General features: G+C 47.8%; 1 protein-coding gene across 1 annotated transcript; it reads left to right on the top strand.

Moving 5' to 3' along the window:
- The first annotated feature begins 39573 nt into the window (after positions 1-39573).
- LOC121587943 (dendritic arbor reduction protein 1) lies at positions 39574-103868 on the top strand. Its single transcript, XM_041905317.1, has 6 exons — positions 39574-40127; positions 40214-41283; positions 41381-41815; positions 49484-49600; positions 96580-97329; positions 100971-103868. The coding sequence occupies exons 2-6, from the start codon at positions 40818-40820 to the stop codon at positions 102659-102661; spliced, it is 3459 nt and encodes a 1152-aa protein (XP_041761251.1). The 5' UTR covers positions 39574-40127; positions 40214-40817; the 3' UTR covers positions 102662-103868.
- The last annotated feature ends 3284 nt before the right edge of the window (positions 103869-107152 follow it).

Genomic DNA, 107152 nt, shown 5'->3' with positions numbered 1-107152 from the left:
TTGATGATACCGCTACGGCCCCGGCCGTACGCATATTTATGGATGTTTGTTTGTCGCCGACATAAATCCTAAATTATGAAAATTGGCTCACACACGCACACGAGCTCACGAGTGCGGGGTCGCTTTAGAACCGCCGCCGAAGCGAGGAGAGGAGTAGTGCGATGGATAGATTTCGATTTTCGGCCTTATTATGCTGTGCTTTATGTTGCGCGTGTCTTGTGCCGCCAGTACGCAGTCCAGCCCGGCCGATTGCGGCCAGAAAGCACCGTTTACACGCTCCGGCGTACGCTCTATTGGTTATTTATTATTTTAATACTTCAATTTTATGATCCACCGAGCGGTATTGGATAGTCCGGCCCGGGGTGAAAGAGGCAACCGAAAATTCGCTTTGATGCGCTCGGGCTCGTAAAAAAACGTTTCGTCCGAAATCGTTTCGTTTAGCTCCGAATGGTTTCGACTCCGGCATCGCGGCTCGCTGGTCGGGCGCGTCATCATAAAAGACAACGTTGTCTTTGAGCGCGGTTGTGGCCGTTGGGTGATGCTGAACATCAATCATGCTGTTCCTTTCCCGCGGATGTGGGGGGAGGTTTTAATTTAGTTTCCGAAGATCTTGTTTTTTTATTTATTTATTTATTATTTTTTCACTCGCCCGAGCTCATCATCCCATCCCATGGGCCGCTAAACGAAATGCACAATTTAACACATTCACGCGGTGCCGCGGTTGATATCTTGCTCACCTGCACAATTCCAGGTGGTTCCACTGGAGTGGCGGGACTGGAGCGTCCTGAGGGTCGATCATAAATATGCGAGACCGTATATAAATCCTACCTGCTGGGGTGTTGCCGCAGGGTGACTTTTGCGTGATTGGCACCGGGACACGTGTTGGGGCGCGTCGTCGTGGTTTTTTTTTCTTCTCAGCTATGCCCGGCAGCAAAATTTTCGGCTGTGACTGTCAATCGGTTTTCTATGCTTCGGTGTCAAGCTTTTATGTTCCGTGGCGGCGAACGTGACGATGCTGCCGAAGGATTAATTAGTGAATTTGAAATCTCGTGTGCTTTCAGTGTTATTTTGATGCTGCTCGTTTCTTTTTTTAATGATGAATTTGACCATTTTTTTCTTTCTACTCATTTACCCGCCCCTTATGCATATTCAAGCTGGTAGAAGCTGACAGAGATAGACGTTGCGGTGTTGTTTTGCTACCAGCGCACTAAAGCCTACAAAATACGCGTGAAACTGATGGAAATGGCGCGAGCGAGGAAGATAGAAACGCACGGGGTGGTTGTGCGATTAATTATCACCCCCCTACCGATAAATGGTACGAGATTAAAAACTCTTTTAACCGATACATTTGAACACGGGATGCAACCGGTCCGGCCGTTTGCCGGGCCTTTGAGCTAAATCGATCCCGAAGAGCGAACATAAAGCCTATCAATAGAGGTTTATTTGATGCTTAAACATTGTTATGAGTTCGGATTGTAGTACATTGAAGCTCCAAATTCGAGATCTCGTAAAAGTTGGACGATGGTTTCGATAAGCAAATGAAAATGACGACGCTCTGTAATGCTGAAAGCTCTCAGCCGTGCTTAGTCCGGCTGTCGATGGGTTATTTATAGTTTTTCGCTTAATTCGATTACTTTGTAGCTTGGCAGCGGGTTGGAGTAGATAAAAGGAGGGTAAATTAGGTGATCTAGGATCTTTGATGAGGGTTTGGAAATTGGAATACAAAAAAGAGCTCTACGATTTGATGAAACTTTGTCTTTAGCGGAGGTTTATTCCTAGAACTTATCTGGTGAACTGCTTCGCGCGACATCAACAAAGGATGATTTATCCCCAGGGTGTGGTATAAAGATAAAACGATGGCTGAAATGATTTGAAATGGTCATAAAATTATCGATCTTTTCTATCGATGATTGGCAACATTGTGACACAAAATATAACTCATAAATCAAATTCAATTCAATTCAAATTCAAATCATCAAATCAGAAGAAAGGTAGAAAAAGATATTTTTTTGTGACATCAAACAATAAATGATAATATTTGACCGCCACCAATGCAATATGGGAATCGCTGCAGGGATCGATTTTTGCCAGCCCGGTAATGCTACACGCCACCAATCAGCTTCCAGTGGAAGAGCTGTCACCAATCAGGTTCGAGCGAAGGGAAAACAATCTTCTCCAGCATGTTTGGCGTGTAAAGTGTCACACACTGCAGCAATCACCGATCCGTAGCGGGTCCGGTCGATTCAACGCACTCGATCGGTGAAGTGCAAAATGGCTAACACGGGGCGCACGCTGGACATTGGCACGGGGACTAAGGGAGCTAAGTGCCATTCAATGATGTATGTTGTTGTCGGTTTGTTTTTGTCTTGTTATTGCTTCCTGATGATTGGTGGTAGCCCTCGTTTGGAGGGCCTAGCACATCTGTCAGGCAGTCGCGCCAGTTCGTTCTGGCTCGATCGTGGTCGTCTTCGTTGCTTGGTCGTCGTTGCGACTGCTGCACTTTCGCTTCCTTGCTTGACCATGGACGGTGCACGCTTGAAACGACAGACGGGGCCACAGACTGCGGTACCGTTTGCTGGACATTTATCTTTCGTTCGACGAGAAGTTGGCAATCGGTCTAGTTGCCGTTGCCGTGTAAGCGACGCGACGAGAGTTTTGCGCATGATCGTCGCTCGCCCTCGAGCGGGAAGTGTTGAAAAGAAACGAAGCGCAATGTTCTTTTTTATACTCAGAATACACTCGTGGCGATCGGGACTGATTTAGATCGTGCTAGGTTGATTCATGTGGAATTGAAGAATGTGTAAGATAGGATTAATTTATTGCATTAGGATTCGTTGGCAAAGACAAACGATCTTACTTACAGCGAACGCAACAACGATAGTTGAATTGATAGCTAAAACTAAAACTTGTGAAGCTCTGACAGCAGTATTCCTCCTCACTTTCTAAATTGCATTACATTTTCAATCACCCTTGCTATAGCATTAGAATCAATGGAGAATGTTGTAGCTTCATCTACTGACGCTAAAGAGGTATCTGCTTCCCCACCAACAAAGCGAACTCCGGTGGACAGTATGAAACGAAAAAAAGGGCAACAGAGAGTGCGAGCGAGAAAGAGCAGAGCAAGAAGACCAACCTCTTGGCGCGGTACTTGAGCGTACAACTATCAACTTGATCGGTCCGTGCCCCGTTGTAGACCACCGGTTCGGTAGCAGCGATAGCCTGGCGTAGTGCTGCAGCAGCCCAAGCATCAGCCACCGGCCCTCATCAACATCATCAACATCGTCATCATCGCCCTCTTCATGGCCGGCAACATCCGTGCCCAGCCCTTTTTGTCATCCGTCACTTCCATAATACACACGCAGCGGCCCGAACCATCCACCAGCCGCTCAGCGTCCTGCGTTGGTCAGCGATCGGTGCCTTAGTTCGGTAGCTTATGTAAACAGTACGGTGTACGCGGGCCTCTCTACACCCCCCCATGCCGCACAATGTGGTAAAAGCCGCATCGTAGCTAAACGATGACTTGGCCGCTTTTTATTTTGGAAAACACTCTGCTGAACCGCCAGCTCAACAAGCCAGCAAACGGATGAACGTGCTAGACTTCATGACGATGCAGTTGTCCACCGTCCATATCCTCCTGCGGCATCTCGTGCTCCAGTGCTGTACGGGTCATTGGCGGACCGCACCCACCATAAGAAGGAGAATGCAGGAGGTGTTGAGGGAGGACGGGGGCAAACTCACGACCTCTGCGTTGAACGTTCTTCTCCTACAACGGCAGCAACAAAACGAAACAAAACAAAAAAAAGGCGCATAACATCATCCGTCATCGCGCGAACAGCCCATTCCTGCACCCTATCGTTTATGCTTCGCCTTTCCCCTCTCCCGTACCGTGACACCGTGTTGCATTTTGGGGGGTTGCTGCGGGCCTTGTCGCGTAACACTCGAGCTGAAGAATTTCGAATGTAAACACGGGACGCAGCGCGTTTTAACGATATTTTTGTTCTCCTGGATGGTTTCGGTTTCGCTTATATACATATATTTCAGTTTTTCGGAAGCTTCCCATTTCGGTAGAGTGCATGTCAGTGGGATTATTTCGCCGCGACGTGACGTACCCTGTATTTATTGTCCCGCGAGCTCTCGCCACCGGGTTGCGGGCGCCACGGAGGAAAAGGGATGCAATTTCAGTATCAGCACGGCGATGCGCGTGATATTTGGTAGCGCTCGGTGGGTTTATTGTACACGCGAACCGCTTGGCCGTCCACTAATGCGATGGACTCCCCGCGCCGGCGAGCTTGTTTGTGTTTTGGCTGCATTTCTTTGACATTGCCCGCTGTCAAATGTTGCTGGCGGCAGCTGCTCGCGCCATGGGCTAGCCCGGGAGAAGGTGGCTGAAAAATACGGTACAATAATGCATTAGACCCGCTAAAGATAGCTTGAAGGTGGCAGGCGGGAGTCAGATTTCATAAGGTATGGCTGGCGGGAACTGACTTGTCGGTATGATTTATAACCATTTGCGTTCAGTTTAATTTATTTTAAACTTTGTTTCGGTAAAGTTTGACCCTTTACTTAAAAAACATTTAACAAGCTTACACCAAACATAGCTGCGCTCAGGGTAGCATAAAATAGTCTTTATTTATCTAACGACAGCTCGAAATCATTAAACGATTACACCACAATTACAGCCAGTTGTTGTTGCTGATTGAACCATTTAAACGGTTTCTGCCGTGATGAGAGGACGTTGTTTTCATCGCAACTCACCCATTTAATTTCCGATTACCGATTCCGGGTGGTGCAGTCGAACGGGTTGAAATACGGCACCCGAGGCACGCCGCCTTCGCCACTGCAGCGTTCGGGCGAGCGCGTATTTATATCTTCGGCCGAGTTCGACGATATTATTAGACCACTAATGTGACGTGACAAGGGGACATAATTCATCTTCTTCGCGCGATGCCTTCCGGAAATAAATCAATTCATCTCCCTCCGTCCATCCATCCTCCTCATTCCTTTCTCTTTCATTCGATTGCAATCTTTCATTGCATTTGGATTGCTTCATCCTTCTATTTGCTACAGTTCTTGTGTTGGCCGTTCTCCTGCCAAACGACGATCGTACTTTCATCCGGAGGCAGCGTCAGAAGCCTGTACGCTCAGATGCTCAGAATACGAATATTCATAACTCTGTACGCTGGAAGCTGTATAGTTTCGTCCAGCAAACAAATCATCTTTCTGATGGCCACTGATACCTCACTACCCTTCCGGGTGGCTACGATTCATTTGCCCAGACCCTCGGCAATACCCTCTCCAGATGCGCAGGGCAATTATTTCCACTGCCAAGCTGTCCTGCTTGAGCGGGAGAGATTGGACTTCATTTTGCCTGCTCCCTGCTGCTGACTCATTACAGGTACACGGTGAAATGGTTTTCCAGTTGTCATTAAATAAAGAAAATAATTCAAAAAGTTCTATCATAATCATAACTTACGCAAAGTACGATGCCACTCCCGGGAGTGCAGCGGGCGCAATCCACTCGATCGCTCGCCGAAACGGTGCAAAGCAGGTACGCTGCCTCGCTTATTGCTTACTTCCAGCAGGGCGAACTAAAAAGTGCCGACAAAACGTAACGAACCTCGGAACCCGATCCTCGGAACCGTAAAACGAGATCAAAATACACACACACACACAGAGCGCGAGACAAACGAGAGGCTGCAATGATCAGCAGAGTCGTCGTCCCCCCCGGTTGGGACGTGATGTCTTTACGGTAAGCATCGTCTCAAGCGGGTCCCGAGCGGGTTTAGACGAGAGCGTCTTCCAGACTCCACTGCCGCTGGCTTAAATCTACACCCAAAGCTTTTAATTAATTTAAAATAAATAAGAGCATTATTAAAAATCATTTAATTTATTTATCTCCCGCCGACGATCGTACGGTCGGGGCAGTTGCGTTTGCGATGCTGAGCCCCCAAAACTCATAACACGGATTCACGCTGACAGATTGGAGAGAAGCGTACGGCCCGACCGGAAAGCTTTATTTCAAAAGATCATTCTCAATCGAGGCGAGGCGAGGGATGCCACTGCTGGACGATAAGAACATAACGACACAAGGCTAGCAGAGACTTACCAGCCGATTCCAGCCTCGTAGTAGCACGAAACGCACGGCATTTCCGTGATACGGGTGACCAATTTAATGGATGACTTTAATTGCTTCATTTTAACCAAATTCCATTGACACTCCACCTGCGAAACCTGGTATCGAGCGGCTCTCGTGTCAGTCTCGGAAACACTCCTTTCGAGAAGGGGCATCACTTTGAACGGGCTTGTTCCATATTTCTAGTCACGCGGTACCGATGTACAGACGATTATTCGATCATTCTAGGGCACACACACACACACGGCAAGGTGGTTGTCAGGGTCTCAAGAGCTACTGATAGACGCGCTTCCCCCCCGGGGGGTGACACATAGCTCGAAATGGTAGACCGATACCGATAAGCAGTTAATTGTTTTAATCTGTAACTTTATTGATAATGAATGCGTCTAAGTGATTCTTCTGCCTCACCGGACCACTCCACTACTGTTCAACTTTCGCTCCCAGTGCTTTTCAACATTGCCGACAAAGAAACCTCCCCTCGGTAAAAAAAAAACAAAACAAAAACAAAACCAATCCAAAACTAATCGTGCCCAAATTAGTGCTCGGTCTCAGTTTGAGCTGCGATCGGCTTTCCTTCTCGTTGCTTTTTTTGTTGGGACTTTTTGTATGCAAGCATCCGCATACACACAAACGACCAGACACCTGGCCGCACAACGGTACGACATTCCGATGCAAAATCACATTAAGTGAAGCGCTACCGCCCGGCTACCGGCAGGCAGGCTTAAACACAGGCGGCTTCCTAATCGGTTTGTGGCGCCTTAGCACTAATAAAGTCATTGAATTTTCTTCCCATTCCTTCTTTCGAAACCCTCCTGGGCGGATTGTTTGGCTCGCTCCACTGCACCGGAATGGCGTAAAATTAAAGATTATTGGGGTACGGTAAACATGAAAATAACTCAAAGGCGATTATGTTTGCTGAAAGGAATTTAATATTTCATGCATATTACGTCATCGTGGAAATGTTTCTTGTTTTGGGCCGATAGAGTGTGTTGCAGTGTGGTATCCTAGTAAATATTTGATTTTAATAGAAAAAATACAATATTTAAAACAATACAACTTTGACTTTTGATAATGATTCTTCAAAAAATGCATTAAATTTCAAATGAGGGCATGTTTACGAATATAAACGACAACCCTTTGTTGTATACATTTAATGCTTGATTACGGTTGCTTTTACTTCGGATAACCAACAATGCTTCATTTTTCGTCCCTGAACAAAGCGATGATTCATCAGTCACCGGTTATGGGTGACTTTGTTCGTTCCCTGCATCCGCGTATCCTGCACGTTTCGGTTGCTGCGATCAGAAACGAAAAAACGTGTTTCACTTCTTGATCGTTACTTTCCTTCACGCAATTTACGCAACGTCCATAGGCCCAAACAAACGCACACACATTGCAGCGGCTCCCAATCCCGTCCCATCGTGGGTAATCTGACAGCTCGTGTAAAGTGTCACCATCGCTCCACAACCTTCCTGACCGAAACTCGCGAAAAGTGCATCCGCAATCCGCAATCGACGGAATCGATGCTCCTGGCCGCTGCTAACGAATCGGAAACTGGGCAGAGCAATGCGGACGGTGGCAGATTTTTGCTACCACTCCAGCGTCATTCAAGACCGACCGCAGGATAACAGAACAAGAAGCTGCAATCGTACCGCCAGTTGTTGGTACGTGCTCCACGCGGTCCAGGCTGTGCGACGAATCGCAGAACGTGACGATAGTACGAGAGCGACAGGAGATCTCCTTCCTTTTGAAATAAGGCATCTTATGCCACCGGTTCCATTGGGCAAGGTACGCGGACACGGGAAGCCCGCGTTGTGGCTTCTGCTTGATGAGGGCAGCAGGGAAACTGGCAGTATAAATTGCGTGTGATGACAAACGACATCTCGTTGCGCTCCGGTGCTACGTGCTGGTTAGCCGATTGTTAGCCACCAGATTGCGTTTTGTGGTGGGGCTTACAGTCTCCGCACTCATCGTCACCTTTCGTCACAGACACGCACACACAGCCACATGCACACAGACAGAAGCGAGGTAACGTTCGTTCCGGACAGCATTAATCATGAAGGGATGTACCACAGATCGCGTACCGAACACAATGCATGAGAAAGCGTATTGAAAAACATGAATTCTCGAATTATCCAACCTGACTGCTGCACGATTGGCTTTTGTGGAACAGACATTATACAAATAAAAGTCCCATTTAAGTTAATTTTTTAAACAAACGTTGCTTATTAGGTCATTAACATAATGTGAACAAATCGAATCATACCCATATCGGCTCATATATTACGAAAAGCATGTGGTATTTCTTCCTTTCTTGCCCAACCCCAGCCCCGTTCCCGGCGGGGAGAAGATTGGCCGGCTAGACCTCTTCCACCATCACGAGATCCTAATGTATCGCCCACGCGAAAACCCAATCGCCAGGGCGATGTGTGGCGATCGACCCAAACTCTCAATGCCTGGGACAACACCTGGCGCACTGGGGGCAGGAATAGCTTACGTGTCCGTTGACGTGTGGCACCACATGACAAATAGTACATGTCTGTGCGTTCGGTACGGCGTCCTGCCTTACACGTACGTACGGGCCTTGCACCCAAAAGGGCTATCAATTAACTAATAACAAATTACACATTAACCATCAATACGCGGCCGGGTGACGTGATCGAAATTTAGCAATCGTAGGAGAGCAAGACTAACAGCAACAAAAAAGAGTCGAACCCGTCTAGGCAACGTTACTCCATGTTTACACTACTCTAGCCGACAGCACGGGGTGGAAAATCGGCTAATGCAAAATACCTGCTCGGTGTCTGGGTGCCTTTGCTTCAGCAGTCACGCAGGTTCAATTCACTTCGCTCGAAGTTAAAACGTCGATTAGACAAGTAACATTGGATTACAATTAAGTGGGCATGCGAACGGAGAATTTATTGCAAGTGCTTTTGCAGAATTGTATACATTCTTATCTTGCAACTATTTTATAGCAGAAATAAACAGAAAATGCCACTTCCGGTTGTATATCGCTTTAGAAAAAATGCTCCGACTGTAACGGATGATCACAGCGTAATCGATTAATGCGCATGAGGTAAGGTGAAAACCTCTCTCAGCGTTATATTAAAAAAAAACATGCATACTGTCCAAAACCGTATCCCGAGCCGATTCTGATAAATGGACCAAATTCATCTTCATTTGGGCAATCTTTCCGTATGCTCGTGTTAGTGGCACGCACGCACACACATTCCCTTTCCGCTTGTCTTTTCCTTCCTCCCGCCAGAGCAGCTAGGCCGGTATCTTGGCATTCACTTTGTGTCGCCCCAAATTCCAACTCCGAAATGCGCGAAGAGCCAATGCGAGAAAGATGCCATCCATGCCTTTCAGTCGGTTCGTTCTCGTTCGGTCTCGGCAACTCTGCGCGCTTATCTAAGAGCGAAGCGAACGGCTTTTTGGGATCATTTTTCTTTGCATAAAAAAAACGACACCGAAACATTCATTCCCATTCACCCCTTCCTCGGTCGAAGGAAACTACGCATAGTTGGTCGTATCTTAAGCGCTGACCAGTTTAAAGTAAGAGATCTTCTTTTGATGGTGATGAGGGCTATAAAGGCAAAATAGTACGGCGATAGTGTTGAAAGTAGACTGACCGAATGGGTTGTAAAATTATTAAACCGTTTATTGCACAGGTGACGTAAAAACGGTCTTCAGTTTTCGGATGTGTTTATTGCAATCCGGGTGTAAAATGAAGCAACTTATGACGAATATTTAAATTTGAATGAAGTTAACAATTCTTATAATGGTTTGCTTGCTTTGACTAACTCAATTCACAAACACGATTAAAGTTGTTAAAAGTCAAGTTTTCTATTAGCTCGTGTTGAAGATTTTAAACAAACATCAAGCTGAAAAAAACAACAACCGTTGATCGAACCACCCAATTAACGATCCCGCGAGCCCAATTGCGCAAATGTGCCGATAACGCGTGTCTAAACACAACATAACAAATGAGCCTCCGGGCTGCCCGTATATGCATTTATGACGCGTTGCGATCGGATCGGATACGACACGCGTAACGCGCCCGTGTAAATCGTGCAACGCTGAGATTGAGGCAAAAAAAATGCTAAGCATCCCGCCTCCTTCTGCGAACGTAACCCCATACACGACATGTCTTCTTGTTCCTGGAAATCGGACGCTTCAATCGGAAAAGGTTGTTGTTTCTTTTCCTTTTCTTTTTTTTCAAGCTCACATGAGCCATTGCCAACATGAACGGGCCAGGGTTGGGACTTGAAGGATTGCCGACGTTCGCCTGACGTCGGTGCGGTGCGGACAAGTCTCCCCCGGAGGGCCGCATAACGATCGGACCACATGTGATAGCCGAACGGTGAAGCGTGTAGCCATCAATTATTCGTGATTAAATATCAATTTATCATTATTTTTACCTACGCTTTGCCGGCCACATCACTCACATACACACACACACACACACACACACACGCTCAGATCGGTCGATGGCGGAGCGATCCCTAATGAACAGCACATAATCCACGATCCACGCAGTTTGAGCTGTGCGTCAGATTTCAGCCGCTAGTTGAGTGAGCGGAGCGAAAATCTGCCGTTTGCCCATCAAACTTCCCTACAGGCACACATACGCATACCTGGGGAATGGCCTTCATCTACGTACAGCCCCGTACAGCATTTAGGGCGGGTGACGAAAGGCAAATTATACGCGCTAATGCAGGGAGCGATCCCCTATTAACAGGCGCTGGCGCGTGCTACTGGTACCGTGGTGCAAAATGAGAACGCGTAATCGATGCTCGGTACGGCAGCCTGCGGTGGGATTACCTTTTGCGGGTTTGCTCTGGTCATTATTATTTGGTCCAAGCTTAACGGCAGAAGCCAACTGACCGTCCCTACCGATGGGCGGGTTGAAGTGTGCGCGAACTTTTGACACTTCACGGCTCACCAATACAGTGTACGCACCGGGTTTAGGTCTGCTGGAAGAAGGTGTTAAACACTTTATTAAATCGTCCGCGAGAGTTGATAATCATTTCCAGCTTAGCTCGCAACGATCAACAGAGCACCCTTTGTTGCAGTTGATTGGAGTGGTACTGGTTGTGAGGATTAAGGCAAATCCTTGGACCGTGTCTGGCTTTCTGTGGAGTACTCGGTGCGTTCATCTCAAAGGACAATAGTCCACATAAAGCTTCTATTTCTATCGACTATCACTCTAACAGTCTGCATTGGATATTCCCATTCCGCGCGTTGAATATTGATCAAGTAGGGTTAATAAAATCCACCATTTAATATTGCTCGTAAACATCGCTGCCGTCTTCTTTCGCTAGTAACCGGTAAGTAATGGTACGATCAGAGCCAAGGACGGATAGATTAGCATATTTTTTGCGGCCTTCTGCCCGGTAACGATACTTTTACGATCCTCTGGGCAGCACAAATTTACGATCAAGTAAGTCCATTTACCGTATCCGGATGTGTAGAGGAATGATTTTTTAAAAGATATGCTTCTGTTTTATAATAATTTCTTGAATTTTCATATTATTCTATAATAGACTAAGCATTACAGCGGCTCAGGAAACGGATTAAATTTCGGATCGATCGACTGCTTCACCTGTGAGCGTATGCTTCTTGATCGATAACGTACGCCAAACAGCCTTTAGCATGCTGCAATCACCAAACAACGCTACCAAAACGATACACGGTTAATTTAACTACACCGCACCAGAATGCGGGGCAAACGAATGCAAACAGTTGCATACACAAATAACGGCCCGATAGCATCGCAGTACCGGGTAAAATTAACCCGGCAGCAGGACTGGTTCGGCTCGCGTTCGCGATTGGAAGCATAAAACCGGTCGGCAGCGGGAAAGCATGGCTAGAACCGTTTAATCGACGATCATCTGCCGAGGGGCAGTTTTGTGTAACACATTAGCGTTTAATCATCGGGCCAGGTTTGCATGCAATAAAACTCTCCGGGCGTTCGATTGAACGTCGCAAACGGCGAGTAAATACCACCCAGTTAGACTCGGCGTAAAAACGAGGTAACTAAAAGGAGTTACCCAAAATGTGTGCTGTTGTCGGGAGAGACTTTGTTATTATTTTTTATTTAAGGCTTTATTTTTATTTTTTATTGAATCGAGTTGCTAAAACTCATAAAATTCACTGCACCTGTGTTGCAGGTTCTAAGGTTGTAGGGTTTTCAACGGCAATTCAAAACACCCCAAACGTGGCTTCCATGTTGGTTTGTGATTCACTTTTTCCACTCTCCATCGATTTTGCACCACCATCACTAACACCGAGACTACAGAAAGGTCGGGAAGCAAATAAATTGCTCAATTTCCTAAAAACAAGCCAAAACATGCCGATAAATCATATGGAAGGTAATTTTTCACTAATTTACTGCCACCGCCGTGACGTGAACTGGACTAACTTGGACGTTTTAAACGAGGGTAGGGTAGGGACTGCTACCATCCGCTGCTACCATGTTATAAGTTACGCATTTGAATTTATTTTTGTCAACGCATTTAATTCTGCTTCTTCGGCTGTCGGATCGTACTCATCCTGCTCTGTCGTGGTCGGAAGTGGAATCGGGACGGATCAACGACTTTTCCGGCCACAGGTCAGAGCAAGCCTGTAGGAATTGAAACGGAGAACCGTCTGCTTCTTTTTCTTCCTTCCCAAATTTCCACATTGATCGTAGCGATCTTTCACTTTGATTCCCTTTACTCAACGCACGTGCGCGCAACCCCGAGGCAAACTGTGTCGAAAACAAAAAACTTACGAAACATTTCAAATCAGATAATTGGGTGACTTTTCTGACTGATCTTTAGGGAGTGCGCGCTAGTTTGGTTGATCCCCGAGCTCCGAGTGTTTGTGTGCATGATAAATGGCAAACCTATTCCGAAACAAACAAACCAACAACAACGACAACGAAAAAAAAAACACTCCCCCTTCGACCGTGAAGAGCACACGGGGCACACAAAGTCAACGAAACATACGTGAAATAAAAATAAATAATAAGACAGGTTCCAACAAGTGGCCCTTCACGCTTGGGACGCGTCGCAGTCAATCCGTCATCCGAAATCCCTCTCCCTTTGGCAGCGTCGGTCGGCCAACGCGCGACAACACGCGACACCGTGGCACGTGCTAGCCGGGGGTTGTCGTGGTGCCAATGAATGCCGTAGGAAGCGTTCAGCAATCCTCCCCATCATTGCCAACGGTACTTAAGCAGCTCCAACGGGCAGCAAACGGAGACACTACAAATTGAGACGCGTCAAACACGCGGCGTCAAGCTCGCAAACTCCAACCGGCTCGAGAGCCAACCGCGAAAGGGCTTCTGCTCCGTTTTGTTGTTCGGCGCACACCACACGGATCGGAGCAGAAGAGCGACCGACTTTCATCATCAATCAACTGTCACGAAGGAAATTAGAATACAATGCACATTATTTCCCCGGGCACAGGGTAATGCATCCAGCATCCCGGACGGGGGGGATCGGTACTGGTGCGACATCACCTGGCCATGTTCCATGCATCATGTTCCGGGGCGAGCCAGCTTAACTTCTAAAGCACGGTGCTGACAGTTTAGGGCCAACGGCAGACAACGGCAGACGGGGCCTGCAAGGAGTGAAAAAAGAAAGGAACAGGAATCCAAAGTAAATGGGCAAATGTAAAGCAAAGCTAATTTGTTGCGTGATTAATTTGTGTAGCATGACCCTCCCATGTCCCGACTGGGCGAGGCGCGATGCCCATACCGAACCGGTACGCAGTAGGTGCTCCAGAAGATGCGCACCAATTGTTGAGAATGGGACATTGTGTCTCCTGCTGGTCTGCGTGTGCCCTTAGGACTAACAATGGGCGAACGACATGCAATGGGTGCACGAGCGTTTTTTTTTTTTTACGATCGAGCCGTAAGGCACAAAGGGAAACTCACTATTTTTAGTGCTGCTTGGTTTTGTTGGCGTAAAGAGCCATTGCGCTGATTGTAAGCTTTAAACCGCTCGGTACGGTGCGATGATATATTGGAAGTTTCTTTGGTTTGCAATCAGCGTTTTGTGTTGCTTTAGAAATTCGGGATACCGTAAAAGACGTCAGCTTGGCCCACATTCAGGCTGCTAGTTGGTAAGTGCTTGTAGATTACAGCGTATAATGTGCATTTAAGAGCGAAATGTGCTACAGATGACGTAAATCACATCAGTTCATTCCCAACAGAAACCAAAGCAGTGATGCAAAATAAACGCCTCATTTACACAATGAGTTATTCAACTACAGTTTGGCTAAATTACTTTATACTTCAACAACGTATGGAGTTTTCAAATATAAATTTGTTCGAAGGTCTCTGACATAAGTTATACAACAACAAAACACACAAATGAAGCTGAAAGGATGAGTTTGAATAAATTCGAATACCGAAACAAAACAAAAACAACAAGAGTAAGAACATGCAACAAAAAACAAGCAAAACCAAAATCAAACAAAACGATCCAACAAGTTTGTGGTACATTACCGTAAGGACAACCGCATGTTAAACCATGCGGCAGACGAGCCGGATGTGCACGTACATACTTCAACCAACAAGCTGGCTGATGGGGGAAAGGTATTTCACTCCACTCGCAGTGCCTCGCTTGTTGCTGCACGTGCCCATGTGAAAGATCCCCTATTGCAATAAGGCAGAGAGGGCACAGGAACCTCACATTCAACGCATCATCTGCCGGTACGATCGCGATCGGAACGCTGGAGCGTTAAGGAACTGCATTCGCAGAACCACGGCAGAACAACGGCTCCGGCAGCAACATGGAAAGCGGCAAACTGGCAGATAAATCTTCTGATTGACTGATTGCACGGTATGTTTACCATATTATGGGTCCTTTCTTTTGCCGTAGAAGATGGCGAATGGGCGAAATGATCGCACTTGGAGGGGGGGAAGCCCGCAAAACACAAGCCAAACAAGAGGGAAAGAACGAGGGCTCTGCGCGTGTGTTTCATGCTTTTCAAAATTTATAATTCATAATAACAATAATTGTTTTCCAAGTGTAATGTACATGGCGGAAGATGCGGTTTGCGTGGCAGGGTGTGCACAAACACTGTAGCAGCTTTCCTCGTGGAAGACATGGTGGCACAATACCGGAACGCGGTTTGAGCTGTGTGTCTAGCGCGCACCGAAAGAGAACAGACGGCGCAATGAGACTTACGGTGCAATGGCGAACGATTAACGGTTGGGAAAATTGAATTGAAGTAAGTGTAAGTGAGCGAGGAAGTATGGGCTAACAGTGTCTTGGAGTGTGTCATCATAATGTACCATAATGGAAGATGTACAAAATAAAGAATCAAAGAAAGTAATTTATTTCTGAAATGAAACTTTGAACTTTGAACTTTGAGCTTTGAACTAATTAACTTTGATTTTTTTCGGCTAGAAACCGTTTGATATATAATTTTAGTTTAAATTACATAACACATATTATTAAACTAATCTTTATCAATGAATAAATCAAATTCAAGCATTTGATTGTACTGTTGACAATGTGCATTGGAAACCACTAACGTTTCAGTCTCATACAACCATTGTCCGTATCCGTTTCATATGGCATTAGGACAATCCATAACGTTCGTTTCCCTTGATGTCTATTTCTCTCTCTCTCTCTCTCTCTCTCTCTCTCTCTCTCTCTCTCTCTCTCTCTCTCTCTCTCTCTCTCTCTCTCTCTCTCTCTTTGTTTAACACTCTTTCTTGGTCTATCTTTTCACCCGGACACTCAGCACCGACCGCAACCACAAACCTGCAAGGGAAGTATAAAATTAAATTAAATAGCGCTATTACCTTAAATAAACTTCAACCCGACCGCGCGTGTCGGTGTGGGGTTCGGTCACCTACCGGCGGGGGGAAGCAAAAAGAAAAAAAAACACTTACGGATGCCGCCCTTTCACAGATCACAGATCTGCACCGGCGCGCAATGGGTTGGCGCGTATCGCGGCGGCTTCATCGCTTCTGCAGGCGGCCGGGATTTCCTTTCAAGTGACCCATACTGACCATTACGGTTCGAGTTCGGGATGAGAGAAAGAGAGCGGCTGATCGAGAGTGCTAGCAGAAGCGAGCCCCGTGCGAACAGGGACCATTAATAGAGCGCGGACAATTTTAAATTGCAGCCGATGGTACCGATACCATCCGGCCCGGTGGATGCACCCCTTGAGACTTTGTATGGCGGCGAGCTTAGTTTCCCTCCCCTTTCTGCAGGTGTTTTGCATGGCTACCAGTGCCAGATGGAATGATTGTGTGTGTATTCATTTGCTCCGTTGAAGGACCGTTTCTTTCAGAAACCTTATCGGCACGCGTTGAGCGGTATTCTAGAGCGCGCTGGTTTCCTGGGTAGTGAATAGTGGGTGCCGTTCTCTGATGCTGGGTGTAGGGAAATTGCACACATAGCCCCTCGGTCCCTATCCGAAACAAATGATGCCGCCAATGTGAGTGGTGTCTTATTGTGTTAGGTCCCCAGACTAACTGCCCGGCTGGATAGACGAGGGAGCCTTTGCCCTTGCCGGTACCGTATCGCGGGAGTGAATTATCGGGCCGCTTTTGGCGTAAGACAGAACCCCTTTTCCATCCTTCCGTAACTGGAGCACCAGCAGTACACACAATGGGACATTATTTCCGTGCTCGCTAGCAGCGCCGTGGCCAGTGACAGTGTTTCTGCCGAGACCGCGCCGTTCGGCATAGATTAAGTCAGTTGCATCGGTGAAGCGCATTCGTTTCCCAGGCGGTGTGGACAATGTCGCGGGAAAAAATGGGCGTACAAGCGTGGCGGTGATGCTGGCAAGTGTGTGAAAGGAAATGAGATGAGGTTGGTGGGACAGTTGTTCCAATCGAGAAAATTTCAATGGACACCGATCGGACGCGTTGCGTTAATTGAGCACCGTAATGAGTGCTAATGCAAGTGCGTTTGCGGCGCTGGCTGCTTTGAGCCAATTAGGGTGGAGCTGGCTGATAAACATGTGTTTGTTTCTTTATGATAGCTCGGCCGAGGGGAAATTGTAAGGCGGCGTTAGCAAAGTAGGACAAGCACAGTTCTGCTGTCAATGTGTTGGATTATCTCACGGTCCCAGAGGGTATCGGCATCTATAGGGATATTGTCCATTGGGGTTGACTTAAAACTTTCTCTATCGAAAATCAATTAGCTCTTTCAGCCGTTTTCTTTGGCCCTATGTAAGAAATGTTTTTTAGTTGTATTGTTTGTAGTCTTAACGAAAATTTCCGTTTCAGAAATTAAGAAAATAATTAGATTGCGTCATAATTATTACTCTTCCCATATCTAAATAAATCTTAAATCAAAGCGCATTGGTATTGAGTAGATTGCACGTCCAAGTTATTACTAATGGCTTTTGAGTCTTAAAACCTCCAATTCCCTACGACATCACATTGACGCTGAACGTAACAAACGAAAATGAAAGAAAAAGAAGAGAAAAAAACAGAGCCACCGTGTAATCACGTTGGCGCCATCTCCGTGCAGCCTTTGCCACCAGCTCGAAGAACCCGTTCCCAATTCCGTACCCTCGTGGCAAGTGTCAGGTGTCGTGCGACCGCACGACAGGTGTCAAAGTGTCCCGGGGGCCACCGTTTACCCCACCTGGAGAGAGAGAGAGAGAGAGACTGGCGCCGGTGGCCCACACTGTGCTGGCGCTCAAGATCTGATACAATCCGGCGGCTCGCAGCGAGTGCACGGAAAGTCAACGAATTTGTAAAGTGTCACCAGGGCGCTAGCGGAGTGGTTAAATGAGAGCCGAAGCGGGCTACCCCTCGCTGGTAGTACCGGTTGTGTAGAAGTCTGCACTGCACCACCACGGGACCTCGGGTGATTGGTCTGTGCGCATGGGAGAAAGCTTTTAAGCCGCAAATTAATCATTCTCCCTGTTCGGTTTGGGTTACACAGTGGCTAATGCACGGTGGCAAATGGTCAGTGTAAAACAAGGCCATGTTATGCAAATGCAAAGCACCGGACGGCATAGGATTACGAGCGCTAAACATCGGGCATTGGAGGTCTGGAGGCAGTTTGCGAGGGGGGCAGTGTAGTCAGTCCTATTGCAGCCAAAGTTCAAAACTTTTCCAACAAGTTTTGATCCCTGAAATGACTTCCCAGTACCAGCTGGACCTTGGTGAAACTTGGTGTCCGGGTCATCCCGAGAAATTCGTTGATCTAATCCATTACACAGATAATGGCATCACTTTACGACAGCCCATTCCACACTCGGCATGGTAGCATGAAAATTATTTGCTGGACGAAAATGAACAGCAACAACAAAAATATTCCCTAAGAAGTTACGCCAAGGCATTTCCCCTTTCGGTCTACTCTCTCCACACACACACACACACAAGTCAGCGTACGAACACATCCCTGCATCGCTTGTCTCATCCATCATCAAATCAAAGTTATTCGCTATTTAACACTTTTACGTCTACGTCCCCCTATTCGTCGCTGGCCGCTCGAAAGGCACCGCCGAGAGCTGCCATCATCTTAAGGCTTCCCCCTCCGCGGTCTCCGTTTAATAGACTGTCAAAACGTGTGAGTCAAGACGCTTGGCGTCAGCATTAACGCTGACCCGAACACCACGGCACCAAAGATTTGAAGGAGCCCAAATATGAAGTGCGTACGGCGTGCGCCGTTTCCTCACTCCAACTCAAGAGTGAGAAAACCAAAAGCGAGATTGAAGATTCTGCGAAAGTGTAATAAAACCGCGGTATCGTCAAACGGTTTTGCCGTAGGGAAATAAAAGCAATCCAGTCCAAGCACTCCGTTTGGAAGGGCGGGGAGATGGAGGGGAATAGATTTTTGGGCCGTCCGTACCCGGAAGGGTTGCGGGCTGGAAGGTCGAGCCCTACTTGCGGCCGGCATGAGTCGTCACAGTAGGGTGTGCGCAGTAGCAGTGTGGACCGCCACTCGTAGCCGGAGCGTCTATAAATAAGCTTCTTGTGTTGCTCATTACACGAGGGAGGCATTTAAGGGCCTTAGATTTCATCCCCTGTTGGGTCACTACCGCGTCCGAAGGGTGACGATTATAAAGCCCCGACAGTAGGTGGGATTGTTTGAGCGAGCGGGTTTTACGATGCGTCAAAAAATTTGCCACCTAAACGATTTCTAGGGGCGAAAAGGACGATAAGAAGGGGGAAGTGAGAGTTGCTGCTGTTTATTTCGATTAACAGCTACCTTGGGCTTAAAGTTATGGTTAGCTCTTGCTATTCCTATTATTGGCTGTGATGTTGTGCTGAAGTAAATAAATTACAAAGACATTTAAAAGTAAGTACTTCAAATAACTATAAATCTGCTACAAGAAGTAAAGTGGGCATTCTAAAGTTCAAGTTAATTAAAAATTCAATGCATCTCTAAGCTAAGCCTTGGATTGATGACAATGTATCGTCGTTTGAAAACTGCAAAATGTTTTCAAAACATTGTAGAACAAAAAACTTCTCGAATTCTTATTACATTTTATTGCGTTCGGATAGATTTGGTGTATTGTTTTGCTATTGGACCAATACTAAGCATGAATATTCACATTAGTGGTGTATTGTTTTGCTATTGGACCAAAACTAAGCATGAATATTTACATTAAGCTCATGTCAAGTAATTAGAAAATCAGGATGCTTATCTTTGCAAAATTATATCCATCGATGAATTCAAACATTTATTCTTTATTCAATTTCCTTTCATATCACATACTGGTTACACCCATTCTGCCATCCGGTGAACGTTAAACTTCCTTCCAGTGATGTCTTGTCAGCCTTCGTACTTGCCACTCTCATACCCTTTTTTCTTCTTTCTCGTCCGTTCTGGTTGAAGAGCACCGAAATTTATGGGCAAACATCATAAACGCTATAAATCTCAATTGATGTCGATTAAGGCACACATGTACATCCGATTTGGATTAAGCGTTGCGCGTGTCTCGTTTAGAGAAAGAAGAACAATGGAAGTAGAAAAAAAAAACATACAGACACTTATACAAAGGCGTCGCGCTCCGTATGTACCAAAGAGGAACACGTTCAAATCATTGAAACCGACCAGAACACCAGAAACAATGAGACAGAATGTACGCGTGCGAGCGGACGGGCGCATCCCCGCCGATTGTTTTTAACTCAATCCTTCCGTTTTCCGCTTCCGGACCCGGCGGGCAGGCCGATCTGTTGCTCGTGCGCAGAAGTACGCGCGCTGGGCACGAGCCACACCGGCACGACACGGCCAATGGCTCTGCACATCATTTGTGCGCTCGAGTGATCCGGTTCGCTCATGATCGTTTACGCTTGTTTTTTTATTGCCCTCTGTCCTCTTACTTTCTCGCGCGTTGGGTGGATGGATGCTGTCAAGAAGACAGGACCGTGTGCCCAGTGTGTGTGTGTGTGTGTGTGTGTGTGTGTTAGTTGAGCAGGGTGAAAGTGAGTGAGAAAATTAATATTTATGGGTTCACTTATCGTTCGACGTTGAGGACGTTTAATAGACAACTTGCGCGGCCGCAAGGTGGCTGATTGTGTCAATTGTGCACTCGGTGCGCTCAATGGCAATAGGCAGCCATTTGGTATGGGTGGAATTGTCTTTTTTTTTCTTAAAGAATGACAGCAACAACATAACGATACAAAGAGACAAAACAAACCGATCGAACGATCTGAAGTGGAATTGGAACAGCCACGAAAGCTCACATGTTGCCATGCTGTTCTGATAATTTTACGCTTAATATCTTGTTAATGAGATTATTATTTAAGATAAAGTCAGCGATAATGAAGCTAGCAGAGCAACAGAGACCGAGCGAATGGAACAGCAAACCTGAGCCAGGGTAAAGCAACGGGGTAAAGAATTTCAAAAAAAGGGCTAATGAATATTATGAACATTTTATTGCGATCTTCGCGGTGCAGCGGCGTTCGCGTGCATGTGCACCGATCAGCAAATGAACACTCATTATCCACCCCTTAATGAGCATATGTTAATGTGCGCCTCAGCCCTCCTTACCAACGGTGCATTGTTGGCCGGTCAGAGTCGCTTAGGATGTTCCAATTCTGCCACTAAAGAGCAGCGGGCAGAAAGTGAAGCATCGTAGCGGTGTGCGTAAACATTGGCACCATTATATTGGCCAGGTGTGTTGTTGGTGTTGCTGGCCAGGAAAATGCTGCCCTTTAATCATCCACGCGTTGGCCCCTACAGCCGCTCGGACTCAGCGCGAGCATAAAACGAATCTCGGCAACAAAGCTCGGCAGATGTCTTTTGCGTCCAGCGAGGCCGTGCGTTTATGCGTGTGTGTGAGCTGTGGGGAGGATCGTACGCTTTCATCTCGACCGCTCGAAGCCGAAGTCGTTCGCCGTCCCCGAATATCTATTTATGGTTTCGATAACATTTTAATTGGGACGAATTAATGTCCCACCAACGCCACCGGCCCAGACATTTATCGATTAGCGTCCGAGAAGCGTGCCCATACGCATAATTCCCCTGCGCGATGGCACGTGCATCGTGTTGCATCCCTTAAACCGCCTGCGCTCGTGTTGGCTGCGCGCACCCCTCTGGTACAAGCGTGTTCATCTGCATACTGATCGACCCGAGAGCGGTTCCTTTTATGCGTGCGGCGTTCCGTTTTGATGGGGACGGTTGGCGTTGTTTCGCTGTCCCGGAATTGTTTGCATTTCTGTCAAACATCAAACTTCGGCGATGACAGGTTGAAGATTTATGCAAAAATGATCTTCCCCGAATGAGTGCGTTTTCGTAAAACTGTGCCCGACGGTGCTCTCTTCACTGGTTAGTGCGGGCGGTCGGCATTTCAAACAAAGTTTCCTTTTTAAAAGGCGGTCTTCCCCACCCCCCCTCCCCCCCCAAACCATTTTGTTCGAATTTGGAACACTGTCGGAACAATTCACATTGATTTCCTTTTTTTTCATTTCAGAAATGTTTTAGCACGTGAAAGAAAAACGCTTCCATAGGAAAAGCCATAAACCAGTCGCAGTCGCTGCGGAAAGCTACTGAAATGCGCACAAAAAGCTTTAGTATGGGGAGATTGTCTGAGTGTGTGATTGTCCAAACCGTACGGTATTGATGGCTCCCGTTGGGTTTATGGCCGCGGGTGCGCTACGGGTTCGGCTCTGCCCTCCCCGGCTTAAGCCCAGTGGGGAGTGTTGAATTTCGCATCTTGCGATCGGTGCGATTCGGTCCACAATTTGGCATCGATTGCGGCCAATTAAGCGATGATGCGGGCCTTCAGATGGCCACCCCGCCGAGGTGTGCTACTGGAATTTCGCCGTGGCGCTGTTGCAGCGGTGCGGAACATTGGCCAGGAAAGCTGGGGTAGCCGGGTGGAAGAATTCGATGAATGTGATTTATTGAGCTGCGATCGGGGGAGGGAGATTTTTGCGAGCGAAATGCGAACCGTCGCGCCCCGGAGGGTTCGTTGTGTGGTAGGTTTTTTTTTTATTTATTTGAATACGACTTCTAACAGAGCTTTCAAGATCGTTGATTAAAATATTTCACCGACGGTAAAAGACACCGCGCCGCCATTACGCGTGCCCTGTCCAAACATACAAATCGGTGACTGGGGAGGAGGCGAAAAAGGCTGGACCGGCTTCCCGTCTGTACGCCTTCCCCTGGAGGGTCGAGCAGAGCGGTCGATTCACTCGATTAGTTGTTGAAACTGGAAATTACCGTACCGATCGAGCGTCTGACTCTTTGCTTCACGGGGGCAAACGATTAAGGTGGTTGGATCTTTTCGTAGGGGATGTTCTATTGTAAAGCAAATTATGCTATATTGTGCAAGTATTACTTAGAAAGAGTCTGCATTAACAGAGATTGAATAAGATGCTTATCGCTTTTACAAATTTTATACCAATTTTTTCACACACAAAAAGTTAAATATAGTCAATCAACACAACATTGTTCATACATTTAAACGATAGCTTTTTATATAAAAAATATAGTCAAAGTTGAATTCAACTAGCTTCTAATCTAGCGCTTGGAGAACAAAGTTTGGTCGTATTTTGTTCGTAGATGGAGCCCCAGTAAATATTTAATTTACATTGAAAAGACAACATGGGTGGGTATTCAACATAATTAACAGAAATCTTTACTGATTCGAGAACAGTGTAAAACTAACAAACAAATTCAATATCAGTAGAATCATCCCTTTACCGTCGTGCGAGTCGCTCCCGAATCACCCAACCTCACAAATCTGCCGATCGATTCAACTGCAAAACTGCACCTACGGTCGCAACGGGACACCGTGCGGTCAATTGGTTCGCTTGGGGGTTTTGAGTAATTGCTTAGCCACATGGGACCAGCGGGCGTGCGCGCGCGCTCGCACTTACCCGCCCGATCAACTGCGCTGTACCGGGTAGCACGGGACAACGGGAGCAAATTAACGTTCACTTTACTGCTGCCCGCCGCTCCAACAGGCCAGCAGGGTCAGTGTTGTGCTAACAAATAGTGCAACATAAGACCTGTACGCGACAGTCAAATATGCAAACCAAGCCTCCCCGTACGGAGTGCAATTGCACCGCCGGGCCGAGAGAACAATGTTCGGGACAGTAACTCCGCCACGGGCCGCCCGGCCAAGTGGAATTAAATCGGAAAAAAGTAATGATTTAATCGACCGTAAACTAACGGCGCTGGAGTCATTTTTGGAGACGCAAAAGGTTGGAGAGCAAACACTTGTGGCCCGGGGGACGTTGCCCTCCTGTGGAATGGAGCGTATGATTGATGGTATTAATTATCATTGAAATTAAACGGTTTTCAAGAGCTGCAGTGTTTATTGAAATCGGCTGATTTATGCTGCTCAACACTCAATTAACATTCCTGTTATTGTATACATGTCGAAGTAGAGAGATTGTTAGAAATATCTAGTAGGCACTTTCAAATAGATCAATGCGTTTTAATAACGTTGATTATTTTGATCTGTTCTGAAGACGAACTGTTAGTTGGTACGTTCGACTAAAGACAAGTTTGTTGATGCCTTCAATTAGGACAAAATTGTGTTGTCTATCTCACATCGAAACAATAACATCAGTGGGCTTAATAAAACAACATTCTAATGAAAAACAAGCCTGAGTGAATGCTTGCCTTGATACGAAAGCATGCAATGAATGAAAATGGTACAAAATAAGTGTGTTCCTACTCCAAATTTCATTAACTATTCCTTGTGCGACATCAACAACGTTGGCTGCAAAGTGCACAATGCTTATTTTTTGGTAAAGTGAAGGTAAACATCTCGTGCATAATCGAGACAGGCAATTAAGTACATCTTAGAATAATATAAAGCCGTACAAAACGATAAGCAAAAAGAACTATTGCAAAGAATTAGAAGCTTTCGCTAAATCACGCCTTAATTCATTCACCCGTGAGCATCTATTTCGTTCTTATCACTTTTCCAAGCTTTCCAGGATAAAAAAACGATATAAACAGCAAGCCTTTGCAAAGACGAACCAATCACTGTTCGGGACTGTCTCTTAATCACACCTATCGGATTCATCCCTGTCGCCCTGTCAACGGCTGCATCACCTTTTCGCTTGCACAAAACCTTGTTGCGGATGTTTGCTGGCCGTTGATAGGATCAAAGGCGATGCTGTGCTTATGTTGCTCCGCCGATTTTACTTTGGATTTGTTTTATTTTTCACATCACACACACACTGAGTGAAGTGATTTGTCGCAAAGCATGCGATGCGAAAGAGAGATGTGGCTAACAAATTCTTTGAATACTTTCGGAAGGGTGGCGCGCCAGGCAAGGTGGTTTGCCTTGGGCGGAAAGGAAGCCCTCCGCCCGTGATGCCGAATGGAATGGTTTGACGGTGGTGCTGAATGGTGTGTAAAAATAAATCAATTCGTAAATGGAGTTTCGATTGGACGATATCCCGTCGGTAATTGAACGATGGCGCGCGATTCGAGCTATTTTCGATGCTTGACATCTACATGGATTGTGAATGTGAATTATAGTGCAGTGCAAAAGTTGCTCGTTAGGAAACCAAATAAGTTTTAAACTTATAATTGAATATATATTTTAGCTCATATTAATCTAATAAACGTTTTGTATGAAGAGCAGCACTGCAATTTTTTAATGTTTGCATCTATTGAACTACCTAAATTAGATCTTTTGCGCAGGCAAATTGTATTTTTACCACTTGGCACTACCTAAGCCAAAAGTGCATTTCCTTTAGTCGGCCCACCCTAAAGCGATCCGTTGATTTGTGCCCTGCGCTCGAAACGGTGTCACCGGGAGCACCGCAACATATGCAGCGGCGCAATCGCGTGCAACGCATGTTAATTTCGTGCCATATGTTCGCTGTACGATCATTCCCGTGGCGCCAAACCCGGAACGTTCCGGTAACCTGGCAGCGATAGCACTGCGTTGAATAGGTGCTAAGCGGGCATTCTTCAGCACCGGGCACGGTCGGATCTTTCGAAACATTTACCATTTACACAGTGACCGTGGTGAACTGGCCGGACAGGGGCCACAGTTCGGCAAAAGGGGAACAGGAAGCGAGGGTACCGGGTGTCCGCGTACTGCCCCGAAGCTTGTGCGCACCGAGCCGACCGATTGTTGTCTGTTGCAAACAGCACAGCACAACCTATCCTCTTGCGGCACTATCCATCGGTGCATCGGTGTGCATTTTTCATCATCTTTCAGCCCGATTTACGCCCCGCGGGGTGGGGAGGAATTATAAAGGATAAAAATAGAAGAAAGCAAAACAAAAAATTGCGCCCTTCCAAAACGCTGGTGCCAAGACGGTGTGTCTGTGTGTGTGCTGGGCCTGTCCTGGCCTCGGTGGACAGGCTAGAAAAGCAGTCTGGCACTTACACGTTCATTATTGATTTAGTGCCCTCGAGCGAAATTATGCAAATTATTAAAGATTTTATTACGGCTCTTTCTGTTTCATCTCTTCCCTGTAATGTGCGGCAGCTGGTACCGTCCCTACCCTGGCAACTGGCTGCATCAAACCGGTAGAGCTTTGGCCCTCTCTCCCCGCGCCCAGCGTACACAACTTCTATCGAGCTCGGGTGAAAACTGTTATCTGATTTTGAGTCTAATAACTTACTCCCCCTCCTCCTAGCTACTCCACCACTAACTGGGATTGGACGCGGACACGATGCGCGCACATGTAAACAACGAACGCTGTATTCTACGAACGCTGCTTTGACAGTCGGGAAGGAGCGAGAAAGAAATCGGGCTAAAGCACTGGCCGACGTTGGCCGATGACCGGCACATGCACACATGATCACCGTGATAGACGCTTGGAACCTTGCCAAGACTCTATTCCCCAGGCCGTGCATGCTTCCTCGACCGAAAATTTCCCTCTCCGCACATGGGGCCCTTAACGACGGCGGACCCCGCAGGAAGGGGTCTGTGCCGCTACCGGCCTTGGGATTTGTTGGCCGTACGGTAGCGCGTTGTCTGCAAGATTGTCGACAATTTCCAGCCAGTGTTTGTGCGTTTGTGTGTGTGTGTGTGTGTGTGTTGTGCAAAGCTCGACCCGGCGGTTGGATTGGCCCAGCGCAGGAAGGCTGGACAATGTTGATTGCAATTTGCATGCAGTGGCTGATTTCGTGGAATTTAATTGCTTGTAATGGACATGTCGGTCGATCCATTTGCTGCTGTGCGGTCGAACGGCGGTAGGATTGCTTGGGCAAGATTCCATCTGGGAGAGCGTCCGATGAGGAGGGCACAAACATTTGCAGTGCGTTTTCGACTTCACCTTCTCTTCTTATTCTTACACCGCAGCTAGATTCTTAATATCGTTTGAATTATGTTGTAAAATGCTTGGTAAAAAATTGAGTATTTTGTTATATTTTGTCAATAGTTGTTATATGATTAAAATTTAAATTATTTTTTTCTCTACCCATACTAGCCGGGCAAATACTTCCCTGGGAAAAAAAGCATTCATCGTGCTCGCATACCGCAACACAAATCAAAAACCAAAAACAAAACAGACATGACCTCCCCCGTAGCTGGTCAAAGTGCCTTGCGGGCTCGATTTCGGCGGGATCTGCCCAACACACACACACACAGAATGGGGCCGAACCAAAGGGGACTGGCCCGCATTTCACACCCTTGTCGAGAGGGTTTTGCACCGTGCCCCGAACGGGAAGGTGTTCGCGTTGCACAATTTCACCCGCATTCGTCCCATCTACCTACTGCCGTGTGTCCTGTTTCTACCGCTGGAAGCTCACGAAGCAAACACTCACCCGCCCTAATGTGTGTGCGCACCTGAAGAGTTGAACGTGCGAGCAACGGCGAAAAAGGGGCAACTACCACAACAGCAACAACAACAACAACAGCAACAACAACACCATCAACAAAACTATCTCAAGAAATCTCCGCTCTAAAGTGTTGTATGCACGCGTGTAACAACTATGTAATTATTTATAAATTTACCTGTCATTTCGAGTTTTATTGAAAACCAACCATGCAAAGAAGTCATGAAATGTGCACCGGGACGGAAAAGGGGGGGAGGGGGGGGGTTGAGATCGGCACTGTGGTGCGGTGTGTTTTCGCAGCAGCAATTGCACCAGCAAATTCGCTTGGAATGGAGCAAGAAGAAAACAGAAACAGCCACAGCAATAAACGCTGAAACGGCTTCTGCTGGTGCTGGTGCTGCTGCTGCTGCTGCTGCCTGTGCTGGGTGCTCCGTGCCTCTGTTGCGGCACAAGCTCGTTGACTGTCAAAACCGTTCGCACTGGGCACTGCTGGGTGGCTGGGAAGGTGAAGGGTAGGAAGCAGAACGGGTCGATCGAATAAAAAGTCATAAATCATAATGATTTATTAATCAATGATTAATTTATTGGCAAGAAAGCTTTTGTAATATTTAGTTTCATTAAACTCCTTTTTCGTTTCCGATCAGGAGTTTTGTTGTTGTTGTTGTTGTAGTTGCTGCTGCTGTAGTAAAGTGGTGCTAAAATGGGGGAGGAGTGGGCTGGATGGGTGGAATCATTATTACACGCCTGCTTTCCATTGACACACAGCAAAACTGGCTGTGTGAATGGGTTTTGTGTGACCTTTTTGGGAAAGTGATTTCAGGAAACCATTTTGGCTTCATCCAGCATTACAAACAGTTTAAATGGTACCATTTAATAGTGTGCACATTTAAACCGAAATTGCTACATATTTTGCTTTTGTCACGATGTGGGGTCTCATTAATTTTGCCCCAAAACCTTCTCTGAACATGCACTGAATTTAACTTCACCCGCAAAAATGCATTCAAACAACACGCAGTAATGTTGTTGTAAGGCTGCACCCTCTTCTGGGCGTGCAAACAGATTTATAGACCACTTTTGCTGTCGCTGAGACCTCCTAACGTTGTTCTTTTGTGTTGTGTTTGTCCCAACAGATCGATGAAGCGCACCTATACGCGCGCTGCATACACTTCCCTCTGCTTGGCCGGCATGCCGATCAAATAACTTTGTACCCACCCACAGCAAAATCCTCCCCCCACCCATTCAATGCTCCTGCGCGGGCCCATGTAAACACGCACACATCGACAAGGGTACGTATTATCATCGACGTCCCGTGGGTGGAATCGATCTGGGGCCGATAATTAGTTCGATCGACCGAAAAAGGTAAAATCCTGTTTCTCTCGCTAGCGTGGTTGGTAGTGATGGGGCGAGTGGGGGGGGGGGGAGGGGTAAGTGGGATGGGGACTGGTTGCTTTGCCTAAAATGGATTTTTGTCGGATGAGTGCTGTTTGTGTTAGCTCCACCATTCGCCAGATCGGGTAGGTGTTTTGTGTGTGTGTGTGTGTGTCTGTGAGCGAATTCAGTGATTTGTTATGATTTTTTTCTTTCTGCTTTGTTACTTCTATTCCTAGGGCTCGCCAAATGAGCGCCAGAGAGCACGAACACATTCCCTCTGTTTTGTGAGATTAGTTCAATTGAGATCGATTTAATCGGATTTATTCGGAAGGGCGAGTAAACGAATCGCGCGCGTGCTCTACCTCTAGAACGGTCTGTGTTGGTTTTGTCCTGCTTTTCCCAGCTTCCAGCTAGATCGAACGGTTCATCCACCTGCGAATGCGATTGCCAGCGGACCGGGCGACTAGCAGGCGTTTGCTATTTGCCATTACATCGATCCTTTTGATTGCAGCCGAGTGGGAGGTTCCGAACTGGGCATGTGGGATGCAACCAGGTGGAATAGCTAATAGTGGTGCCGGGTTGAGGATTGATTCGTTTCCGATACATCACTTACTTTGGCACGGTCGTTTTGTTTCTATTTGCGTTAATGGTGGCGAGAGGACACTGCGGGTGATCGTTAGACTCCTCCCTTTTTTATGTATATTTTTCACTCGATTAAATGGTTCGTTAAATGAATGTGGGATTGCACAGACAGCGAGCGTTTTGAAACGGAGATACTGAAGGGTCGTTTTTTCTCGCTGCAAGCAAAGCATCAATAATGGAATGCTTAAAAGATCATTCTAAAATTCTTAGAAACCTTAAAAAGAAGCGTAATGTTATATTTGTACATTGTTTGTTTATTTGTGAACATTGTTAAAATATTTGAGAAACATTCGACCATTATTATAGTTAGTAGATGGTAAAAGTTCACAACTGAAAATGAACTTTTGGTATAAGTTATAATACTTATCATTGTTAGAAAGTAGGTTACTCGTAGAAACTAAAACTTCAGAATTATCTTTTTAATTTTCATAATAAAACACGCCTGTCTCCTATGTAACCTGGCACTAGAGAGGGCCATCCGCGACTCGAGGGTGGAGACTACGGGAACCATCTTCTGTAAGTCAACCCAGATTCTGGCATACGCTAATGATATAGACATCATTGGTCTGCGGCTATCCTATGTAGCAGAAGCCTACCAAGAGATCGAGCAGGCGGCAGAGGGCCTCGGCCTGCGTAGGCGTACAGATAGGTGAACGCACTTTTGAAGTCGTCCCAGAATTCACCTATCTGGAGTCAAAGGTAAGCAATGACAACAGCATGGAAGCTGAGTTGCGCGCAAAGATGCTAGCTGCCAACCGGTCATTCTACAGCCTGAAAAATCAGTTCACCTCAAAGAACCTGTCGCGACGGACGAAGCTGGGACTATATAGTACCTATATAGTTCCGGTACTCACATACGCCTCTGAGACATGGACACTGTCCAAATCTGACGAAACCCTCTTAGCCGCGTTCGAGAGGAAGATGCTCAGAAGGATACTTGGCCCCGTATCTGTGGAAGGACAACGGCGACCTCACTGTCCTGAGGCGTCCGCCATTAAGGCTGGGATAACGGACTGGCAGACGAAGGCGCGAGACCGTGAGCGGTTTCGGACACTCTTGAGGCAGGCCAAGACCGCAAAGCGGTTGTAGCGCCGGATAAGTAAGTAAGTAATAAAACACACTCTTTAAACCACTAATATTAGCTCAATCTCTAAGATTGGACATCATTGTATAGCCATGATGGTAATTTTAATCATTTGTGACACAGTCAGAACTCAAAAGTGTACTAATCCGGCTAGTCGTTGAAGGCTGGAAATAACAAAATTGGCAGCACGTCTTTGAACTTCTTTTTGTTTGTTTGTTAAATAATTAGTGATTAATCTACCAGTGAATCTAATTGGGCTAAAGTTACATACGCATTTAAATTGCTGATTCAATTATCATAAGCAAAAATCAACTATTTTGAATCGTTTGTAAAAACTTAAAATTCCAAATGATCATTCCTCCAACTCTGACTGTTCACAATCAACTGTCAAAATGGCAAGGGGCCGGTAGACAAGACACAAGATAATCCGACAAAAGCCGATGCAAGATGAAAATCCTTGTAGTTCAAATCCTTGTTAAATCTTGAAATTCCATCGTAAATGTTCTTGAATCTCATTGGTAAAGTAAAGTGCACCTGATACATTACATCGCAAAGATAACCGATACTTGTTTGGCAAAGCGTGTTGTACACAGAAAACGATAAATCTTGTTATATTTATCATTCCCAAAACCGTAAAAGCCCAACGTCACCGCACCCGTATCCTAAAATGGTTCCCGTTGCTTTTTTAAAAATAGAAACCATACACTACTGTCGGCCAGCGAGGTGCGCAAAGTGCAGGTAATGCTTCACGTGCTGAAAACTCCGAATGTTACGGTAGAGGTATTTATAATTCCTAATTCACCAAATGCGTTCCGCAGCACATGCTGGCCCAGACGCGGCACTCCTGCAATGACGTCAAGCAGGTGAATTTCATTCCGATTCACAAAAAGCTTCCGCAAGCGTGCTGGTTGCTATTAAAAGCTGCTCATTCATGCCCGGAAAAGCGCACGGTGGATGGTGCGCGCAGCAACGGCAAAGAGAAGGGGAGAGAGCAACACCAAAAAAAAAAAAAAGGCACGAGCAAAACATCCATCTTGCGTACCGCGGCAACGCCGCGAAATGTGGAAACGCACCCCGGAGAATACACCTTGCCTGTCACGTGTTGCTCAACCGACCACTTGTTGCCGGCGGCGAAGGCGAAAAAGGCCCTTCCCGAAAGCAGCCCGGGTAGATTGGGCTATTTTTAGTCCTTCGGTGGCGGAACTGGAAAAGCGCCACTACTATTTCCAGACACTCCTTCGCGAGCTGACTGTGCCGACTGTGCGTATCAAGGACAGCTCGTCCCCAAACGACGTTCCCCGTTGATGACGTTCGCAGCGAAGGGCAGTCACGCAAAACGAACAAACAAAAGGGCTGCCCGTTGATGGCGCGGGTCGATGGAAACCGCCTGGCAATCGGTGGTTCGGCCTGGGCGAAAGCCATGTGCGTTTCCCTCGGTAGTGAGAGGGAAAGTTTACCCGCGTGGTTTGCCCGCGTCGCATGCATCGCATGGGAATCACGCGTGGAAGCGTGAATTCCAGCAGAAGCCGCGTTTATGTTGGAGCGCGTCGCAGCACGCCGGTTAGCACAACGTGTGGCTTTTTTCCGGTACAGTCAATGGAGCAGATGCGTGGCATGTGACGCGAACGTTTATTTCCGTGCGAAATTGCGTTTGAAAATATACTCGCGGACGGGTTATTGATGTTATCAGTGTGGGGTGTGTGGCAAAGTCGGGCAAGAGTCGATTATTATTTCTTTATTTCCAAGGAACCGTCCCTACAGGTGGAATAACTGTCGCTCTTCAAGACATCCAAATCAACCAGCTTCATCGCGTGAAATCCTACAAAATGAGCCAAACAGGAAGTATTCATTCGAATTTGTCAATACTTCCTACTCTGAAGTCGACCGCACACAGAGACATCTACCGAGCAGGTTGTGTTGCTTACCACGCGTCCTACAGTCCATTGATGACCTCCTGATGGCGCACCGTTACTATTCTCGGATATCAGACCCATTTACACCCACCCAAGCTCGATGCGACACCCTCCATTCCCCAGTCGCCACGAGTTTGTGACAAATTTTGCGCACTCCTCGCCCGGTATTAGCGTCCTCGGGTTTTTTGAAGGTTTCCCGGACAACCTGCCTTGGATAATCGCCCCACAGTTGACAAAAAAAAAAGAAGAATGAACCGCTCACACACTCGATAGCGAGTGGCGGTGTCAAACGCTTTGCATCCCACCGTAGGCCGGGACTCGGGCCCTGGGCGTGGACGGTGTAGGCCGCTAACATGACCGAAACCAAAAAAAAAAAAAAATACCGCAAGGGGACCGCTCCGTGTGGGCCACCAGCCGGGTGAGAGCGTTTCCATCCATCCATCCATCCATCCGCCCGCGTGGACGGGTTGATCAAATTTGGTGCGTCCGGCGTGGCGTAGTGCGGAGGATTTGGTGTGTCTTGCTCCGGTTTCCCGCGCACGGTGCGCTGTCTTCACACTTTCGCTAGGCGCGTCAGTACGGTGCGGCACTGCGCCAGTAGACGCGGCCAAACCGAGCGGCACGGATCGCATCCAGCGGACAGCGCGACATCCAGCAGCTCCACCACTGGCGATGGTTGTAATTGGCGTAATCACGCGCAAGCACACGCATACAGCTATCGCGCGTCGGTCAGCTGTTCACCGCGGTTTCACGATATCGGGCCGGCAATTAATCGTAAACTGCCGCACCACTCCAACAGTGAGCGCGAAGCGCGAGTGATAAGAACGGGTGGAAAGAAAGTTGTGTTAGAAGTTGTAGCGAGTGAATCAATTGCTGGGAGCAGTCTGGGTACACACGCGGACCGAAATGGGGTCTCGGTGAACTGCGATGGAAAATGTGCAGTTTGGTAATTAGTGCAGTGCTTGTGTCTGTTTGGAAGCTTGTGCCCTCTAATCCATTTGGTTCGTGTTGATATCACTCAAATCGATCGGTCAATCACAGCAGCCAGTGAAATGCCCAGTTTGTCACCTGCTAAGCATGCAGCACAAAACCCTTGCAGCAGCCCTAGTGGGATAAAAAGGTGGTTTCTTCAAAAAAGTACCATTTCCCAGTGCAACTCTTCTCACACGATTTAAACCCACCGAAAAAGCACAAGCAAGCCATGAGTTAGTTCGTTCGGTTTCACCGTATTCGTGTCCGTAGGTTTTGTCAGACCGTCGCGCATTACCCCCCCGTTCTCGCAAGGGTAGCAGTTAATCATAGCCGCACATCCGGTTGTTGTGTGCTCGCTCGCTGACGCGTTTCTCGCCTTGTGAGATGCGATTATTTGCCAGCTAGCAGCGTTCTAAGCACATGCAGTTTTGATGGCGGAGCGATCAGCGAGGGTCAAGCTGTGCCGGGTCTAAGTGTGTGTGTGAGTGTGTGTGTGTTGGCACCAATCCGTGTTTAGTTTGTCTTAGAGAAATGCATGCATGCAAGTGAAGAATTGAAGTGTCTGTATGTTTGTTTGCATGTTTAATTTCGTTAGCGCCACAAGTGTGTTACGAATCCGTCAATTATACAAATGTGTAAAAATGTGTTATTTCCGTAGTTGATTCTTTGTGATCAAATGTTCTCTATAATATAGAGCTTAGAGGATAGAGTAAATTTAAGCTAAAACATATCATGCCGTGAGGATAATGCGACAACCTTTTATAACAGCAAAAGTGGAGCGAAACAGATTTCAATATACTGCTTGGAAATTTGCCGAATCGCAACCGTCAATTGTGGTAAGCCAAGATGAAGAGTTAATCTTTTTTTAAATTCTACAACTAACGATGACATTCCCTTTTCACTCACGCTTCTCGTAACACAAATTCTAAACCACCTTACTACGCATAGAATTTTGTAAGGTTTGTACCAAAAATAAATTCACGGTAGGTTGCGATCAATGCCTAAAAAAAAAGCATGTCTTACAACTCTTTCCCGTACGTGAACTAAGAATAGGAGTTGTGGCAAACATGTCCCTCACGGCGTTGGACACCTTCCGTGTGTATGTTTGCACCGGCACATGGTCACCGTTGTTGCCCATCCTACACAGCACGCCACCTTCCGTTAGGGTAAGCGTAGAAAGGCTCACACCTACGGTTTAAAAAATACGCCTCCCCACCCAGCAGTGTGCAGTGAGCACCGGAATCAGCAGTCCATTAGCTTTGATTGGACGAGTAGGAGTAGTACTTTCCGGAAAGTACAAAAAAGAAGAAGAAAAAAACAGCATCTTCTCCCTTCTAATGCCTCTTTGGTGTAAGCTTCTTTTTAAACATTCACCCTTAACATAGCACAGCGCACGCGAAATCAGATACCTTAAGCAGATGGGCAATACGGTGTGAGGGCTTGCTTGTGAGGGTGTATTAAACAATAACGTTCTATCTCATTCCATCCCGCGTAGCCCATCGATTCTGTTCTTTGCGATTATTATGCTAAAGCGCATCAGGACAGCTTCTGCAAACACACACTCCCCCAGCTTCTTCAGTTGGTTGCTCAATCGGTCCAATCGCTCGGACTTAATTACCCGACTAATACCATAATTCTTTCACCAAACCGTTCACGCTGCCATCCCCACCTCGTTCGGGCAGGCGCCATCAGGCGTTTTGTGTAATCTGCACTGCAAACTGCACTAATGTGACACCGAGCCCGGGCAGGAGATCAACCTGCGAGGCTGCGAAAGTAAACACACACGCACTAACAAACACGACACCCACACGGTGCGGGCAGCACGCGTGCCTACGGTGGCCCACGCATCTTCGTGTACCGAAAATTTGGCGCCCACACAATGTGTGTGTGTGTGTGTGTGTGTGCCACCGTTCGAGATGGAACGGGGAAATGGGGCAAGCAATCGTTTGAGCCCGAAAAGGCATCCAAAAAAAGAAGAATTGGAACATAATAACACCCCAAATAATCGCATCCAACGCGATCCTATCGAAATTGCAGCACCGTGTGTACAGAGTGCGAGGGGGGGGGGAGGTGATAAGGATGCGTGAAAATGGGTGGGTTGCACTGGCAACACTTTCAGCATTTCTTCGAGCACAACACTAGCTGGATAGGTGCTGCTTTTTAAAAGGACAGATGGTTTAAGGTTGCGTTTAAAAATTCGCTAGAATGAAATACAATAAACTGTTTACGTGTTTATGCTTCTGGAACATCTCGACCATTCCTTTCGAGTGTATATGTTACCCTTTGTTTGATCCTGTTTGTTTAGTGTTGCCTTATCCTTTTCTACTTCCCTTCACACGCAGCCAAACTGCAAGGTGTTTTGCCTTCGCAGCCCTTGCATCGTCCCTTACCATCTAGTAGCACTGTGCCGCTTAGTAAAGGCTGCCGTAGTGCATGCGTGTCCGCGTGTGTGTGTATGTCCGTGTGCGTGTGTGTACATGGAGTGTGTAGGCTTTTTGGAAATACGACCGGGGTACTACGAAACACGCTGACAGTGTGCGTGGGCCGCTATTGCCGGAACGTACGTGTGCCCTGTGTTTGCGACGACGGCGACGACGACGACTGCGACCCACCTAATATCGTCCCACTTGCGTGCTGTACGGTCTCCCACCTAGTGCCCACCCACCAGCACGCAACCAGAGCGCAAACCTAAAACGCTGGCCCGTCGATCTTTTGTCGCCCGTTCTTTACTTCATTTTATGAACAGCGGATTTTCTTCTGGCAGGGGCGTTTGTTTTCGCTCTCTCTCTTATTAGCCTTTTCCTCTCTTTCTCTCTCTCTCTCTCTCTCTCTCTCTCCTGCAGGCACCTTTCAATTGCACCTTTCCCTCACTCGTACACCGCGTTGTGTATTGTTCGCACTGCTCTCGCCAGCTTCTTCACCTTCCCACCATGGACTACCTTTTTTTTTTGTATCTACCACCCACACAGCCCACTGCACGCGGCCCACCCACTCACAGGGCAACTTTGTGCGCTCGTTCGCTCTCGTTCTAACTGCCGCGCGCGAATGGTATGCTCTTACTCTCTCGGTACGTGATTTCAGTAGTGTATACATTTCATGGCAGGGCGCGATTCCGAGCCCCGGTTCCGGGTCCTGCCATCTTCCTTCTATCTTCACACACACACTCACACTTACGCCTCGTATGCGTTACACTACCTACTCAGTATCAGCATGCCGCTTGAGATGTCTTCCCTTCCCAGTAGTTAGTTTCTCTCTCTCTCTATCTATTTATATATCTCCATGTCTCTTTCTCTCGCTTCCATGCCGGCTTACTTCTCGCTTCACACTTTCTTCACGCACTCGCGGCATCCGGTACCGGTTGCAGCGCGTAAAGAGCGGCACGTTTTCCATCGGCACGCTGCTTCATTCACAAGTTTTTGCGCCCATTCGCTCGACGCTCGGAAGGGACGCTCTCGCGCGCTACAGGTCCTGCAGGACGCCTTCCGCACTGGCACCGAGGCTGCCACCGTAAGGGCTTCCCAAGCGTTACCACCGCACACCGGTTTACTATGCCTAGCTACAAGCTACCGATCGGCCGGTTAGTGGAATGGAATAGTTTTCCACGAGTTTGCCACGAGAAGCAATAGTGTGTACGAGATAGTTGTGTTTGTGCCGTGCCGTGGAAGGTTGCTGGGGAAGGATTTTTTGGCGCGTGAAAGTGTCCAGCACGTGGTGATTGGGTTACGCAGTGAAAGGTGAAATTAAAAATGTTTGTTATGTTTCAGTGTGACACTAGTTTGGGTTTTGTGGTGTAAGAATCTAAATGGAAATGATGGTACAAAGTTTATTTTAAGTTGTGAAAAAAAACCCAAAACAAAATTCAAATCAAACTAGTTTTTAAATTAAGTCATTGATTAATGATTACCAATTCTGAACAAGTAACCAAACAAACAAACATAAGACAGTAACACAAAACAAAAACACTACAAATCATCGGTTAGTCAACTAACGAAATTAATCCACTACATTGTTATTGTTTAAGGTAAGACAACTTATACTTCCCTTTATACGTTAACGACCAATCTAGAATTTTGATGGCCATACAGCAAAAAAGTTCAACCACCGGGTGCTGCCTACACACGGGCTTCATTCATAAACTGTTCATCGCTTCTTCGAACCTCCGTTTTGCTCGCACCGTACAGGGGACCAGGCGCCTCCAGCAGCCTCGCACCAGTGGGCTCTGGCCGGTAGCTTGCGAAGAAAAGTGGCTACCGCTAAAAAGCTAAACCCAACCCTCCGAATCCTCCTACACACAGTAGTGACTAGAAATTTCGAGCCTACTCTAGAGTACGCTCACTCGACCGGCTGCTCACTTCTGCCACAAAATTGGCCCTTGCATGCTGAGTTGCTTAGGGTTTTTTCCCGTACCTCGCCCACGTGTGCTCGCCTTACCATTTGCCACCCCATCGAAAGTCCTCGAACGGTTCGAGTCCACGAATTCACTATTTGCAACACAAAACACACACACACACTGCCTCAATCTCGTAAGAAACATTCTGAGTGTAATGCTTGCAAGTACTTTTTTTCTCTCTCTCCTAGCGACCCATTTGCCACCGCACGTGGAAACTCCTGCCGAAAAATTCCACCACAATCACACACACACAAAAAAAACCTTTTTTGTCTCGCTCACACGCGCGTCTCGGTGTATGGCGTCTTGGCTGGTTCGGTGCTGCCGGGACGCGCACCTGTTGCTCACTTTCTCCCGCTTTGCTCTAACGCTCGCTAGCCGTCAGCCGTTCGTTGCTCTCACATTGCCTTCGAAATGTTACGCTCAGCACAGAGCGTTTCCACCGTTTTCCACTTCCCACACATACTACCTGCCTGCTCGGGCTCATGCGGGGCCCCATCTGGTCCCGGGTTTTGGCCGCTCCTTATCGGCCGCGACCCTACGCTGCTCTCTCTCTCTCTCGTGCATCGGGCTCGCTCGCTCGGGCACGACTTATCAGTGGCGGCCCTTTCGGTACCATTATGGGTCGGCCAAATCGTTGCGCATTGATAATACACACGATCTGCACGATAGCGCGTGCCGCATTCCGGCCGCATCAATGGCGAACAGTTCGAACCTCATTCATTAATCGTTCGATTGCCTTCCCGCCGACAGGACACACGGGTCACAATGGGCTTGGGTGTGTGAGTGCGTGTGGCCGTGTGGCGGAAAAAAAATAGATTCATCTGGTGAAGGTTAGTGCAGCATTGTTGAAACGTAGGCAAATTGAGTGGATTTAATTATTTACGTACGTGTTTGGTTTTAATCAAATATTAGGCAAAAAAAACATATAAAGAAACAGTACCCTTGAACGGAAGCGCGAAAATTTGTGATGTTATATCGTGCCAGTGACACGTTTGCCCTCGGTTAACCGAACCAGCCAGTGAAGATCAAGCAGACAGCGTTTGCTTCCGTATGGGTGGGTGAACTTGAACACCATCGCAACACCGCGTTTGCAAAAAAAGAAAGATGCCATTTGGTGACGAAATTAGATCGTCCGCACAAACACAACGTACCGCACGGAGCGAATCATCTGGCCCGATGTGCTTGGAGTGCCGTTGCAACAGACGTCACCATCAACAGTGCTGAACAAACAAGTGTCTGTGGTTGTTTTTAAGCCGGATGTTTGTGTGTGTGTGTGTGTGTGTGTGTGTGTGTGTGTGTGTGGTTCGAAGATCAGTAGCGGTCGTACGTGTGTGTTGAGTACATGCTTTGCTGGTTTATAGCATCGTGAACACACACAGCGACCCCATCCCCTGTGCCCGTCTTTGGAGCGTCTTAAACCGGGAACCATGCTGTTCTTGTTTTCTTTATCTTCCCTTGTCCCGTTCCCCACCCACTCCACTCGATCCTTCGCGTTTGACATTTTAAGTTTGGCAGCTTGTGTCGGTTGTGTCGTAACGACGCTTCGCTGTATTTGTTTGCACGATCATCATCATCATCATCACCAGATCATCGTCGCCGCTGCCATCACACCCGCATGCGGATACGAAGCCGTCTACTAAACTCCCGCACACAAACACATACATCCCAACCGCAATCAGGAAAATTCGTCATCGTCTGATGTGGCCCTCACACATCGCACACACCGAGTTTCCCGCCTGTGTCGTCGCGGCTGTGTGTGTGTGTGTGTGTGCGGTTGTGAGGGTGTTTTCCTTCCTGCCTGTTCATCTTTCCACCGTTCGCCCTATCCATTTCCTGTACCGCCGATCGCCACCTACCTGATGCGCAAACGGTGCGCAGCTGCTTTCGCGCGGTCAAACGTGTCCGGGAAGTGTCGGCTACACTGTCGTGGCGAGTCGTGCGGACGAGATCTCGCGCCCCGGTTCAGTTTGCGAAACGATCCGATTCGGGAACACACCTGAGCCTGGCTGCAGGTTTGCAACGCTCACCGTCGCCGGCAAGCAATACGCGGGCAGAGTGTAAAGTGTGCGATTGGAAGGAAAACACGGCAGACGGGGTTGCTTTTCCGTGCGATTTTTGTTTTTTTTTTTGCGATACAGTCACCATTTTTTCGAACATTCGAACCGACCTGCACCGACAGTTGGCGAAATACTTTATTAAGGCGAGCTACCGTGACGACCGTGTTGAAATGTTTCATCCGTCGTAGAATGCAGTTTCGTGTTTTATAACGAAAAGAAACCGATAATTAGAACTAACGAACAACAAATCAAAGTGAAACGTGCAAAATAGTGTAAAACAGTTTTCAGTCCTTGTAAAGATGGTATGAGTGTTGTTATTATTTGCTGCAACCATCTTCAGTTTCATTTTGTGTTGGTACCGACGGCAATGTAAAACTCACAATGTAAATCATTGATCTTTCAATCGTACCTGCAATTATCTCAAATACTAAAGGTTCTGATAAACGTTTTGTTTCTCCTTTCGTTACAGACTTATTGTTCTCCCGCCAAATTGCCCGATCGCAGGCCGCCTTTAACAAATATTTTACAAGTGCTTCGAATCCCAGGCGTTAAATTGTGTTCACTGCTGTTCGCCTCAGTCTTAGGGTTGTTGAATTCAATGTTCCTCAAAGTGATTGAGTACTAAGTGCGTGAAGTGTGTGTGTTGGTGACTGGGAGCGATTAAAACAGTTGTTGTTTGTGCGAAAGAATATATCCTTTATGCAAGTGCAAGAAGTGTGGTGTTGAATATATTGAGAGTAATCATAAAATAGAAAAAAGTGTATACAATTGTATCTAACTTAGCAGAAAAAAAGCTTTGCCATGCCTGCGTAGTTCCAATTATGGTGTATATTGATTAGAATTATCTGCACAAAGCGTGCCGCTACGCGTGTGTGTTTCCGAGTTCGACATGGTGCGCGTGTGTGTAGTGCCGTCTAGTGTGAGCGTTTAATTGTTCATCGCGCTAATGGAGTGTTTATCATTTTTCGTTGCCTTGTTTTGTCCTTGTTTTGTTTCGTTTTGTTTTTCCGTCGCCCGTTCGATCCGTCCCATCGCCCCGTGCCGTGCGTATCAGTGCATCGACGGCAGAGAAAATGTTAGCTATGCGTCGCGAAAGTGAACCCATCTATGGTAGTGCCAGTGCAACGACCCACTACAACAATCTGCTGCATCACCACGGGCAACACCACAACGGTCACCATCAGCAGGCGGTGCAGTCGCCGTCGGGACAGTCAGGACATCTCACCAACGGTACTGCGGCTGAGCCATCGGTCCGAGCTCATCCGGCCGAGAACGGCACACTCGGGGAGACCGATCCCAGTGGGCTGGGTGCGTTCCAGGGACATCACCAGCAGCAGCACCAACAGCAGCAGCAGCAGCAGCAACTGTTGCAGCAACAGCAACAGCTAGCAGATCATCAGCAAACGTTGTCCCATCAACACCATCACCATAGCCACCGGTCAGCGTTGTCCCCAGCGACGACGGCCAGCTTTGGCGGATTGCCCGGCCTCTGCAACGGGTCGTCATCGTACGCCGGGTACACCAACTTCGGATTGAACTGTACGTTTTCCAATGCTCTCTCTACCACTTAAACGCCAGTTCTCACCTTCTTCATCCTCCCCTAAAACTCGCCCTCTTGTCTCTCTGCTACCAACAGCTTCCAGTTCCGGACGGTCCACACACCCGGCGGCATCCAGTCTCGACGAGTACGTCGACATCCTGCAGGTCCAGCAGCTGCTGCTGGAGAACTCTTCCACTCCGTCCGGCTCCACGAGCAGCTCGACGGTGGCGAGCATAACAACGGCATCCGGTACCTCCACCACCACCACCTCCTCCTCCTCCTCCATCTCCTCCTCCACCTCCACCTCAACCTCATCCACAACCATCCCTTCCAGTGTCGGTTCGACGGCGTCCCAGCACATCCCGCCCGTGTCCACCGTACCCTTCTTTGCGCCCTCGTCCGCTCCCTCCACCTCGACGGCGGCACTTCACGCAAAAAACCGTCCAAAAGTGAATCTTCAGAAAGCGGCCGACTTTTCTGCGGCAGCGGCGGCGGCGGCGGCAGCAGCAGCGGCAGCGAACCAACTGCAAGGTAAGTGTCGCCCGAATCACAGCATCGCGTGCCCGGGCCCATTCTCGGGCACCTCGGGCACACTGGCGGTGCACAAACCCAGCCCAGACACGTGTGTTTCCGTCCCGGCAAAGATCGGCGTCTTTTGGGGAAGGCGAGCATGCTGCCTCTACTGTGACCGCTTCGGGTTCACGAATGTAGCTCGCAAATTGTTGTTTTACGCACGCAACATACCAGCTTACCAGCAGTCTTGGAGTGTTTGTCGAGACTTTGCTTGCCCCGCACCACTCAACTAGGGCGAGTGAACGGGAGGCCGGTACGCGGTGGAAGCTGCAGTCCCACCAAGACGCGAACCCGCCATCGCTTCAGTCACGTCAATTTGTGCTAAATTTATTAATAAAACTAGACACTTTTATCATTAAGTCCATTAGCGTTATCGTTTAATTAAAGCTGTCGTCTTGGTCACTGCGTGTTGCTGCGGCCAAAGTTTTCCTGTGCCTGTCCGGGGAGGAGCCCCACAAACCCCCAACGCTACCACCAGCGGACGTTCGAGTTGATCTTGTTGGTGTGTGTGTGTGTGTGTGAATGCGTATGTTTTTTTTTTCGTTCTTCCTCTTCTCGTCTTTCTTTATCGGACGTGTGTCGCGGAGAGCAATTTTTCGCCGATTTGTTACACTCCGGATCAGCCGTACCTAACGCAACTGGGTCGTTGATCGCCACGGCCCGTGATGAACTACACGACAGCGTGCACGACAGGATTGACGAGGGGAAGGGCCCGAGGTGTTGCAACATAACTCTATCGGACCGTGCAGCTTGCAACGGCAGCAGCTGACCGGCGCGATGTTGTGCCTTTCGAGTGCAATTGATCAGAAACATTAGCGTTCGCGCGACAAACGCTCGGTGTGCTGTCCAGTTGTGTTTGCGGCCAAATTCTGCCGGCGAGCCACCTTAATTGAGCGGCGTGATTCGTGTGCGATGGCCACAAAGTGTTACTAAGTGATTTGTCTATCAGCGCGTCATGCGCGTGCTTGCGTGCGCCGCGTATCTTCGCGTAGATCGTACCGTGGCGTCGTACATTTGGACCGGGCCGGAATGTTGATCGATCCATTCCATTTGAAAGTTTGCCATTACTACTTGGGATCGAGAGTCGATTCAATTCTTGTTTTTGTTTGTTTTTTGTTTTTGCATCCTCCGCATCATCACTTGCAACACACACATTATCTAGGCAACCGCAACCGTCTTCCCTGAGACACCTAGAGTGTGACGTTGTGACGGAGTGTTTTGCACACTGAAGAAATGCATTATCGCTGCCCACGAGTTTGTCTATATAATTTAATGTAGTTTCAATGTTTTTGGACTCCGCCGGTGGACTCCGCCGTGCACTTCCAGAGGTTTGCCTGGGTTGAGATTTTCGTCCCGTCCGCACGGTGCACTGGCTTCTTCTTGCCACCATGGCTGCCTTGCCTGACCCTGCTGCGGACTGGCCGTCCGTTGGGCAAGCGGGAGACAGCATGCGGGACCCGCCGCCAGGGGACGCCAGACACTCGTCACCTGTTGAATGCGTTGGCATCCTTGGCGCTGATTGCATGTCGCGTTGAATGTTTTATTTCTCCACTGCTACACCGTCTGTATGCCAGTGTGTGTGTATGTGTACAGTTGTTGTTGCTGTTAATGTTTGCTTAAAATACACACTCTCCTTGCCTAACTGCGGTTGGGTAGCGCGTTGTTGGTTTATTTTTCCTTCTCCTCACTCGCTCGCTTCTTTTCACGCTGAAGGTGCACAGGCTGCACTTTGCTCCTTTCCGGGCAGCTTGCCGTGCCGGGTGGCATCGTCGTGCAGCCACCGTAACCGTAGCCCAAAAGATTGCTCGACCGGTGGTTGGTGTTCGATTTTTATTATTTATTAGCAATCTGCAGACAGCCACAGCGCTTTTGGCACGGGACACTCCGAGATCGAAGTGCACAAGCGTCGTGGGCATGATGTGCGAGGTTGCCTGGCAGTGCTCGGTACACCCGTTAGGGCCACGCTCGATACCAGAGTGAGAGAGCATTGCTCATAGATGGGTTTTGATTTATTGCCCATGGGCAGCGGAGAGGCTGCCAGCCAGCCAGCCAGCTAGCCAGCCAGCCAACCTTGCGAGCGTCACACTTATGCGTGTGTGTAGGATCACTGTCCGATAACCGGAACGCTCGTGGTGAATGAGCGGCTGCAGATGGTCCTTTTTATTGCATAAGCTAACTGAAAATATCTGTATGGCTAGACATTTTATTCGTCACATAGTTCAGAATGGCTAAATTACATTTAAGAGAAGCATAGAATGGCTGAATACTGGCTTAAATTACGTTATTTGGGAGTTGTTTTGCGTTTTTCAGTGCAAATAGCGATAGTGTGAAAGCTATTATGAAATTTTGAATTATATATTTCATTCAATAACAAGCGGGAATGAAAACTTGATCAAAAACAATCGAAGAATGTGATACCAACCAGTCGATCGACATAATTTCCTTTCAAAATTTATGTTATTGTTATTATTCACATTTGTTGGCAAGAATGACATTGAGGGAGATTAAATTTCATTTCACTTGAACCACATAATTGATTATTTCTGATGTTTGTATTTTAAAATTGGTAATCAAATCAAAATATAATTACAAATTTCAGCTAGTAACTATTTACAACAGCACGCGTACTCAATTTTAAAGTGTTTCATTTCCTCAAAATACTCAATCCTCAAGCTACTCTTAAAACCTATCTAAGGACCAATAACACCCTTTCATCATCATCTGATGCTCGGTTCTCGATTTTGTTGCAACCCAAAGTGCATTATTCGCATCCGATGGCACTTGCGTTACCGTGTCACCTCTTTCGCTCTGGTGAACGATCTGCTACGCAACCATAAATTATGCTAACGATCCAAAAATCACCGCACCAAAAATATACTTCCTTACGAGGCAACGTAGCAAAAAAAAGGTACGCAAAGCAAGTAAAAAAAGAAGCAAACTGCAGTGAAATCAAGAGTGACAAATTAAACACTCAAAGCAGCGAAAAAAAAGAAGACAGGACACTGGGTGGATTGCATTTTTGTCTCCATCTTTTATTTCGCTCATTTACACGCTCCCCTTTCTAACTGTGTGTGTGTGAATGTGTCTTGAGCAGCAAAGTGCAACAAAAACGATAAATACGTGTTTCCTGCTCCGTCCTGCTTCCTGTCCCCAATTCTGCCACGATTGGCACGAAAATGCCATCTCGCGAGCGCCCTGGCCCAAGCACCACGACACACGTCAGCCGAAAACGATGCTGTAGTAATTTATTTTCACGCACGTTAAACTGCCTTCCGCCGGTTGCGAATTGGTCTCGTAAAACGGCAGCAGTGTTAAAACACTATGAGCGTATAAATTGATGCACTGCCGGGCGAAAGAAAAAACGATCAAACCCTCACCAACAAACAAAGGCGAGCATCGCCACAGTGCATCGCCACAGTGTTTGAAGTAAACGCAATTCTTCAAGCTTCGCTCACCGCGGTAATAATCGGGCTGGTGCCGTCGGATGCAGGTTTTTTCAAGTGTTCAGGAAGTGGAGTCGATTGATGCAACCAGAGGACACATTCCTACCGCGAAATGGCTTCCGTGCGAAGCCATATAAAAACGAAAGCAGGTCATTACAGACGGACGTATAATGAACGATCGTTCGAATAAAATGTTTAACGACCAGCAATTAATCACTCTGTAACGCGACCGTGATTCACCAACTCTTTAGGGTAAGCTGCGGTAGCGTCATTATTGTTATTAATATCGTTTCAAAATCGACCGAAAGGCCATGTAAAAGAAATTTAATGGACTTTGCAAATTCAGATAGTACGATTGCGTATCGTTTTGTTTTATCTGACGTTTTCTGATTGGATCTGATTGGATGCAGAATGTATCCGATGTCAAAAAGGGGTTCTCTGTGTAAATGTTACATACATATGTAAGTAGTCTATGAACCCGTTGGAAAATCAATCATTTCAATTGGTTTCAAGCTATTTATTCAAATGTGATTTTATTTTTTCTTGCTTCCTGCTACGTGTTAGACGATATTCTAAATTTCGTATTAAAGACGATCGTATCAATTCGATCAGTCAGTCATGAACAAATTCTAACTGCATTTAAATCAATTGAGTTTTTCGTACGATGTGCGATTTCCAATAATTATGAATTGTAAGTTATGATATGAAGAAGCTAAAAAATGCAAATTTAATTACGTTATTACATTGAAATAATTGTGATAGTACGCCCAAGAATGCTTCTCAATAATACCTACATTCGCCTTCTACCAACCAACATAGGTGTGATATTTTGATTGTAAAGAAACAAACGACACCAGCTTAAGATAGGAATAAAGTTGGGAGAATCTCTGCCGCAGAAGAAACAGGAGCCAAACGCAACGGAAGCAGAACCAGCTTAAATAGCGTTGCGTGTCAGCCCTTTTCCTGTTCTGCATAACGCAAGCACAAGGGCGATTGCATTTTCAACGTCCACCTAAAGGCTAACCTAAAGGCTGCAGTGGAAAAAAAAGATCCGGAGCTTCTAGAGCAAACCGTGCTGGAAACGGTGTCTCCATTCCCGTGATTTTAAATTATTGGCGACAACGCACGACAACAGCATTGACTCGCGCGACGACAAGAAAAGTGACAAATAAATGTTAATAAATTTTAAATACAAATAACGTGGCGTGCCGCTGGCATGTGCCGGCCTGTCATGCGGCTTACCAGGTCCCGCTTGGCTCACGGTTTCTTTTTTTTCCACACCCGTGGCGGAACGTAGCGATGGATTTCGAGCTGCTCGAACTTGCTTTCCATCGCAGCCCGTGCCCCGACCGATCGTGATCGATCCTGTGGCTGCGTAACGACGACTGCAGCCACGACAGAGCAACGACGGTGGCGATGAAGCACACAGGCGGTTGGTTAAGCGTCTGCAAATCTTTTCCTTTCTTTTTTTTTGTTTGTTTGTTGTATCTGCGTGCTGCCTTCGGCCATCTTCTTCGCCCAATGATCAGTGACGAACCGTGTGGAGCGTTGAGGAGCGTGCGGCGGTCGGTGGATTCTGCTCCGATTTTGATTGCCTGTCGTCTGGCGTTTGCGCCAACTTCGCGACAGTTGGCGATGGGTTTCGCCATCATTACAACCACACCACTTAATGCGGTCGCGGCGACGATTTGGCTTTCGCGCGCACTGCAACCAGACCGTCGCGTCCTTCGCACACCAACCACGACCACACGACCTGGTCGCGACGCTAACCGCGATAATGCGGCGTGAACGCGCAGCTCTTGCACAAAGCTGGCTGCTCGGACATAAGTAAATGAAAATTTGAAACAAACTTCGATCAGCGCTTGGAAAATGGTTGCGTACCCGGGCTGGAACCCTTCACGCCAATCGGACGGCCTCTGGTGGGCTTACCGTCGCCTTAAGCTGGCGACAAGTGTGTGGTCAGTCGCTGTTATCCCCTGCGTCGTGTCGATTTGTCGCTGCAAGGTGTCAACCTTCGGGTTGGGATGATGATGATGACGGCCGTCGTGGTTGCGATTCGTGGCTGGGGGCGAGGTGCCACCTCGTCGCGGCCGTCGTCGAAAGTGTGCTGATAAGGGGAATGGGATTTCCATCATATCGCTGGATGCATTGACCGCGCGCTGAGCAGACAGGCCGTGGTGGATCGAAGGGCTGAAGACTATACACGGCTACAGCCTGCCAGCGAGAGAACCCAAAAACTGCTGCCCCCTCCCCCTACGCGGGGCCAGGGAACACGAGCGCACCATTAAGCTGACGGCAATCAGCATGATGGCACTAATAAATTAATACAGCGAACAAGTGTATTAATTAGGATAATCACTGCGGGGCCGCGGAAAGGACCGAGCCGGTGCCGATTGCTTAAGTGTGTTTTAATTTATTTATTACGAATTATCGGTGCGCCGAGAGCTGACCTTGCCGCCTTTTTGAGTGTGTGGAATGGCTTCGCTGGCGTACGCTGCACCGCGCATGCATCCACGGGGTAGGAAAGATTGGTCTAAAGGCGCCAAAGAATGTTGCTGGTGTCGCTTGAATGATTCAATTTGCTTTTAGGATGCTTTTGGATGCATGTGTTGTCTCACATTGTGTTTTTGAATGGCCAGGGCAACGCTTTTGGCTACTTAAAAGAGTTGAAATTTAGTTGCTTAATAAGGATTGATTACCGTAAAATGTATTTCTTTTACTTAAATTTTAGTTACAACGTAGCAATCAGACAGACGCTTTTGAAAAAAGTTATTTCAATATGATTTGTTGTATTATCACTGATATATTTGATTGTCATAGCAAGGTCAATCACATGATATAGTATGAAGTTTTACAACTCGAACTATTTTTCACTATTTTTAATCTAAAGCTACTAAAGCTACATTACTTATTCCATCATTAGACATTATTCAGTATTAGGATTTCTATTCGTTTGATTCAAGTATAATGCACATTTTATGTTGCTCAGGATCTTCCAGAGGATTTATAAGGGTGTTTTTTTTCGCATTGCTCTCGAAGAACTAAAACAGACCATAAAAAAACCTCAATGTGCTTGAGAATCAGTGTCCACTGAAGTGGGTATCCGACGCCATCCGGTCGGGCAGAACAGAATACATCCATCATCCCCGCTAAGCTACGAGCGATCCCACAGGCAGCAAACAAGCTGGAAATAGCACTAAATAGAATTAGTGTTGAGTATTATTAGCGACCAAGCTTCCCTAAATGGAAAACCAACCAAATGGAGCTACACATAACAGCAGCAGCCGAGAAAACAAAATACAGACGGAACCAAACAACAACCAAAACACGTATACCAGTCCACGAGTGATCCCAGCATTTAGTCTCACTTCTCGCTTCAACCGATAGTACTAGGGACAAGGGGAAATGATTCTGCCTGTCAAAAATAAAGCAACAGAAATGGTTTCGTTACAATACTACAAACCAAAATCTCGAAAACATCATGAAAAACCCACGCCATTCGGACGGGGGCTGCTGTATTAGGAAAAACAGGTATTTTAGCTTGAAATTTACCTCCAGCCGTAACGTAGGGACAACCGTTTGCCTCCCGTTTGATCGGTAGGATCGATTCCAAAGTTGATTTCCGAAGCGCCGAATTTGGGATTCGGCCTCACAGAACCTGGAGGCCAATGGCTCTTAATACCCGGACGCACAATTCTTAATGACGTGCAAAAGAGGGAGCCGGGGAACTTTCACAGGTTCTGACTGGCTGGGAATTATATTCCTGCGGTTAGGTTACTAACCCTGCGTACAACATTAAAATCTCTAAAAGAGTTGAACGAACCCGCTGGATCAGATCTTCCTGGATCAGATGCCGCTTGCACATAACGAACGCTTGCTGGGATGGAAACAAAATGAAAGAACCCTTGAAAGGCGCCATTTTTATTCTCTCGTGATTACTTCGCTTGAGCTCAGCAGCGGTTTTCTGCTAATGTGCTTCTCCTTTCCTTCCTCGACCGCGAGCAGTCACGAACTGGCCAAAACTTGTACTGTAAAAAATCCGACGCAGCACGGGCCAGCCCAGGCCACTTCCCGCACACTCTGCTCCGTTCCGCTCACTCGCCTCCAGCTGAAACAGTATCGCAAACCATCAGTTTCATCACTCCAATCTCCCGTTTTCCTCTCTATCTCTCTTTTCTTCCAGGCGAATCACCCTCCAAAAGACTGCTCTTTGATTACCCGAGCCCATATTTGTATGGTAATTATCATCCGTCGCCGAGTGACGATCTGGTCGCTTTATGGTTCGGAAGTAACGGAACAGGTTAGTGCGAATCCATTACAGTTTGCGGGCGCCATTTTGTTGGAATCGAACCACCCGATAATAGCACGACTTCGTTGTCTCGTTACGCGACACAGCGTGCGGTAGAGCAATTGAACGAGGAGGGAGGGGTAGGAAGGGTAGTGTTTTTGAGACGATGGCGAATGCCTCGTGTTGTTGGGTCACACTTTTGCGAAACTTTATTGAAATTTCAATCGTCCGTAATGATGTCTTAGAAATGATTTGATTAGGAGTTAACCTAGGGTCAAGCATAATGCGCCTCCATTAAATGTACTTTCTCGCAAGTAAGTTGTTTACTTAACAAATTTAACAAGTTCAAAGAACTATAACAAGAACCTCAATTCATCTGAAGAAGAACTTTTTGCAGAGTAGGTATGCTGTTTATCAATCTATGAAAAGAAATACGACATTGTTACTCGATTTGTAAGCATTCCTGATAGCTCAAATTTCAGGAAATAATTACACATATTTTCTAACAACTATTGCTTAAAATTTCGCGAAAAACATATTTTAAAAATGTGGCACACATTAAAGCGAAGAATGTCTTCTAAGACTCTACTCGAAGCAAAATAAACACAAGATCCCCGGTACACCCGATCGTAATTAGCTGACACTCGCTGTCCATCCGCACAGCGAGCCATAAAAACTGTACACCTTGCCCAGTGGATGATGAATTTTCATTTGATATGCTAATTAAACGCCATCGTCAAACACCCGATACCAACCCGGCACAGGCGGGTGCAATCCGCCCAGGGCCCACTGGCCCGCAATTGGCGGGACCAGGTAAGCTGAACCATCACCCTTGTTGACATAGTTACCAGCAGGTTCCCGCCCGAAAAACGCAAGCGACAGTTTGCACACGTAAACAGTGGAGTAGCGCGCACCGTCGTGTGCACTAGCTGCATAGTGAACCTGCGCAAAATGGCGCAACCGTTCCCGCCGGAACGATAAAAAGCGTCGTGTTTGAGCCACCACGACGCGGGATATTCGCGCCAAAGCGTTCTAATATGCTTGACCCGCATGCTACCATAGCGCGAACGGTGTGCATCCCGCGTAACCGGATGCCAAAACAATCCCAGCTCCAATTACGAGCGCTTGGAGCGCATCTGCAGCGCTATATTTTACTCAAGCCCATACACGCGAAAGCGATGAGACGATCGTCTCGCTGTGGCCAGCGCCAGTGGAAAGGGGAGATTTATGAATGGATAAATCTTATGCTACGACGTACGTTGTCGTCGCCAAGTCGCGCAAATGACGCGGGAAAACCGATGCAAACATGGGTCCTTTGCCGCCCGACGTTGTTGACGTTCAGCCAAGTGTCTTCCGCGCCGAGCGCCAAACTATCGAAAAAACTGGGCGCGCTACTTCCGGCCGTTTCCAGACGGCGCAACCGCACCCGTCCCACCACTGTCCCGTCGTTTGGACTGCCATAATGGCGCGTTATGTTACAGCTCGTTAGCAAGCTGTACCGGGAGCACGGCCCAGCAGCATCGGAAAGTTTTCCTTGATTGCATCGAAAAGCGTACCTAAAAACATACCCGCCAATGCGTGCTCTCCTCGCTCAAGACGACGTCGGCAACGACGACGAGGACGGCGAATGGCGCGAAATGATAACACGAAAAGTCGTCGTCCCATAATGAGCTCTCCGGTGGGTCTGGTCCGGGTGGGTTTTGTGTTGCAAAATAGCAATTCCGCCCGTGCCGTCCGTGCGCGTTCTGCCAATTCAGTTGGGCCCCGCGGGGCTCGCCCGATGCCAGCGACTGTGCAGGAAGCGCTGCGTTGGCGTCACGGCCACAGCGTTCGTGCCATGGCTACCGTGCTTGGTTCTAATTTCGCGCCCAAACGGTAGCGTCCGGAGCGTGTCCGTCACCACGGCGTCCAGCAATGCCTTGTGTGCATCCGCGTGGATCTGTTTTGGTTTGTCGGTGCGAGGCAAAGATCGAGGTATTATGTACGTGCTCTCTTGTTCGCCGTGCGTGGTGCGGCTGACGCGTTGCGGACGCTTTCTGCGCCGGTGGAAGTAAAGCACGGAACGACACACGGTGAAACATAAAACCGCTCTGTCCTGGTGGTGTTCTGGATGGGCGAGCGTCTTAAGGTGCTTTCGCTCGCCCGTGGAAGATTTCTATTTGGGCGATTCCGGTTTCGTCAAGCAAAAGTGTACACAATTTGATCCGTCTCGCGTGACATAGGACAAAGGTGGAGCTTTGGCGGTGTGTTTACGGAATTGTTTGTTGTGGTTGGTGCCCTTTCGTGGAAAGCTTTGATTGAATGTTTGAAATTTTCTCTACAAGTCTGTTACGTTTGTTTCCTTCACATCCTGCAACAAACGGCAACAGAATGATTCATTCTCGGCATAAAATCCCAATAAAACAATGCTATGTTCGAACGGGCCAAAAGTCGCCACAATTCATGACGACCCGCGATAAGCCCCGCTTGAAACTGATGCCCATTTTATGAATGAAATAATAAACCAATAGGCTGACTTTATTGGCCCGGACGAGTGAGTGATAATGATCATGTCTTATTAAAAATTCAACGTTTCATTTTGGAACCAGAGCCCCGATCCGATGGGAATCGAAATGAATAATTCCTTCGCTCAAGTTTAGCACATCATCATCATCATCATCATCATCATCATCATTGTCGTCGTCGTCGTCGTCGCTGTCTTCGCTGAGCTGCGTTGGGCTTAATCTTTCGTGGTAGAAACAATCAAACTGAAACAAATGGATGAAATCTTAGCCGCATTGATTTATGCACATATTGCACACGATCGGGGCGCGGCAATATTTTGGGACGGTTTTGTCTGACAGTTTTCCCACAGTTTGACGCCAGCTGACCTAGCTGGAAAGGAATTTGTTGGAGATTTGTTAGCTCTAAGCATAAACTTTTTTTTTCAATTTATTGCATTTGCTACACCTGTACGGAATGTCATTCTTACCCGACAACTTCAACTGTCATACCGTTTGTACCAGTCGTAGTCTTACCGTCATGAGACTGAGAAACTAAACCAGCTTCCCAGCGCAACGGATGTGTTCGAGCAGTGAGATCAAACTGGCAGAGATTATGCTTGAGCCACGGGGCGAAGAAGAGGAAGAAGAAGCGCCACAGTATCAAGCGGATTATCTATTCCGATTTTCGAAGCCGACATCGAACAAATTTGAAGGCAAATGTCAACGACCATAAAATAAAATGGGAATAAATTTTCTCCTCCACCGCACACACTGACGACGCTGGCCAACGAGCTGCTTTCAGTTCCATTCGCACACCAGCGGTGGTGGCTAGTTTTCTTCCAACGCGAGCGCTACTTGCCTCCCCGCTTCCCATAAAGCGCGCAAGCTAACGTGTGTTAGATGCTGTAAATTGTATGCAGCGCAGCAAAATCTAACAATAATCGCACGTTCCCAGTACTTGGCAAGCTTGGTTCTGGGTAATCTGTCTGCTTTCGGCTTAGCCACACAAGATGAGCCCAAATTTTGGGAAAAATTATTAACGCTTTGCGGGGAAAATGTAACATAACAGAACAGATGCAACGCGAGTGAAATCTGCTCGCGCGAGAAGAAAGTGACAGCGACCCAGCGATTCCCGCGGCGAGCCAAACGAAACCGAGCGTCAGAAAAGATGAGCCTTTGAGCGCTAAGGTCTTGCGTTCCCGTCCCCTCAATGTTTGTTGTCTCGTTAATGCCGTACCGTTCCGTTCGCTGCCTTATTTTCGCTGTCATCTTTAGTCGTTGTTATTCCATGTTATTCGCGTTACATATTCAGACACGTTTCTTCCGGCTACGGCAAGCAAGACAAAACAATCCCCATACCAACCCCTCCTGCATCGCTCCAACAGCGACGCATTGAAACCAAATTTGTCCCAAAATCTAGCTGCCCTCGGGTGCGTAGGTTTTTAGTCTCTATAAATGTGTCCAATGTTTCATCATTACAAGGATTTTTACAAACTCGCATATAAGTCACAAATCCGACCATTCCGCTTAAGTGGATCATATTATTCATCTCTCCAAATATGGAGCATTGTGGCGATCTGCCGAAACGGTCGTACCCACCACCCCTTTTTTTCCTGTCGCTGTACCACACATCTCGCTTAACATGCTGCCCCGAACGGGGACGGGTAAAACCGAAATTATCAGCTCCACTTTTATTGCACAAACATTTTAGCCTTACGTTTTTCATCAACCGTCAAGTAACAGAGAGTGAGAGAGCGAGCTTTGATGCGGGAAAGAAACACTCCTAAAGTGTCAAAACTTTATGCGATCGACATTTTTATGATGGATCGTAAAAGTGATCCTCACGTGATGATAAGCATCGATCGATGCTAAGGACAATCATACATTAAATAGCGTTTCCAGGAAAGGTTTTAGCATAAAAGGAAACTAAAACACAAATCTTTTCCGCAGTTTTAGTTCTTCCATGTGTCTTACTTTAATTCGTATGAAAAAAAAATCAAAACAGTTTTACAAACGAAAACCATCTCCTCTGTGTAAAGCCAAACATTCTATTCTGCTGTTTGAAAGCATAAAACAATCGCATACACATATCGGTGCGTGGTTCATCGTGCACAGCACCCGACGGCCGACGGGATATGGCGCATGGCACGGCACGGCAGGTCGTAAAGCAGGAAACTACGTATTAATCGCATTATAAAACCGATAAAGTCCTCTAGATTATGCTAATGATACATTATGTTTATGGGCGGCTGATTGAAAAACTAAACAAAGCGAGAGGGATTGTTTCTTTTATAGATTAATTATCCACGTCGTTGAGTCTGTGCAGGCGGACCCCGCAAAGACGGCGGTAAGAGGTTTATGGCACCAGAACGTGCGTACACTCGCACTGTGCGTACAAACTTGTGAGCCCGAAGTGCTCACACTTGACTAATGAAGATGACTGGTCTTTAGGCTCCAAGTGCTGCTTTTTTCTATATTTCCACTGGGTCGACTGGCAGCATGATTTCATACCAAGCAGGCAGGGTTGCTTTGAAGAGGGGCTCATTTGAATAAGGATGTGGATAAAATCAGAAGATTGTTTTACAACTCTTGGCTGTCGGTTGCAGCGCGTGACATCATTCGTACAGGCTTTCGAGAGCGATGTTGCGAAAGTCCCACGATTTGCGCGCATTTTCTAGATAACGGAGATTTTTAGCTATCTTGGTTATAAATTTCCCTACTATTGATTTCGGCTCAGATGCACTATTTCAATCGATGTCATCTTTATATTAAATCTTATATTTATTTAGGCATAAAAATAGATAAATTACTCAGTGCAAAACTAAACACTAATAATCATTCACAGCCATATCTTTTCATTTATCCAACAAATAGAACGCTTCATAGCAGAATGAAGTTATTGAAACGGTTCAATAAATTAGAATACATTTAACCTACGCTTGCTTACACTAATGTTTTAATAAACTGAAAGGGGAAGCAATTAAATCACACCTCTGCTCTCGATACATGTCCTCCACGAGCTCTTTGGTCGTCTCTTTGGTGTTCGCAAGCAATAACAAACAAAAATCACTTTTTCAAAACAAACCGTATATTCACATCGGTTACAATGCTCTCCGGCAACAATTTATTTAAATACGCTACAAATCTTACATTTATACGGAGCATACGATGTAGTGCGCCGGTTCAGGTCAAGAGAGGCACCTATAGGGGAAACATTTTAATTTTGATTCAATTAATTTCAATACAAAACCGCCATATACGCTGGCAGAATACGCGCGACTCAGCGCCGAGCGTAAGGTTATCTGAAATGAGGGAAGGAAGGGGGATATTAATTTCCGATCATTCGATCGGTCAGATAGCTACGACTGTTGGCGGTCGTGTAAGTACACATGTTTTATTTCTCCTTTTTGTCTGTCGTCGGGCTCGGGCCACTAGACTCACCCCGGGGATGCATGAATGCAAACGCGCGGCTGTATCGGTTGCGATGGCACTGCTCGATCGGTGCAATCCGATACGTACGCAAGGGATTAACTTTAGTCATATTGCAAATCTCATTAAAACTGCATCACTACACGAGCGTGTGGTTTGTTTTTTTCCCTGCCTTGCCTCCGCCTCCGATTCAAGTCATTCAACGTTAAAAGGTGGAATCGTGACCCATTTAAAATACGTTTTAAAGTGCAAAAAATTGCTGTCGAGCTTTTAAGCAGTTTTGATGTTGTAGAAAGCTGTCCATTGCTTTATTTTTGTTTTAAGTGAAGGAAATGAAGAGGTTTATTACAAAACTAAAACAAATCAAGAACACAGATTAAATAGAACTTTTAATTGTATTATGGCGATTTATCGTTAAATTAAATAGTTTCCAATGTGCAATTGCAAGATGTTTTTCAAAAGCCGTCTTGTTTCAATAAGAAATCACGATGATTTTAAACAGCAATATTGAGTATAGAAACTCAATAATAAAAAAAATAATTTAACATCGTGCCGTTTCTCTAACAAATATGCTTTGCAACAAATAAAATTAATTTTTCCTCTACCAAAACACATGCAGGTTGAAATAAAAATAAGAACAGGTCTAGCCTGGCATAGAATCAACCATCAGCCTACATTTTGAATTAACAAAACAGCATCTAAATTATAGTTAGACGACATATTTTGCTCTTTTCTCAGGCACGCTATCCGCGCTGCTCTTCTACATTACGTAAACTACTGTCGTCCACAAATCAAACCAACCGTTGATCGCTAGCATCCGATTGATTCGGGCTCGACCGGAAATGCGTGGGCTTTGTCATTTAACGTCACCCGTGCCGTGGTAGCACCAACGGTCGAAAACAAGCTAAAAGCTTCCGACCCTGCCAAGATGCAAACTGTTGTTTCCTACCACGATCAGCATCAAACACAGACAACAACAAACACGAACCACGATGCGTAGGCAGGGGACCTCGATTGTTTGAAGGGACGCCGGCATTGTTGCGCCACGCGCCCGTACACCCTTGGAAGCTGTAGTTCAATCGAACGGAGCGGCCTGCAACACATTGGCTCGCGGAGCGTTCGCATTGAGCAATCGCGAGTGAAAATGGTTGCCTTCTATTTTCCCACAAACTGTTGCCATTTCTTCTGTTGCCTAGTCGGTAGTGCCTGCCCGGCAGCAAAAAGCAAATGGCTGCCATGGCCCCCAAACCCTGAAGCTGCCCCGCTCATCGTCACCATCGATGGCTAAAGGCACGCGTCTGCCCGACGCCAGCGACCGGATTCACCGGACGCGAAAAAAGCATCATCCGCCCGCGCAAACTTTGTCAACGTGGTTCCGAAAGTGGTCCCGTCCAAAAACAGCGATCCGCTCGGATCATCCGGACCATTTTCGGCAGCGGTTGAACTTCTTTCCCAAATTACTCGAAACACACTGCAGAGCACTGGTGTGTTTGGCTCGCCCGGCCAGCATGGCAGAAACCTCTTTGGAAAACGGCCGCGAAAACGCGTTATGACGGTCATAACATGTTTCGTCATCACGGCATTCATGCGTCCAAATGAGGTTGTTTTTCAACGAAACAGGAATGTAAAGTTTATTGTTTCGCTTTTGTTTGCAAATTTTATTTCTTGTTGATTTTGCGCCTAAGTGGACACATAATTGCGCGCTAGTTTAGTGAGATCGATTGTTTGAAGCTTAAATTAATTGTGACGGTTAAATTCAATTCACAATTCAGTAAGAACATTTATGTTGAATTAACATGTAGCTTTCACATTGTGATAAAATTTGTATACGAAGATTCATATGAAAATAGCCCAAGGACTTCAGTGTCTTTACTTCAGTATAGTATATGTACATACATATACTCTAGGTATATGATACAGCAAAGATGATTTAATTAAACTTTTGATTTCAGCTTATGCCTTATTAGTTTACCTTCCAATCGGTGAACTAATGAAATTTATGTAATTTGTGATACATGTTTTCCATTCGTGTTCGCAATGTCCATAAATTGTAGTAAAGCATTTGAATCGTCGCATTAGTCACCAATAAATCAACCAACACATCATATCTAAAGAAACTTAATCACGAATTGAAAATCCTTTCAACTCTACGTCAAACAACAAACGTTTTTATCGCAAAGAAATTAACCATCGAAGCGATTATCGTGCGAGTAGTTTCATTCAGTTTAATAATGCAGATAAAAATGTCAAGCCAAATGTCTTCATATCTTGCACCCATCAATAGGATCGATCGGATTACTTCCACGATTAATTATTCCCGCACGCTCATTTGCAATTGAACGCGGCAAAGCACTGGCCCCAGCCCGTAGCCTGCACTCGTTAAGAATGGTTGACAAATGAAGGCCTCTCACCGATCGCCTTTACCAGTACCTGGACCCTTAGCAGGTCTACCGTCAACTTCCTTCATTAGTGTGTGCGAGCGCTTAGGCGAAGATTTATTATTCCATTGCTCAATCGCGGTTTCGGGGCGCGCACACCATACACGGTCCGAACCAGTCTCCAGCACTGCCGGCCCGTGCAAATGAGTGTGCAATGCACTAAGACTTCTGCCAGTACGGCAATGCGCTCGTTCTTGTTCCGTCTAAGTCGAACCTAAGCCACCGGGCCATTAATAAATTGCCATTGGGTTTTAGTAAAAGCCTCCGAGTGAGCCGAGTTTGCCCGCGTGACAGTTTGGAAAATTTGCTGCGTAGGCGAAGCTCGGAAGCCAAGGACACGGCGTTTGGTGTTGGTTCGAATGGCGTATCAAACAGGTAAACGTACACACACGTTCACGTTCATTGATTAAATTTCCGTCGGGTTGCAGCGTCAAGCGTCAGGTGGGTCCATCAATCGGCCCTAAAACAAGCCCTTCATGGCGCCCGTGTGTATTTATCCGTTACGCGTTCGCTGGTAGGCGTCACATAAAGGTCTCACTTCGGTTGGCTGGCAAACCCTTTACGCATCGCCCACACACTGCGGACCATCGGACGCGCCACGATTTTATGAATGAAACCACCAATACGCAACATTATGCGCTGCGTAAGGTTGCGTAACACCACGCCCTACCCTTCTGCCCATTAATGGGACAAACTGTTGGGGGAGGGGGAGGGTGGAGTGGGCGATAGGCACGTGAAGCCTCGATCTCCCTCCATCAGTCACCGCATCAATCGGTGGACATCGGAGCCACGCAGTCAATGAAACCGAACGCCACGAGCCACGGTGCCTCATTTGCATCATCAACCCATCGAGCCGGACCGTGTGCCGTAGCTCGTCGAGTCGTTGGCGCTTTATGAATGAAACGGCGGGCTCGTCCGTCAGGCTGTCTGGTGGACAAGGATTTAAGTGTCCGGCCGCGTCTCACTGGCCGCTGCTTTGTCGTCAGGCTGTCAGCCTTCCAGCGTGCAGCAGCGGCAACAGCAGCGTCTTAAGACGAAACTGTACCATTTGAGCGCTCAAATCTGCATACGCCTGGGTGCAGGGGACCCGAAAGCCGCGCTTCGAAACAACCACGTTCACCTTCGGACCTGGCTGCAGTGAGCGCAACGAGAGCGCAACACTACGCTGTGCGGGGATAGGCAGCTTGCCCGTGTACGGCAGGGACAGGAAATTCAGGGCATCGGAGCAACAGCTAGCTCCGATCCGTCCCCCGTTACAGTGCAGCTTTGTCGCAAAACCCTTTGACCGAGCTGGCACCCACGCTTCCGACCGCCGGCTTGAAGGTCTTGCCAGAGCCCTACACGTACTGCAGCGTGTCACCTTTTGAAAGCTTCGGCTCCCTACCAATCGGAGGTCCTCAGTCGCTCGGCCTGCCTAATGCCAATGAAATCGCACTGGCGATGGGGATTTCATCTGTCCCCGTGTGCCCCCGATCCGCCAACCGATTAAGGTACCGTTGTATAATTTATTAAATCACCTCTCACCTCTCCTCCACCTGCCGCATCCTTACGCTGCACCGCCAGGTTCCGGACGCTACACTGCCTGGTTGCATCGTTAGACCACCTACGTACCCCTCCAGCGTCATGAATAGACACACAGTTTGCCAGTGAAGCTGGGCTGATTTTCATTCATGAAAAATATTCATTCATCAGTATCAAATCTTCGATCGTTGTCGGAGTGCGCAGCACGGAAATGAGATGCGGACCGCTGTGCGACAACAAATGGCAGTCCTGCACCGTATGGGCCCGGGCCCTGGTTTGTGCCCGCTGCACCGGCATTTTTATTGTCCGCCCGCCGCGCTCGCTGCTGAATGAAATGTATTCAAATTCAACTTTTAAGACAGAGGAAGGCGACGACGACGACGGCGAGGACGGTTTCACGTTTCTAAAGTTTGGCTTTCGCGCCCATAAAACACACTGCCAGGGGACTGATTGGAAGGGTAGTTGGAGTGGGAAAGGGTATGAAAGTAATAGTTCGCTAGATCAGCATTTGCTGTTTGAAAATTAAACTGCTTGTAGAGCGGCCCGTTGAGTCGTATCACTGCGACTACGATCAAGCATTGGAAAGGTCATATGATAGGATTCTACCAACGCTGACAGGCTGTTGAAAGTATAGAATATTGATGTAGTACATTATCATTAATCTTAACGTTACAATGTAATAAAAATCATGTTTCGCTATTTTTTATGTTTAATCGTAAGAACGTTATCGAATATCATACAAAATTTCATACACAAATTCCACAACTACAAAATTATTAAGCCTCCCAAGTTTGAGATTTTTACAAACCTTTGAATATTGAACAGGCTTTAAGTCTTATTTACGTTGTCTGCACTGATTAGTTCTACCACCACGATTACAAAGCTTACAAATTAGCGTGCTTATTCAAATTTCCCGTCAACCAGCACCCTAAAGATCCGGGGCCTCTAGGGAGCTACAGGTCCAGCCCGGTCGTGCTAGGCACGGCTCGGATAGGCCACCATCACCCAGCTTACCCTAAATGGGCCGATCGTTTGTCAAATCCGCCCTGCCGAAGTACTGAAAACTGAAAACACCTCCGCAAAGTATCGATCACGATCATCAGTTTCCCATTACGTACGTTACGGCGCGGGACCGACGAGTGGTGGAGAGAATGGTGATGATGATGGTGATGATTTCCCCATAACCTGATTCAACCGAGCACCGGAAATGGATGCCGTCATCCCCGGGCAGAGCTAACGGCAATGTTAGCTTCAACTATGTTAGCTCTTGGGAAATAGAACATAGTAGAGAGATTTAAAACTGTCTAATTGAAGAGGAGTTGACACTAAACCTATTCTTGGCTTTTTTCTGTACTTGGCTGTATTTTGTACTTGACTTCAATTTTATTTGTTTTCAGAATGCTACAGATTTGCTTAATATTGTTCTTTCTTGGTAAGAATACAGCATCGATCTTAACATCTCCTTTTTAAATACTGAAAGGTAAATAACGTCTCTTTCGACAACTCCGTCCCACCTGTCCTGTAGCGCTAATGTTTTAATTACCGTTCACAATTCAAAACGTGGCGCAACAGATTGACACTGCTGGTGACCCCGAACGTGGATGGTTTCGCTCCCGCCATCCCTTCCTTACACAAACCAGTGGAAGGATTAAGTCGCACCAAACGCGGTACGACAAAATCGCTCCATTGGACCACCGATATACCAATTCCAAGCGCCATCTACTGTTGCTCCTACGCACCACTTACCAGGCTGCTCTTCGTGCGTGGCCGCCACACTTCCAAGCACCCCGACACTCCGTGTATACTGGCAGCACCTGGTTTGGTCCTCCGGTTGCGGAACTCAGGGAGCCACTCAGCGAGCTGGGCTTATGGTTGTATTTGTGTCTTGCTGCGTGCGCCTGCGTACGTGTCCGGTGCCACAGTGTGCCTGTGATGGTGCCAGTGCTTGACAAATGCGCGTGTAGGTGTACACGTGTCTAGTTGTTTGTGAGCTTGAGAGCTTTTCTTGCCCGATGCGACCTGTTTACTACAACCATTGACGACGGCGGCGATGGAGCGAACCAAGGGGAGAGGTATGGTACCGCGGGTGGTGTGCCTGGGCAGGGGAAGGTTAGCATGGGAGGGTTGGGTTTCATTCACAAATTCACCGAGCGCCGTCCGCCGTCTCCACCCTGTCCCTCACTCGTGTTCCGGCGCACTGGAACTGGTGGTGGTTCAAGCAGTCTTCCGCCTACACGGAACGGAACAAACGAGCGCCCGGTTTGGTGGTACTCGGGCAGTACGGGTGGCACCGCCGAGCATGGCTGGGGCGAGATGGAGTTGTACTAATGTTAGTCTATCGGAGTGAGTTAGAGGCAGCCTCGGAGCAGGATGGAGTGTGGAGCAAGCGAGACCGACTCGCTAGGTGTTTATGAATGAAACCCACCGCCATCGAGGCAGCTTGCGAAGGATGATGGCTTTCGCCGGAACGAGCCAGCGTTCGTGCTGGGATGGCTGTTCCACCCTGCCTGCTGTGTGTTTGTGTTGCTAGATGCTGTTAGCTTGCTTGTGAAATAAATAATAAAAAAAAAACACACACACACACATTCACAAACACATTTAAAAGTGAGGTTTCGTGCGTGGGATGGCCGGATCTAAGCGCAGCGTTAGAAACGGAACAGCAGTACCAACAGCGATGCTGAGGAGGTTTATTAAATTGACGAGAAACAATCTCGATGGCGTCTAAACTTGCGACAGGCTCGTTGGGTTGGCGGGAACAAGGGGGTAATAGAAAAACACCGGGAGCCATTGTAGATGGACCGAAAGCCCATCGAGCACGCACTGGAAACGTAGGACGTGAGCCATCGCCAACCGATCCGAATGACAGCTAGTTGATTGTCTTTTCTCTCAGCGTCTACGAGTCACCTTGTAAATTGGATAGATTTCCAATGAAAAAGGGAAAAGAACATCTCCAACCAACTAAACGCAAAAACAACGCCAGACCTCTGAACCTTAACATTAAACGTACACCACCAGAAGCTGGACTATCAGCACCAGAAGCACTTTAAGGTTACAGGGCACCTGAATGGCTGAAAATCCTGCGGTGTCGCTTTGATGTAGCTTTCCGTTCGTAGCACAAATCCTGTGCACCGACAGTTTGATGTTACCCCAACCCCACGGTCTCGGCTAGGGAGATGAGTTCGTGGAAAACTGTGCCAAGGCAAGAGCTTTCCGTACTTTGACCTTTGTTTGACAGGCAGCCGGGGCAGGATGGAACTACCGCAGCAGATTGAGGCGGATGTTTGAATTGAAATTTATCATCATTTTCCGGACGTCTTGAAGGCTTCTCGGGAGGAGACGCTGAGGTGAAGTAGGGGAAATTCAGTAGGCCATTCACGCTATTTAACTTCTGCATCTTTCTGCTGGCTTCACCGTCAACAACATAACACCCACAAGAGTTTCCCGAACACACCGACCCACCATCCGGGAGGGCGTATGTTCTGCTGGTGGAAATGATTACCCTCCAGCAGCATTGTGTGCCGCTCAAAGAGCTCTAAAAAGGAAATCCCCTCGGTGATAATATTTTACCTGTGCGCATAATTTCCCTACAACCACACAACCATCTAATATTCGTCCCAGCTTGCACAAGCCAAGCCCCGCACAAGTTTATGTGTGCGTGGGTGGACAAAAAGCTTCCGAAAAATCGGTGGACTATAGGCAGAAACACACTGCTTCATTGGCACAGTGCAGTAGTCTCTGGTTCAAGTAAACAGTGTACCATGCCCGCTAGTAGTCAGCTGGGGTTTGTTTTAATTATCGTTTCGATCCCCACGCAGAATGGGATTTCATTCACAACTTTATTCTAATCACGCCTCCCCAAACTAGTTCCCATAGGGGTGTGGGGGAAGGTATATTAGCTTCATCAACATCACAGACCTGATGCGAAACGGGCTTGGTCGGCGATTCAAACCTTGAGCATAGTTAAGCGTAGGTCGATCAAATGAAGGTCCTCTTCATTCAAAGCTCGAGCCTCCCAGAAAGCTCCTACTCGAATGATGTAGAAACTTTGCGATAGATGTCCATTTTCCAATTCATGTACATTTAGCTAAGTTAACTAAAATCCGGACATGTTTGCTGGTAAGGTTTTTTTTTAATCGATGGGAATTACTTAGTTGTTTCAGAGCAGTTGAACTGATCATCATCATCAGAACGGTTCAAGTTTATTAAAAATATCCATTAAATGTCTCAAAAGTTATAGAAATGGTCGAAAAAAGCAGATCAGCAGATAGAGCAATACAACTGTGCAATGAGCAAAATGGCTCCACACAACGCCTGACGGTTTTGTGAATCCCTACAACGAGGCTCATTTAGTGCAATGCTTGTAAAAAAGAAAACCGATTGCTTTGAAGCAAAACAGTGCCATTAGCAATTCATTAATGAACTGATTTTATGTGCATTAGCTAAGCGTTACCTTTTGAAGTGATCATGTTGCACCAACATGTACTTCAAGAGTCAGCTATCCTTGACAGTGGAACGAAAAAACGCATTTCGTATGGATGCTGTCAATGTGGACATTAGCGACGTGATTGCCAGCCCTCGTCAGATGGTGGACACTTTCTCAAGTGAAAATTTAAAAAATCTCTGCCAAACCCTACCGGCGAGTGCATTTTGGCTTCATACCTGTAACATATGGTACAAGCTCAGTGCAACAAATGTTGCTGAGCCCCGTTACTGCTAATAAACTTTTGCCACGGCTCAATCGTAACCGTTGTGCATACATACGTGCAAGAAAAGTGCATAAAACTCGGCCATCGTTTCTAGCGCGTTTTTTCTTCTTCTTCTTCTTTCGATCAGCGTGTTCCATCGTACGCAATCGTTGCAGCTATTTTATGCGTTACAGTACCTTGGCAAGTGCACCGAGTCGTATGGCCATGCTAATGAAGTATAAATTACACTGCCCGCAAGGTGCCCTCAAAACTCACGTTTCATAGTTTGTCGTAAAGAACTATTTATGTAAGATAGTTAAACTAGCAGTCGTTTTGCTTTGGTTAAACTTCTTAAACTGCAGTAAAACTGAGCTATTGCTGACGAAACGTTCCGCTTTCGTTCTGTGTCTGCATGTGTCTCCTTTCGATTTCAGCTTCATGCCTTCCCACAGCGCTCAAACATTCCATCCCGCCAGCCAGCCAGCCCGGTTGCATCAGCTGCCTTTTTTTTGAGTTGCCCGTATCACAAACCGAAGTGATACTTGACACTAATGGCACGGCTCGCAAGTCGATTACTGCCCCGGTTCCGCGTGCCCTCAACAGGTTCGCTGGCTCGGGGTGAGTGAGAACTAATTTTTGTGTAACTGATTTCACTGCGCACACTTTCTCGCACTGTGTCTCCTGCTGTCTCCCGCATTATTCTTTATCGCCTCCAAACAACACCTGAGCCGCGTATCATTCCGAAACCAGTTCGGTGTGTCATGGGCCCGTCCGCTGGCCACTAAACGGCGCAAATTATCTTAAGCGGCTGCGTCACGAGCCCGAAGCGCAGAGCGCAGAGAAAGGACGCCTGGGCGCACATGTGCAAACACACATTTGAATAATTAAAACGCCACCTTGTGCTCTCTCTGCCTTCCCTTCCTCCTACCAGTGTCAGAAGTGAATGGCCAGAAGAAGCGACGCTGAAGGTTGAAGCACATAAGCTAGATATGACAAATACCGTTGACGACCAATACACCAGCACCAGCCATTCGCGAACGGTTTTATCGGGCGGTTAAGCGCAACTCCACGACCTTTTTTGGTGGAGGGGATGGAAGCGCACCGAATGTTGGCATTTTAATGCATCTCGGAACCTTAGCGGAAGCGTGGGGCGCCAGGGGGAGGGGGGATAACCTTCAGCCGAGAGTTTGTTTTGGCCTCCCATAGCAGCTTGAGACGTGAGGTCCGATTAGGTCCACCAAAAAGGGGAATTGAAACCAACCGAAAGAAAATCAAACTCCTCCGAGGCCACTAACGTGGCAAACTGCTTAATTCCAATCCTTGCGTGCACAGCGTGCTTGATAAGAATGGCACGACTAATGGCACGGCAACCGAGCCGCAGTGCCGTTTTGGCTGTGACTATTCGATCGATTTCTACCCAACGAACCCCAATACCCATGGTCGGTGGAATTGAAAGCGAAAGCCTGTGAAGTTGCTGATCCACACCGGTTGCCGGAATTATTAGGTCGTTAGCGGTACAGCTGCATCTGTCTGTGCCTCGATATCGCCGGCTTAGGCTGCGATACGAGCGGTATGAATCGACGAGCTTTTAAATCATCCTCACTAATGCTTGCCACCGGTTGACGTTTAGCCTGAAAGCCCTGAGAGCCAGTAGGTTTGCCTCCCGACGGCGGTATAATGAGCTATTAGTGGTTGATCGAATGGCAACAACCAACAACTCAATCAAGTGCCGGGAGAGGCCCAAGCAAAACTGTTTGACCGATAGTTTATTGTATGCCTTTCAAAATTCTTCTTTTTAAAAAAAATAAATCATTATAAAAAAATGTCTTTTATAGCTTCTATGAATCAATAATCTCTCTCAAGCAGTTAGTTATTCGCTGAAGTTAACTGGACAAAACCCATCTGTTTGATTGTGACATATCTACGATCGTTTGAGCATGATGCTAGACGAGTGGACACAACCTGACCATTGAAGCTCGAGCTTCCCTTTCCCTCGGGCTATCCGGTTCTATCCGATTTTGCGACTCACTGTCCATTGCCTGCTTTCGTTCAACGTTCTGATAGTTTGATCTTCGAATGACAATTAATTATGATTAATGAAGTGCCCGGTGAACGGGGTTGTGACCCTAAGCCCCAAGGTTTGTGTGAGTAGCAATAGAGAGTTGTACCTCCGGTGCTTTGGCGTATTGAATGCCTGATTTTTAACTGTATCATTCTAGGACCATTTCAACCAGAACGCTAGAACGCTGTGTTGAAATGGTTACGATGCGTTCGTCCCCGTTCTGCCCAGAGCAGTCGTCGATCATTCCCCAAAGCACACACATGCGCCGACCGTTAATTAATGCTCGAAGTAGTGCGCTCGTACGATCTCGATTTCTTTTTACGATTCAGCAGTAATGATGGTGTCAGTAAAAAGGTGGGCCTCCAGCGTGTCAGCTTTGTGTCGGTGATATAATTGCATCGAGTCTAGGCCGGTTCGCTTCCGGCAGATCGCTACCTTTTTATTTCCAAATCTAGTTCCCTTCGCAGCTGGGGGTGAACGAGGGATTGGCGGCCCATTTGCCCAATATAGCATACTGTATCACAGTCGAGCTAATGTGATCCCAGGACAGCTCATCTGTTGTTCTAACTGCCAGTGGATTAATTAGTCATCCATAAGACGTGCTGGCACCCGAGCAGGCAACGCGCCGCTGACATCCATCCAAGCAAACAAAAACAGGGTGCGCATCTTTGGGAATGCTCGGGTGCAATGCCACACGTCAGGCCTAAGAGCGATCTCGAACGGTGTTGGATCGGTGAGAAAATGGGGACAATCTTTCACAAGTACTGCCACCCTCGACAACTCTCCTGAACCTAAGACAAACGGAGTGAGCGAGGGAAAAAGACGCAGATTACATGCTGGCAGAGTCCATAAACAGAAGTCTCCAAATGCAGCTGAGCGGCGCACCGGCCATAAATCACAAAGCACCAGCACCGTATGGTTCCGGTACAGAGGGTACGCCACGTTACCTGCAAAATTGTGTGTAATGGGATCACTGCATGGGCCAACCGACTTTGCAAAACGGCTCTCTCGCAGATTCCGGGCGCACGGGCTGACAATTTCTAAACAAGATGCATCTTGCCGGTAGCTATAGTTAGAGCTATCGATTCCACACTGCTGCACCCTGCCTGCTGCTCCTCTGCTCTGCGTTCCAGCTAATCCGGTGAAAACTGGGCAACAGTAAAGGTGGCGTTCGCTGCGTTTGCCGGTGCCCGAAAAACGGAGCGCACCCATGCACGACCGGCGCAAATGACCGCCGGTTAATGACAAGCCGTTCGTCCTGTCACCCTGTTCGGTCGGCGCCGTCGCATACATCCCAAACCAGAGTGGCACATCGAAAACATCACTTCGAGTAAAAATGGCCGATGGCTGCTGTTTAATGCTCTTTATTTATGCCTCCGTGCATACTGCGCAAACCTTTCACGGCAGTGTTGGTGCTTATCTTGCACGGTCGCAGTGCGTCTCAGAATGTTTCTAACGTCCTCGGAGACGGGGGAGTAGCCATTAAAATAAATTCAACCATCCATCGTGTGGCAGCGACAGCAAGGACAACGGCTGCGTAAGCCGTTTCGCTGACAAATCGGGCTGGGGTCAAAATTTATGATCATTGGCACGCGTGCTATTAGCGAAATGGGAGTCCCATGCGGCACCGGTGCACGCATGTCACTGCAATAGATATCGTGTACAACGGGCCAGCAGAAGGAAGAAACGACACAGCAACATGTAATCAGAAGATGGTCTTACCATCATGTAATTTTCTATTAAATCTAATGGAAAGCTAACGATACAGGCGATAAATGAGTCATGTGACATTGAGATTTAATTGTGTCTTTTCAGATGTGCGGACCCATGAACATCGATAGTTGTTGGTTATGGTTATAGCAATGCTTTTGCAAAAAAATGTACAAAATCGCCCTGAAATTACAATAAAAATCCTACACCCATATATTTCGCACACACAAAACGATCCGACTGCATTCTGTGTGTGTGACCTCAATCCCTCGGATGTGTAAAATCACTCCTTGATCGGTGCGCCCACACACACACACACACACGATCGTCCGCTAAGCAGATCCTAATGAAGTCTTTATAGATGTTCGATAGGATTGACACTTCATAAATTCGTTTCGGCCGTGCGGCGGTGGAGGGAGCACGGGACTAATTGCTGAATTATGGCACCATCCCCCGCGCGTGACAGTACCATAACGGGATGCCGGCAACACAAAACCCTGCCACCCCTATGTCGCACTGCGCCGCGAAAAGTGAGGTTCGCGGAGGCAACACTTAGAAACTGTCCCGAAACGGGGTCGTCCAGGTATAATTGGTACGTCAAAAATAGGAACATACATGCTAACACTTTCGCACAGCCCGGCACCGGGTGGGGTAGTGATCATCGCCCCAGGATCGGCTGTCTGCAGCGCCGCGTCCGGCGTACGTCTGTTACCGGCTGGGACGTTCCATCGATACCTGTCCTATCTGTTCATCAATCGACAGCGTGGTGTGGCTGTTTTTCAATTTTCGGTTTTCCTTCGGCCCGGCCGAGCCAGTAGAACCAGACAAAACTCAGGCCGCCGTTTCCGAACCACTAATTTATCACCATTTGACAGTTGTTTTGATGTCATCAGTCAACGCACTCGCGGGGCCCGCCACACTTCGCATGGGATTGCCGCACGATGCGGTGGTTGCGGTCAGTTTGTATTACTTCACTCGTGTCCATGAGCGTGGAGTAGCAATTTGGGCGTCCGAGCCGTACCGAACCGCTTTCCGAGTGCACACCAGTGCCTGTCTCACCTGTGTTGTACGGGCGGGCGCTATTTTTGTTACCCCATTTCGGGGAGAAAAACGGCCTCAAAGCGGGTCACCTTTTTTTGTTTTGCTTCCAGAACGCGAACGGTGCGTGTGTGTGAGTCAGACAACCATTCCATTGCAAGACATACCTCCGGAAAAATACGCTCCAACGTCACAGGCTACACGCTGTAGCCAGTGTTTACAGATGTCGATCATATGATGGAAGCGGCTTATTTTTAACCCTGAAAATATAGATTCGCAAACACAAACAGCTCGCCCCCTGTCTGCCTGCCTGCCTGCCTGCCTGCCCGTCTCTGTTTACTTCGCCACCGCCGAGACAGCCGGTCACTCCCCTTTCAGCCCTTCTGCTAGCCGGGCAGAACGAAGCTTGCTAATTACAAACACGCAACCATACAGAGCGTACGTACGTCTTCAGCCGGCCTAGTCCTAAAATATACCTTTGGCACGAGCGCGCGCGCGCTTCTTCTGCTACACCCAAGCAACCGCCCAAAAATGGACACCGGAATCGGACTCGGAACGTGTGTGTGTGCACTGTTTCGGAAGCGACCAAATCGTAAACATACACTAATTCCAACACACTCGCACTCTCGTTTACGCTGTGCTTATAAACCATTACGCAATTGCTGGCCATTTCTCCCGAAGGTGCTCCCGGAGAGAAAACGGAGTGATTTCGCTCAAGACGTCACGGCCACGGTACGGGAAGGGGGGGGGGGGGGATTCGTTTATTTATTCCCGCGCAGCGTCACGATAACGAGCCAACGGACCCAACACTGCCGGCAACGGTTGGAGCATGCCCACTGCCCATCCCTCGGCGCAATACGATCCCGGCTGGCAGAACCGGGGCTGGCATCAGCGTGCTATAATTAGGGCAGTGACAGCAGGCAATCCATCGATGCCAAAAACTGTTACCCTCTTGCAATCGGGAAAATGTCAGCCATCTTTCGTCACCGTGACCGTGACGCTGTAAAGTGTACGGGCTGGTAGGCCAGCGTACCCGAAACCGAACCGGCAGGCTGGCAGGCAGACAGCTTTCGCAGCAGTGGAGTTGTTGGAGGAATGTTTACGATGGCCCGAAAATACACCAGCCCGTGCCCCCCTCGCGGACTAGCTCGTTACCGCGCCAGTCTATTATTTTCGAATTAATCATCCATGTATCCGGTATACCACCGGTGTGGTTTTGTGAAGGGAGCGGTCAGCGAGGCAACAGCCAAGGCAATGCACCAAGCATATGCATCGATCGTGAAGCAGCCGCGTGCAACAGGTTGAACACGGGCTAGTGAACGATTGCCTGCTACGATTACTTAAGGATCGAAAGCCGATCGGGCGAAAGCCAAAATTGTTTCCGGGAGGCGTACGGAAATATAAACACAGCACTAGGTTAATTCGACCGGCCAGCTCATCCCGCGTGACGTCGCGCATAAAAACGGCACGCCGCACGTGCAGCCACTGACCGCGGGCGCTCTCCGCCGAACCGTTGTTTATAAATATTGCACAAAAATAGAAGTGAAATTTGACGGCTATAATATCTAGACGATAAAAATACAATCCATCGTCAGTGCATTTTGGTGCCCCCATCCCGTTTGCATACGGAAGTGTGTGGGGGAGATGGCGTGAAGTGGAGCAGTGTGAGAGAGCATGGTTTGGAATTTAGAAAAAGCGTTTTATATAGCCGGTTGTTGTGTAGCTGTGGAATTTAGCGCCTTAACAGTTTTAGGGGGGGTTTTTTTCGTAAGAGTGCGTTAAGCATCACTATTCTGTTCTGCCGCTGCGAGACGGTTGGCACGTGAGTCACCGGTCATGCTTTTGCTATCGGTTGAAAGGTGAAGAGGATCAGTCGAATAAATTTGGATTTTATGTGTTATGCGGTAGCTCACGGGGGCCATGCCCCCGCCGGTTGCCCGTCGGCCAGTGGGCAGGTACAGTGCAGCAGTGAGTTATGCTGACAAATTGAATCCTGATGAAGCCGTCCGGGATGGTGGAATAAATTACAGCGGGTGCTTTTAAGGTGACATAACACCTAATCCCTTTGCTGCCGTATTAATTGGACGGCATAAGCCGGTAAACTCTACACATTCGCACGCACAGTGCTTAAACTCGCTGCACTCCCAGAGCAACGGAATGGAAGTGAAAGATCAAACACTTTGGGCGAGGGGATTAGTAAATATCTCTACACTCATGGTCAGCCGACGGAGCCGCACGGAGTAAATATGCATCATAAAAATAGCCCACAATGTTGTAGAACCTTAGCTCCTTCGCAGCTAGCACTTTGTTTCTGCACGCAATGAAAATCAACAAGTGTTGCGGAACATTAATCTTGCCTGTATGCGGTGCGATCAACAAGTGAAGTTTACTACGCATCGCCTCACTTCGCTGGCAGATGGCATGCTGTGTGGCAAATGGCGATGGATGCAGCATGTCATCGGAGAGTACAGCATGCGAAGGGGGAATAATCTTCCACTGCAATTGCAGTGCGTAATCGTCTTCTCCATTTGATTTCTTGTTTGCTGGGTAACTTGTGTAATATTAAATGATTAAAATGAATTGTGGCTAGCATGAAATGTTTGTAAAATGTGTTGAGTTGGTCGCAAGATCTTATCCATTTCCAGGACAATACCGTTCCACTCGGCCAGTAACTCAACCGTGTGTTAAGTGTCCCTTTATCGCACACATTTATTAATCCATCAAAGAGTCTCCTGTTCGTCTGTTCCTTTGCGCCCGCGCCACACATCCCAACGCACAGGAATACACGCGACCGAACGCGTCTCTCCCATTCCCGTCACCCATGCATGGGTAAGGGTGCGGGTTCGCAGTGATGACTAAAATTAGAAAATCATTTAATTTTAGAAATTTATTACACGGCCAGCTGAGAAACGGTCCGTCGGCGTCCAACGTGCCGCGATGGAAGTGTTGATGATCGGCTTGCCGCGCTCGCCCCGGAGACGGACAAGAGATGAGGAAATGAAAAATTATTGCTACGATGAAACATTTCCACCAAGGGCGACAACCGGTGGCTAAAGTGGTTACACCCGTCTTCTCTTCTACCTTTTTGTATTGTTTTTGAATAGGTGTGTCTGTGTTTAATACGTTTTATAAAATGCAGTTAGGAAAAAATAAAGATAACAAACATATTCCACCATCTACCAACTTCTAAACACGGAACCGCGAACGCAAAGCATAAGTTGATACATTTCGAACGAAGACAAGCGAGAGTAGAATGGGGATGAAACGCCTGCCCGTGATTGACATTTATGAGTTCAGTTGCAAACTCCCCGCGATCCGAAGCAGGTCCCGACGATGGCCCGGGTGCGGACCATGTGGTCCGGTGCGTTTGAGGGTGTCAGTGATGATTTCTTTCCCGCTCGTATGTCAACCATCTGACAGGTTGCTGTCAGAGCGTCAGGTTCCGTTGCATCGATCGCAGCAGTACGCACGCGGGACTAGGCACGCGCCACTGGGGGTGCTGGGAGTTAGGCCGTCGGGAAAATGTGACGCTCCGTCTCTCTCTCAAACGCCAAACTGATAGCGGATGGTGATGGAAAAACTTAAAAATTAAATTTTCCACACCATCACCACCAGCTGCATGGCAGTGGCGGTTGATGAAAGTGTGTGTGTGTTTTTTTTTTTACACTTCTCCCAAACGTACAACTGGCCTGCCCCTTGTGCGAAACCTACAGGTTATGAAACAGGGAGGGGAAATATCTTGAGCCACTCGTAATTGACACGTCTATCAACGGGATGTGGTGCCACTGGGGGGAAACACTTTCCCTCTGGTGAGAGGGGGTTCGTTGGTGAGAACTCGTGGAAGATGCATTCTTGCCTGTCGAGCCTACCAAGCTGCGATGTTGCTACATTGCAACCAACACACCGAAATGAAGCAGTGGCAACAGTGGTGGCTTAAAAATAGGATCACCCAGTTTTGCCGCCTGGCACACCACACGCTCCTTCGGCGAGGATAGATCACACGGCGGGTCGGTGGGGCGGGTGTGTTATTTAATTAAGAGATTTTAATGTGTGAAATTGTTAATTTTCTGTAACGGATGACGCGCACGGCAAACACAACGGTGCGATCGTGCCGGCGAAGGTGATCTTTATGCTACATTATGGGGTTTCTCCCGTTTGGTTGGCTGCACTGAATGCAGCCGTTGTGAAAGGCAGCATAATTAGTATCATTTATCATGCGTTTTACTTTGCAAAACGTAATTTAAACCAATTTAAATTATCTCTAACCGTTTTCGTTTTCTCTCTCCCGTTTGTCTGCTCCATCTCTTTACAGGTAAGGACATGTTTTTCGCCCTTCGCGTTAGTTGTGTAAGTATTGAGACAGTGGCTGAATTACCCTCAACCACATAAATATAAACAGTAACTAAGCAAACGCTGCCGTCGTAAAACTCCTTCCACACCGGCACCGGTGCACAATCGGAGAAAAAGAATTGGAACGCTGTGTTATATATTTCCCCATACAAAATTGCTCTAATTGATATGCGGTTCCTAAAAGATTTACGACTACACGGTGTTAGATTATTAACGTTTCACCAGCTAGGCCGGTGTAAAGCAATAAACAAACCACAAAATCGGCTCACTCTCGCGTCCCCCGCCCGCGTCGCCAGTCTTAAGGCACCGAATACCGCAACCGATCAGGGAAATGATTAAGCATGTAGCAACAATTTATGCTCCCGTAGCGCCCGTGCCCTAACGAAACCGTATTCTGTCACCTTGCCGTAGCGTATGTCAGGTCTCGGTCACAGCAAGCAAGCGGTCAGAAGATGAAAGTGTTAGCACGATGCAGCACGAAAGATGGGTTTGATCTGCTGAAACCTGCGCCTGTGTTGACATTGGAATATAGCGGCGAACACTGAAGCCAAGTTTTAATCTTGTTTTTTGTAGATAGCATTTTTTTTCGCTTCTTAGTTTAGCATTACTTGAGCTAAAAATAAAAGCACCAAATTATGAGAGTTTTAAACAGACCAGGACGAAAAAAAACCATTCACACTCCTATTGCTACTGCGACTGGCCAGTAAATCAGCTGCCGAAAGTTTGAGGAAATGGCGCGTGAGTCAGTATAATTAGTGGCGGGCGAAATGGAACGATTAAAACCAATAATCGGCCCATAACTTACCCGCCGCACGGTTGTTTGTTGTCGGTCGACAGAAGCAACGGCGCCCGGGAAGCCAACCGGGCCACCTAGCCGCCACCCCTAATGTCGGGCACGTGTCGCGCCAAACAACAATGAGGAAATTCGAGGGGCCACGACACCTTGCACCGCAAGGCGACCAGCAAAACCGTCCGCCCGTGCCCACCGAACGGAGGGAATAACCCCCATTGGGAGTCTAAGACTGTTTGGTGGCTTTAGTGGCGGTTATGTCGCAAATAAATTTCAAAACACACACAGCAATAGACAATCGCTGCCGGCTGTCGTGGTGCGTTGATCGACGGTCTTCACAGAACGCTAAGCAAACCGTTCGTATCGGAATGCTGCCTGGTGTGGCGGGAGGCCGTGGACAGCCCTCCAGAATTTAGAGCTTTCAAACAATAAACAAAATCCTTTAAAATATGACTCCTGCAAGGCCTTTGGCGACCGGTCTAATCGCAAGCCGGGCCAAGGAGAAGGAGAGTGTTTTTTTTTTGTTTCACACCGATCGTACAATAATAAACTCGTGACATCTCGCCCTAGACGGTGTGAGCATTGTCTGCCCGATCGGTTGCTGCTCCCGCGCGGGAGAAGTAAATATCTTGAAAAATTTATGTGCGATAAAGGCATCTGTCATGGAGTGGTGGTGGTGGTGATGATGATCCGCCACGCTGCTGTTCCCTTTCATCTAACACGCACGGGGGCGCGCACGGTGCCCGTTGAACCTGCGGGTACTTCATCTTCCTGTTGGCCGCTTTTCCCATCCCTCGCTTGTTGCGGCACGTCCCGCCGCTGCCTTGCCGGTGCTATGCGCGAAATGAAAACAACAACTAATTTATGACGCGTCGTCGACGACTGATGCGCGCACGACGCCGCGCGTAATCGAGAGCCGGCCCCGTGTGAAATATAATAGGATTTGCTTTTTTTAATTCCTTCCACTGCTACCCTGTCGGTGGTTCTTGGTCTGGAGGGGGGTAGCTGAGAATGTGAATGTGTGTGTGTGTGTATGCCCGTGTTTGAGGACACGAATGTCTCCAGTTACGGCCCCGACGCTCATATGCATGTCATAACAGGCCGCATAAAAAGGACCAATTAATTATCCGGTTGGATTAAGGGCGATACGGCACCGGGAAGGCGCTTTGGCTAGCCTAGGGCTTACGGTCCGAAATGAGCAACACTTTCCAATTGGAAAGTAGGAAAACTTTAGTCGGGTTGTGTTTTTTGGTTCTTTTGATAGGTGATCATTTTCAACAGGCAATGGAAAGCGCTTTAATGCATGGATTTGAAAATCTTTGTTGTAAATTTTAATATGAGAGCATGTCGTCACTCGTGATTTTAAAATTAGGATAGAATAATCCAAAAAGAATCCAGTTAGCAACCAATTTTATAATCTATTTCAAAATCAATAGTAGTTGCTGCCCACTTCATAATAAGATCTTCATTCTTCAATCAAAATCAAAAATGGCTGAAGAAATATTTTGTTTAATGTTCAAACGCAGTACTCTGTACGAGGGCGCATCAAACATTTTCGTTCGACCACCATCGGCGTAGTGCATTCTTGAGCACACTTTATTTTTAAAAAGAATCTTCATCCGCTTTAATACCACCGTCCCGGCGAGTTTTGTTTCCCCGAACCATACCCTACATCAAAGCCATCAATGTGTGTCCAAGAGTAAACCCCGTTCAACCCACAGTTGCACGAACAATTTGCCGTCAAACAGACGGTCCCGACCGAGGCGACCAGACGACCCACCATGCCACGACCTACCGCAAACGCAAACGGATGCAAATCGCGGCATTGTTTTGATAGTTCTACCACCACACACATCCGAACACTTGCGGCCTTCGGTTGATCGGTCAAACCATCCCAACAGAAACGGGTTGCTGCGAGTTGCAGGCGGACCGAAAACTGGAACAACCAACAGTAGACGGACCGCCAGCAATGTAACCCACCTGATGAAACTGCAGCGAACAGTGGGTCTATTTTGTTAAGAAAGGGAAACACTTTGGGTGGCAAATGTACGACTCGAATCTGAGTCATCGCGCCCAAACTCCGACACTATTGCGCCCGAATCAACATGTGTGGAGCATGCATTCGGGGTAACGCTTCTTCCGTTTGCTCGTTCCATCTACCTTCCTGCCAACGCAAATCGCAATGAAGTCGGTCTGCTTACCTTCCCACGCGGTCAGCGCATTTCATTTCCTCCATCCGCACACAATTTACCGTTGAAGCTGAACTCATCCTTTCAGAAGAACGGGTTGAAATCCTTCGCTTAGAGCGGGTGGTATAAACGCCAAGCGACACCCACCGAACCCTCCCCCTTAAGCGCACAAAGGTTTCCGTAACTGTTTGCTTACCCACCCAACATAAATACGGTTCGATTCTTCCGCTCCTGCGAAGGGTTGCGATTCCCACCCCGTGTGTGCTGTGTGGTCCCGTGCGAGAAGAGGTTCTTGCCCTGCTCAACATCCCGACACGCTCAGTTTGCAGCGATAACAACCGACGACTCCGTTGAAGTGTATAAAATTTCCATTGACTGCGAATTTTCCATTCAATCCCGGTTCCCACGCAACGATCGCTTCCTCCTCCCTATCCTTTCCAATCCCACACAAGCAGGGTAGGAGAGCGTAACCACAGTGATACCAGGGATACGAGCTAGCAGGAATTACGCGCGGTTCGGTAGAATCGCCGCTCTAAACCCCTTTGCTAAATCGTTGCTGGGAATTATCACGCCAATGTTTTTCGTTCAGCCCAATGGGCAGGAAAAATTCAATTCGATTGATTTCCTTCAATGCCGCAGGTCCGCCGTTTCTTGAAATCATTTTCATTGATAACAATTTGCTCGTTCTACCTACGCGCTGGATGTAAAAAAAAGGTTCCCATGAGCGGTAGAACATAAGGTTGTCCTATGTTGGCACTGACAGATACACACATTTCACATTATCATGTAAATCTACCTTCGTCTTCTAGAATCTTCTGCGGATTGTCACTGGAAGGTTCTTCAAATGCAACTTTTCCGAAGCTTCCATTTCGTTCATGATGGTAACGTGCAAACTCGAGTCACATACAGTCATGATGATGCCCATTACTCTCCACAATGCGTCTATGTATGGGTATGTTTTATATAGTGCCCCGGCTTGGAAAGTTTTATTCTTATCGCTGTGAACCACCACTACAACCGAGCTGGTGTAGCATAAAAGCTCAACATGCGAAGGGGAAGGTTCAGTGCGAAATTATGAATGAATTTGTTTTTATGAACGTAGCAAGCCTTGCTCTAGCTGTTGCTCTGTACCCTGGTTGCCAAGGGGTCGTACTGTTAACTTGATTTTGTCTCTACCACTGTATGTTGTTGAATACCATCTACAACTTAAGGGTTTACCCAACAACAACAATAGCTAAGTTTCAGTACTTACTTACATTGGAGTGTACATGAAATCCATGAATTTGTAGGCTTTTTGGCTCTTACAACCTGCCACGCCCCAACTGGCAGCACTGTGGCTACTGCGTCTCCTGTCCTACGCTAGCCCGCTTGCGTGTCTCTTTCGCTTTCCGCCAAGGACCAGAAGGCAACAGATACCCGATAGCGTACTCATGCGCACTTACAACCATCGGGCGCGAACACCAAACCCCTCGATCCAGCCACTACACTTCCAAGAACCTTATCGCTTCCCTCACCTCCTGCCCTCCCTCAGTTCAACGTTGTTGCTTTAGGCGTAAAAATTTTATGAATGAAATGACGTCAATCGGAAAAGCGCTGGCGCATTTCCGTCGCACGCAGAGTGAAGTGGTGGCGGGGCGGTGGAATTGTGGTGGACCGTTAATGTTTGCCGGAGAAAAATCAATAATTTACCTCTTTCCAGCACCGGCACCGGTCGCCCCCGGTTGTGAGCAAATCCTGACCTGCCATGCGACGCCTGGTGCGTTCTACAGAGCACCTCATGGTCATTGGCATAGTGTCGCAGTGGGGTGTCGCCGGCGTGACGGGGTCATTATGTGACGTTGCGATTCATGCACACTCGGCATTCACGCAAATGGTGTGTTGTATCGATTTTTTTTTAGAGAAACCCCGGGCCCCAGGCAGACTGATTGGAGCAAAGTATCTTATCGATTGTTCTTTCCCCTTCTCCCGTGGTAGCGGAGTTTCAGGTACGATTGTATGCATACACCAACATTACATCGAATACGGTAATTTGTCACTTTCTGAAAGCTGCTTACGTCAGCCCGTGTGTGGCACTCATGATTTTGTAATCTTATCTCACCTCCAAAGCTGAGATCCGATATGGTTGGCCATCAGTGTCTGCCGGAAGTGTCGCCATTTTATTGTGCCCGTTGCGTAAGAGACCGGACAACTGATAATTGTACTCCTTTATCCGAAACCATATTTCGGTAGCTAATGTTAGCCAGCTGTTCGAATACTGTTGACCGAGTTGTATGTATGATTCTGCAAAACTACCATAGAACTGCTCAAAATGTCTCACCTGTTGATCGTTTCCTTCGCGAAAAAATTGGCGATTTAAGGTCGAGCAAAAGGCAGAACAGTCTGGCTTGCATGCACAAATACATTGAACGTTTCGTTGTGTGGTATGAGTTCTCTTTGCAGAATCAGAAGCTTCCCTAAGTAAGCAAACCGTGCCAGAAATACTCTTTGGATCCATCGAGCGGGGAAGTTTGCTTTGCTGGCATTGGTCCGAAGCAACCAAGTTGTAGTATTACGTAGGTCACAGTATAGTAGACAATTCGTAGAAATGGAGCAGCATCAAACGAATGGAACAGACAGCTCAACATCGCGTTGAATTACGCAGCCCTTCCAGACATTTGTACGAAAACCGATCCACCACTAATGAGTTTAATAATTCGCTTCTGTTTGTAGTGGTGTCTTGTTCATAGCCTCATCGTTGCTTTGATCTGTCTTTCAAACGCAAACCGACCGCTTCCCGCGGCAAAAATCATTGACCTTCCGATGGCCAACCCAACCAGACAAACCTTCGGGGCGGTTTCGGTGTGGAACAAATTTGGAACGCGCGGCCATAAAACAAATGCCTGTGACACAACAACAAACAAACCAGCACCACAACTCATCCGATAACGAGACGCGCCAATGTTTCGCGGGAATATGCAATCCGAAGAATGGAGCGTTGTTGAATTCGCGCAGCTTGCACGGACGAAACCAACGACAACAACAACAAAAAAAAGTGTGCCTTTACGTTTGTCAAATGCACTTTCAGCCGGCGCGTGTTTCATGGAGGGAAACGTTATTAAAGAAATACGCAACGCAGCACGCAGCGCTTGACAGGGATCGTCGTCGTCGTAAAGTGGCTTGAATTTAATTCGCACCCACCGAAACCGCTACCGCACCGTGTGCGCCGGGGTACTACACAGGCCACAACGCCACCGACACACTCGGACACCGGTGCAGTGGTACGGGTGTGACCGCGCCACCCTCCGCTACTTGTGCGCTAATGTCATTTGATTGCACCGTTTTGGAGCGCGGACTGCTCCAAACGACACTACCGTTTGTCTTGATGGGTCGTGAAAATAAGGGGTGAAAAACCTTCACAAGAACGCTAGGTATCGTTGCCCCCCTGGCTCGGTATAGGCCGGGCGCTCCGCCATACCACCGGTAGGCAATTACATGAAACATTAAAATCTTTATTCACCGCATTAATAATTTTTAACAGAGCATCGGGCCGCGTAAGTGAGTCTGCCAACCGTCGGTAAGGGTGCCATGTTGTGACTGGTACGCTGGGTGGGAACTCCTGTCGGTTAGGCAGAAGCGTTTGGAGCGAAAGAGAGAGAGAGAGAGAGAGAGAGAGAGAGAGAGGTGAAAAATGAACAGTGCAGTGTTGTGACAGTTTTTTAAGTACTCTTTTGTGTCCTTCATATTCAACGACCGGGTAAACGGGGTGGGAAAAAAGGAGCTACGGTAAGACATGTAGACGCAGTTTCATTGCTCTGTGTCTTTACGACTGTTAAACGAGCTGAGAACGATGAGCAAATGCTGTATTAGAATGAAGCATTCGTTTTGCTAACTCACTTTACCGTTTGATGCTCACGAAACAATGCTTGGAATAGGCTATTCCTTCGCAGAATAATACGTTACTTGCTATTAACGATAAAAAATGTATACTTAGAACCATTCTTCCTTCCTTCCTACAACAACCAACAGGAACGACTGTAAACCGAACCGCTTCACAGTTCATTTCACTCGCCAACACATCATCAATTAATAGGACTTTGCGTTCAACACGGCCCGCTGAATCCATCGGCAAAACTGTCCCCGGGCACCCAGGGCCACCGACACAGCCAGATAGCTTAGGCGCCATTTTTCATCACACCATCACACGTCCCCGCCAGTGCGCCGTGTCCGTGTCTTTACAAGCTGCAAACTGTACCGATCTGTCTCTGCTCTGTCGTCCCTGTCAACCCAAGTGGTGAAGCAACGGACAAAACGACAACAGTCGGTGGGGCAAGAATTTGTACCGCTCAATGCTCCGTGCCCTTTTTTACCTCACACTTTCCCGCCTCCCCCCCCCCCCCCCCCTTCAACAGTGGCCGTTTGTTTTGCGCACTCACAACAAAACACATTAAGGTGTGTTTGCCTAAGCAGGACAAAAACTGAACCAAACACAAAAAAACATGGATTACGGAAAACCCCCCATTGTTGCGTTCAGCTACGCCACCTTGTTGGTGGTGTTTGTGTTGTTGTAGCATACTAGAACGAAAATAAACAAAACACACCAATGAAACGAATGCGTACCATCCAGAGTGAGAGTGAAATCAAGATCGGACGATGTAATCTTCACCCGCCGCTAGAACAACAACGCGAGAAAGTGTCCTTTTTTTTCGCTTTCCCTTGCATCCCCGCCGTGAAATGGGATCGAGACACGGCACGGCCAACAAACCATCGTTACATCGCTGGCCATGCTTCCACAAGCGGCAAGGTTTTAAATGCGAAGAGAAATGAACGCAGCCCGCACCGTCCCCTTCGAGCTGTTCGGCAGGCGGTTGTGTCGCGGCTTCTGGATGCAAATGCAATTCACGTACGCAGGAGCGCAACATATCATCACGCACGCACGCACGGTGTCTCTACTGGCTTTCCCTTTTTCCCTGCGCTCCAGCCGAGCGGCTGAATGTTCCAATAACGTTCTGTAGCGGGTGCCGTCTTGTGGGTTGCTGCTGGCAGTGCTTGAAGATTGAAACAACAGCTGATCAATTTAGATTAATTCTTTTCAACCGCACTTGCCAGCATGAGCACAGGCGCGGCTACATAAGCAGTGTGGAATGCATCAAACAGAGTGAAAGTGACACACACACACACACACACACACACACACACACACACACACACACACACACACACACACACACACACACACACACACACACACACACACACACACACACACACACACACACACGCACAAGCAGCAGACGGTGTTGTTATTTATGTTTGGATAGATAATGCTTGCCTCGCTAGTGCCGTCCTAGATTGAGTTGTAAAGAAGTTAATTGTGAAATAAGGTGAATTTGTTGGAAGCCGTTTTTGGGAAGGGTGGTTAATTTAAATTTAAATAAATCCTAAAATTCATTAAAAAATACAACATAAACGTCCCTCCTGAACATAGAACCCTTGGTGCAATGCTCTTTTTCCCTGTGAATGAGTAGGAGAAGATCCAAATCGGTGGCATGTTACCGACATTGAGTTGCTTCATTAATCACTTCTATTACTGAACGCGTACATAGGAAATATTGCTAAATTCCTAGTACCGGTGCAAAGATAGCTTTTGACCAAATTTGGCAACAAAACACGATCTCACTGCATCATCGTATCATGCAGTGCGTTAAAAATAAAACAATAAACGCGTCCGCTAGAATCATCCCCATGCTTACAATTTCCTTGAGCTGCACGAGTTTCCCAACCTCGTACGTCATACCAGTGCGGGCAAGCGTCAGCGATAGCGAAATTAAACCTTTCCAAACCTGTTTGGTGTCCATTTTCGGCATCGTCAGCGTCACCGAATGGGTTGTATGGCTGCCTAAATAAAACACAAGCGCACACACAGACAGTAAAGCTGCTTGTACACAAATTTACCCCACAATAGGACGCCGGGTACGGTACGGCACTGCGTGACTAAGGCACATTAAAGGATACATATTAGTGAGCGAAAGGAGGGGTTTTTCGGGTGTTGTCGCTTTTCCATGCCGGTCTATTTATACCACCATGGACATCATGGCACTGCTGACCGCTGGTCGACGTAATTGTTATTTCATGGTGAGTGATAAACAAAAATTAACCACCGCACCACCTAGCTGCTCCCAACAGCAACAACAACAACAACAAACACCCGACTTATGATTCACTTGCGCAGATGTTCCATTATTTCTTATTATCGTAGTTCGGCTGGTCTTACAACAGACAGGTTGGTGAAGCTGCTCGCTTCAATCGGACTCCCTATCGACTAGAGCTATTTTGTTACGATTTTATCACATGCTGCTCTGCTCACACACACACACACACACACACACACACACACATCACCCAGTCGGGGATTAGGAAAAGACGCAACCATGCTTTTCGCAAGCGCGTCATAGCGCGTGCCGTGCCCGCTTAGCCAAGTGACGCCCGCTAAGTAGGAAGTGGCTAATTGTGGAAAATTACTGCTTTTGTTTGTTTTGCTTTGCATTTTTTTTTTACTTTGTTTTGTTTTGTGACGTCCAACATGGGTTGGCGGCTTTCGGGTCACACTGTGTTTCTGCCATGCCGGAGTCTGCTGGAGGGTAAAGGGTGAGCGGTCAGCGCTCTTTTAATTTCGGCACACCCGTGGCACCAAGCACGCGTCCCGATGGCCCGACTGCACCATCATCTTGGTTGGTTGGTCGTGTGACCAGTCCAGAGTGGCGCAGAAAACTTCCTTCCTCCCCGGCACAATTGGTGCTGATGACGGTGATTAACTGCAACCAGCCAATGGCCACAACAACAACAACAACGACAACAGCAACCGTTGCTTCTACAACATTAAGCACAGCGCTTTGCACATGAAATGTATTTTTAGCGTGCCGCGGAACGTATCCACTACGTCGGAAGGTTATTTTTAGCGAACCACCGCCTCTCCATCACCGCCGGGCGGCATTCCATGCGGGCGGGGAGCAGAATGTAGGGAAGGAATGAATGTTTGTTTAGTGACCGGACGCATACATTCCCGTTTTTGGGGTCGTTACTGCATAATGCGTACTTACCGTTGACACTGGTGCCAGGGTGGATTAGGTGGAAAGTGGGTTCTCTCAGGCTGGAAGTGACTTTCGTTTCCCAAGGAAGCGTTTTAAATTGTTATTAGAATATTTAAACGTATAAATAAACCATTATATTGCTTTAAACATTTTGTTCCAACGCGTTTAATGGCTGCTGCACGTGCATAGAGCTTCCCCATCGTAACTAGTAACTTTTTTGTTGGAGACAATTGACCAAATAATAAGCGTAAATGGTCATATTATTCTACTAGTGTATTATTATACACTTTCTCGCACACATAACATGAACCCATCAATACGCAACTCTTCACCCGCTCATGTTCTCGATTTCCAGTTACGACCGCAAACCGTAACGCCACCGATCATGTGATCCTCTACCGCCTGACAGCTAAATAATGTCCTCCATCTGTCGCACGGCTGATAGACAGACTGAGAAATCGTTTCGAGTTATGATAACATCAACACCATCACCACCTTCTCGCCTGTGTTATGGCAGTGCCAAGGCGCCGATTTTCGAAAACCTGCCAATGATGATATCTCCTTCCCCGGCTCCGCTTTCCTCCGGCGGGCGTCAAATTGGTCGGAAACGGGGGCGCGAAACGAAAGCCGCACACGCGCGATATGTACACATTAAAATATCGAACTCTACTGCCAGCATAATTAATGCACTGTGTCAAAAGTAAACATATTTATTTACAACCGACCGATCGGTAAAGCAAACGATCCCCCACCCCGATGAGGGAAGGATAGCGACATTGCCAATAAGGCGATATCAGGTCCCCCACTAAAGGGGGCCCAAAAAAACACACACACGCACACAGCAAATTATTCATTCACACGTTCGTTTCGATCCTGCAGTCTTGAGCCGTTCATTTCGCTATCGCTGAAGCTCTGGAGCGAAATCCATGGCAGATAAAAAAGGCCCCTCGCGATAGCCCCAAAACTACGAAACAATACCGTTTTCGGTGCCAAGTGGCCAGTCGAAGCTTGTCTCTTCTTCATCTTCTTCTTCTGACAAGCCCGTCTGATAGAGCGCGCGATGAAAACCCGCTGGCGCAACGCGCTGTACGCAAATGTGTTAAAAGATTTATCAATCGTTGTCATTCGAGGAAGGAAACGATCAATAAGCTCGTGATCGGGCAGGATAGGGCACCGTGCGCAACGCCAAGGGGAAACCAACCTAACAAAACAAACAACCAATTTTATCACCTCATAATCCTGTCGGCCCGTGTGCCCCGTTTGGTGTGTCTCCGGCACAAGACCGCGGGGGGAGGAGCAGAGGAAGGAAATTTAAAGCAAGCGCGAAAGAAGGGACACAGTTCGATCGTTTCTTCACTCTCTTTTCAAAATTTCCACCCACCCCGCTTGGGGCAGGCGGGATTCGGGGAAGCACCCTCGGCGCAGAGCGGCAAAGATCATTAAATCTATTATCGCACAAATATTTTAAAGCACCAACAATTACGGTAATGATATTACTATCCTCAATAAATATCGAACCACACTACCCATATCTCACCGGCCGCGTACGGGCCCGGCCCATTCAAGGTTCGGCCCCGCTGTATCTTGCGGCTCGATCGCGCGAATGCCTTTTGGGAGGAGATCCACCTCCTCCAACGGGAGATCTCGCGCGCTTTATCGATATCGACACACACACACACACGCGCGCGCGCATGCTGGATGGGCGCGTGGCTTCACAAGCTGCAGTGCCTCTCTGACCACTGGTGCATGGTGTGGCTGGTGCAATTTATACATTATGTCGTGCCCCGTGGCTCGGATGGTACACGGCGCGGGCCGACACTGTTGCAGCGAGCTAGAGCACCGGGACTGGCGTTGCCGAGCTGCCAATAACTTCCACCCGCAATATCCGCGGAGGGATGTTTTATGCCGCCCTGTACGCCCGTCCGAACCGTCCGGCTACAAGATATGTGACGGGATAAAAATCAACTGTAATCGCGGAATGGGTTGCAGTAGAAATTGTCAGCGCTCTATCTCTCCAAGGTGTTTCAAGTTCTCGCAACCGGCGTTATCTCGTACCAGAGAGGCCCGGTTTAGCCGAACAGTGCCTTGGCTTACAAACATTTAGGAAGGAGAAACATTAGCCTTTATTGTGTCTGTTTTGTTTGTTTATGGTCATTGCGTTGAGGTGCATCTTGGCGTTTGATGGGCTATTAACGAACAAGGCTTTCAATTCCACTTATGTTTCATTATTATATTAAAGTCTCAAACACAATCCCTTACTGCTAATGCACCCGAAGGATCCCTTGCGAAGCCAGCATACAGTTCCAAGTTAAAGCAACCCTAGAAATAGAAACTACCGTCAAACGCAACGCAGCGCCACGGTCACTAATCCAATCGCGTTTTTTTTTTTGCTATTCGATTGCCGTTCTGAAAAGCTGTAATGCCCCTACCGGTCCGAGCCGACCATATGTTTCGCCACGGCCCAACCGTGCCACACTCATATGCATGCTGCACCGCAACCCCCTGGCCGGGCCTGTTTTGCACCCCACCCGCTGGCCCTGCGATCGGTTTTCCATGCATGATAAAAAGCAATATCACCGTCCACCCGTCGGATGGAAGAGCCGGGCCGGGAAGACCGAAAGCCAATCTACATAACAGCGAACCATTTTTCTCCGGACCGTGGCATAAATCCACACACACACACACACACACACACATTCGCCGTCCACCCGCCGGCACTCCTCTCGTTCACCCTCGCGAGGCTGAGCACAGGGTGGTTGACAGCATCCGGCCGTGTGCCCGGGCCCCGGCGCATCGCACTGCACTGCTTTCGGATGTCCTTTTGACCGGGCCCGGCCAGCCCGATCAGCGCCAACCGGCCCAGGATCCATTGTTTACCGCGTGCGCCATCCATTGGGCCGGTCGCCACGGACGGCAGCCCACGGGAAGGATCCAATTTGCCACTTTTTGGTACCATCTGGTACCGGGGAAGCGCCAGCAAGCCATGGTTGCGACCGTGCGAGCGAAACGCTCGCAGCGAAGGGAAAAAGAGAAGCATACGCGAAGCCAGCGTCCGATGAGTGTGCGAGCGCGCGTGTGGGGACGCTCCTGGGGTCTCTGATTGCTAAAGCCGGTCCCCACAAGATCGCTGCGCCGCTGTCCCTGTCGCACACTGCGGCAGTGGCGGGCCTGTGGTCGGCTCTCGTTCTCCTCCGAACGCACAATTTTCTGTCGGTTCAGTTCCGCGTACGTTTCGCGGCAATGGGGTTTGTTGCGTTGTTGGTAGTTTTTATTTTTTATTGCAAAACATTGTTGGAAAACTGTATTGAATTTGGCAGCAATGTAAGTTGAAAGACTGTTAAGAAAAAATTCTTAAAAAATATGAATATTACAAGGAATTACTTTCACTCTCAAAAGTAAATTTGACATTTATGTTTAATCCTTTGAAGCATCTTTAATTTTCTTAACTACATCAACTCGACAGTAGTTTTGATTTTCCAACTGGCTAAAATAAGCGTCAATCACTTTCTTCTCCTACACTATTGTCTTTCTCTCTCTCTCACTTCTGCTGTCCTCTTTATGCAATTAAAACCATCAAGACATGGTCGCTGTCGCGTCACAAGCGTGGCACAAGTAATTTAAATTATCTTTCCCATCAATGATCGATACAAAACCGCTCAGGGTTCACTTTACCAGGGAACGGCGTGCTGTTGTTTCGATTATGCCATGAAGGGGAACGGGAACTTTAAGCTCGTCTCCACTTTGATCAATTCTTGCCGCTACAACAACAGCCGCCACCGTCGGTAGGTTGCTTTTGATCACTTTCTTCCAGCGACCGTTCTGACATTCATCGTGCCAGAGTACACGTTACACAGATTGTGTTCCTTCAATGTGTACGTTTTACCCTACGAGCTTACAGGTGTTCATTTGCATGTTACACTTCGCTAGGAAACTAGGTATTAAGTATTTGAAGTTGATTTTTTTTCTTATGTGAAAGATTCGGGGTTTTCGTACGCAAGGCAAATTTTCACCAACAGACAGAGTAGAAGAAAATCATCCAATAAAATAAAATGAAATGCAAAATTCAAACGCTCGATATTTACTTTCAAGATTATTCCCAAGGTTTTTAAAATCGCTTTTTTTTTGCGAAACAACTTAAGAACCTTATTTTGAACATGAAACAACCTTCCCAAAACTATAAAGCAGTTAAGCAAACAACTTTGCCAAACGAAACAAAAAACAGTTCCCGTCATAAAAGCAACAGGCTGCTGCTGTTACTTCGCAAATCAGCAGCAGCCCAGGCAAGCGCTGTACCATGTTTTTTTTTTTTTCATTTTCCTCGCCATACTTTCCCCGACCCTGCAGAAAGGGAGGATAGAAAATTTTGCAAAAAGGAGCACAAAAAAAAAAGACGTTCAAGAATCGGAGAGAAAAAGCACACACGAAGCGTCAAAAGAAAAGGGAAATAATCAACAAAACACAACAACGCACAGCACACAAAAAGGAGACGCGTGCCGAGTGTCATTGCTGCGTTGACGATGATGACCTCAAACGTATGCGGCCGGAGCGCTCGGTGTACGAGCGGAGAAGCGCTACGGGACGAAAGAGAGTGAGAAAGAGAGAGAGAGAGAGAGGGCGTGTGAGAGAAAGAGAGATAGATTCTCCAAGGAAAGCAGTGTTTGCTACGGACTACGGTGGATACATGAAACTGCCACGGGCGCGAACATGCGGCAAGGGAGCAAGCGACGGTGCTAAACCACCCTTCAAACATCATTCCACCCCCTCAAACACACTGATGATGATGTGTGAGTGTGTGTGTGTGTGTGTGTGTGTGTGTGTGTGTGTGTGTGTGTGTGTGTGTGTGTGTGTGTGCTTGGTGGAAATGTTCCCCAACACAGCTACACCGTACGCACCGATACACAGATTTCATCCCCCCGAGCAGACGGCGGCAGCAAGCGAAAGCGAATCCAACCGAGAGAGGAAGAAAAAAGTCTCCACACAACTCTCCAACGCGATTGGGGCGCTGGTCAGTGTGTGCGTGTAGCGCACGCTCACAATTTCCCCTCCCGAGATGGCGTGCAGCGAACGTATCGCAGCAACCCAACCGCTCGGCATCCGCGCCACCATCGGTCGTCCACAGGCCCGCGTCGAGCTTCATTCACAACCGTGTCGACCAATTGCGAGCCGGCGCAGTAGCGAGTGCCCCGAAAGCTCGCCATCGATTGGTGCGCTCACCGAACCGCGCACCCTCGGCAGCGAGCCCCAGCGCACCCCCCTTTTCCAACCGTACCCGGCTCCCATCCGCTAGGCACCTTTGCGCGTGTGTGCGTGACGGCGAGCAGCGCGAGATGCATTTCATTCATAAAACTGAACCGCCGCGACCGAGCGCGCTTCAATACATTTCGATCGTTCCGCGCGTTCAGACACGCAGCTGCCGGTCTCGCGTTCTCCTGCTTCGCGCACACAACCGCCAACACACAGTCAGTCGAGATTCAGCTCAGTTTTCGCTTGTCCAGCACGGGTACGGGGTGGAAAATTATCGCAGGAAAAGAAAAGCGCCGCTCCACCTGAAGGGAAAAGGCAGTGTGTCGCGTTCGTGATTTTCTTCATTCCGATGCACTTCAACCAGTTGGCCGAGTTGCTAGCGAGTGAAACAGAGGAAAATCAGTGCACCAGTGAAGCAATAGTGAAACAGTAGCTGTTTACAGTGGAAAAGTGAAGGGCAGCATTGCCAACCGCGTGCCAGCACGGAACACGACCCATGCCGAGTGTTTCATTTCCGATCCTGTGCGTGTGTGTATGTGAATTTCAGAGTGAAAAATCCCGTCGGCAGATCCACAGCGAGCAGCAGTAACGTTGTGGTCCGATGCTTCAGCTGCACCACTAAACAATAACTATCGATGCAAGGTGACGCAAGTGTATGAAACAATATTAAATAATCAACTCGAAATCAACTCAAATCCCTTCGCCCACCAAAACGAAGAGATATCGTGCAAAGTACAAAGTGACAAAGTGTTGTGCAAGTTATATTACGCCATTCTATTTACCTAACATTTTCCAAAGCGCCTACAAAGTGACAAGCGGTTGTATGAGCTGTGCAAGTAGTACCTGGTAGAAGGATAAATGTTCAAAAACAAAACCGAATAAAAAGTTCAAAACTCCTGCAGCAAGCGAGGACCGTCGTGTTTGAACGGCTATTTACTTGTTTCGCGTGTTGTAAAGGTAAAGTTGGTTAAACAAATACGTTGAAAATGGTTCAACGCCACGTTACACGAAACAGTTCCAACCCGTGCGAATCGTTTAACTGTTGTGCCATGCATCTGTTGTGCGTTTAAGTGCCGTGCAAATTGACAAAATCAAGTAAGACAAACCCTCAAGCCAAAGGGCAAAGTTCAGTGAAGTGATATAGAGGTGAACCATCCTTTTTTTTAAAAGGAAAAGAAAAAGTGCCCGAAGAAATCTTGCCCGGAAGCACCGAGTTGCTTCCAAGCTGAAACGTATCGTCGTTTCAAACTACCTTCTCGTTCCGGATCCGTCTCCAGGTAATGGCGTGATGGCATACAATTGATTTTAATTTTCTTTGTGCGTGATTTGATTGCAGCATAATGCCGTCCAGTGTTAAGGGTTCTTGTTTGCCAGTGATAGTTTACATTATTTTGACTGAAGTTTTGAGTTGGCTCAATTAAAATCTTCACTCATTGAAATGTGCTTGAATTGTCGATGCTTTACTTAAAGCCCGTTGGCCCCAAAAAGCGGACGGCAGGTAATGATTTTTTTTTAAAAGAAACTTGCATGTCGAATCGATTGCCGTTTTTCCACCGAAAACGTGCACGTTTCCACACCACACCCATTTTGGGACGGGGAGGCAAATGAAGACACATGAAGCTAGGCAGAATCAATCCCTCCCACCTCCCACCGTGCGATGGAAAAGCCCATTCCACTGTGGCCTCCTTCAGCCGCGCGAGCGTGGGAGAAAAAATGGGTGTTCTTAACGGTGCTGTTGCTAGGGCGAGAGCGAGAACAGGCAGCGAGCTGCCAGGTTGCCCTTAGCAACCAGCAAAACCGCTACGCGGGAGAGGGATGCTACAGCCCCAGAGCGCCCATCCAGCGGGGGGGGGGGGCGAAATTCGGACGATGAATGAAAGCCGAACTTATGAATGAAGTTGAGCCGAGTTGGCGAACCGCGAAGACGCCCATCCCCGATACCGCCCCGTTGCTTTCCCAAGCGTCCGCTCCAACCTCCACCCCGCCCCGAAAACCTCGACGCTCGCCGTTAGCGCGGTGCCGATTTTTCCAGCACGTCCGGGCGCAAAAGTACGCAGCCGCAGCAACCACGGCACAGGAAGGCGAAGCCGCTTCACAAGGGCCGGGGTGAAAATTTTGGTGACGACGTGGGGAATGGCGGAGTGCCGTGACATAACCTCAAGGTCGACCGTACTGCGCATTCACGCGATTTTTCGCAACAAACACACACACACACGCACACACAGCGAAACATATGCGGAGCGTATGGCGCCCCGGAAATTCTCTCTCTCTCGCCTGCCTGGAGCGTCCGTGCAGTCCATTCGCTTTGCGCTGGAAAGGGCATCCAAGGGCTTGCTCTACCGGGGGGCATCTTTCTATGTATTAGCTGTGCGTTGAATGGGGGAAAAAACGGAATTCCGAGGATGATAAATTTTCATTTTCCAAGTACTAGTAGGAAAACTGTAATTTCTCTATCGTTTTTCTTTCCCAGCCTTTTGTGCCGTATCACGCCACACTCTTCCAAATTTCCACGGTATTGCGCAAATCCCATCAACGTTATCAGGAAGCCTTTTTCCTGCTTTTCCACTTTCGCTCCTGCACATGGAAAAAGGCTGTGCTGGGAAAGAAAACGAAGCCGACATTTTCATTCATGATCCGGCGGCACGGTCTGAAGCCGTTTTTCCGTTCATTTTCTGTGCCAGGTTTCACCACTGACGTCACGGATGGGTGGAATGGGATGCTTTTTTTATTTATTTTTCTTTGAGATGGCTATTGTGTTTTCAATTTTCATTTTCAATGATGACGGAGCAGAAATTATTTTGCTTATGGGAAAAAATAACCATCTCTTGCTCGCGCGTAAATCAATGTGATTATGTTACTCTGCGAACAATGATTTGCTTGATCAAAACCACTGCCCTGGATGGAATCGAGACAAGATACGGCAACCGTTTTGGTGCATCGTTTACTAAAAATATCCACCCTTTCTGGCTGTTTTGACAACCTGCTGCAGCGAGAAAGCCGAGGAAAGCCCCTAAATGTCTTTTTCCGTACGCCAGCAGTGCTAGAAACTGGAATGGAATGCGCCCCGACCATAAACGTTGAATGTGCCGTTTTGGCAGCTCATTAGACGGTTGTTTTACGCCCGAAAGAGCGTTCTACCGCACCGTAGTGTAGTCCTCTGCCCCCGACTTCCCAAACATGGTCCGGAGTAACGAACCAGGGTGCGTGGAGTGTGGTGCCAGTTGTTTGTTTTGTAGCAGAAATGTCACGACACTCGATCGTACGGGCCCCGAGCAGCTCGCGAGCGTTCGCGATTGTGGAGGAAAACTACGGAAAACAGCACATATCACACCTCGTTTCGTGCGGAAAATTCCCCACCCTCCCACATTCACACATGTGCGGGTGCGGCCGTTTAAGGGGGTAAATGAAGCGTCAGACGAAGATTAAGTTTCTCGAACTGCTATTGCCGCTCGTTTCACGGTTCGTTTCCCGGCCGCGGCGCAACGTCATCGTTTGCCGAAACCGGAGCGAACTCATCCGAGAATAGAACATGCGTCTCTCACGCGCAGCTCGGGTCGCGTACTAGGGTCAGCATTTCCCACCCAACCTCTGACCCCTGGTGGCAAAATTTCCCTACCCACCCGCGGGTTTTCCCTTCCCCAGCGGTGCAACATAAACATAAACTCACACCGCAACGAAACAAACAGCGCACAACGCAAAATAAATCACTAGCAAAGCCGCGTTCTGCGGGCCCCACTGCCCCCCGCCGTCGTCTTCGTTGTGCGATGAATCATGTTGCCGATTAAGCGGCAAAATACACGCGATTTGTGATAATCGCTACTACGGGGGCACTTCTTTCTACTGGATTCAGCATCCACCACACTTCGCCGCGCCACGCACTTCGGGTAGTTTGGGGCAGAAGTTATGCCGTCGCTAATCGAATGTGTTCTCGCTCGCGGGTGGACTATTATCGAATTAGACGCCGGTCGTACGACAAACGGGGATTCTTTTGAGTTTGAAGATTATTTTTAACAATTTTATTGCTTTTTTGCCCAGCGTGCAAATGAGATTCGAGCTGGGTAAGGCCATAATCGTTAAGAGGTTTATTTTATGCGAGTCAGATGGAAAATGGCTGTATCTAACCTAGTTCAGGAGAGATGAATTATTCCCTTACAATCATGAATACAGTTGCAAACAAGTGTTATCAAATAAAGTTTTGATTTTTATATGAAAAGTCAGATAGCTTACAACACCAATATGGTATGCAAACGAACGCTAAAAGAACAGAAAAGGTCTTTAAAAAATAAAATAACATACAATAAAACAGCCTTTAAAGGTACAAGTGTTTACCATCAAAACATTCGCAAATTGAACATCTTTAAAAAGCTGTTTATGATCGTTTGCTTCCAATTTCCAACCTACACTACCTCCACCGCTGCGTGCAGACCTCGTGTGCCGTTTTCTCACGCCTACCATCGATTGGGTCGGGCTAGACCAGCGGAAGCCGTCATCGGAAGCCGCTACGCCCGAATGTGCTAATGATAATTAACAAACACTAACGATCATCATCGTGCGGCGGTGCCCGACCAACAACAAACGTGACACACACACACACACACAACACACATGTTTGCCGACCGTTTGCAAAGCGGGAGGGTGTGTGGGGAAGCGAAAGAAAAGCCCTCGAACCGTTCGATGTTTGCACTTTCAATTCCCAGCCGGCAGCGTCAATCGCTGGCTCAGGGAGAATGGGTTGAATTGATAGGGAGCTGCGAGCGTCGTTTGTAGACTTGGGTTCGTTTCTTTTTTTCCTTCCTTTCTTATATTTTCCAGATTTCAAACGTCCCGAACATAGTTTCGGTTGATTCGGTGTTTCCTTCCGGCAAGCAACAGGTTCGGTACTGTAAGACCTTACTGAATAGGAGTGTGGGGAACGGTCTAAAGCGAGGACCAGATTTCTGATGCTTTCGCATCCGCCCACACCGGACACCATGGAGACTCTATTATCCGTATGCTCCGCTTATCATCTCCGAGCCCTTACCCATCCCATCTGTTTGCGAGCTACATTTGCGCATGTTCACCGCCGAAAGCTGCCCTTAATGGTAATGTCTAGGATTTTTACACCCAGTGCTGAAGAGTGCGGCTTCAGAGATTTCTCCAGAGCTTTGGGCGATTTATGCTAACTCTGAGTGTCTATATTTGATGGTCACGTGCTTTCGAGGCTCGGCATGTACAAAGCTTACTTTGTAGCGCCCAAAGCGTACATTAGTAATCATCAATTATGCACAGATTGACCATCATAATGATTCAGCAGAAGTTAATTCTAACGAAACCAATTTGACACACGCGCACCCGCTTCAATGCAATACATCACGCAGTTACTTCTTCAGTTGCCGACCGTCTCAGTATTCAATCCTCAGACGGGGTGAACTCGCCAGACGATCAGATAAGCTTAGCTGTTCACCCTTTTTTCTCAATCCCCCTGTTGAACAGAGCAAAGGAAGAAAGAATTTCTCACTCTCAGTTGGTGAGCCTCCCTGATGTGTGAATATTAATTGTAACCTGTGGCTAAACATGTCCTCATGCTTCCTCCATTCTGTCCACAGCGCATTGCTGACCCCGGCGATTCAACACTAACAACAACATCAACAATAACAAATAATAGCAGCAAAAAGAGAGTCAATCTGTTTCACTTAAATCTTATCTTAATCTTGGGTCGAAAATCTCATCCATAACCCTCGGGGTCGCGTTTGGGGAGGTGCACAATCCGTACGAGCAGGGCAGCAGGGTCCCGCGTCCCGACGGCTTAAGCACACTCCGCGTCGACTGTCACATATTATTAAACAATCATACAATGCAGGAAGAACGCGACTCGGAAGAACCGAGCACAAACACACACACACACATATACACAGCCAAACAGCCAACGACATGTTGATGATTTCATTTGGCCAGCATTGGTGATTGTGGCCGACATCTCGAAGCCCGTTTTCTTTCCTGTTTGATTCGCGTTTGGGCTCTCGGCGCGCTTAATCTTTCCCTGCCGCGTGAAGAATGTGTACAGGGAGTATGAGAAAAATAAAAACGAAGGTGTAAAAACGCCGAAACAAGAACACCCCCGGGTGGAGTGCGGCGGACTGAACTGGAAATGCCGAGGTTCCGAGCCGGACGGTAAGGAACCTAGGATAGGCGCGACCCGGGTGACCGATAATAACTAACAACACACAAAAAAAGCCCCGAACAAGACACTCAAGCGAGAGGACACACGCACAGCCGCCTTGTAAGCTGGCAAGAATCTGGCCGTACCCTTCGTCATCAACAGCGTCATCAACGGCGTTGTCCTCCACGGGCGGGTGGAATAAAATCTATAAATTTAATACGTTTATTTTGACACTTCTATGGCGTGCGCTCTCGCGCGCACCCGCACTCTTGCACACCCTCCGGAGGTCTGTTCCTTCGCTGTTGTTCTTGTTTCTAGCCTGTAGTCGACAGCACCACCAGCAGCAGCACCACCACCAACACTACCGCCAATTTCATCCCTTGAGCCCAGGAAGCGACAACCTCTTGTCCTGTCTGTTATCCATTCTTTTTCTGAACTGAGAGATTTCAGAAACCACACCGTAGCGCTACACACAATGGTGCTTTCGGGCTCGGGAACTATTAGCCGTCTTCTTCGTACTGTGCGTAATCTTCCTGTGGGTCCTTTCCCCTTCACCGCCGACTCAATAACTTCTTCGTTCGCCCATTTGGGCCACCTTCCTGCTCAATCGTTCGTATTGATGTTTTATTTTTATTGTAAAACATTTTCTTTATGCTCGATAAATTTTACTGCCGATCACAAATGTTCTTCCCGTTCGACCGTGACTGGTGCTTCTGGTACCCGGTCGATCACCGCATCTACCGAATGCACCGCGGAAGTACACTATGCGCAATGGTTCGCACACAAGCTGGTGTAAAACTCTTTCCCAACAGCTGAAAACATTCTTTGCCCTACACAAAGCAGCGTCGGTCTGGTTTATCAATTCCATCGCGACATGAAGGCCACTTAGACCTCCCACCCCACCGTAGCCCAAAACCAAACAAAACCAAATCATGTCGATTAGCGCAACGTCAAATGAACCCCAGTGATCTCGTGCGCTCTTGTACCAACCACTTGCCGACAGCTGTAATGGTGATTTAGAAAACACAACCTCATTCCGTTAATGCTCGATCACGGAGCGGATTAGGCGACGAACGACCACTTTCCCAGCCTCAAGTACCAAGATCACGAGTGTCATCCTTTTTGACAGTGTTGAATTATTTACCAGTGCTGGAGCTAATGGTCGACTGTTTTAGTGGCACCATATCTCAGCCGAGCGAGCATAACTATTCGTACAGCAAACGCAGCGTAGGGTGCAGCGTAACTAGCAGATGATGAACAAAACAAATGTTGCGTTTCCTTCCCTTATCGGGGCGTTTTCTCTCTGCCCTCACGCGCCACAACACTTGCCCATTTTGTGGGGTTTTGGCTGCGTCGTGCGGAATCATAATGCTTGCCCGGACCGTACGTGTTGGTGGTACGAGCGTGTTGTGCGCCCGTAAAAGGGCACAAGTGCAGCGGCCTGCTCAGCAGACAGTATAGACAGTGTGGCCGCGGCAGAATTAGTTGCTCGCTGTGTCACGGTGTCAATTGTTTAATGACATTTAATTAATTAATTTTCCCTCCCTAAGCGAACACTGATACGGAGGGGGTGGGCAAGGGCGGGACGGGATTGTTTGAGTTCTATTTTGAGTGTACACTTCGGCGCGGTGCCGAAGTCCGAAGACCGAAGCGCAAGCTACACCGGGGAGGGGAACATCGAGTGTCAGCAAGCCTGGTCGAGGTCAGGCATGATCATATTCAGCACCGCCGATGGATGTTTGCAAACTAATTTTACCCCCCCACCGATGAAGATCGATTGCACCGTTGATAGATCGAGAATTCTCACCTTTCTCTTTGCTTTGTCCAATTTCATTCTCCCAACTAGGTGGCGTTGCCCCTGGACCACCAGCAGCTGCCATGATCATGGAAGGGCTAGAAACGTTGGTTGCGCCATCGCATCACACATTCCTGCTGACCGAGTCGGCGGCCGCAGCACACTTCAACGTGCTGAGCTTCGATACGTGCGGTCTGTTCAAGACCGGCACCACCACCACCTCGCTCGGGCTGAACAACAACAGCACGACGACACCGAACAACAACCACCATCACCACCTGTACCATCCGTACCATCACCAGACGGCCGTCAGCACTGCGACCGCACTCGCCCATCATCAGCCCCATCATCACAACCATCATCAGCATCATTCGACAACCCAGCATCAGCAGCAGCAGCAGCAGCAACATCAGCACAATTCATCCGCCAGCACGATCGTGTCATCGTCGGCCGTCTCGTCGGCGATCGCCAGCGCGGCCAGCTCGACCGCGATCACTACGCACACGACCGCGACGACGAGTGTGACCGCGGCGTCCCATACGTCGCACGGCCACAGCCACCATCATCCTAACCATCCGCATCTGAGCCTGCTGAGTACGGGCGGCGGCGGTAGCGGCACGGGCGGTGGCACCGGCCACCACTCGAACGACAGCTCCACCCTGCACTCCGGCACCGGTGACGATCATTCGCAATCGCAAACCGACGCACAGGCCGGCGATCTCAACACACCCGTCACCACCTCCGGCGACATTCCGTCGTTCTTCGGACCGTCGACGGTTGTGGAGCCACCACCGATTACCGGTAAGTTCACACATGACAACCCCATCTGGGCACCCCAATCAGCACGCAAACCTTCCATGAAATGTAGGAATCGGTGGATTGGAAATCATATCTAGTGCACTTTACATTTCAAACCCCAACGTTCCTAGAATTGCCCTTCTAATGCTACGAAGGCGCTTTTTTTAAGACGATGAAGCTGGGCAGAGAAAAACCTGTTCCCGAACCGCCATTCTCTTTCCGAAGCGCGTGGTTTTTACACTTTGACAAGCACAGGCACCCAGAAAACCCAAAGCCCATCCATTATTCGTCAGCATCACACCCTTGCTGGTCGGGCAGCCGCACTCCTCGGCACACGCTGTGTGCGGTCCTTCGATCACTTCAGGGCCCCGGGGCCGGAGGCTCATTAACAGCCCAAGATTAATCAGCGGACGTTTATATAAATTTTCGAACTACCGAAAACGGTAGTGACCGATTCCGCACCGATTCTCCAAATCAGCTTCATTTGTTGCTGTTGCGTTCTGCTCGTGTGCTGCTCCTGGCTGCGGTGGCCCCGCCTGTGCACCCAGAATTAATGGAGCCTATCGGGGGGGAGGGGGGGGTTTGACCGAGCTCAGTGAGTTTAGTCGATCGAATGAATTGCGAGAGGCTTGGCCTGAACGAACCGCACCGAACCACCGTAATCCGGCAATCACGAGCCTACCCGTACCTCCTCCGCTTTCTAGCGATTCTCTGGCAGTGCCGACAGAGAGACACACACACACAGAGTCACAGAGTCACAGTCCCGATGAGCCATTCGAGCCGATAAATAATAATCCGCCGGAAACGAAGCAACTGGGCTGGGAGTCGAAATAGGAAGGAGCAGCGCTACGATAGCACTCGCCTCGGTAGGCTGCGCGACATTCGAAGATGTGGTAGCATAAATCAGCATTATGTCGGATCACTATGCTGCCTGTTGGCAGCGCACTGCAATAACGGTGGACATATATTCCAGAAGAACCAGAACCGTCTCCGGTCTGCTCCGTCATATGGCACACTGGTACTGGTAGCTCTTGTGTAACAGTAGAATTGGCATCTTTCACCACGCTCCGTGAAATGTTGTTCATTCCATTACTGCTTCGTTTTGAGATAAAAAAGACATAGAATAATGTTCCCAATATTTTGCCTACTACAGACGCTTGCAGCCCGCAGCGAACGGAACGACGATTAAATCTTACCACTCGCGAGAATCAAACGCACAAAGAATCGTTGACAGCAGTTAGAATTAATGTTTGTATCCGTATCGTCCATCAACCGATGGAGCGAACGCTATGACATTGACATTCGAACGAGATACCCGATGGTTCGCGTCAAATAGGAAGGTGTTACGGTCCCATTTGCCAGGAACGCTCAACGTGTTGCGTCACACACACAGACACACAAACACACACACATGCGGTACATAAGTTTCATGGGGAATGAACGAAAAAGAAACTGAAGTACACAGCCTCGACAGATCCAATCACTCCGTACGATACGATACTACACCACACCACGCCTTGACAGGGCAAACGATGAGCATGTCAGCGGTGCTAAGCATCACCCCCAGTGTTTGACACTAATGCTATCTAGCATGCTCGCGCTCCACTGCCTGTCGCTTGCCAGGCTGCCCCAGGCTCACACCTTAACTCGCCCGCCACCTTGACGAGGGTGACTCGGATGGTAAGAGATTTGAACCCCGAAACTCCCTTCTGCTTCAAACCGAAACAGCGGCCACACAACAAAAAAAAAACCCAAAACCTGCCAACATAATCGAACCTGCCGAGCCCGAGGTTCAAAGGTGGTCAACGATCAACGAAAAAAGAAGAAAACTCCCTCCACCCCAATTCACCACGCTAATCACTATTTCCGGTCATTGTCGACGATCGGGCGAAGGAGACACCATGCGTGCGTGCGTGCGTGCATTAAATCGACATCATCATCACAATATTGACTTATGCACCGTCTTGCAGCCGAACAGCCCCTGGCAGCCGCACGGGGCGCGTCCGCGTGCTGCCTCGATTCGGCCAGTCCAGCGGGAGATCTACCGCCCGGAGATCAGCGCCAGCGAAAAGCCGTCCATCGGCATGCGGACCGATCGAACGTTGCGGAGCGAAAGTATCGAAAACATAAATTACGCTATCAGCATAAATTAAGCCCGTCGCTGGCCGAATGGGTCGATGCGGAGCTGATTGCAGGATCACGGCAGGCCGCACCGCTGCGGCCTGTATATCAAAACCGGGTTTTTGGTGGCTGTACAACTGGATCATCCGAGTCAGCCTGCGCGTTGTACAAGCGCGTTTCATCATCATCTCGTTTTCGTTGGCGAAAGGATCGGAAGGGTCATATTTTACTCTTCCACAAAACGCCGGGATAAAACAACCGAGCAGAACGCCGGGGATAAAAATAAGGGGATTCACAGAATGGATTTTCGCAAGCTGCAGCCAAACCAATTTCCCCCAAAATCGTCTCGCAAACACACGCCAACAAGTATTAATTAGAACCTTCCAGCGTTAATTAGCAATTTCTGCTGATTTATGTTAATACGGTAGCTGCCAAATAAGCGCGAACCAATCGCCGCCGTCTGGTTGACCATTTGGTAGGCACTCTTTGTTGGCTACCGTAGGGGCAGGACAACCAATACACTCGTGCATGATCGTAAAGCTTTCGTGGAGCCAGTGCGTAATAAACTTCGCAACGTGTTATGCTTCCAAATAAAAGATGCGATAAACTTAACTTGTACCACAGTTTTGTCTTGCAATTCTCATAAAGAATGTTTGCGAATTTTACATCCTGCTGCCATTAAAATTTTGAATGTAAAAAACAATCACCCAGAAGAAAGTATCAAAAGTCTTAATATTGAATAATTTCCGTGGTTATTGGTACACCTTTGCTCGATAGCTTTCGGTGCAAAGAATGCAAAACATTTCCAGCAAAACTGCCTGAACTGAAATCATAACCCTTAAGCAGCTTCAGAAACAAAGAACGCAATCCCACAAAATACAAACATCTTCAAAAGGGAAGGACCACCGGTAAAACAGAGAGAAACGCTAGCAACACCAATAACGATCGCGGGTGCGATTAAAATTTATGGTTAATTTATGCAAACCACTGATAGGAATAGTGGAGAGAGAGAGACGGAGAGAAAAAGGAGAGTACAAGGAGAGTTGGGCAGCGAGTCGGCGATGTTGAGACGATGCGACTGATGAGCTGGATGAGCTACAGTAACGCTAAGGAGCGATCGCGCAAAGCCCTCGAACAGCTGAAACACGTGATCGGAGAGAAGGTGACTTATTTTGTTTTCGGAACAGTTCCGCTTTGATTTGTTTAGAAAATATTTTAGCTTAGATTTCATATTGAACATTTGCTTAATTTGAGGCTTGAGTCTTACATATTTAAGCGAGTTTTCATCGCTATGCTTATAGAAAGATAAAATAGTTCTGTGGTCGACAAATTTAAGTTAAAACCCTCGTAAAACATCGTAAAACTGTGCACACGTTAACTGTAGGACCACCATGAATAATTCCCTGCATCCGATTGACCTTCCCGATTATTCGCCCTGGGGCACTTGGGCAGCAAATGCGAAATGATTCACTGTTAATGTATTTTTCCCCGCTTTCTTTCGTTTTCATCCCCCACCCCAACAGGATCAATCGAATCGGACGATCTCTCGCTGGAACCCCAGACGGTGTCCAGCCCGTGCGTTAGCCTGTGCAGTCCCACCAAGCAGGAGCGCAGCACACCGCAATCGATCGTCAACGAGGAAGAGGCTAGCAATACCAGCAGCACCAACACCATGTACCCGTCGTCCGGTGCTCAGCAGCAGCAGCAGCAGCAGCAACAGCAGCAACAGCAGCAACAACAGCAGCAACATTCACTTCACGGCCAGATACGTGTTGCCGGGCTGGCCAGCGTCACGGGTGGCGCCGACATGCAGCACGGCAGCAACGACGGTGTCCAGTCGTCCGATGCGATCGAGAACAAGATCGCCTACCGGGGCATCTTCACGTCGAGCGGCAGCCCGAGCATGGGCCTGCAGGCGGGCAACGTGATGGCGGGCGCGGGTCAGATGTCACCGACCGCCGGACTGGGCGGCTGGGGTTTGCCCAGCCCCGACAAGACCCTCTTCCAGGCGCCCATGTTCGGGCTGCTCGGACCGCAGGCGACCAGCGCGTCCCAGGGTGTGTCGGCCACCTCGCCCTCGATCGGGCAGCACCACCAGCACCACTACGGGGGGGACGAGCGGGGGCACACCGGGGCGGGCCACGGTGGCGGTCACGGTGCCGAACTGCTCGGCCTCAACATGGACTGTGCGAGCATCATCCTGAAGCAGCCGCCGAGCTACAACAGCTGCGTCGGGTCGCTCGACATGCAGCAGGGCCAGGATATGCACGGGTACGGGCGGCCGGGTCAGGGCGCCGGGCTGGGGCAGCAGATGAGCCAGAAGTACCAGTGGCTGGACTCGCCGGTCGACCCGTACGTCGGCAGCCCGCAGCACGGTTCGGTCGTCCTGCCCGGACCCTCGTCTACGCCCATCTCGGTGGGGCCGATCATTCCGAAGCAGGAGCCGTACTCGACGCCGAACGCCTGCACGTCCGACTCGAGCCAGCTCGGGGGGCTGACGCCGGCCCAGGCCGCCCAGCAGGCCCAGTATGCCGTCCAGCTGGCCGAGTACAATCAGGCCACCAGCAAGGGCCACGAGATTCTGTCCCAGGTCTACCAGCAGAGCACGATGCCGCTCAAGCTGGTGCCGGTGAAGCCGCGCAAGTACCCGAACCGGCCGAGCAAGACGCCCGTGCACGAGCGCCCCTACGCCTGCCCGGTGGAGAACTGTGACCGGCGGTTCTCGCGCTCGGACGAGCTGACCCGCCACATCCGGATCCACACCGGCCAGAAACCGTTCCAGTGTCGGATCTGCATGCGCTCGTTCAGCCGCTCCGACCACCTGACGACGCACATCCGCACGCACACCGGGGAGAAGCCGTTCTCGTGCGACATCTGTGGCCGCAAGTTTGCCCGCTCGGACGAGAAGAAGCGCCACGCCAAGGTGCATCTGAAGCAGCGCATCAAGAAGGAGAAAAACTCGAGCAGCGGAGGCAACAGTGCCAACAGCAGCAACAGTGGTGCGTCCGCCGCCCACCATACCCACCACGCTCAGCAGCAGCAGCAGCAGCAGCAGCAACAACACCACCATCAGCAGCAGCAGCAACACCATCAGCAGCTCGGCCATCATTCGGGACATCCGGGGCTGCACGCGCACCACCTACTTACGCACGACGACCTCACCGGCATTCCGATCGTGTCGTCCTCGTCGAACCCGGCCAACAGCAGCTTGTAGACCGAGCTTTCGTCGATCGATATTATGCGATTGAATGATCCCCAGATCGAGCTAGTCCACGACGATCCCTTCATGGGCTACATCAACGAAGACACCACCGCCGATGCCGATGGTGACGAAGAGCAACCGCCACAACCGGTGGACACCGACATCGACGAGCTGAACGAGGAGGAGCTGGATGTGGGCGAAAACAGTCGAACGGAGGCTATTTCTAGTATTCAAAAAGTGCCCACCGCTCCCTCGGCCCGAACCGTGACGGTTCATGCGTCGGTGGAACAGTCCACTACCGCCACTAGCACCGGCAGGCAACCGTATGTGATTGTTTTACTGATGGAGTAAGGTACACCTTCAGCCACAGCCAGTATACGAGATGCAGCATCCACTTCCGCTTTACTGCAGTGCCATGGGTCGTGGTCGTCCGCCATCTACCGCCATCATCACCGCATCTTTGCCAAGCTCAGGATCGCAGCCACTTCACCGGAACAAACAAAAATGCAAGTGAGAACAATTCCAAACCGCACAATACCGTTTGACGAAATAGTAGCTCAACATCCGTACGCTCGTACGCAAATGCAATAGCGCAAAATGAATTAGCTGAATTAGCACAACTTTCCACACAATACATTTTTGATACATCTCAACGTAGTTCAACGTAAGCGTTCAGAAGATTACCGTTTGCACCACAGTCTCACACACTCTCTACAACAGTATTTAAATGTCAATGCAACACTCTTGCACCTTCAATGTCTCTACACACGGCACCAAAACAAACTCCGATCACTTCGATCCTCACTCTGTCCGGAAAACGCCAAAACCGTCAATGATTGCATGCGAATCGCAATGCCTTGTGCCGGTTCTTTGCGTTCTCGGGCTATGTGTGTATGGGTGATTGAGAGTGTTAAGTGTTTTTCGCTCATCAGCCACAGCACCTCGTTGTAATGAATCTTACTTTCGTCAGTTGTGTACGGTTCCTCGAAAGGGTATCATCATCCACGATTAAACGCAAATCGCGGCAGCATCGGGCCGCAGGGTAACGAGATGGGTCGTTGTAGTAGCCCTGTTTTGTTTTCTTATCTCCTTATATCTCTTAGAATACTGTGATCTCATTTTTTTTTTGCGTGCATAGAAGCGACAACGAAACAAAAGTAACAGAAGAGAGAAAACACGAAAAACTCAAATCGAACATCCTGACGGCAGAGGGGAGACAGAAAAAAATATCAGAAAACTACACACAAAAAAAATCTATTTAAAAAGAAAAAAAGTAAAACACGGAGCGGCCTCAGAGAGCAGAAAGGTAAATGAAAAACAAACACACGAAGGGAACGAAAAATCGAGCTAAGCTGCATACTTTAAGTATTGCCTTTCAGTAGGTAATCTAACAAATTGATTAAAATTTACATACAACCTAAGGTCAACATGTGGTGTAGTCGTAAGTACACTGTTACATTAGTAGGTAACATGACGTTACAAACCTATCAGTGTAATTCTTCCCCTTTCTCCTCTCGCTCTCCCTTAAGCGCACCTAACATGTGTCAGCGCGCCTGTGTGTGTGTGTGTGAGTGTATGAATGAATGTGTCTCACTTGTATCTTTCGCAAACGCACCCACTTTTTCCACAGGGTTTAGATGCATGTCAGGAGGTGATGTTTAGCCTCTCCCTTCTTCCTTTCGTGTTTGAGCTAAGATTTCCCGTCAGGAAATTTACACATACACAAAAAAAGATCGTTTTTTAGATGTTGAATTGCTGTACCATCATAATCAAATCTTAGGCGCCTGGCTCGGGAAATGATTCTGAAAGAGAAGGCGCGCGTGCAACAATTACAATTTGCTCGTAGCACGAACTCTCTTTCAAGCACCATTCCCAGGCAACTCAAAAAGGGCACTTTTGTGAGAGAAATGATAAGTGAATGATCACACCGAGCGATACCAGTAGGTAGGGAAGTAAGTGTAAGTGAAAATTATTTGTTAAGGCGTAAGGCAGAAATCAGATTTTAGACGTAATAGAAGTGCAAGATGTTAAGATAAGAAAATTACTTGTACGCAGAGCAGCAAGTAACTGAAGCTGAAAATCAATGTAGCTAGGATGCATTTGGTTTTCTTGTTATCTACACTTCGAAAAGGGGAAAGAATATGATTCTCATAACTAAGGGAAAACGAAGGGGCGGAAAACAATTCTAGCGCGTAGTATTTAACAACAACAAAAAAACGAATCTAAACGAAATTGGGCTACAGAAAACAGGCAATTGAAATGCAACTAAAACCACTAGATGATGGAACTGAAAGATACAAAACAGAAAGGAAGAGAAAATTATATGCTTCTTGCTTCTTTCAGTAATATTGGTTTACACAACAACAACAAAAAACGGATTCCCATTGACTGTTAGACATCAGTTGGATCATTTTCGGAAGTGCGTTCCTTTTATGTTTCGTTCATTTGATTAAGTTTAGCTTTATACTTTCTGTATAGTGTGTATAGTGTGTAGCTACTCGTCGCATTTCGTGCATCATGTCGTTAACATTACTAATGATTGTGTTTACTCATCGCAACACACACACACACACACACACACGTGTAAACTAACGGATCAGCAACCAACTGGAACACAATCGCGCTGATGTAAAACAAATAGTGCTACTGTAGAACTCCGTAAACCGTGCAACTGTGCTGCCATATTAAGATATTCTTTACCACCAACAGAGTCCCAGTGTATCTGTGTTCTGTGTTTTTTTTTTACATTTCCCTTTGATATTCCTCTACTTATCCCACCTTTTTTCTGTACTTTAAATAGCTCAAGCTCTTTGTGTCGTTTTCTCTATACCATCTTTTTTTCGAAACTTTTATTATTTTCTGCCCAGTGAATGTACATACCTGTGTAGCTTGTTAATGTCATATGTGTGTCTGTTTTATATGTGTATTTTTTTTTTAATTTGTTTGCTGTACATAACAGTTTAATTGTATTTGCCGTGTTGTCCGCCCAACAAATGTATGTTGCACCCTGTTTCTAACAGTGCCATCCGTACCGATCAAAGCCACGTGCGTTTGCGATAAGGTGTAGTCGTGATGCGTTTATCCTTGCATCGTACGCCGTGCTTTGAGCTTAAGTCATTAGAAGTCAGTACGCCACGCTGCATAAACTGAATCATGCACTGTTATGCAGTCAGCAATGCTGGTCTATCGTGAAAGTATTTTGTTCTTGTCTCTCCTATTCCGGACATTATGGAGCTAGTCGCTAATACACGCTTGTTTTTTAATTCATTTGTTTGCTTTTATTTACTACCGGGGGGTACAATGCAACGCGAAGACTCAACTAGCACAGCAAGCTTTAGGTACTGATTTTTTTTTTGTTTTGTTTTGTTCTGTCTGTAGTGTACTCAAAGGCGCCAATTTACTAATCTGTGGTAACGTTTGCACAAATACACAAACAAATACAAGCAAAGATGATAAGCTAAGCGTAATATTAGTGGTATATTTTGAAAACGATTTTATTAATTGCTTTAATAAATTAAACATACATCCTAGGACTCATAACGGCCATGCAGCATCAACATAGCTGTTGTAACTTTTGTTTTCCGTCTTCCTCTTTCGATCTAACCATTACTAAACGATGCTAATGAAAAAAAAGAAGTTTGTTTTGCATATTTGTGAACGGCTCTAGGCAGTAACGGTTCAAACTATGATTTGCTCTTTTTTTACGTGTTTCGTGTCAAATTTGTCCGTATCTGTACGCTTTTCATATCAGTTTTGCTGATTTCCATCCCATCGGATTGTTGTGTAGCATGTCAATGCGTGGCATAAAAACAAAAAAACATTTATCTGTAGTACTTTTTTTTATAATTTATAATACTTACCCCGGCGGGGGTATCTAACGTATAAGCGGAGGCGAAACTCAACAAACGAGTACGAATGAATACTAGCAAAGGAAAGAGCAAACACATATTTCTAATAAATAAAAAACAGAATAAAAATAAGAATACATTCCACAATTTGGGTTTTTTTATTTTGATTGACTTATATGTTCCTTTCATTTATTATCTTTATGCATTGTTTAAGTATGATTTAAAAGGTTTGTATATGTTTCTTTCATTTTGTTTGTTTTGTCATCATTTTTGTCATTATTTTTGTAACATCCACCAGCACCATACATGTTTACCAAATAGTAAACGAATTACTAAAATCAAAAGAAGCAAACTATCAAGAAGCAGAAACAAACAAGATCAAACTAAACCGAGTGGCTTGTAGCATCCTTGCGTATAGTGTCTCGTAGTAGAGAACGATAAATTTACAGGTGAAAATGGCCTTAAATTATATAAAATTCAACTGCAACACTGTTTGGTTAGGCTAAGCCGGATGTGCCGGAGCGAAGGAAGTAAACAAGACAAAGGCCAAACAAGCATTTACCAAAATCAAAACAAAAACCTCTCAAAAATTCACTTAAAACCGAGACTCGATTGCCAAACGAGAAGAGGAAATGATCAATACTTACGTAGCTAC

The sequence above is a fragment of the Anopheles merus genome, chromosome 2R, assembly GCF_017562075.2.
Source record: "Anopheles merus strain MAF chromosome 2R, AmerM5.1, whole genome shotgun sequence".
Classification (NCBI taxonomy): domain Eukaryota; kingdom Metazoa; phylum Arthropoda; class Insecta; order Diptera; family Culicidae; genus Anopheles; species Anopheles merus.
This window is presented reverse-complemented; position numbering and strand designations above follow the sequence as displayed.

Bases quoted from the DNA above. Each gene is read 5' to 3' on its own strand.
- LOC121587943 (XM_041905317.1), top strand. From the start codon at position 40,818: ATGTTAGCTATGCGTCGCGAAAGTGAACCCATCTATGGTAGTGCCAGT. The intron at 41,284-41,380 runs GTACGTTTTCCA...TGCTACCAACAG, and splicing joins CACCAACTTCGGATTGAACT to CTTCCAGTTCCGGACGGTCC. The intron at 41,816-49,483 runs GTAAGTGTCGCC...CTTTTCTTCCAG, and splicing joins GGCAGCGAACCAACTGCAAG to GCGAATCACCCTCCAAAAGA.